A 144,179-nucleotide genomic window follows, 5' to 3' on the forward strand; every position below is an offset into this window, starting at 1 on the left:
AGCAAATGAGCCCATGTCCCCCAGCTGTGAGTTTGTGGATAAATGATGGTACACACACTCAAGGGAGTCCTATGGAGATACACAGAAGAATACTAAAAGGAAACAATTCAAATATTTTCAGTCATCAGATCATCAGAGGTAGTGTCAGAACAGTTATTCCTACACTGTTGTATGGTGTGGGATAAAGAAACTGGGTATGACCATTGGTCCTCGGGATCAGGGATTTTCAGCATAGGAGGAAAGTGATACAGATGTGAGATCAAAGGGGCTAAATAAAATGTTGCAAGCCTAAATTTGAATGGAAAGTTTCAGTATGAACTTTTCATAAATTTTATCTTACTGAAAGTATTTCCTATGACCACAAGTACTGAGCACATACTAATTTTGTTATTTGGGGGGTGCAGGTCTTTTGAGAAATAACTAATTCCTGGTCTGGGGTAGGAAATGCACAAAATGAACCTTCCACATCCTCTCATATCAGAGAACAAGAACTTTCAAATACCACAGGAGGCATGGCAGCCATGGCCAGGAGCCCACTTAATTGGTTCCACTGGCTGAAGATAGGACATTTGAACAATAGGAAATAATGAAAAGTAACTGCAAAAATAAGAGTACAGAAAATATACCAAATTCCATGAGGCCATAATAGTGGTTAAGAAAAATTATTGGTCACTATTAGAGATGCTAGTGAACCTCATAAAATGAAATAATGGATCCTGGTTATCAACACTGATGATAAATAAGACAAAAAAAGAGACACAAACTGAGGGTTGCTGGAGTGGCGGGGGTGAGAGGGATGGGGTGGCTGGGTGATAGATACTGGGGAGGTTATGTGCTATGGTGAGCACTGTGAATTGTGCAAGACTGTTGAATCACAGATCTGTACTTCTGAAACAAATAATGCAATATATGTTAAGAAAAAAAAAAGAAGAAGAAGATAGCAGGAGGGGAAGAATGAAGGGGAGTAAGTCGGAGGGGGAGACGAACCATGAGAGATGATGGACTCTGAAAAACAAACTGAGGGTTCTAGAGGGGAAGGGGGTGGGAGGATGCGTTAGCCTGGTGATGGGTATTAAAGAGGGCACATTCTGCGTGGAGCACCGGGTGTTATGCACAAACAATGAATCATGGAACACTACATCAAAAACTAATGATGTAATGTATGGTGATTAACATAACAATAAAAAATGTCTTGGTTCACTGGGGAAAAAAAAGAGACACAATCAGATATCACATTCCTCTTGATGAAAGTAACAATACTACTTAAGAAGCGTTCTCACCAACAAACACATGAACAAATCAAACCCAGGTCTGACAGTGCCTCTAGCTCCAGCTACAGGTGTACAACAAAGGGATGTAACCTGAAAATCCAGCAGGAAACTCTACAGGGAAAACCACTTTGTTTCTTCAAAAAGTGAATTGCAAAAAATTGACGGAATGGGGTTGGGGGGAAATAGGGAAACGGAGAGGGAGAAAGAGGGAAGGGGGAAGGGAAAAGAGAGAAGAGGGAGGGAGGAAGGGAAAAGAGGAAAGGGGAGAGGGAGTAGGGGAAGAGGGAAGGAGATGGAGAAAGAAAGAAGGGGGAGAGGAAAGGGGGAAGGGGGAGGGGGAGGGAGAAGGGAGGGGGAGGGGAGATTGAAAGGGACTAAAGAGATTTAACAAATTGCAGCGTGTGGACCTGACTCAGACCTACTAAATGTACTATATTTGACCACTGGGGGAATTTTTAACACATATTGGATGTTTGATGATATTGAAAGATTATTGTTAAATTTTAGTTGTGATGGATGTGGCTGTTTCTTAAAAATAATTTTATCTTTCAGACATGCATACTTAATATTACAAATGGGATGACATGATGTCTGGGTTTTGCTTCAAAATAAGCTAATGTTGGGGAGGAGAAAATGGGTACAAATACACAAGATTGGCCATGAGCTGATAATTTTGAAGTGGGAGTATATATTTAAAATATTCCATAATAAAAATTTAACCAAAAGGAGGCAAATACATTAAACACACATTTAGTAAATATTTCTGAGGCCAATGCTTTTTTAACTATTGAATCTCCTAAAAAATAAGATTTTAAAGGGCACTTGAAAAAGCAATCAATAAGTAGTAGCATTCTACAATATTTTTCTACAAATTATGAATATACACTTGCAGAAGGATTTTAAATAAACCCATCAATGTGATGCAGTGAGTTTTTGCAGCTTAGGACAAATTTTCTAGTGACACCACAGATTTTAAGGCTGCTGTATTTCCCTTTGACTTGAAGATGATGAGCTCTGGAAAAGTGTTAAGGACTTGACAATGGCACCATAATGGTAACAAAGGCACTCACACAGTTTCTATAAAATCATTTTACAGGGCAAAAATTAGTTAAATTTCATATCTGCTGACTTCTAGGGATATCTGTGACACATTTTTAAATGAGAAGAGGCATTGGGGCCCCTGGGTGGCTCAGTGGGTGAAGCATCTGCCTTTGGCTCAGATCAGGACCTCAGGATCCTGGGATCGAGCCCCCATGGGGCTTCACACTCATTGGGGAGTCTGCTTCTCCCTCTACCCCTTTCTCCACTTATGCTCTCTCTCTCTCTCAAATAAATAAATTAAAATTAAAAAAAACACAAATGACAAGAGGCATTGCAGAGTAACAAACATAGTCATGTGACTGTGATTTTGTAAAATCAACCATTGTAGTATCAGCTATGTCAGAAAAGTCCAAAGGAGGTGGACGTGTGCATGTGTATGGGGGGATTATTCTTTAACCACCTCTGAATTGTTTTGCATTTTATACTGAGCATACATTAATTTTGTATTATTTTTTAGCTTTTTAATATTTCAATGCACAGATCTTATGTGTTCTGTTTAATGAGTTTTGGTAACTGCATAACTTGCGCAGCTGCCATTTGCATTATCTCAGAGAGTTTCCTGGTGTTCCTTTCCAGCCAACTCCCGACCTAGTCAACTTCTGTCTGACTTGTACCACCAGAGACTGGTTTTGTTCATCTCAGACATCCAGCCCGTACTTCTTTGAGTCTGGCTTCTACTTAACATAAAGTTGCTTCATGTATTCCTTCCCTTTCATTGATAAGCCACATACTACTGTACAAATATATCACAAGTTGCTTCCTCTTTCTCCTATTGGTGGGCATTTGGGTTGTGTCCTGTTCTTGGCTATCACGAATAAGGCGGCTGTGAACACTGTATAAGTCTTTGTGTGGATATATGTTTTTCTTCTCTTGGGTAAAATATCTGGGAGTGAAATGGCTGGGTCACAGGGTTTGTGATTAATTTTCAATAAAATAAATTGAATAATAAAGCTAGAAAGCTACAGCAATTAGAAAACTTGGCTGCTGGCCCAGGAATAGGCAAACTTCAATTAATTACAGGGAATACAAAAATGGGGCTCTTTGAATTGCCAGCCTGAAATGGGCCCTCACAGCTACTCATGACACTTGCTTAGAACTATGTCACCTGGGACCTCTCTGCTTCAAACCACTGATTCAGGCATCCCTCTCCTCCCATTCTCTGTACACATGTCCTCTCAGTCTCTGGTTTAGCTGCTCCAGGATGACCGTTCACCGATCTTAATGGGACCTCTAGTTCACTGACATCTTTAACTTCCCGCACCCACCAGAATTTCCCTTGTCCAGCTGAGATTCTAAAGTTCACTACTGCCCTTTGCTTTTCACTGAAACCATCTGAGCAAATTTTCAGCCTTGGATGAATCTAAAGACCTGTTTCTTTTTCCTTAGTGCTTGCTCTTTGAGTAGGCTGGTCCTGCTGACAGAGTGTCTCAAAACAGTATAGATTGGTTCTACTCATGACCACTAATATCAAATGAACCTTCAGTACTGCCTGGGCTACTCACACTTGTCCAAACCAACCCCCTTTCCTCTATCCCACCTCAGCAGATAGTTTCACCTTGTTCTTTAGAGAGAGAAGCAAAGCTGTGAGGTGAGATCTACCATCTTATACCAACAAGAAACACAGTCAAATCCACCATTCATCCAATTACCCACCCATCCATTCGCCCATCCATCATCTATCCAGCTATATATCTGTTCCTCCCATCTCCCTCCATCCATTCATCTACCCTCCATCCATCCATCCATCCATCTATCCAATCCATCCATCCATCTTGCCTGCCTGCCTTGTTTCCCTCTGGTTATAGTGTCATTGAAGGCCACTCCCAAACCTGTTTTTAGATGTCTTCCCTTCCCACCTTTTCAGGAAACTCAGACACTAATAATTCTTCTCTTTCTTTTTACTCAACTTTTCCTGCTCAGCTGAATCCTTGCCCCTGGCCTTTTACACTCTTAAGTCCCTCTCATTAAAAACCTTTCCCTGACTTCCAGGTCTTTGTCAATCATGCCCTCTCTCATTATCTTTCCCTTCACAGTCAAACACTTAACAAGTGCTTGTGTCCATGTTTTCACTGCTTTCTAACTTCTCCTTCCTTCCATGCTGGCTCTGTCCTGTCACTCTACACAGTGCTCACTGAGGTCACCAATGACTTTTAAGTTGACAAACTTAATGCACATGCTTTCTTCCCCCCACCCACCCTGACCTCTCCATAACAGTCAATACCCTTGACCCCCTGTGTCAGCCATGTGCCTGGTTGCTCTCAGATCTGCTCCTTTTCTCTTCCTCCTCTGCTCCACATTGCAAGTGCCCAGCTCCCAAAAAACACATTTCTCAGGCTCCCTTGCCAAGTGAGTGGCTTCCAGTTCATTGAGGCACTGGGAAGCCCTCGTGGGAGATGGGAAGAGAGTGAGCCAAAGCCAGGGTATTTCCCCCTTCTCTCTGGTTCAGGCAGAATCTCTAGGAGTAGCTGCATCTCTTCCTTGATCCAACTCCCCTTGGGCAGCCCTGCCAGTCCCAGTTTCTGAGTGGTCTTCTTTTATGTTTTTTTTCTTCCGCTGAGTGACTCCAACTTCAGAGCCTGCTATGAACAGGACAAGGATTTGAGCAACCAAGCCCATGGATTGACATGGGCCAGCAGTATTGACTACAATGGAGGGGTCAAGATGGGGACAAAGTGTGTGCATTAGGTTTGGCAACACGAAAGGCATTGGTGACCTCATCTTCCCTTCATGTGTCCATCTGGCTTTAGGGCAGTGTCAGCTTCCTATCTGCTGCTAATCTCTGGCCTGCCTCACCATTTCATGTTTGCACTCTCAACTCTTCTAATGCTTTTGTAACCATATATTAAGTTCCCACTATTGAACTTTGGTGGGCTCTCTCTTAACTGGATAGTACCAGCTCATCTATTGGTCTCTCTAGGTCTACTCTCCACCCTTCCCTTGTTGTTTGCTGCCCAGGGGTCTGACTTGATAGAATGCATCCACTGGCTTCTTTGTCTTTGACTAAAATGGATTTAACCATTAGAGAGTCCTGGAAAGAGATGGAGAAGAAGGAGGAGAGTGAGATGGGTGCTTATTCCTTGGGCTCTGTTGGTGGCTGGCTGTGTCCTTGCCCAAGGTTACCGCTCTTAAACAGTCCTCTTTCCACAGCACCCTCCACTGGGTGCAGCAAATGCTCCCTGGCCCTCTTTCTTAACCCCTGAGGGCCTAGAGGTGGTAACACCTCCACTGTCACTGGCCCTGGGCACCACCTGTGCTCCCTGGGACCAGTGTCATGTTCTTCTCACTGGTCTCCTACCTTCTAGTCTCTCTAACTCATGTTTCTCAAACATGGACACTGCTGGCCCTACAGCCAGAGGCTGCTTCCTAAATGCCAGGCCCAGGACCTGCATAAGCTGCAGTTTCCAACAAGGCCCATTGTTCCTTTAAGCTTTTTGATGCTGAATAGCCTTTTTTTTTTTTAAATGAAATTAAGATGAAGGCCAATGGAAATTACTTTTAAAACATTAATTGTGGTAAAATAACATAAAATTCCCCATTTCAAGCATTTTTAAGTGTCCCATTCAGTGGCAATAAGTACATTGATGTTGTTGTGCAACAATCCATCTACTCTTCATCTTCCCAAACTAAAACTCCGTCCTCATTGAACACTAACTCCTCATTCCCCTTGCTCAGACCCTGCAACCACCACCCTATTTTCTGTGTCTAGGAATCTGTTGACTCTAGGGACCTCAGATAAGTGTAATCACACAGTATTTGTCCTTCTGTGTCTGGCTTAACCAGCTACACGGTAAGTCATGCTTTCTCTTTCTTCCTTAGAAACCACTTACACTCATACTCCCACCTCCACAACCCCTGCATTCATTCTTACTCTTCTCTCTGGCTGGAATCTTTCTCATTTTTTCCTAGTAAAATTCATCCTAGTCTGCCAGTCATATTGTCACATCATTTCCCCACCTTTGATTTCTGCTGTGTCTGCACATTCATGTCCTACACTAGGCTCTAAGCACCTGAGAAAGACTTCACCTGCCTCTCCTCCATTCTCATTCGTTCCTGTGCCATGAGCTCCTATCTTCAGGCTAGGAACTGACTTGGGCACTGGGATACAACCACAAAACAATCCCAAGGTTTGATTTAACACAGGGGTTAACAGGTTCTGCTGGACACTGGCAAGGTCCTCATAGGAGATGGCTGTGAACCTCCTGACCATCAGCTTAGCTCTTCAGAAACATTTTTGTTTGTATTCCAGGTCCTCAGATGGATCGTGGTTCAAGGCCTAAGTTGTATTAAAGCTAACTCATATTTTTGCCTCTATACATGCTATGGTCTGAATATTTGTGTCCCCCCCTATAAATTCATATGTTGAAATCCTAACGCCCAAAGATGATAGGATTAGAAGTAGGGCTTTGGGGGTGATCAGGTAATGAGGGTGGAGCCCTCACCAAGGGGATTAGTGCCCTTATGAAAGAGACTCCACAGAGCTCTCTGGCCCCTTCCACTATGTGAGGACACAACAAGAAGTTCCCCAAAGAGGGCCCTCACCTGAGCATGCTGGCATGATCTTGGACTTCCAGCCTCCAGAACTGTGAGAAATAAATTGTTGTTGTTTATAAGCCACCTGGTCTGGCATTGTGCTATAGCAGCTGGAACAAACTATGACAATATGTAAAATCACAGGTTGGCCATTTTAAGAGGGAATATCGAGGAAAACCCTTTTAAGTTCTCAGCTCCCACTGGGGAGACATTCTAAGGGATAGGACATCATATGACACCATGTGCTATTCACAAGGTGGGATGAAGTGTGGGATGGTCTCACTTTGCATTTGAACTGGAGGCCTTAGGAGTTCAGCAAAGTGGAGCACTAGCTCCAGATTTGAAAAGAAAGTTCAGGCCATGCACCCTGCCAGCTTTGATTTCCAATAGGCCACAGACCTTGGCAAATTAATGTTTCCTTTGCAACATACACAGGGCACTCAGTTACTGAGTTCCCAAAAGATAAGCTGAATCATCCTTACACAACAGAAAGAGAATCCATCTCCTTATCCATCTCATCACCTTTCTGTATAGCCCTGAGCCAGACCCACCTCCTAAACTGCCTCAGGATTGGAGCAGTAGCTCCATCCCCTTACCCACAGTGTAGGGCTTGCAAATCCCCTTACCCACAGCACAGGGCTTGCAAGTACTCACTATATTCCCAGTCACTGAGGGACTGGCAGAAAGCTCAGGGAGAGGGTCTCTCTGTTGGGCCCCTCCATCTACACTCACACACTGGTACCTTTTCTGATTGAGGTCCTGTGCAAGTCTCTGGCATACACAGATGAAGTAGACCCTGCCCTTGCCCTCAGGGGTCTTACAGTTGAAAGACAGGGAGACAGACAGACAAACATAAGGGAAATTATATTAGACTGTGAACTGGGCTATGAGTGTGGGAATTCCCAAGGGATGAGGGTTGGGGAAGGCTTCCCAAAAGAGATAATGCACAGACCAATCCCCAAAGCATAACTGGGGCTCAGAGAGATGAAGTGAAGGGGCATTCCTGGCACACTGAACAGAACTGGCAGAGGTGGGCTCAGTATGACTCATTCAGAGAGTATCATCGTTTTAGGGTATAGAAGAGCTGGCTCTGCCACTGTGAACTCAGGCCTTGCTTCTCTCTCTAGTCTATGATAGTATAGATTTAGGAGTCACATGCTGTCATTTCCACTGTGTGTTCTCTCTGTTAGAAGCAAGTCATTGAATCCAGTCCATGCTCCAGGGCTTAAGGAATTGCACTCCTCCTCTTGAATGCAGGAAGTGTCCACCCAGTCCACAGTCCACCCAGTGGCCACAGATTATTTACAGACCTCCCACATGCAAAACATATGCACTCTTCCAAACACCCCCCCACCAAAAGTCCCATGCTATTACAGAATCAGCTCAGAGCCTAGACTTTGCATCTAAATCAGGTCCTGATGTGGAAGAGGCTCCTTGGGCACATTTCCTTCCATGGAGCTCCTTGAGTACAATCACTATCTGAAGAACTGTGGATTCAAGGGACAAGCTGTCTGCACCCCTTCCCCCCTGCCCACACCCAACATATAATGGTGGGACAGGCACAGCATGACCACCACAGACATCCTTGTTCCAAGGGGATGGGGATGGGAGGCACACAGTCATCTCCAGTCTGTACAGTTCTGAACCCTAGCTGGGCAGAAGTTGGAAGTTCCTTGATTAGCACTTAAGCCAACTTTGGCCTGAATGTGATTCTCTGTGCTCTTGGTTCCACCCTTTGAACTCTTCATTCTGCTCTCCAAGTTGTCCTTTTGTTTCCATGAAATATAGCCTGTGTTTGCGTCTGTGTGCTTTCTCAGGCTGCTTCTTGCCAGTAGAATTTGAGAGGAGGGGGTTCTAGAAGTTTCTTTTCATTTAGTACTATCTCTGATCCTTTCAGTCCAAGTTGGCACTGTTTTGTCGATGTAATTCTTTTGAAAACTTTGTGTCTTCCGTGAATCTTATTGAGGTTTATTCCTTTAGCCAACTGGCAGACCCACACATGTCTTTGAGATAAACCCTGCTCTACCTTGGGCTTCTGCTGAATGGCAACTTCAAGTGTCGTGGAAGTCCTACTGTTTAAGCAAATACTCTGAAGTGCCACTTTTGATCCTTTTGAAGACTTAACAAAGGATGTTTAGCCACCCTCTTGGCTTTATCTTGAGACCATCTCTTCCTGGCATGGCCCCGCATTACATCTTTGCTGGGAAACCATTTGTTAATTTTAGCATCATTTGACATCTGGGAACTTTCAAAATCAGCATTCTTTTTTATTTAGTAGTCTCTCTTTTGGCTTATTTCTCTTCTCTCACATTTTAGTATAAGCAGCAATAAGAAGCCAGGAGGCACCTTCAACATTCTGCCTGGAAATCTTAGCCAGACCATCCGGTTCATCCGGCGCATTTTCTATTTTCTATGTGACCGTGTAAACTTTCTGTGTAAACTCCCCTCCCCTCCAGCTCCATGCACTGCTAAGGCTATAGGTTCTTCCCTGACTTCCTGACACTTTTAAGGGTGTCCAGTCTCCCAAGCCCATTTTTTCAGGATTTCCGGTCACCTATCCTTCTGCCTTCTCTATTCTAGCCTCAAAGCTCTGCTCATGCTATTTTCCCAGTCCAGGCCCCTGACAACAGTGAACACATTCTACAAGTTTCCTGTCCTCAAAGAGTTGTAGTAGCTGGAGAGTTAGATTAATAACCAAATGATGAACTAAAAAATGTCAGATATGCAGTAAGTGCTGTGCAGGAAATAAAACAGAGTGAAGTGATGGGGACTGGCTGAGAAACTTCTTTAGATTGTGTGACTTGGAAAAGCTTCTCTAAGGCTCTGCATCAGATATTGGATATATCAGCTACGATGTGAAGGCAGGGGCGTGCCTCTGTAGTATTTGAGAGAGGAACATTCTGGCAAGGGCCAGTGTAAAGGTCCTGAGGCCAGAACACACTCGAGTGTTCAGGCACTGTGTAGAGGTCCAGGTGGCTGAGCTCAGGTAGAGAGAACCTCAGAAGGAGTGAGGCTAAGAAGGCCATAGCAGAGTCCAACAGCAGGTGTGGCAAGAAGGGCATGCTTGGTGACTTGTCCAGGAGCCACTGGACATAGGCTCGCAGTCAGAAAACAGTGTGCAGATTTATCTTCCTCTGTATTCTCTTTTCTGGACTTTGGCCCAGAGTGGGACAGATAACCCTGCCTGAGACAGGGGAGGCATCAGGGGCACCGGACTAGGTGGAAGGGAGCAAAGAGAAGAGGAATTGTCTAGAGGGAGGCCTGGGGCTGCACCAGGCAGGAAGAGCGCCGGGCAGGCAGAAACCCCATTATTCACCTGGACGCAGTTACTGTCTTTGGCTCTGCCCTTGTCCATTGCACACGGTAGGAACTTGGCACGTTATTCTTGAATGAGTGAGTGAATGAGTGAAATTATCAGGGTTGGCGAGGTTCCTCCCACCAACTCAGCCTTGCAGATATCCCTAACCACCAGACACTTGAGCCTTTTAGAAGCCCTGTGAATTCTGAAGGGTCCATAGCAAGGCTTCTCGCCTGTAAATGCAAGCAAGTCCAGAGAGGGTGAGTGACACGCCCAGGCCACACTCACACAGCCAGTGAGAGCCCTCCCCACCCCTGCCCAGGGAGACATTCCGCCCGCCCCGCGCCCCCGCCCCTCTCGCCTCAGCCAGGGGCCCCTCCCTTCTGAGGCTCTGGCCTTGGCGGAGGCTCTGGGACTGGCAGGGGCGGGTCCCACCTCTCCGCCTCCCTGGGCCGGCCTGCGCCGGCCCCTGTCCCTCGACCGAGGCTCTCAGAGGTCCCTTCTGGCCTGCGACGCCTGTGCCTCTTCCCGCACTTGGTGAGTTCCCCCCACCGCCCGGCCCCAAGCCCCGACCCTCTGAGGGAAGGAGGCTGCCAGCTCGCGACTCCAGGGGTTCTGGGCTCGGGTCCCCCAGGAGGGCGCCTGGTGGACGCACGAGCTTTGCTGCGGGGACGCAGGGCCTGGGGTCCGGGTCCGGGATTCCCCCTGGGGCAGCCGAGCCTCCAGCCCAGCCAGGGGTCCTCAGGCTAAAGAACCAAGATGTGGGGTTTGGACTCGCCGAGGATCCAGCCGGGTCGGGTGGCCAGGGCGCTTTACCGAGCTCGCTCAGCCCTGTGAGGCGGGCGTTATCTGCCTGGCTTACAGAAGAGAAAACTGAGGATCAGAGAAAGAAAGGGACAAGTCGAAGGTGACAGGGCTGGTCCGTGGCGGAGGGGCCCTCGGTCTCCTGGGCTAAGTCCCTCACCCTATTCTCGGGAGTGGAAAATATCCCCCCCCATTGGCCAAATCTGGGGGCCGGGCACAAGGGCCTTTTGTGATTGGAGAGTTTCCACCACCTCCCCCTCCGCCGTCCCTAGTGCACAAGAGCATTGACCCCTGGGCCCCAGCTTGACCCCAACACGGTTCTCGGGGTCACTTGGGGTCGCGCTACTTAGAGCCCAGCCCCCCCCCCCCCCCCCCCCCGCACCTGTGCAGGTTCCTCATTTGTCACCTCCCTAGAAGAGGCAGGAATATTCCTTAGGTGCAGATGGAGACAGAATTTAACAAGTATGCTCAGACGCTGAGTTAAGGGTGGTGGACTTTGGCTTCAGGTGACTATTTTCTCCCTACTCCCTCGCTTCTCAGTGATCTTGGTCAAGTTTCTCAAACTCTGACTCTTAGTTTCTTTGGCTAAAATTGGGGTGGAGGGATAAATACTAAGTTGCTTCAGAATGACATGAGATTATGCACTTTGGACCTAGGAGACCTTCTGTGAATGTGGGCTGCTGTCCCTTCTACGAGTATTAACCTTCAGGACAATGTTGGGAGACAATCCTGTGACGTCTCGTTTGGAGACAAGGAAATTGAGCCTTAAGAGTTGAAAGCGATTCCTTAAGGTTGATTACAGGTCTGCAGGCTCAGGTGGTCTGGGGAGCCTGTACTATGGCCAGCCCCTGTGCACAGGATAATGGGAAAGACAGCAGATGAAACAGGACCCCCCAGGGACCCTGCTGTGGGAGGGGCACAGTAGCCTCCCTGCCAGGTGCCTAATGGAGCAGACTGATTGTGGAAGAGGAGTCAGTTTTGCTCTCCCCTGCCTCTCCCCCCCCCCCCCCCCCCCCCCCCCCCCCCCGCTGCACCCAAGGCAGCTGGTGGCTGTGCCCTGCAGCTTGGCTAAGCCTCTCCCCCCTACTAGAGCTGCATTCTTCTGCAGGCTCCCAGGACCACAGCTTGAGAACAGGTGGTGCAGAGCTGCTGCTCCTGCAGTGCCACCCAGCTTGGGCAGGGTCTGAGAGCCGGGTCCTGGTGAAGCGGGGGAGTGAGGTTTTTGTCTCACGGAGTCGAAGAATGAATCTCGAGGAGAAAGGAGAGTGAGTAAAGAGAGTTTTATTAAGCAAGGATACAGAAAAACTTCTCAGGAGTGAGAGGGGTCCTTACAAGGGTTGCCATGGAGGGCTTTTAGGGTTGGTTTTTTATTGAAGACTAACCAGGTAACTTAAATCCTTTTAGTATCTCTACTGATAGCACCATTCAATAAGGACTAGTGATTACACCTTTAACAACTTACTTCCTTTTTAGGGTCTGGTAATTCTTTGTTGGTCACAAATGACTGTTGTAACAAGACCCCACTTCTGACACCTAGGGGCAGGGTGGTCTTGTTTGTTCCCTTATCTCTGGTTTTCTTACAACTCTGCATTTTTGGGATTTCTGTGACCCTGATCCCATGGCCTCCGATCTATCTCTCCCTACCTAGCCCAGCCTGTCCCTTAATGAGACCCTTCAGATGTATATCTGTGGGTCATATACGTGGGGGATGATTGCCAACATGTATCTTGGGGTGGGTAGAGATAAAGGAAGTTTCCAAAGGAATTTTTATATGTTAAAGTAGACTTACAGGGTCCTGGAGGTCAGGCTAAGATTGCCTTTTGCCTTTAACAAAGTGTCACCGTCCAGGCAATGAAGTCACTAGGGGAATGCCACTCTGCCTGTTTCAAGGACTTGGCAATGAGCTCTAAGTAGCAAGGAAATATCACTTGCTCAGTAGCAAGGAGAGAGGTCTGAGCTGGGTGCTTGGGGTAGGAGGCCTGGGAAGCCCTGACAGTCCTCCTGCTGCCAGGGCAGCCCCAGAGTGTACCCACGCAATGCCGGGGGCAACGGTGCTGAGCATGCCAACTCAGGAAGGAGGAAGAGGCTTGTAGGCTGCCTGCCAGCCAGCCCAGCTGCTGGGCAACAGCTCTGTAGTCCGTTCGCTGACTCTGCCCCCTTGTGGCTCCTGATCTTTTCCGAGGCCAAAGGTCCAGATTGGCTGAGGCCCCTCCCAGAGCACCTGTCCCTGCCAAGGTCAGCTTCCTTGGACTGTGACAACAGCCCCCCTGGTGGCTACCCTGACTCCACCTCCCTGCTTCCAAAGGGATCTTTTTTGTACTGCTTTACTTTCCCACAAGTAATATATGCTCAGGATAGAAAAAGCCAGAACATTCTGGTAAAAATCCCCCAAACCCAAAACACTTTACTCAGTGACTTTTAACATTTCTGTGTGAATCCTCCCAGGTTTTTGCGCTGTAAGTACACACACATACACACACACAGCACTTTTAAAAATCATGGTGGTTTGTTACCTGTTGGGGTGTTGTGGCCTACATATTCCTGATGGTGAAGCAAAGTGTGTTACCCTAACTGGCTGCATGGCCCACCCAGTGTGAATGTATCATAATTTTACAGTACTCATACCTTTATTTGCTCACCCAAACATAATTTAGAAGTGAAAATGCTGAGTCAGAAGAAAAGAACCATTTCTAGGATTTTTATATTTATTGCCAAATTTTCCTTTGGAGAATTTGCACCAATTTGTTATCCCACTAGTGAGACAGGAGAGTCTTCATTTTCCCTTAACCTAGACAACATCAGATATTTATATCGTCTTAAGTGCCTTCCAATTTTATAGGAGAAAAACAGCCCCTTGTTTTATTATGCATTTATTTGATTAATTGTAATTTGAACACATTTTTATTCATCTATTGGCAGTGGGTTTTTATTCTTTTGGCAAATTGCTTCAGATACATGTAAAATCTCCCTGCATGAAAATTTATCACATGCTTCCTTTATGTTTTTCCTTTAGAGTCAAGTTTCTAAAGCCCATGATGTTTTCTTCCTATATTTGATTTTTAAAATATTTATCTTAACCCAATTGAACTGCATTTTGGAGTAAGAATGTGAACTGTAGACCTAGATTTGTTTGTTTGTTTAAATTAGTTTTTAGAACAATTTTAAGTTTACAGAACAAGTGAGCAGAATACAGAGTTCCCACATGCTCCCTCAGCCCCCATGCTCCTCCACTGTCCCAAATATATTAGTAACACCTTGCATTAGCACTAATGTGTGGCACACTTGTTTCTCCTGAGGAGTGGATATTGATATAATATTCTTAAAGTCCACAGTTCACATCACTCTTTGTGTTATATATTCAGTGGGTTTTGACAAATGTATAAGGACCTGCATCTGCCATGATAGTAGGTAACTGAAAAAAATCACCTGTTCATTCCTCTCCCCCCTCCTCCAAGCTCTTGTAAAACACTAATTTTTTTCCCCTCTGTCTCCCTAGTTTTGAGACTGTCATTATAGTTACAATAATACAGTATGTAGTCTTTTAGGATTGGCTTCTTTCACTTAGCAATAGGCATTAAAATTCCTCTGTATCTTTTCATGGCTTGATAGCTCACTTCTTCTTAGTATAGAATAAAATCCTATTGTCTGGGTAGACCACAGTTTATTTACCCACTCACCTACTGAAGGACATCTTGGTTGCTTCCAAGTTTAGGCAATTATGAATAAAGCTGCTATAAACATCTATGTGCAGGTTTTTGTGTGGCCCTAAATTGCCAACTCATTTAGATAAAGACTGTGGAGTGTGATTGCTGAACTGTATGGTAAGAGTGTGTTTAGTTTTCTCAAGAAACTGCCAAACTATTTTCCAAAGTGACTGTACCATTTCTCATTCACACCAGCAATGAATGAGAGTTCCTATTGCTCCACTTCTTCACCAGCATTTTGTGTCGTTAGTGTTTTGGATTTCAGTCATTCTAATAGATTTGCAGTGGTATCTCATTGTTGTTTTAATTTGCAATTCCTAGTGACATATGATGTTGAACATCTTTTCGTATATTCATTTCCCATTGGTACTGCTTCCTTGCTGAGGTGTTTGTTCAGATCTTTCCCCCAATTTTTAGTTGAATTGTTTTCTTATTGTTGAGTTTTAAGAATCCTTTGTATATTTTGGATACTACTCCTTTATCAGATGTGTGTTTTGCAGATTTTTCCCCCCTCTCTGTGGCTTGTCTTTTGCAGAGCAGTTTTTTAATTCTAATAAAGTTCAGTTTATCTCTTTTTTTCTTCCATGGTTTTGTTGTTCTATCTAAAAAGTCAGACCCAACGTCATCTGGATTTTCTCCTATGTTATCTTCCAGGAGTTTTATAGTTTTATCTAAATGTAAATTTTACATGTGATTGATGCATTGATTTGAGGGGTTTTTTTTAATGTGGATATCTATTCATTCAAGAATTATTTGTTGAAAAGTCTATCTTTTCTCAATTGAATTGCCTTTACTACTTTGCCAAATATCAGGTGACTTTTTGTGTGAGTCTATCTTCTATTTGTCTACTCTTTTACCAAAATTACACTGTCTTGATTACTGTAGCTCCATTACTGTAGCATCATCCCGAAGTTGGGTAGTGTCAGTATTTTGACTTTGCCCTCTCCTTCAATATTGTGTTGGATATTCCAGGTCTTTTGCCTTTAGTATAAACTTTAAAATCAGTTTGTTGTTATCCACAAAATAACTTGCTGGGACTTTCACTGAGATTGTGTTGAATCCAAAGGTCAACTTGGAAAGAACTGATATCTTGACAATATTGAGTTTTCCTAACCATGTATATGGAATATCTGCACTTATTTAGGTTTTATTTCACTTCCTTAATTTGTCTTGTGGTTTTCCTCACATAGCTCTTTTACATATTTTGTTATATTTACACATAAATAATTCCAATTTGGGGTGATAATGTAAATGATATTGTGTTTTTAATTTCAAATTCCAATTGTTTATTGCTGGCATATAAGAAGCAATTGACTTTTGCATATTAACTTTCTCTCCTGTAACCTTCCTGTAACCTGAACTTATTAGTTTCAGTAGTTTTTTGTTGATTCTTTGAGATTTTCTACATAGACAATCATGTCATCTGTGAACACAAACAGTTTGATTCCTCCTTTCCAATCTGTATAGCTTTTATCACCTTTTCTTATTTCTTTGCTAGAATTTCCAGTAGGATTTTGAACAGAAGTAATGAAAGGGAGCACCCTTGACTTGTTTCTCATCTTAGTGGGAAAGTTTCTAGTTTCTCACAATTAAGTGTGATGTTAGTTAAAGGGTTTGTTTGTTTGTAGATGTTCTTTATTAGGTTAACTTCCTCTCCATTCCTAGATTGCTGAGAATTTTTATCATGAATGAGTGTTGGATTTTGTCAAATACATTTTCTGCATCTATTTATGTGTTCGTATGATTTTCCTTCTTTGTCCTGTTGGAGTAATCTATTACATTAATTGATTTTTGGATATTGAACTTGAATCTTAAATGTTTGGTGGAATTTCCCAGTGAAGCTTGGTGTTTTCATTTTGGAAGGGTATTAATTATTGATTCAATGCTTTTAATAAATATAAGCCTGTTTCTATTTTTCCTTATATAAGTGCCACGGCCCGCGTGCAAGGTCGAACAGGGATGAGGGTAAGAGAATGAAACATAAAAGTATGGGAACAGGAGGGTTGCCCACGGGGATGCCGCGAGCAACAACTTTATTCTTTCTCACACACTTTATATAGGCTTAGGTTATATAACAATAAGACATAAACAAGTTCCACAGGTTCCTCCCTGCCCTTCTCCTGGCTCCGTTCCGTGTTTCTGATTCAAGGCCAGATTCCTCAAGCGCATAGTTTCTTCCCAGTTTTGTTTACGCGGTATGCCTTTAAAGGGCCAGGTGCGCTATCTTTCAGGGTCTATTAATAACACTGTGGTTTTCTTGGCCTATATACAACTCAGGCTAGCCAGTACAACATGTTTTTGTATGGGGGCAGTCAGGTGGCCATGGTTCAAAGGGATCAGGGAGCCTTTGCTCTACCCGATTAACCCCTTTGTTGCTCATGGCTCCCGACATATAAGTTTTGGTAAATTGTGTCTTTTTTATTAACATATAATGTATTATTTGTTTCAGGGGTACAGGTTTGTGATTCACAAAATTCACAGTGCTCACCATAGCACATACCCTCCCCAATGTCCATCACCCAGCCACTCCATCCCTTCCACCCCCCACCACTCCAGCAAACCTCAGTTTGTTTCCTGAGATTAAGAGTCTTGTATGGTTTGTCTTCCTCTCTGGTTTTGTCTTGTTTTATTTATTTCTCTCTTCCCCCTGGTCCTCTGCCTTGTTTCTCAAATTCCACATATCAGCGAGATCGTATGATACTCGTCTTTCTCGGATTGACTTATTTCCCTTGGCATAATACCCTTTAGTTCCATCCATGTCATTGCAAATGGCAAGATTTCATTCCTTTTTATGGCTGCATAATATTACATTGTATATATATACCACAGCTTCTTTATCCATTCATCTGTCTATGGACATCTCGGCTCTTTCCATAGTTTGGCTATTATGGACCTTGCTGCTATAAATATTGGTGTGCAGGTGTCCCTTCAGATCACTACGTTTGTATCTTTGGGGTAAATACCCAGTAGTGCAATTGCTGGGTTGTAGGGTAACTCTATTTTCAACTTTTTGAGGACCCTCCATACTGTTTTCCAGAGTGGCTGCACCAGCTTGCATTCCCACCAACAGTGTAGGAGGGTTCCCCTTTCTCTGCATCCCCACCAACATCTGTCGTTTCCTGACTTGTTAATTTTAGCCATTCTGACGGGTGTGAGGTGGTATCTCATTGAGGTTTTGATTTGAATTTCCCTGATGCCGAGCAATGTTCAACACTTTTTCATATGTCTGTTGGCCATTTGGATGTCTTCTTTGGAAAAATGTCTGTTCATGTCTTCTGTCCATTTCTTGATTGGATTATTTGTTCTTTGGGTGTTGACTTTGAGAAGTTCTTTATAGATTTTGGATACTAGCCCTTTATCTGATATGTCATTTGCAAATATTTTCTCCCATTCTGTCAGTTGTCTTTTGGTTTTATTAACTGTTTCCTTTGCTGTGCAAAAGCTTTTTATCTTGATGAAGTCCCAGTAGTTCATTTTTGCTTTCCTTTCCCTTGCCTCTGGAGATGTGTTTAGCAAGAAGTTGCTGCATTCGAGGTTGAAGAGGTTGCTGCCTGTGTTCTCTAGGATTTTGATGGATTCCTTGTCTCACACTGAGGTCTTTCATCCATTTTAAGTCTATTTTTGTGTGTGGTGTAAGGAAATGTTCCAGTTTCATTCTTCTGCATGTGACTGTCCAAATTTTCCAACACCATTTGTTGAAGAAACTCTTTTTTTCACTGCACATTCTTTCCTGCTTTATCAAAGATCCATTTCTGGGCTCTCTCTTCTGTTCCATTGATCTGTGTGTCTGTTTTTGTGCCAGTACCATAATTTCTTGATGATTACAGCTTTGTAATAAAGCTTAAAGTCTGGCATTGTGATTCCACCAGCTTTGGTTTTCTTTTTCAACATTCCTTTGGCTATTTGGGGTCTTTTCTGGTTCCATACAAATTTTAGGATTATTTGGTCCAGGTCTGTGAAAAAAAGTTGATGGTATTTTGGTAGGGATTGCATTGAATTTGTAGATTGCTCTAGGTAGAATAGACATTTTAACAATATTTATTCTTTCAATCAATGAGCATGGACTGTTTTTCATCTGTTTGTATCTTCCTCAATTTCTTTCCTAAGTGTTCTACAGTTTTCAGAGCTCTGTTACCTCATCGGTTAGGTTTATTCTTAGGCATCATATGGGTTTTGGTGCAATTGTAAATGGGATCAGTTCCTTAATTTCTCTTTCTTCTGTCTCATTGTTAGTGTAAAGAAATGCAACTGATTTCTGTGTATCGATTTTATACCCTACCACATTGCTGAATTGCTGTATGAGTTTTAGCAATTTTGGGGTGGAGTCTTTTGGGTTTTTTTTTTGTTATGCTAACCACCATACACTACATCATTAGTTTTTGATATACTGTTCCATGATTCACTGTTTGTGCATAACACCCGGTGCTCCACGCAGAATGTGCCCTCTTTAATACCCACCACCAGGTGAACCCATCCCCCCACCCCCTCCCCTCTAGAACCCTCAGTTTGTTTTTCAGAATCCATCATCTCTCATGGTTCGTCTCCCCCTCCGATTCCGCCCCCTTCACTCTTCCCCTCCTGCTATCTTCTTTTTTTTTTCTTAACATATATTGCATTATTTGTTTCAGAGGTACAGATCTGTGATTCAACAGTCTTGCATAATTCATATCACTCACCATAGCACATATCCTCCCTATGTCTATCACCCAGCCACCCCATCCTTCCCGCCCCACCCCACTCAAGCAACCCTCAGTTTCTTTCCTGTGATTCCTCATATCAGTGAGGTCATATGATACATGTCTTTCTCTGATTGACTTATTTCACTCAGCATAAAACCCTCCTGTTCCATCCACGTCGTTGCAAATTGCAAGATCTCATTCCTTTTGATGGCTGCAAAATATTCCATTGTATATACATACCACCTCTTCTTTATCCATTCATCTGTCAATGGACAGCTTGGCTTTTTCCAAAGTTTGGCTATCGTGGACATTGCTGCTATAAACCTCGGGGTGCATGTACCCCTTTGGATCACTACATTTGTATCTTTGGGGTAAATACCCAGTAGTGCAATTCCTGGATCATATGGTAGCTCAATTTTCAACTTTTTGAGGAACATCCATACTGTTTTCCAGAGTGGTTGCACCAGCTACCATTCCCACCAACAGTGTAGGAGGATTCCCTTTCTCCGCATCCCCGCCAACATCTGTCATTTCCTGACTTGTTCATTTTAGCCATTCTGACTGGTGTGAGGTGGGATCTCACTGAGGATTCGATTTGGATTTCCCTGATGCTGAGCGATGTTGAGCACTTTTCCATGTGTCTGTTGGCCATTTGGATGTCTTCTTTGGAAAAATGTCTGTTCATGTCTTCTGCCCATTTCTTGATTGGATCATTTGTACTTTGGATGTTGACTTTATAAGTTCTTTATAGATTTTGGATACTAGCAATTTATCTGATATGTCATTTGCAAATATCTTCTCCCATTCTGTTGGTTGTCTTTGGTTTTGTGGACTGTTTCTTTTGCTGTGCAAAAGCTTTTTATCTTGATGAAATCCCAATAGTTCATTTTTGCCCTTGGTTCCCTTGCCTTTGGCAATGTTTCTAGGAAGAAGTTGCTGTGGCTGAGGTCAAAGAGGTTGCTGCCTGTGTTCTTCTTTAGGATTTTGATGGACTCCTGTCTCACATTTAGGTCTTTTAACCATTTTGAGTCTATTTTTGTGTGTGGTGTAAGGAAATGGTTCAGTTTCATTCTTCTGCATGTGACTGTCCAATTTTCCCAAAGCCATTTGTTGAAGAGACTGTCTTTTTACCATTGGATATTCTTTCCTGCTTTGTCACAGATGAGTTGACCATAGAGTTGAGGGTCCATTTCTGGGCTCTCTGTTCTGTTCCGTTGATCTATGTGTCTGTTTTTGTGCCAGTACCATACTGTCTTGATGATGACAGCTTAGTAATAGAGCTGGAAGTCCAGAATTGTGATGCCGCCAGCTTTGTTTTTCTTTTTCAACATTCCTCTGGCTATTCGGGGTCTTTTCTGGTTTCATACAAATTTTAGGATTATTTGTTCCATTTCTTTGAAAAAAGTGGATGGTATTTTGATGGGGATTGCATTGAATGTTTAGATTGCTCTAGGTAGCATTGACATCTTCACAATATTTGTTCTTCCACTCCATGAGCATGGCACGTTTTTCCATTTCTTTGTGGCGTCCTCAATTTCTCTCATGAGTATTTTATAGTTTTCTGAGTACAGGTCCTTTAGCTCTTTGGTTAGATTTATTCCTAGGTATCTTATGGTTTTGGGTGCAATTGTAAATGGGATCAAATCCTTAGTTTCTCTTTCTTCTGTCTTGTTGTTGGTGTATAAGAATGCCACTGATTTCTGTGCATGGATTTTATATCCTGCCACTTTACTGAATTCCTGTATGAGTTCTAGCAGTTTTGGGGTGGAGTCTTTTGGGTTTTCCACATACAGTATCATATCATCTGCAAAGAGTGAGAGTTTGACTTCTTCTTTGCTGATTTGGATGCCTTTGATTTCTTTTTGGTGTCTGATTGCTGTGGCTAGGACTTCTAATACTATGTTGAATAGTAGTGGTGTTAGTGGACATCCCTGCTGTGTTCCTGACCTTAGGGGGAAAGTTCTCAGGTTTTCCCCTTTGAGAATGATATTCGCTGTGGGTTTTTGACAGATGGCTTTTATGATATTGAGGTATGTACCCTCTATCCCCATACTCTGAAGAGTTTTGATCAAGAAAGGATGCTGTACTTTGTCAAATGCTTTTTCTGCATCTATCGAGAGGATCATATGATTCTTGTTCTTTCTTTTGTTAATGTATTGTATCACGTTGATTGATTTGCACATGTTGAACCAAACTTGCAGCCCAGGGATAAATCCCACGTGGTCGTGGTGAATAATCCTTTTAATGTACTATTGGATCCTATTGGCTAGTATTTTGGTGAGAATTTTTGCATCCATGTTCATCAAGATATTCGTCTGTAATTCTTCTTTTTGATGGGGTCTTTGTCTGGTTTGGGGATCAAGATAATGGTGGCCTCATAAAATGAGTTTGGAAGTTTTCCTTCCATTTCTATTTCTTGGAAAAGTTTCAGAAGAATAGGTATTAATTCTTCTTTAAATGTTTGGTAGAATTCCCTTGGGAAGCCATCTGGCCCTGGGCTTTTGTTTGTTGGGAGATTTTTGATGACTGCTTCAATTTCCTTAGTGGTTATAAGTCTGTTCAGGTTTTCTATTTCTTCCTGGTTCAGTTTTGGTAGTTGATACACCTCTAGGAATGCATCCATTTCTTCCAAGTTATCTCATTTGCTGACATATAATTCTCATAATGTTTTCTTATAATTGTTTGTATTTCTTTGGTGTTGGTTGTGATCTCTCCTCTTTCATTCATGATTTTGTTGATTTGGGTCATTTCTCTTTTCTTTTTGATAAGTCTGGCCAAGGGTTTCTATTTCTTGTTAATTCTTTCAAGGAACCAGCTCCTAGTTTTGTTGACCTGTTCTACTGTTCTTATGGTTTCGATTTCTGCTCTGATCTTTATTATTTCTCTTCTCCTGCTAAGTTTGGGCTTTATTTTCTGTTTTATCTCTAGCTCCTTTAGTTGTAGCGTTAGGGTGTGTATTTGAGACCTTTCTTGTTTCTTGAGAAAGGCTTGTATTGCTATATACTTTCCTCTCAGGACTGCCTTTGTTGCATCCCAAAGATTCTGAACAGTTGTGTTTTCATTTTCATTGGTTTTCAAGGATTTTTTAAATTTTCTTTAATTTCCTGGTTGACCCATTCATTCTTTAGTAGGATGCTCTTTAGCCTCCATGTATTTGAGTTCTTTCCGACTTTCCTCTTCTGATTGAGTTTTAGTTTCAAAGCATTGTGGTCTGAAAATATGCAGGGAATAATCCCAATGTTTTGGTACCAGTTGAGACCTGATTTGTGACCTAGGATGTGATTTATTCTGGAGAATGTTCCATGGGCACTAGAGAAGAATGTGCATTCCAAGGTTTGGGATGGAATGTTCTGAATATGTCTGTGAAGTTCATTTGGTTCAGTGTGTCATTAAAGTCTTTATTTCCTTGTTGATTTTTTGCTAAATGATCTGTCCATTTCAGTGAGGGGATTGTTAAAGTCCCCCACTATTATTGTATTCTTGTCAGTGTGTTTCTTTGCTTTTGTTATTAATTGCCTTATATAATTGGTTGCTCCCATGTTAGGGGCATAGACATTTACAATTGTTAGATCTTCTTGTTGGATAGAGGTGATTTTTCCCATCTTGTCATTTTGTCCAGAGGAGAATATATGAATGAGAGAACAAAATGGTAACAGGGTAACAACGACCCCGTGAAAATATACACCAAACAAATCAGAAGAGATCTGAAACCGGGGGGTGGGGGGGGAAGAAAGGGAATGAAAAAAAAAAGAAAGAAAAAGGAAAAAGATTAAAAAAAGAAGAATATGATCAAATATGATCCAGCCGGTGCATAGATCAGTGCCACACACTAGATTTTGGGCATATTTTGGTCTGTTAGAAGAAAGTGCCTCCCAAAATTTTAAAGAAAGAAAAACTTATATATGTACAAAAATAAGGGTAAATACAAGGAAAGGATGGAATATGATTATAAACATGAAAATTGTAAAAGATTTTATAAAAGGAGTTAATAAGAAAGGAAGTGGGTTGAAAAAAGAAAGAAGAATTAAAAAAGAAAAAAAGATGGGGGAGAATGTGATCAGGCAGGAGACTAGAACAAAGCCATACACTAGAGATTTAGGGTATATTTCGGTCTGTTAGAAGAAACTGCATCCCAAAATTTTAAAGAGAAAACAACTTATATGTATACCAAAAATAAGGTTAACTGCTATGGAGGAATAGAATATGACTCTAAAAATGAAAAATAAAAAAGATTCTTAAAAAAAGGATTGATAAGATGATGATTGAAAAGGGGAAAAAGAAAAATTAAAAGAAAAACAGAAAAAGAAAAGTAAAAAAAATTAACTTTGAAAGACTAAAGAATCAGGAGAAAAAAGCCATGAATTCTGTGTGCTGTGTTCCCCTAGCACTGGAGTTCTGCCCTTCTCATTGATCAGTAAACTTGTTCTTGGCTGGCTGTTTTTGGTAATCTTCTGGGGGAGGGGCCTATTGCCTTGGTTCCCAAATATCTTTACTGAAGGCAGAATTGCCCTACCCTTGCCAGTCCGGGCTAAGTAATCTGCTCGGGTTTGCTCTCAGGCGCTTTTGTTCCCTGCAAGCTTTCCGTACAGGTTTGGGGACGAGAGTGAAGATGGCGGCCTTCCAATCACCACCCCAGAGGAGCCCAGAACTCAGAGCCCCACTCCTCAGTGAGGCCCCAGAGAAAAGCAGTCAGTCACACCTATCTCCTCGGGCTCTGGCCACAATCCGTGCTCACCCAGCCTGTGACTGAGCATTTCTATCTCTGGCACCCAATCCCGTGTAGAGACTCCAAACCCAGCAGATCCCTAGGGGGCACTCCCGCACCGCTCATCCCTGGGGGAGGAAGGGGAGTTTCCCCAGATCTGCCGCTTACTGGGTCCCTGCTGGAAGAGCAGGGGCCCCACTGTGCCAAGGATCATGGTTTATGGCAACCCTGAGCTGAGACCCCTATCCTCAGCTCTGTCTCTGCAGCTGGCTTCCCTGCTCCGATACCTGGGAGCTCTGCAGCACTCAGGCACCGCCGGTCTTTTTGTGGCCCCAAGTGTCCTGAGACCATACTGTCCCAGTGAGGGTCCCCCCCCCCCCCTGCTTAGCCACTGGAGCAAAATCCCTCAGCGGAGCCAACTTCTAAAAGTTCCAATTTTGTGCTCCACTGCTCTATCACTTGCCAGAAGCAGCTGACAGAGGCCCCCTCCCCCGCTGTCTATCCTCCCGATTATTGCCTCAGATTCACTTCTCCGCCTGTCCTATCTTCCAGAAAGTGGTGCTTTTCTGTTCAGAGAGTTCCTGCTGTTATTTTCTTTGATCTCCTGTTGAGTTCATAGGTGAGAGAAGAGAGAATTAGTGATATAGAAGACCAAATGATGGAAAATAAAGAAGCTGAGAAAAAGAGAGATAAAAAACTACTGGATCATGAGGGCAGAATTCAAGAGATAAGTGATACCATAAGATGAAACAATATTAGAATCATTGGGATCCCAGAAGAAGAAGAAAGACAGAGAGGGGCAGAAGGTATATTGGAGCAAATTATAGCAGAGAAATTCCCTAATTTGGGGAAGGCAACAGGCATCAAAATACAAGAGGCAGAGAAAAACCCCCTAAAAATCAATAATACTATATAGGTCAACACCCCCACATCTAATAGTAAAACTTACAAGTCTCTCAGACAAAGAGAAAATCCTGAAAGCAGCTCGGGAGAAGAGATCTGTAACCTACAATGGTAGAAATATTAGATTGGCAACAGACCTATCCACAGAGACCTGGCAGGCCAGAAAGGACTGGCATGATATCTTCAGAGCACTAAATGGAAAAATATGCAGCCACGAATACTATATCCAGCCAGGCTGTCATTGAAAATAGAAGGAGAGATAAAAAGCCTCCAGGAAAACAAAAACTAAAGGAATTTGCAAACACAAAACCAGCCCTCCAAGAAATCTTGAAAGGGGTCCTCTAAGCAAAGAGAGAGCCTAAGGTACCATAGATCAAAAAGGAACACAGACAATATACAGGAACAGTCACCTCACAGGGAATACAATGGCACTAAATTCATACATTTCAATAGTTACCCTGAATGTAAATGGACTAAATGCCCCAATCAAAAGACACAGGGTATCAGAGTGGATAAAAACAAGACCCATCGATCTGCCGTCTCCAAGAGACTCGTTTTACCCCATAGACACTTCTAGGCTTAATGTGAGGGGGTGGAAAATCATTTACCATGCTAATGGACATGAAAAGAAAGTTGGAGTGGCAAGCCTTATATCAGACAAATTAGATTTTAAACCAAAGACTATAATAAGAAATGAGGAAGGACACTATATCCTACTTAAAGGGTCTCTCCAACAAGAAGATCTAACAATTGTAAATATCTATGCTCCTAACGTGGGAGCAGCCAATTATATAAGGCAATTAATAACAAGGCAAAGAAACACATCAACAACAATACAGTAATACTAGGGGACTTTAACAAACCCCTCACTGAAATGGACAGATCATCTAAGGAAAATATCAACAAGGAAATAAAGATTTTAAATGACACACTAGACCAAATGTACATCACGGATATATTCAGAACATTCCATCCCAAAGCAACAGAATACGCATTCTCTAGTGCCCATGGAACATTCTCCAGAATAAATCACATCCTAGGTCACATATCAGGTCCCAATGAGTACTGAAAGATTGGGATCATTCCCTCCGTATTTTCAGACCACAATGCTTTGAAACTAGAACTCAATCACAAGAGGAAAGTCGAAAGTACTCAAATATATGGAGGCTAAAGAGCATCCTACTAAAGAATGAATAGGTCAATCAGGAAATTAAAGAATTTAAAAAATCCTTGGAAACCAATGAAACTGAAAACACAACTGTTCAAAATCTTTGGGATGCAGCAAAGGTGGTCCTAAGAGGAATGTGTATAGCAATACAAGCCTTTTTCAAGAAACAAGAAAGGTCTCAAATACACAACCTAACCCTACACCTAAAGGAGCTGGAGAAAGAACAGCAAGTAAAGCCTAAACGAGCAGGAGAAGAGAAATAGTAAAGATCAGAGCAGAAATCAATGAAATGGAAACCAAAACAACAGTAGACCAGATCAATGAAACCAGGAGATGGTTCTTTGAAAGAATTAATAAGATTGATAAATCCCTGGCGAGACTTATCAAAAAGAAAAGAGAAAGGACCCAAATAAAATCATTAATGAAAGAGGAGAGATCACAACCAACACCAAAGAAGTAGAAAGAATTATAAGAACAAATTATGAGCAACTCTATGCCAGCAAATTCGATAATCTGGAAGAAATGGATGCATTCGTAGAGATGCATCAACTACCAAAACTGAACCAGGAAGAAATAGAAAACCTGAACAGACCTATAACCACTAAGGAAATTGAAGCAGTCATCAAAAATCTCCCAACAAACAAAAGCCCAGGGCCAGATGGCTTCCCAGGGGAATTCTACCAAACATATAAAGAAGAATTAATACCTATTGTTCTGAAACTGTTCCAAAAAAGAGAAATGGAAAGAAAACTTCCAAACTCGTTTTTGAAGCCTCCATTACCTTGATCCCCAAACCAGACAAAGACCCCATCAAAAAAGAGAATTACAGACCAATATCCTTGATGAACATGGATGCAAAAATTCTCACCAAAATACTAGCCAATAGGATCCAACAGTAATTAAAAGGATTATTCACCACGACCAAGTGGGATTTATCCCTGGGCTGCCAGGTTGGTTCAACATCCACAAATCCATCAATGTGATACAATACATTAATAAAAGAAAGAAGAAGAACCATGTGATCCTCCAAATAGATGCAGAAAAAGCATTTGACAAAGTACAGCATCCTTTCTTGATCAAAACTCTTCAGAGTATGGGGATAGAGGGTACATACCTCAATACCATAGAAGCCATCTGTGAAAAACCCACAGCGAATATCATTCTCAAAGGGGAAAACCTGAGAACTTTACCCCTAAGGTCAGGAACACAGCAGGGATGTCCACTAACACCACGGCTATTCAACATAGTATTAGAAGTCCTAGCCACAGCAATCAGACAACAAAAAGGAATAAAAGGCATCCAAATCAGCAAAGAAGAAGTCAAACTCTCACTCTTTGCAGATGATATGATACTTTATGTGGAAAACCAAAAGACTCCACCCCAAAACTGCTAGAACTCATACAGGAATTCAGTAAAGTGGCAGGATATAAAATCCATGCACAGAAATCAGTGGCATTCCTATACACCAACAACAAGACAGAAGAAAGAGAAATTAAGGAGTCGATCCCATTTACGCTTGCACCAAAAAGCATAAGATACCTAGAAATAAATCTAAACAAAGAGGCAAAAAATCTGTACTCAAAAAACTGCAAATTACTCATGAAAGAAATTGAGGACCCCACAAAGAAATGGAAAAACGTGCTATGCTCATGGATTGGAAGAAGAAATATTGTGAAGATGTCAATGCTGCCTAGAGCAAACTACACATTTAATGATATCCCCATCAAAATGCCATCCACTTTTTAAAAAATTTTTATTGTTATGTTAATCACCATACATTACATCATTAGTTTTTGATGTAGTGTTCCATGATTCATTGTTTGTGCATAACACCCAGTGCTCCATGCAGAATGTGCCCTCTTTAATACCCATCACCAGGCTAACGCATCCCCCCACCCCCTCCCCTCTAGAACCCTCAGTTTGTTTTACAGAGTCCATCTTCTCTCATGGTTCATCTCCCCCTCCTACTTACTCCCCTTCATACTTCCCCTCCTGCTATCTTCTTCTTCTTTTTTTTTTCTTAACATATATTGCATTATTTGTTTCAAAAGTACAGATCTGTCATTCAACAGTCTTGCACAGTTCACAGAGCTCACCATAGCACATACCCTCCCCAATGTCTATCACCCAGCCACCCCATCCCTCCCACCCCCCACCACTCCAGGAACCCTCAGTTTGTTTCCTGAGATTAAGAATTCCTCATATCAGTGAGGTCATATGATACATGTCATTCTCTGATTGACTTATTTCACTCAGCATAACACCCTCCAGTTCCATCCACGTCGTTGCAAATGGCAAGATCTCATTCCTTTTGATGGCTGCATAATATTCCATTGTGTATATATACCACTTCTTCTTTATCCATTCATCTGTCATGGGACATCTTGGCTTTTTCCACAGTGGGATCGACTCCTTCATTTATCTCTCTTCTGTCTTGTTGTTGGTGTATAGGAATGGCCACTGATTTCTGTGCATTGATATTATATCCTGCTACTTTACTGAATTCCTGTCTGAGTTCTAGCAGTTTTGGGGTGGAGTCTTTTGGGTTTTTCACATACAGTATCATATCATCTGCAAAAAGTGAGAGTTTGACTTCCTCTTTGCCTTTTGGATGCCTTTGATTTCTTTTTGTTGTCTGATTGCTGTGGCTAGGACTTCTAATACTATGTTGAATAGCAGTGGTGAGAGTGGACATCGCTGCCATGTTCCTGACTTTAGGGGAAAAGCTCTCAGCTTTTCCCCATTGAGAATGATATTCGCTGTAGGTTTTTCATAGATGGCTTTTATGATATTGAGGTATGTACCGTCTATCCCTATACTCTGAAGAGTTTTGATCAAGAAAGGATGCTGTACTTTGTCAAATGCTTTTTCTGCATCTATTGACAGGATCATATGGTTCTTGTTCTTTGTGTTTTTAATATATTGTATCACGTTGATTGATTTGCGGACGTTGAACCAACCTTGCAGCCCAGGGATAAATCCCACTTGGTCATGGTAAATAATCCTTTTAATGTACTGTTGGATCCTATTGGGTAGTATTTTGGTGAGAATATTGGCAACCATGTTCATCAAGGATATTGGTCTGTAATTCTCCTTTTTGATGGGGTCTTTGGTTTTGGGATCAAGGTAATGCTGGCCTCATAAAATGAGTTTGGAAGTTTTCCTTCCATTTATATTTTTTGGAACAGTTTCAGGAGAATAGGTATTAATTCTTCTTTAAATGTTTGGTAGAATTCCCCTGGGAAGCCATCTGGCCCCGGGCTTTTGTTTCTTGGGAGATTTTTGATGACTGCTTCAATTTCCTTAGTGATTATAGGTCTCTTCAGGTTTTCTATTTCTTCCTGGTTCAGTTTTGGTAGTTGATGCATCTCTAGGAAAACACCCATTTCTTCAAGGTTATCTAATTTGCTGGCCTAGAGTTGCTCATAATATGTTCTTATAATTGTTTGTATTTCTTTGGTGTTGTTTGTGATCTCTCCTCTTTCATTCATGATTTTGTTGATTTGGGTCATTTCTCTTTTCTTTTTGGTAAGTCTGGCCAGGGGTTTATCAATGTTGTTAATTCTTTCAAAGAACCAGCTCCTAGTTTTGTTGATCTGTTCTACTGTTCTTTTCGTTTCTAGTTCATTGATTTCTGCTCTGATCTTTATTATTTCTCTTCTCCTGCTGGGTTTAGGCTTTACTTGCTGTTCTTTCTCCAGCTCCTTTAGGTGTAGGGTTAGGTTGCGTATTTGAGACCTTTCTTGTTTCTTGAGAAAGGCTTGTATTGTTATATACTTTCCTCTCAGGACTGCCTTTGCTGTATCCCAATAATTTTGAACAATTGTGTTTTCATCTTCATTGTTTTCCATTAATTTGTTTAATTCTTCTTTAATTTCCTGGTTGACCCATTCATTCTTTAGTAGGATGCTCTTTAGCCTCCATGTATTTGAGTTCTTTCCGACTTTCCTCTTGTGATGGAGTTCTTGTTTCAAAGCATTGTGGTCTGAAAATAAGCAAGGAATGATCCCAATCTTCTGGTACCAGTTGAGACCTGATCTGTGAGCTAGGATATGATCAATTCTGGAGAATGTTCCATGGGCACTAGAAAAGAATGTATATTCCATTGCTTTGGGATGGAATGTTCTGAATATGTCTGTGAAGTCCATTTGGTCCAGTGTCTCATTTAAATTCTTTATTTCCTTGTTGATCTTTTGCTTAGATCATCTGTCCATTTCAGTCAGAGGGTTGTTAAAGTCCCCCACTATTATTGTATTGTTGTCAATGTGTTTCTTTGCTTTTGTTATGAATTGCCTTATATAATTGGCTGCTCCCATGTTAGGGGCATAGATAATTACAATTGTTAGATCTTCTCGTTGGATAGACACTTTAAGTAGCATGTAGTGTCCTTCTTCATCTCTTATTACAGTCTTTGGTTTAAAATCTAATTTGTCTGATATAAGGATTGCCACCCCAGCTTTCTTTTGGTGTCCATTTGTATGGTAAATTTTTTTCCACCCCCTCACTTGCAATCTGGGGGTGTCTTTGGGTCTAAAATGAGTCTCTTCGAGACAGCATATGGATGGGTCTTGTTTTTTAATCCAATCTGATAACCTGTGTGTTTTGATTGGGGCATTTAGCCCATTTACAGTCAGGGTAACTCTTGAAAGGTATGAATTTAGTGCCATTGTATTGCCTGTAAGGTGACTGTTACTGTATATTGTCTGTGTTCCTTTCTGATCTCTATTGCTTTTAGGCTCTCTCTTTGCTTAGAGGACCCCTTTCAGTATTTCTTGGAGGGCTGGTTTTGTGTTTGCAAATTCCTTTAGTTTTTGTTTGTCCTCGAAGCTTTTGATCGCTCCTTCTATATTCAATGACAGCCTAGTTGGATATAGTATTCTTGGCTGCATATTTTTCTCGTTTACTGTTCTGAAGATATCTTGCCAGTCCTTCTGGCCTGCCAGGTCTCTGTGGATAGGTCTGTTGCCAATCTAATATTTCTACCATTGTAGGTTACATATCTCTTCTCCCGAGCTGCTTTCAGGATTTTCTCTTTGTCTCTGAGACTCGTAAGTTTTACTATTAGATGTCGGGGTGTTGACCTATTTTTATTGATTTTGAGAGGGGTTCTCTGTGCCTCCTGGATTTTGATGCCTCTTTTCTTCCTCACATTAGGGAAATTCTCTGCTATAATTTGCTCCAATATACCTTCTGCCCCCCTCTGTCTTTCTTCTTCTTCTGGGATCCCAATTATTCTAATGTTGTTTCATCTTATCGTATCGCTTATCTCTCGAATTCTGCCCTCGTCATCCTGTAGTTGTTTATCTCTCTTTTTCTCAGCCTCTTTATTTTCCATCATTTGGTCTTCTATATCACTGATTCTCTCTTCTGCCTCATTTATCCTAGCAGTTAATGCCCCCATTTTTTATTGCACCTCATTAATAGCCTTTTTGATTTCGACTTGGTTAGATTTTAGTTCTTTTATTTCTCCAGAAAGGTGTCTCTAATAACTTCCACGCTTTTTTCAAGCCCAGTTAGTATCTTTAAAGTCATGATTCTGAACTCTAGGTCTGACATCGTACTAATGTCTGTATTGAGTAGGTCCCTGGCTGCCGGTACTACCTCTTGTTCTTTTTGCTGAGGTGATTTTTTTCGTCTTGTCATTTTGTCCAGAGGAGAAGAGATGAATGAGAGAACACAATGCTAAAAGGTTAACAACGTCCCCAGCACATATACTGTATACAAATCAGAAAAGACCTGAAACCAGGCGAAAAGAAAATAAAAAGAAAGATAAGAAAAAAAGATAAAAGCAAAAACAGAACAATACAAAAAAAGCAGAATATGATCAAATATGATCAGCCTAGTGCATAGATCAGTGCCACACACTAGATTTTGGGCATATTTTGGTCTGTTAGAAAAACGTGCCTCCTAAAATTTTAAAGGAAGAAAGACATATATGTACAAAATAAGGGTTGATACAATGAAGGAATGGAAGATGATTGTAAAGATGAAAATTATAAAAGATTTTATAAAAGGAATTGATAAGAAGTTGTTTGAAAAAAGAAAGAAGAAGATTTAAAAAAAAAAAGAAAAAAGGGAGAGAATGTGATCAGGCAGGAGACTAGAACAAAGCCATACACTAGTGATTTAGGGTATATTTTGATCTGTTAGAAGAAATTGTATCTCAACATTTTAAAGAGTGAACAACTTATATATATATATATATGCCAAAAATAAGGGTAACTACTATGAAGGGATAAAATATGACTCTAAAAATGAAAAATAAAAAAAAAATTTTAAAAAGGGATTGATAAGATGTTGGTTGGAAAAGGGAAAAAGAAAAATTAAAAAAAAACAGTTAAAAAAAACTAACTTTGATGAATTAATGAATCATGGTAAAAAAACATCCATGAATTCTATGTGCAGTATTCCCCTAGCGCTGTAGTTCTCCCGTTCTCCTTGATCGGTAAACTTGGTCTTGGCTTGCTGGCTGTTCGTGCTGATCTTCTGGGGGAGGGGCCTGTTGCTGTGGTTTCCAAATGTCTTTGCTGGAGGCTGACTTGCCCCGCCGTTGTGGGTCTGGGTAAGCAAGCTGCTCCGGTTTGCTCTCAGGAGCTTTTATTCCCTGCAAGCTCTCGGTACAGCTTTGGAGGACCAGGGCGAAAATGGTGGCCTCCCAATCTCCACCTGGAGGAGCTGAGAACTCGGGGCCCACTCCTCAGTGCGCCCCCAGAGAAAAGCAGTCACTCCTGTCTCCCTGGTCTCCCGCCGCTCTCCGTGCTCACCCGGCCTCTGACCGAGCATTTCTATCTCTGGCTCCCGACCCTGTGTGGAGTCTCCAAACCCAGCAGATCCCTGTGGTGCGCTCCCGCGCCGCTCCTGCCAGGGGAAGAAGGGGAGTCTCCCTGGCTCTGCCACTTGTTGGGTCCCTGCTGGAGGAGCAGTGGCCCGACTGGGCCGTGGATCACAGTTTATGGCAGCCCCGAGCTGAGAGCCGGTGCCTCGGCTCCGTCTCTGCAGCCGGCTTCCCCGCTCCGATACCTGGGAGCTCTGCCGCACTCAGGCACCCCCAGTCTCTCTGTGACCCCAAGGGTCCTGAGACCACACTGTCCCGGGAGGATTCCACCCCCCACTTAGCCACTGCAGCGACATCCCTCCGCCGAGCCAACTTCTAAAAGGTCCGATTTTGTGCTCTGCGGCTCTATCACTTGCCAGAAGCGGCCGGCGGAGGCCCCCTCCCCCGCCGTCTATCCTCCTCAATATCGCCTCGGATTCACTTCTCTACACGTCCTACATTCCAGTAAGTGGTCGCTTCTGTGTTCAGAGAGTTGTTGCTACTCTCCTTTTTGATCTCCTGTTGAGTTCGTAGGTGTTCAGAATGGTTTGATCCCTATTCAGCTGAATTCCTGAGACCAGACGAAATCCAGGTCTCCTACTCCTCCGCCATCTTGCTCCACCCCTTCTTCTGCCCATTTCTTGATTGGATCATTTGTTCTTTGGGTGTTGAGTTTGATAAGTTCTTTATAGATTTTGGATACTAGCCCTTTATCTGATATGTCATTTGCAAATATCTTCTCCCATTCTGTCAGTTGTCTTTCAATTTTGTTGACTGTTTCTTTTGCTGTGCAAAAGCTTTTTATCTTGGTGAAATCCCAATAGTTCATTTTTGCCCTTGCTTCCCTTGCCTTTGGCGATGTTTCTAGGAAGAAGTTGCTGCGGCTGACGTCAAAGAGGTTGCTGCCTGTGATCTCCTTTAGAATTTTGATGGACTCCTGTCTCACATTGAGGTCTTTCAACCATTTGAGTCTATTTTTGTGTGTGGTGTAAGGAAATGGTCCAGTTTCAATCTTCTGCATGTGGCTGTCCAATTTTCCCAACACCATTTGTTGAAGAGACTGTCTTTTTTCCATTGGACATTCTTTCCTGCTTTGTCAAAGATTAGTTGACCATAGAGTTGAGGGACCATTTCTGGGCTCTTTATTCTGTTGCACTGATCGATGTGCCTGTTTTTGTGCCAGTACCATACTGTCTTGACGATGACAGCTTTGTAATAGAGCTGCAAGTCCAGAATTGTGATGCCACCAGCTTTGGTTTTCTTTTTCAACATTCCTCTGTCTCTTCGGGATCTTTTCTGGATCCATACAAATTTTAGGATTATTTGTTCCATTTCTTTGAAAAAAGTGGATGGTATTTTGTTGGGGATTGCATTGAATGTGTAGATTGCTCTAGGTAGCATTGACATCTTCACAATATTTGTTCTTCCAACAAATTTTTTAAGCTATAATGAACTCAAAGATAGACAAACTGACAATGGAACAGAATACAAGTCCATAGACATTTACCCTTATACGGTACTGGAAAAATATCTCTGGACTTCTATGTCATACAAAAATTCAATTCCAGAAGGATTGCATGCAATGAAAAATAAAAAAGCAAAACAATGAAGTTTTTTCCTAATATCTCTCTTTTTAAGATTAAGAATTTATTTTTTAGAGTAGTTTTAAGTTCACAGCAAAATTAAGGGACAGGTACAGAGATTTCTTATACACCCAGTGCCTCTTGCCTCACAAAACATCCTCTGTTATCAACTTCCTCCACCAGAGTGATACATTTGTTATGACTGATGAACCTACACCAATACAGTATCATCCAGAGTCCATAGTTTATATTACGGTTTACTCTTGGTGTTGTACCTTATATGGGTTTGGACAAAAGCATAATGATATGTATCCATCATTATGGTATCACACAGAGTGTTTTCATTGCCTAAAAATCCTGTGCTCCGCTTATTCATCCCTTTCCCTACTCCCACCCTTAGTAGCCTCTGATTTTTTTACTGTCTCCATAGTTTGCGTTTTCCAGAACGTCATATAATTGGAGTCATACATTATGTAGCCTTAGAAGATTGACTTTCACTTAGTAATATGTATTTAAGTTTCCTACATGTCTTTTTATGGCTGACAGCCATTTATTTTCAGTGCTATTGTCTGAATGTACCACAGTTTTATCAATCCATTCACCTACTGGAAGACACCTTGGTTGCTTCCAAGTTTTGGTAATTATGAATAAGGTGTTATAAACAGCCATGTGCAGGTTTTTGTGTGCATGTAAGTTTTCAACTCCTTTGAGTAAATACCAAAGAGTGTGATTGTTGGATCATATGGTAATTCTTTTGTAAGAAACTGCCAAAATGTCTTCCAAAGTGACCATGTCATTTTGCATTCCCATCAACAGTATATGAGAGTTCCTGTTGCTGTACATTCTCACCAGCACTTCATATTGTCAGTGTTCCAGATTTTAGTCATTCTAATAGGTGTGTAGTAGTGGTATCCCTTTGTTCTTTTAAGTTGCATTTCCTTGATTACCTATGATGTGGAGCATCTTTTCATATACTTATTTGTCATCTGTATATCTTGTTTGCTGACATGTCTGTTCAGGAATTCAGCCTACATTTTATTCAGGTTTTTTTGTTTTGTAATTGTTGAGTCTTCAGAGTTTTTTTGTATATTTTGGATAACAGTCCTTTATCAGTGTCTTTTACAAATATTTTCTCCCAGTCTGTGAGCTTACCTCCTCATTCTCCCTTGCAGAATGGAAGCTTTTAATCTTAATGAAGTCCAGCTTATCAATTTTTCTTTCATGAATTGTACTTTGATGTTGTATCTAAAAAGTCACTGCATACACAAGGTCATTCAATTTTCTCCTGTGTTATCTTCTAGAAGTTATAATCTTGCATTTTACATTTAAGTCTGTGATGTATTTTGAGAAAATTTCTGTAAAGGGTGTAATATCTGTGTCTAGATTCACATTTTTGCATGCAGATGTTCAGTTGTTCCAGCGCCATTTGTTGAAAAACTATTTTTGCTCCATTTTATTGACTTTGCTCCTTTGTCCAACAATAAAGACTTTAGGACACAGAGAGGACATCTTCGTGAACTGGCATAAGCAACAATTTCTTAAATAGATTACAAAACCCACTAACCATAAAGGGAAATTTTGATGAGTATACTATGTTAAGTTTAAGAACTTGTGTTCATTAAAAAACACCATAAGACAGTGAAAAATCAAGCCACAGAATTGAAGTTATGTTTCATAAATATATATGACAAAGGATTGATAGTCTAGATTATTAAAAAACAAAATAAAACAAAACAAGCAAACAAAAAAACCCTCTTGCAAATCAGTAAGGAAAAGGCCATCTAATAAAAAAAGACAAAAGGCTTAAAGAAGCAGTTCCCACAAACAGATGTTCAAGTGGTCAATAAACATAGAAAAGGGTGCTCAAACTCAGTAGTCATCAAGGAATTGCAAATTAAACCCCAATGACATGGCTATATTTTACGTTAGCAAAATAGCTGAAAGGAAAAAGACACAAGGCCTATGCCAAGTACATGGCTTGGAAATTGGTACAACCACTTTGGAAAATGGACAGAATCTGTTAAAGCTGAACATTTTCATGTCTCTGACCCCAAAATTCCATTCCTAGGAATGGAATTTGCCCAACGGAAATGCATATCTATATACAGTAAGAATCGTGTGCCCGAATCTTGATAGCATCCCTATCGTAATAGCCTCAAACTGGAAACCACCCAAATGCCCATCAACAGTAGAATGGATGAATAAATGTATTTATTTACATTCACACAGTGAAATACCATGCAGCAATGAGAATGAACACAGTACAACTACATGCAACAGTGTGGATAATGTTGAGTGGAAAAAAATCCACAGAACATTACACTGCATGATTCTATTTATATAAATACAAATATACATATATGGGGACTGCTGGAGTATTTCTTTCTCTGAGTGCCAGTTACTGGGGTGTGCTTAGTTTGTGAAATTCACTGAACTACATACCTATAATTTTGTACTTTTCTGTATGTATGAAGCATGTTAATACGTCAATAAAATTTTCCAAAAGACATGTATATTTTTACAAATGGATGATTTAAAGAAATATATCAAGTGAACAATTGGTGTTACATATATGAGCATGGTAATTGAGTGACCAAACTTTGGAGACATTTGCATGATGTAACTACTCATTATTTCACATATCTTCCTTCTACTTGGCCAGCCCAGTGGCACACCATTTCATTCCCCCTGGCCCCACCTTCAGTCCTCAGGGCCCATCCACCCAGGCCTTCTTTTCTGTGAGGTCGAGATAAACAGGTCCTTAGGCCCAGGCTCCCTTGCTGCTTTCTGGCTCAGGGAAATAAGCCTGATATGCAGGCTGAAAGCCGTTTGAGGGACATAGCATCTGAGAAAACTGAGGCTTGATGTAACCAGGTCACAGAACTGGTTAGTTACAGAAATACGCTCAAATACATCTCAGAGGTCTTGACTCTCAGTGTTCCATGTCAATTTGGAGGGTTTCAGGGAGGAATCCCTAATTCTATAATCTCTATTATAATCACCCACTGTGGCATCTAAAATCCCTCCCTTGCAAAACCTTCTTCTCTGACCCTTTTACAGTAGCAGTTCTATGCAGAGATCTGATGCTCAGGGAGCCCCAGAGGTGACCCCAAGTGGTTGAGATGGGCAGGGCAGGCAAGGTGCTGTGCAGTTGTCCACTTGGACTAAGGCCAGCTCCCTGAGGCCAGTGAGTCCTGTCTAACACTATGGTCTTATTCCATCCCCAGATCCTTCTGACCCATCCCTTCTGCCATGAAGATCGCAGTGATTGGGCAGAGCTTGTTCGGCCAGGAAGTTTACTGCCACCTCAGGAAGGAGGGTCATGAGGTCGTGGGCGTGTTCACTGTCCCAGACAAGGATGGGAAGGCAGATCCCCTGGGTGAGTGGATGGCCCAGGAACAGGGAAAGGGGGTGCCCAGGCAGGCAGGTAGCAGTGGGCAATGGGTGGAGCAGAAGTCTTGTGGTGGTCATGGGCATCCCGGGAAGCAGGCTTACATGGTCCACCTTGAATCCTGCTCAGGTGCCAACCAGCTGCTCGGCTTTTCTAGAACAAAACAGAGACCCCTTCCCCAACTGATCATAGGATGGAATTTGTGTCCTGGAGAAGGGCCAGGGAGAAGCCCAGTCTGTCCCCAGGACCCTGCTGTCTGACCATTCCAGGCTCCTCTGACCCCAGCACCATGCTCTGAAAGGGCTGCTAGATGGGAGACACTGCAGGTCAGTGTTCCCAAATGTGAATGTGCAGGGTGTCCCCAATAGTGGGAGTGCCTGTTATGCAAAGTGCTGAGTCCTTCCCTAGGAGTTTCTGTTCAAAAGGATGGGGTTGAGTCTAAGAATTTGCATTTCTAACAAGTTCCCAGGTGATGCTGATACATCTGGCTCTAGGAAGAGTACAGTTTAAGAATCACTGGCCTCTAGGCTGGGAGCCTCAGCAGCACTTCAGGATGCAAGGGCCCTCAGCTCAAGTGAACAGACCCTCCAGGATCACTCAAGTCCTTCTCAGGCCAGATGGATGCAAAATATAAAGCAGGGCTTAAAATGGAAGGCCAGATTGAGAAAGAGCCTTGTGGGGCTGGCCAAGCACAGGGGCATGGTTCATAGGAATAATGAATCGCCCTAGACTGAGAAGCATAGCTGACCCCTGGACCCAGCTCCAGCACCACAGCAATGCTAACCAGGCTTCAGTCTTACACTTGACCCCAGTGTGACCCATGATATAGCCTGACCTCACCACAGCCTGAGCCCTGCCCTCAGCCACTAAGTGACCACTGATACTAATCTCTGAGCCTAGACCCAGACAGAGCTTAGCTGGGACTTGACCCTGACCTTGGATGTCTTGTGGAAGTGTTCCTTTGATCACAACATGGACAGCTTTTTCAAACACAGTGTCCAGTCTGCTTGCTTTGATCCCACCCTCCCTTAATACCCCTGAATGCAGGGCAGAGGCAGAGGGGGCTAGAGAGCAGGTCAGGTCCAGTCAGAGGCCAGTCCTCATGCTGGCTGTTCCAACAGAGAACGCAGTACAGGGATGTGTTTGTTAGGTGCTGCAGAGGGCAGGCAAAAGAGAACTCCAACCTGCTGGCGTAGTGACTGCCAATGGCAGCTACCGCCTCTCAGGCTGGGGCAACAGAGGGAAGCTCTAACTCTTACGACTTGGCAGCTTGAGACTCTAATTCAGACCTGTGAGGACTGAGCATGCTGCTCATAGGTGCTGGTAACTAGGTGGGGTGGGGTGCCTGCAAACTGAGACCCAGACCTCAGAGGGCAGACATAGTGGGAGGAAGGTGTACATTGGGGCTAATTCTGCAGATATTGGGAAAACAGCAAACTAAGTCAGCTGCTACTCTGGGAAGACAATGCTGCTTCTAGGGTGAGGAAGTGAGGCAGGGGGTGGAGAACTCTCAGGACAGGAACCTGACCGAAAGGAGCGAGCCCTGCCCCCTTGCCTTCTTTCCCCTTCTCTTCAGCCTTTTAGTCTCCCTCCAGCACCCCTTATCAGCAATGCTTGGCAGGCAGCTGATGAAACGAATGTAGTTTGCAGGGTCCCAGCTGCCATCCCAGAGAGCAGTAGAAGGATGGAGGACATTAACTTGGGGACAGCATGACGAGGCTGTGGGAGGGGTTGAGGAGAAGAGCTCAGTCTTTGGGGGCCAGACAGGAGTCTGGGCAAGGGAGACCTTAGATGTCTTGGAGGTCAGCAGCAGTCCGTCCATGCGGAGCAGTCCCTGCAAACTTGCCCTTGGCCAGTGCTATCCCCTTGGTGCTGTCCCTTCTGTGCTGACCAGTGGAGCCCCGCTGTGCAGTGGGGAAGGACAGGCGGGACAGACTGGGAGAGAAGATGCAGGAGTCACTTTGCTGGGAAGGCAGCGGTAGCTGTGGGTGGGTGCATGCAGGGAGGGGCCGGTTTCTCACCTGCTGTCCCACAGGCCTGGAAGCTGAGAAGGATGGAGTGCCAGTGTTCAAGTTCCCCCGCTGGCGGGTAAAAGGACAGGCTCTGCCTGACGTGGTGGCGAAATACCAGGCTTTGGGTGCCGAGCTCAACGTCCTGCCCTTCTGCAGCCAGTTCATCCCCATGGAGGTCATCAGTGCCCCCCGCCATGGCTCCATCATCTACCACCCAAGTCTGCTCCCCCGGCACCGAGGGGCCTCGGCCATCAACTGGTGAGACAGGGCAAAAACACCCCCATCTGTCCAGAAGTCATCCTCCCCTAGCCCAGAGCTTTGCTCTGGGGCCACAGAGCAGGCATCATGCAGGGACCTGTCCTGTGCTGCCAGATGGCATCCACACAGCTGACTGGTGATCAAGAGTGCCGGAGAGAACCGGGGACAGGCATCATCAAGTGCTCTGTGTTCCCCCAGTAAACTGTGAAGGGAGCACTTCAGTGTTCCCATCCTGCAGCAGGGACACCAGGACAGAGTGGGTTATGGTGCTCACCCAAGGGTACCAACCCAGGCTGCATGGCCAGAGGCCTGCTTTAACCCACACCCATTGCCAGTACATGGTAGCATCCCACTTGGAAAGGGATAGAGAAGAAGTAAAGGGGCACCTGAACAAGATAGTTTGACATGATAAGCACTCAGGAGACAATACACGGGATGATGTGACTGATGGGTGGTGCAGTTTAGTTGGGTGATCAGCAAGGGGAGACATCTGAGCTGGGAAAAGAGTGGGTTTGTAGTCAGACTGGGATTCAGGCTTCCTGACCTCTGGTTACATCTCTTAACTTCTCTGGGCCTCAGTTTCCTTATCTGCAAAAGGGGCATATAATGCCTGTGACACCTGTTGGGGTATTATGTCACATCAGGCATATAGGGCTTTTACCACAACACTTAGCCTGTGGTTGGTGTCAGTAAATACCTTCTCTTTCCAGGTCTCACCAGAGCAGGTATCGGTCCTCTCAGGGGCAGGGCATGAAGGGGGTTGTTGGAGGGTGACCAGGGGCCACAGGAGCTGTCCCCAGTTTGCCCTTCTCCCTCGTCCTTCCTCCTGGACTCAGGCTTTCATATTTGTGCTCCCCAGGACCCTCATTCATGGAGACAAGAAAGGGGGGTTTACCATCTTCTGGGCAGATGATGGTCTGGACACTGGGGACCTTCTGCTCCAGAAGGAGTGTGAGATCCTCCCGGACGACACCGTGAGCACTCTGTACAACCGCTTCCTCTTCCCTGAAGGCATCAAAGGAATGGTAAGGGCTGGGAGCCGGCCATGCCACATGTGGGCGTCCACATGTGCTGGTACCCTTGCTAGGCCTGGCCTGCGCCCCCTACGCAGGCTGCTCCCCCAGTTCCAGGATTCTGGAGGGAGAGACCTCTCATGTCAGGGTCTCAAAGAGGCAGGATTAGGACATACAATGTATGGTGTTAGGCGAGACTCTTGCTTACAACTGACAGAACCCAATTCAAAAAGCTTTATCCAAAAAGGGAATATTTTTGGTCCATTTACTATAGAAGACAAAAGGCAAGGGTGGTATCAAGCATGGCTGAGTCCAGAGACATAAGCCATGTCATAGGATTCTGTATCTCTGTCTTCCTACTGATTCTAGTTTTTTGTTTGATTAGCTTCACCTGCAGGTGGACTGCCCTCAAATGGGAGGAAAGGGAGTCACTGGTGGCTCAAGGCTTATACCTCTTGATTCCAAAGGCAGAAAAACTCCTTTTCTCACAGAATTCATGAATGAAAAATCAGAGAGGCCCGACTGTAGTCATGCAGGCTGAGTTGTCTGCAGAGAGAGGTTTCTGTCATCAGAGCAAGACAGACAAAAAGGCCTGAAGTTAGACACAGTTGTGGTTGGCACAGCAGGCAGGCCCTGTGGGGCCTCGCCCCCCAGGGACTGCTGTGTCTATGGGGCTACTGGTGGTGGAGCCAGAAGAGGCCAGCCAGGGTTGGCCAAAGGCAGACACACTGGAGCTTCCCATTGATACCAGTAGGAGGCAGGAGTCAGACAGGAGGCCATATCGAATGGGAGAACAGACGCTGTTTGGAGGTAGCAATAAGCATTGCAATGACTGAGAGTGTTCACCACTGCCCATATGTCAGCCATCCCCTTCCCCTCTGCTCCTGCTTCTTGCCAGCCACCTTTTATTTTTCACATTGTGTCAAACAAGATGCCTCTTGTATTCTCTCCCAAGGAATCCCCCTACTCAAAAAAGTAGTGAACAGAGTAGATTTGCTAGAGATTTGATATGAGAGACAGAGAAGGGGGGTTATCAGGCACATCCCACAGGAAACAACTAAAAACATCCTTTAGGGCTACACTGTCCAATATGGCAGCTGCTAGTCATACGCAGCTATTAAATTAATTAAATTGGATTTTAATTAAAAATTGAGTTCCTCAGTCCCACTAGCTACCTTTCACATCCCCAGGACAGGAACTATGCATGGCCGATGTATTGGAGAGTTCTGACACAGAACATGTCCACCACCACGGAACAGTCTGTGGGGCAGTCCTGCTTTAGACATTTCTGACGCTCATCACTTCTTGGTTTGGGTGGCTCTGGGGCTCTCCCCCCAGGACCCCTTCAGGATGGGCCCAGCCTCCATGACTCTCCTCTTCACTTCCCTGATTCCTTCTTCCACAACCTTCCCCTTTCTTTAACAAAGAAACTGCTTCCTGCTTAATCTCAGACTTCCAAACACATCATGGGGCTCAGGATCCATTGTCCTTAAAAGATAGGAAAAGCTTTAGACAAAAACATGGGAATTCGTGTTTGTTATACCTCTACAGGGCTCTGTAGTTTATATAGTCTTCTAAGATCTCAGAAAGTACAAGATCTTCTATATAATTCTCTAAAACTGTGTGTGGTAGAGAGGGCAGGATTTTGTACTCATTGTTCAGACTGGAGTTAGATTCAGGCTAACTGTACCCATTCCTATGATGGATATTCCTTGGGTGCCCATTGTGTACCAGGTGTGGGGCCAGGCAAGTCTGGTTGGTGTGGGGCTGTGTCCAGGCTCATGGTGAACCCAGGGACTGGGAGTAAGGGGAGGGTAGTAATGCTGGGGATGCCAACTCACCTGGTCTCCCCAGGTGCAGGCTGTGAGGCTGATTGCGGAGGGCAAAGCCCCCAGACTCCCTCAGCCTGAGGAAGGAGCCACCTATGAGGGCATTCAGAAGAAAGAAACAGCCAAGGTGAGTGCAGGGCCCTGCCCACCCTGAAGCTTGCCTGTGCATGGGCTGGAGTGCAGAGGGTGTCCCAGGGAAGCTGGGGTTCAAGCTGAATGGCCAAGTTGTAATTGCTTAAGGCCTGAAGAGAGAGCAGCCCACGCAGGAGACGCATGAGCAAAACTCATGTGGCACCTGGACAGGCAGGGAGCAGGGTATGTTCTGAGTTCTTCTCTGTTCCCTTAGGGAAGAATGGGCAGGCAGTGTCCCCAGGGAAAAGAGCTGGGGTAGGGCAGTGTGTAAAAAAATCAGCCATAGGGCTGGAAGTCTCTAAGATGGGGTATGAGAGGTTATTCAGTTTCTTGGAGCTATTGTAGCCTTGGGGGTTGGGCGGGACCTATGGGCTGTACCTCTGCTCAGGGCTTATGAGGTGCATAGGGATCTATGTGAGTCCTGCGGGTGAGGAGAAGCTGTCGGGGTGCCTATGGGATGGACCTGCACTCTGTATTGGGGAGGTTGTGTAAGGCTTTGGCCATCTTAACAGAGTGTTGTCTTCCCCTATCATCCTAAGGTTTGTTTCCACCCAGTCAAGTGTCATCAGGGCACAGGTGGGGTGGGAGGTGGCTGGAAGGTGGGGGGTTGAGGGGAGGTGGGGGAATGGCAGGGGATGACCAAGGAGTAGGGAAGATACTGGCTGAGCACACATGTCTTGCCCCACAGATCAACTGGGAACAGCCAGCAGAGACCATTCATAACTGGATCCGAGGGAATGACAAGGTTCCAGGCGCCTGGACAGAGGCCTGTGGGCAGGTATGTTTGTGCATGGCTGGGATTGGGCTAGATGCCCTGGTGTGCCCTGCTGGCTGTAAAACTATCAAAATATGTTTGAACTGGTTGGCAAATAGACACTGCCCTGACCCCCAACCCCACCCAAGTGCCCTCAGTCACCTCAACCCCTCCCCCAGGACCATGAGACCTGTTCACCATCTGGTGGCTGAAGGATAAAGGTCCAGGACAGCTCAAGTCCTCCAGGTCCTTGCAGCAACTCTGAGTTCAAGCTGTATTGCTTGTAAAATATAGCCCACCCCTGGGCTCACAGAGATCCCAAATCCAGCTCTGACTTTGACTTGGCCCTAGTGGAGAGGAGCAGTATGCTCAGGCCAGGGTTTGGGCAGTGGCATTCTTCAGATGCTGAAGATGGTGAACCCTGGGGCTCACAGGCTCTTGAGAGGCACTGGGAGTTGTTGGCAGGACTGTGAGTGGGGACCTTCATCTGCTCCCCACAGAGGGCAGTTCTGTCCTCCACAAAGCTTCAGACTGTCCAAACCCCTGACTGCTGTCCAGCTGCCCAAACTCTGTCCAGGAGTCTCTCTCCTGCCTTCATCACCACAAGAGTCTTTGCAAAGTGACCAGTGCTTGGTGGCATCCCCAGGGCACTCTGTGATGCCTTGAGCATATTTTCTCCTGGTGTCTGTCTGCCTGAGATCTGAGGCCAAGGGCCAATTAATAGGGCCTAAGGGGCATCCAGGGCTTGAGGGCTCCATGTGGTCTCTAATGCTCCTCCAGGTCTTGTTTGTGCCCCTAGAAGCAGAGTCCTTGGGGTTGCAGTTCTTGTGTTATGGCTGCCCTGGCCCTGCCTGGCCCCCCTTCATCCCCTTAGCTCTGCTCAGACTTGCCTGGGCTGCGAGCAGTGGGAGCCTTTTTCATCCACCATCTTCTGGTTTTCCTGTCCTCAACAGAAGCTGACTTTCTTCAACTCAACGCTGAACACTGCAGGCTTGGTGCCTGAGGGAGAAGATTTACCCATCCCGGGAGCCCATCGGCCGGGGGTAGTCACCAAAGTGGGACTCATCCTTTTTGGGAATGATGACAGAATGGTAATGGTGATGCTGTCAGTCACATGTCTATACTGTAGGCTCCAGGGGCTCAGGCTTGGAAGTTAGACCCCCAGGCTGCTCTGGGGAAAACAGGGGAAAATGAGACTGCAGGCTCCAGGAGCCTGGAAAACCCTATGCTTGTACTTTCCTGTTCTGGGCAGGCTGGCCCTTCCTTGCTCTTCCTGACCAGGCTCCTCAGCCAGAGCTGGGTGCCCTGTGGGGGTACTGGAATCAGGAAGAGGCCCTGTCCCAGGGGCCCTGAAGTTGGAGCCTCATTTTAGTCCAGCAGAGTGTCCAGGTGCCACTGAGTGTGGTCACTGAATCTCTGTGCCTTAGTTTCCTTCTTTCTGAACAGGGACATCACAGTGAAGAGCCCTGGAAGCCATGCTGGGCACACTACATGCCCTGATTCATGTTAGCAGACTCTGCAACTCTGAGTAACAGCTAATATTGATGGAATGCCTTCTGTGTGCTTGGGCACTATTTTAAAACAATTTATTAAATTTGATTTTCCCAACAACTGTATGAGATATGTATTATACTCATTTTACAGAAGAGAAAACTGAAGCAAAGAGGTTTAAATAACCCTCCTAACATCACCAAGTTAGTTTGTGGCAGAGCTGGGATTCAAGCCCTAAAATTCTGGCTCTGAGGCCCACCTCTTGGCCACTAATACTCTGTTCAGTGGTTGGACAAGTCTGGACCTTAAGATACTGGGAGCAGAGAAGGAGTACAGGCAGGGGTCTCCAAGCACTTTGGGGATTTCAACTAACCCTGTGGATGTTGAATCATTGGCTGCATCGGTGTGTATAGGCCAGATGGAGAGTGGAGCAGCTTTGCTGGGGCTTGGTGTGAGCTCACTCTGGGTGCCCACCCTGCTGTGCCCTGCCATTGGAGGGCTTGAGGCTGCCATCAGTGTCCACAATTTACAGTGATCGGGTGTTTTAGGTATTCACGCTTGATACATTCAGTTGAAATATGCTATCTATCTTGGGTCAAGTTCCCTAGAAGCAGCATCTGAGATAGGAGTTCTTGTGCATCTGATTTATCGAGGGAGTACTTTTGGAAAATCCCATACAACCTAGGGCTAGGTTGGGGCAGAGGACAATGCTAAGCAAAGATATAAGGGTTCTGGAGTCTTCCAGCCTTTATCTCATACAGTGTGAATTGCATCTGCTGATTATGCCCCTGCATGCTCACATCACTATGTCCTCAGTTTCTGCTGCCCCTGGGGAAGGGGATTGGCAATGAGGCATAAGCCCCTGGGCCTCTCTGTCTGTAGCTGTGTCTATCCGGCAAGAGCCATGGAGTAGGAAGATGCAGATGTAGGCTGCTAATGGCTCACCCATGCAGCAGCTGGAGGATGGGGACATCATCCAAGAGGAGCTCTGGATAGGGGGGCACCAACTGTACCTTCCATGATGTCCACAGGACAGCAAAGCAAAGGAAGCAGCCTTGGCAGAGGCCCTTGGTTGAAGCATCTTTCAGAAACTTCTAGCTGAGTCTGGCTGGGCTTTAGCTCACAGAAACTCCCTAATATTTCCAAAAGGCAAAAGGGTGGAGATCAGGCAGGGAACCTGGCTCCAGTTATAGCAGAGTGGATATAGAGTGTGCCATTCTTATAAGCCACTCTTGTCAAGCACAGATGTCCTCGTCTGCTCCTCTTCCCACCTCTAGGCCCCATGGGACATCAGATGACCTTCACCAGATGTTTCCATGGGGTTTCTGGGAGCTGGACTATTGGGGGATTAGTTGTTTACTTGATTGACTTTCAAAGTTGTGATTAATTATTTTTGTCTAATAAGTAGGCATTTTTATAGAAATAATAAAGTCATTACACTTAAAAAGAAGTGAGAGCTTGGTGGGGGGTGGGTGACTGGGAGATGTGAGCTCTACCATTCCCTCCGTGTCCCTAGGATAGCCAGCATGCCCACTCTGAACATCTCTCTTCGTCATTAATCTTGTGCCTTTCTTGTGGTGAGGGTTGGAAATGAAGTGGGGTGCCCAGCACAGTGCTCTGTGTAAAATTGCTCTTTTCCCTGAGAGGAGGGCAACCTCAGGTGCTGTGAAAACTTCTTTTTGCAGCTGCTGGTGAAGAACATCCAGCTGGAGGATGGCAAGATGATCCCAGCCTCCCACTTCTTCAAGGGATTGGACAGCAATGCCCTTGAGCTGACCGAGGAAGAGCTGGTCATGGCAGAGGCTGTGAGGGTAAGAGACCCCTCAGGGATTCTGTCTGATTGTGCAGGTTGTGCACTGCCCATGTGTTTTTTGACTCATGCTCCCTGGAGTTGGGTGTGTACACCCTCTATGGATTTATGTGCTTACCCCAGGCACAGTGATGGTTCTGTCCTGTCTTGGGGCTTTCTGATGTCCCCTTACTCTCTTCTTCTGTCACTGAAGCACTGGGATTTGGCTGGCTGGGTCTGACTTTCCTAAGGACTCCTTGTCAATGGTGGACAAATGAAGCAAGAATCCCCTGGATAGATGACAAAGGCAGATGCCAAATCCATGACGCTTTGATGAGAATGTGTGCACTGTAACCTTCCAGAAAAGCTCCCTGAGAAGGAGTATCTTGCACTGTGACCAGCATGGGCATCATAGTCAGGCAGACCTGGACTCCAGTCCAGCTGCCCTGCATGATGCCAGAGAGCACTTCCTTCTCTGAGACCCAGTCCCTTCCACCACAAGTCAAATCAGTGGTCACCTCCCAGAGTTGTTCCTCGTCCTTCCTGCTCCCCCCACTCATCTCTCTCTCCTTGGGAGGCATGGTATTGATGGCATTTAGCCTATTGAATGGGAGGCGTTAGATGAATTTTCACTCATTCAGTAATGTACTTAGTGACTTATTTAAGAAATACATATGAGCTCCTATCAAATACCAGGTGCTAAGTCAGACACTAGGAATATGACAATAAGCAATGTCCCTGTTGTCATGAAGTGTCCCTTTCCATGGGGAAGAGAGCCAATGAACAGCCAAACATGAACAAGATAATTTCAGACAAAGAGAAGTGCCATGAGCGAAATAACAGGGTAATGGAAACAAGGTCCTTGGAGGCTGGAGGACGACTTCAGAAGGAATAATCAAGGCAGGCTCCCCTGGGCAGGAGGAGGGGAGGTTTGCCCTAAGAGGTGAATGGAGAGAGTTCTGGGGGAAGGATAGACGTATTGAGTGAAGGTGGGCCAGTTTGCAGCCACAGTGGTGACCATGGGTGTTGATGACAAGTGCAGGGGACAAGACTCAGCAAGGGAGGGACATGAGGAGCTGGTCCTGCTCCAGAGGGCACTGAGCACTTCCTTAGTAGAAAGCTGAACATTCTGAATGTCTATAAAAAAAAAGGAGAAAAAAAAGCCTGTTCATTCAAAAATATTCTTGGAGCCACTGCTCTGGCCCCAGCCCTGTGCCCACTGGGGGTTACTGGACCAGCTGCTGGACAAATTGGCCTTCTGGAGTTTCCAGTTGAGTGGCATTCGGGGTGGGCTAAAGTTGTATGTTAAACCTGAGTCAAAAGCTGCTACAACTGTGTCCTTCATCTGTGCACTGGGAAGAATAAACCCCACGCCCGTGGGTGTTGTGAGTGGTAGAGGAGAGAACACATATGGAGAGGGTCCATTCAGCAGCACCTGTGAGGACCTCAATAAATGTTGGCAGGGAGCCTGGTCATCAAAAGACGCACATATTTGCAGAGTGTGTACCCGTGTCATGTTCTAAACACTTCAGGAATGGTAGTGTGTTTAATTACTGTAATAACTCCATGAAGCAGGTGTTATTATTACCTTCATCTCCCAGCCGAGGACCTGAGGCCCGAGGTGGGATCACAGCAGATGAGCACAGGCCTGGGCTTAGAGCCCAGCTGGTAGGGCTAGAGTCCTGGCCTCCACTGCTGTGCTGCTTGCCACATGGCCTCTGTCATCCTTAGCATTGTTATCATGACACCTATTGGTCACAGTTGGGCTGGCCCTTTCAGAATGCCTGGTCTGGAGGCGACTCCAGGGGAGGGGAGATAGCCAGGGAGGACAGGGCAGTGTGGGGCAGTTGTGGCCCTGGTGTTGATGGAGAGAGCCCAGCCTGGTGGCCCCAGCAGGGGTCAGCTGTGTTCTCCATTCAGCAGACCTCACCAAGTGCATGCCGTGGGCTGGAGTGGGCCGTGGGCAACAAGCCCAGCCAAACACCCTCCTGAGCCAGGGCTGTGCAGAGCACTGCAGGTGGCACAAATGCCACATTTGCTGAGCTCCTCTGTACACCAAATGCTCTTCCTGCCTCAGGCAAGACATCCCCCATAGCCATTATCAACCTCTTGCACAGATGAAGAAATAGGCACTGAGGGGCTGTCTACATCTCCATGGCGTGTCAGGAGCCAAGCTGGGGTCTGAATGAGGCAGTGCGGCTTTGGGGTGCACTGCCTCTGAGAGGTTCCATACGTATCTTATAAGGGCCAGTGCATCTCGTAGGCATCATAGGGTGGTACACCCATATATGGTGTACATGTACACCTGGGTGTACATGTACACCCAGGCCACTTGAGTCTGAAGAGGGTAGCCCTTGCCAACAGAGCAGTCAGTGAAGATTTCAGGGAAGAAGTGACACGGCAGTTGGCCCCAGAGGATGCCCAGGATTTAAACATGAGCTGTGGTTCAGAGAAGGGCATCACTGGTGGGCAAAGACCCAGGCAGAGGCCCAAGAGCAGGCAGTAGTCCAGTGGGGATAGGGAGTGGCTCAGCATGGCTGCTGACAGTCACACTGAGGATGGGAAGGGAAAATCACAACACCCTTCCAAGAATGAAAGAGCCAAGGAGAGGTTGGGTTAAGGGGTGCCAGAGGGCTGGTCCTAACTGGGCCTTCCCACCTCCATCTGGGCCAGTGACCAGCCAGACCTGAAGTTCAGACAGAGTGTGAGGCATCCTCTTCTGTCCTGAGAAGCCCAGCTGGGAACCCAGCCAGAGAACAGCAATCCCATCCTGACCCACTGGATGGTCTTAGAATTCTGGATGGTGTTGGCCACTGGCACTGCCCTTTCCATGCTCATCCATGGGGCTGGCTGGTGGGCACTGCTGCCCTCTGCAGGCCCCAGGACAGAGGGGCATAGAACCAGCTATCTGTGAGAAGACCCAGGCCTCCTGAGCCCCATCAATGTGCCTCATTTTTACCTTGAGAACCACCCCCACACTTTGCTTTCCCTTCCACAATGCAACATACCCAAATACCAGTGTCACTCTGGGGACCTCCCTTGGATGACAGCACCCAGGTAAGGCTGGGTATGAGGTGGGTTTGGGAGTAGCTGGTTCATAGCCATGCCCTGAGCTCTCTATGTCCGGTCTTCCTGCTGCCCCTGAACTGGTATGGGGATCCCAAAGAAGTTGGGGTCAAGGTGAGATGGGCAGTAGGACAATAGCTGAGCTCTTTGGGCTTCTACTTCCCCAAGGAGGCAATTGCTCCATTACCATGAGGCTCCTGAGAGCAGCAGCACCTTGGAGTGGGCAGAAAGCCCAGACTGGCAATAGGTGGTCCGAACACATATCAGGGGCTGCTCTCACCCAGAAGGTGCCTGCTCCCAGCTCCCCTGTGAACCCTTTCTTATTGCATCTGTTTTTTAGAGTGCCTGGAAACGGATTCTCCCCAGTGTCCTAGAGGTGGAAGACTCCACCGATTTCTTCAAGTCAGGGGCTGCATCAGTGGACGTTGTGAGGTAAGGCCAGGAGTGGAGGGGTCCGGTCCCAGGTGTCTGTGGCTGTGTCACAAACCACACTAAAACTGAGTGGCAGGAAACAACCTCCATTTGTTATGTCTGTGGATCATTCAGATCCGGGATCCAGAAAGGACCCATGTGTATAGGCCTTGGGGGATCACCTTGAATGGTGATGGGTCGGTGGACTGGCAGGATCTGGAAGAGCAGGGAAGGGGTATCGTCCTCCAAGGTGGCTTCTCACTGCTGTGTCTGGCCATTGGGCCTGGAGGGTTGGCATCTGCTGAGGTGGCACTGCCAACTAGGAACCTATGTGTTGCAGCCCTAGACTGGCTGCTCTGGGATTTGGTGGCATTGTAGGTGGTGGTTTATAGCTCTGAGCATGCTGGTGCCAGCAAACAAGGCAGATGCAGACCAAGCCTGGAAGGTCACATGGCATCACTGCCACTGACCTGATTGTCCTCCATGGTGACAAGCCTGTCCAGATTCAATGGCAAGAGCTGGGGCACTGAGACCCAGCCCTCAGTGGGAGGAGGATCAAACAATGTGCAGCTCCAACTTAAAACTGCCATAAGCTCCAACATCCCCAATGAAAGCCAAGGTGTATAGGGAAAGGGAATGGGCTGGTAGGGATCACCATAGACTAGGTTACCCATTCTTCAACTTCATATGAATTGTCCTGCTTTCCATTTAACAGTGGTAAGTTCTAATTTGTATAAAGGGAAAGATGTGGGATGTAGTAGAACATCTTTGTTTGCAAGCAACTGTAACTTAGTTCAGTCTGGTTTAAACAAAAAAGAACAAAAAAGTCAAAAGGATCATGATAGCTTTCTTTAGGCATGGCTGATTACTCCAAAGACTCAGATTATGTCATTAACATTGTCACTGTCTGTTGCTTCATTCTGGGGCAGGATTTCTCTTCATAGTGACAAGATGGCTGCCCAGCAGCTCTGTTCTAATTTCTTGTGTTATCAGCATTTCCAGTCAAAAGGTGGTTGGTCTCTGGCAGTTTCCACATGAGTCCTAGGCTTGAATTTGACTGGTTCTGATGGAGTCATGTGCCCCAGTAAGAATCAATTGCTGGCCAGTAGGAGGCATGCTCTGACCTGCCAGAGCTGGGTCACATGCCCACCTCTGGAGCCAAGGGTTGAGGGGACTACATTCAATCCACATCTCTAAAAGAGAGGAGAAAGTTGTTCCCTTGGAAAGTGTCAATGCTGTTCCCAGAAGCAGGGGAAGTGGGTGTTGTGAAGGCAGAAGCAAAGATGTGTACCACACATGGGGAGAGGTTTCTTGTGCTTCAGGAAGATGCAAAGGAAATTCTGTGGAGCTCACTTAAGTAGAGAAAAATTCCTGTGTGAAATGAAGGAAGTGTGTGCTATTGATACAGTGTGCAGAAGAGTGTCAGAAACACTCAACTGAGCTCTGCATTTGGGTTCCTTCAGTAGAGCTGTAGAGTGGGGAGTGCCAATCAGAGGAGTGCACTGATGAGAGAAAGGGATCCAGAGTGAACAAGGATATGTGAAATCTAGTCCCCTGTGAATGCAAAGGAAGACTTACTTGTTTCCAAGAACTTTGGGGGGAAAAAAACAAGGAGGAGGCTAACATTTGTGCTCTGGGGTGAGCCAAGAATGAAGTTGCTGTCTGACCAAATTGAAAAGTCCACCTGAGGCTGAATTGAGTAATGACAAGTCATCCTGATGACAGGCCTCTCTCCTTTATTTTAATGATATTATAATAAAAAGCTTCATGCAAATAGTAGTTTGAAGAAGAGATCCATGCTGTGTACCTGGAGGAGATCCTGGGGAGGATCTGAAAAGGGGTTGATTTAGAAGAGCAAATATGATCATAAGAATTGGGGATATGTATTCTATCAGTTAGTTTTTGCTGTGTAACAAAGCACCTCAAAATATAGTGGCTTAAAACACCACCATTTTTTAAGCTCATGGCTCTGTGAGTCAACAGTTTGGGCTGGGCTCGGTTGATCTGGGCCAGACTGATGTCAGCTGGGCTCACTTAAGTGTTTGTGGTCAGCTCCCAGGTCCGCTGCGGGCTGGTTGGTCTAGGATGCCCCGTTAGAGGGCCAGTGCAGGCTTGTTAATGCGATGGTGAGAGGGTCTTAGGAGGCAGAGGGTCTAAGAAAGCACATCATATCTGCTGCATTTATTGGCCAAAGCAAGTCATGGAGTTGGTCCAGCTTCAAGGAGTAAGGAAATGGACACCACCTTCTAATGGCAGGTGCTCTAAAGGCTGGGACTACAGAAGGGGTGGAGCATTGTAGCCAGTTTTGCAACCTACCACACATATAAAAGTGCTGAAATGGGCCTGTGTGCTTGGAAACCTTGGACACTACAGGTCTCTTATATCTCATTCTGATTTATGTGTGTGGTCAGTATGAAGAATAAAATAAATGTTTGCTTTTTTTTTTTTAATACTGCTCAGAAGAATTTCAGACACCTGAGCAAATGATGTCCTGAGGACAAGCCAGAGCTGCCTAGAGCTTCTGAGCTGAGGTCAATTGGAGGATGCAGATAAAACTGATTCTTTTTTTGTTTTGTGAATACTTAAAAGCATATATCCTTTTGTTTCTATTATGGTAAAAAACATATGAGATCCACCTTCTTAACAAATTTTTAAGTGTACATTCCAGTACTGTTAACTATAAGCACAATGGTGTACAACAGATATCCAGAACTTTTTAATCTTTCATGACTGAAATTTTATACCCATTGAACAGCAACTCCCCGCCCAGCTCCTGGCAACCATCTTTCTACTCTCTGCTTCTGTGAGTTTGATTACTTGATATACATTATATGAGTGGAATCATTTAGTATTTGTTCTTCTTTGACTGGCTTATTTCACAGCATAATCAGGTTTAAGCGTGTTGTAGTATGTGACAGGACTTCCTTCTTTTTTAAGGCTGAATAATATCCTGTTGTATATTTACACCGCATGTTCTTTATTCATCCATTGGTGGACATTTAGGTTGTTTCTGCCTTTGGTTCTTGTGAATAATGAATATGGGAGTGCAGCTATCTCCTGGAGATCCTGATTTCAATTCTTTTGGGTAAATACCCAAAAGTGGGATTGCTGGGTCTTATGGTAGTTCTAATATTTTAAATTATTTATTTATTTAAGTAATCTCTACACCCAATGTGGGGTTCGAACTCACAACCCTGAGATCAAGAGTCATATGCTTCTCTGATTGATCCAGCCAGGTGCCCTTGGTAGTTCTATTTTTAATGTTTTCAGCAATATCAACACTGCTGTCCATAGTGGCAGCATCATTTTACATTCCTACCATTGGTGCACAAGGGTTCCAGTTTCTCTTTTAGCACTTAAGAAAAGACCATCCTCATAGTTGTGAGGTGATATCTCATTGTGGTTTTGACACTCATGTCCCTAATGATTGGTGATATTGAGGATCTTTTCATATACCTGTTGGTCATTTGTATGTATCTTTGGAAAAATGTCTATTTAAGTCTTTTGCCCATTTTTAAATTGGATTATTTGGGGGGTTTTGCTGTTGAATTGTAGGAGTTCCTTATATATTTTGGACATTAACCCCTCAGATATATTGTTTGCAAATATTTTCTCCCTTCCTATAGGTTGCCTTATCACTCTATTGATTGTTTCCTTTGCTGTGCAGAAGATTTTTATTTAATGTAGTTCTACTTGTCTGTTTTTGCTTTTGTTGCCATGATTTTGATATAATATCCAAGAAATCATCACTAAAACCAATTTTATGAAAAATTTCCCTATATTTTCTTCTAGGAGTTTTGTAACTTCAGGTCTTTGATTAAGTCTTTAATCCATTTTGAGTAGATTTTTAAATATGGCATAAAATAAAGGTCCAATTTCATTCTTTTGCAGGTAGATATTCAGTTTCCCAAACACCATTAAAGAAATTTTCCCATTGTATATTAGCAGCACCTTTGCTAAAGATTAGTTACCCATCTATGCAAGAGTTTATCTCTGGACTTTCTATTCTGTTCCATGGGTCTATATGTCTATCTTTATATCAGTACCACACTGCTTTGATTACTGTAGCTTTGTAATGTATTTTGAAATTGGAAAGTAGGATTGTTTTGGCTATTCAGAGTCCTTTGTGGTGCCATATGAATTTTAGAATTGTTTTTTTCTATTTCTATAAAAAATAGGATTTTTTTTAGATTCTTTTTTTATTTAAAAAAATTTTTTAAATTTTATTATGTTATGTTAGTCACCATACAATACATCATTAGTTTTTGATGTGGTGATCCATGATCCATTGTTTTCATATAACACCCAGTAGCTCCATGCAGTATGTGCCCTCCTTAATACCCATCACCGGGCTAACCAATCCCCCACCCCAAACCCTGTTTGTTTCTTAGAGTCCATGATCTCTCATGGTTCATCTCTCCCTCCGATTCCCCCCCTTTCATTTTTCCCTTCCTTCTCCTAATGTCCTCCATGCTATTCCTTATGTTCCACAAATAAGTGAAACCATATGATAATTGACTTTCTCTGTTTGACTTATTTCACTTAGCATAATCTTCTCCAGTCCCATCCATGTTGATGTAAAAGTTGGGTATTCATCCTTTCTGATGGCTGAGTAATATTCCATTGTATATATGCAGAAGATATGAAAAGACCCACTTCCCTGAAGAAGACATACAAATGGCTAACAAACACATGAAAAAAATGTTCATCATCATTAGCCATCAGGGAAATTCAAATCAAAACCACATTGAGATACCACCTTACACCAGTTAGAAGGATTGGGATTTTGATAAATATTTCATTGAATCTGTAACTAACTTTGGATGGTATGATTATTTTAACAATATTCAAATTCATGACCTTGGGATGTCTTTCCATTTATTTGTGTCTTCCTCAATTTCTTTCAGCTGTATTTTATAGTTTTCAGTATATAGGTATTTCATCTCCTTGATTTTTTCCTAAGTATTTTATTCTTTTTGATGTTATATAAATAGGATTATTTTCTTAATTTCCTTTTTATTTTATTTTTATTTTTTTAAAGATTTTATTTATTTATTTGACAGAGAGATAGAGAGCACAAGTAGGCAGAGGGAGAAGCAGGCTCTCCCCTGAGCAGGGAGCCGGATGTGGGGCTCGATCCCAGGACTCCAGGATCATGACCTGAGCCAAAGGCAGCCGCTTAACTTACTGAGCCACCCAGGCCCCGCTTAATTTCCTTTTTAGATATAGAAAAGCAACTGATTCTTATATATTGATTTTGTTTCCTGAAACTTTACCAAATTAGTTTACTAGTTCTAACAGTATTTTTGTGGAATTTGTAGGGCTTTCTACCTAGAAGATCATGCGTTCTACACATAGAGATCATTTTACTTCTTCTTTTCTATTCTGATGACTCTTGTTCTTTTTTTCTTTTTCTTTCTTCCTCCCACCTAATTGACCTGGCTAGGATTTCCATTACTATGTTGAATGAAAGTGGCTAGAATGAGCATCCTTGCCTTTTTTCCAAGGGAAAACTTTCAGTCTTTCACCATTATGATGTTAGCTATGGGCTTTTCACATCTGGGCTTTATAATGTTAAAGTATAAAGTAATTTTCTTCTATTCCTAAGTTTGTTGAGTGTTTTTATTATGAAAAGGTGTTGAATATTGTCAAATGCTTTTCCTGCACCTATTGAGATAATCGTGTGATTTTTATCTTTCATGCTATTAATGTGGTGTATCACATTTATTGATTTGCATGTGTCAAACCATCCTTGCATCCCAGGGATGAATCCTACTTGGTCATGGTGTATGATCCTTAATGTGCTGTTAAGTTTGGTTTCCCAGTTTTTAAAAAAATTTCAGTTTTTTGGAAGAGTTTGAGAGGTATTGGCATTAGTTTTTCCTTAAGTGTTTGGTAGAATTCACCAGGGAAACCATCTGGTCCTGGGCTTTTCTTTATTGGGAAGTTTTTGATTACTGATTCACTCCTTACTCATTATTGGTCTGTTCAGGTTTTCTATTTCTTTTTTTTTAAAGATTTTATTTATTTATGAGAGAGAGAGAATGAGTGGGAGGAGGAGCAGAGGGAGAAGCAGACTCCCTGCAGAGCAGGGAGCCCAACTTGGGACTCAATCCCAGGACCCTGGGATCATGACCTGAGCTGAAGGCAGACACTTAACCAGCTGAGTCACTCAGATGCCCCAGACTTTTCTATTTCTTCATGATTCAGCCTTGTATATTATGTTTCTAGGAATTTATCCATTTCTTCCAGGTTATACAATTTGTTGATATGTAATTATTCATAGTAGTCTCTTATAATCCTTTGTTTGTGTGGTATCATTTATTTTTATTTTTTTTAAAGATTTTATTTATTTATTCATGAGAGACAGAGAGAGAGAGAGAAGCAGAGGGAGAAGCAGGCTTCCAAGGAGCAGGGAGCCCGATGCGGGACTCGATCCCAGGACCCTGGGATCATGACCTGAGCCGAAGGCAGACGCTTAACCATCTGAGCCACCCAGGCGCCCTGTGTGGTATCATTTATAATGTCTTCTCTTTCATTTCTGATTTTATTTGATTCTGCTCTCTTTTTTCCTTAAGTTAGCCCAGCTAAAGATTTGTCAATTTTGTCTATTTTTTCAAAAAACCAGCTCTTAGTTTTGTTGATCATTTCTATTGTCTTGTTGTTATTGTTGTTGTTTTGGTCTCTATTTTATTTATTTCTGCTCTGATCTTTGTTATTTTCTTTCTTCTGCTAACTTTGAGTTTCATCTATTCTTGTTTTTCTAGTTCCTTGAGGTGTAAAGTTTGGTTGTTTCTTTGAGTTCTTTTCCCCTTAATGTTGGCATTTATCACCATAAACTTTCCTCTAAGAACTGTTTTTGCTGTGTCCCATAAGATTTGGTGTGTGTGTTTCCATTTTTGTTTGTTTCAAGACATTTTTTCTCTTTTGATTTATTCTTGGTTATTCAGAGGTCTGTAGTTTAATATCCATATTTTTGTGAATTTTCCAGTCTTCCTTCAGTTATTTCTAGTTTCATACCACTGTGGTCAGAAAAGATACTTGGTATGATTTCAGTCTTTTTAAATTTGTCAACACTTGCTTAGTGACCGAACATGTGATCTGTCCTGGAGAATGTTTCGTATGCTTTTGGGTGAGCTATTCTGCATATGTATGTTAGGTCCATTTGGTCTGTAGTGTTGTTTAAGTCTAATGTTTGCTTAATGGTTTTCTGTCTGGATGCTTCCTGCTTTATTGAAAGTAGGGTATTGAAATCTCCTACAATTTTTGAGATTCTATTTCTTCCTTCAGTTCTATTAATGTTTGCTTCATACATTTGGGTGGTCTGATGTTGAGTTCATATATATTTATAATCATATCTTCTTCGTGAATTGGCCCTTTTATCATTATATAATGTCCCTGTTTTTCTCTTGTGACAGTTTCTGACTTAAAATCTATTTTGTCTAATGTAAGTATAGTCACCTCTGCTCTCCTTTGGTGACCATTTCATAGAATATCTTTTCCATTTTTTCACTTTCAGCCTATGTGTATCCTTAAACATAAAGTGAGTCTCTTCTAGACAGCACATAGTTGTGTTTTGTTTTCCTTTTTATTTTTTTTAATCCGTTCAGCCACTCTATCTTTTGATTGGAGAATTTAATCCATTTTCACTTAAAGTAATTGTTCATAGGAAAGGAGTACTGTTGCCATTTAAAAATTGATTTCTGTCTTATAGCTCTTTTTTCTCTTTTTTTCCTCTCTTGCTATGTTTTATTGACTTTTTTTTTTGTAGTAACATGCTCTGATTTCTTTCTCATTTTCTTTTGTGTCTCTTCCATAAGTATTTTCTTTGGAGTTACCATGGGTTTATATAAAACAATCTACTTTAAGCTGATAACAAATGAAGTTTAATTTTATACAAAAACTCCACAATTTTACCTCTTCTTCTCACACTTTATGTTATTGATGTTATAACTTACATCTTTTTATATTATAGGTCCATTAATATATTTTACAGTTATAGTTTTTTAAAATTATTTTGTCTTTTAATTTCTATACCAGAATTAAAAGTTGTTTGTGTACTGTTACAGTATTACAGTGTTCTATATTTGTCTATATATTTACCTTTACCAGTGAGCTTTATATCTTTATATGCTTTCATGTTGCTCTTTAGCATCTTTTAATTTCAATTTGAAGGACTCCTTTTAGCATTTCTTATAAGAAAGGTGTCTTGGTGATGAACTTCCTCAGCTTTTGTTTTTTTAGGAAAGTAACTCTTCATTTTTAAAGGACAATTTTTATAGCTTCAGTATTCTTAGTTGGCAGCGTTTTTTTCTTTCAGTACTTTTAATATATCATGCCACTCCTTTCTCTTTTGCAGTGTTTTTGCTAGAAATCTACTGATACTCTTATGGAGAATCCATTGTATGAGACGAGTTGCTTATTTATTTCTGCTTTCTAAATTTTCTCTTTGTATTTGACTTTTGACAATTTGATTATAATATCTTGGTGTGGACTTTATTTAGTTCATCCTGTTTGGGAATTATTTGGATTTAAATCTGGTTGTCTGATTCCTTCCCTAGATTTGGGACATTTCTGGCCATTATTCCTTTAAATAAGCTTTCTACTCCTTTCTCTCCTTCTTCTGAAACTCTCATACTGTATGTGTTGGTCCATTGATGGTCTCCCATAAATCCCTTAGTCTTTCTTCTCCCTTTTTAATAATTTTTCTTTTTGCTCCATAGACTTGATCACTTCAAATTACCTGTCTACAGGTTCACTGATTTTTCTTCTGCTTGATTAAGTCTGTTGTTGAACCAACCCCTCTGGTGAATCATTCACTTGATTTATTGCATTCTTCAGCCCCCAAATTTATGCTTTGTTCTTTTTCATATTTTCTATCTCCTTGTTGAAATTCTCATTTTATTCATACATCTTCCTGAGTTTGTTGATCATCTTTGTGATGGTTATTCTGAATGCATTGTCAGGTAATTCATCTCAAACAGAGATATCTCTGTTTCTTCAGGGTCAATTTCTGGACTTTTATTTTGTTTCTTTGATGGGGCAATTTCTTCGTGTTTCTTGTAACTTTGGGTTCATATTTGTGCATTTGAAAAAAATAACCACCCCTCCAAGTCTTTATAGACTGACTTTGTACAGGAAAAGACCTTTGATAATAAGGCTGGCAAAAGATTCTGGAAGCTTCTCAAACCTTTTCTGTGGATATGCCTTCTTTGGACTTGTACATGTAGATTCCTAATTAGAGAAATCTGATGGTTTTTTGTTTTTGTTTTTTTTTTTTAGGAGCTCATAATCTTTTGCTCCCTATGGTGTCCATCTGTCATATCACAAGTACTCTGAAGGAGCATGATGCCTGGCTCTGTTGTTGTTCTCAGCAGCCTCAGTCATCTAGAGTACTTTGGGTCCCATCAGTACCCAAGTCGGGATAGACAGAGACCAGTCCATTGAGTAACCCCACAAAAGTTGGAATATTGAATGCATATTCCATGTTCCACTCTTCTCTTCCCTCTTGAGGGAGAGGGAGAGGCTGCTGAACTATATTTGCTTTTGGCTCCCGTACTATGGATCTTCTGGAGCAGTGGCACATCACCCAAATGCTTTGTTCTCAGTGACTCTCAGGCATCTGGAATATTCCAGTTCCCATCAGTACTCTGAGACTAGTGTGACAAAAGCCAGTCCCTTGGGCAACCCTCCTGAAAGATCAGAACATTGGACATGCAGTCCATTCTTGCCTTTCCCTCCCCTGCAAGAAGCTGAGGGCTTGTAATTTCTTCCCAGTCACATAGTGCTGTGCCAGGGAGCAGAGACCATGGCAAGAGGGTGCCACAAATTTTCCTACTGGCTTCAATGCAGCCAGTTTTACACTTGTCGGAGGGGGTGCAGGAGACTTTTAGCTGTTTCTAGATTTCTCATAAAGGGGATTGGTCCATGTATTGTTGAGTTGGTGTTTCTTTGGGAGGAAGAAGGGTCTGAAGCTTTCTATTCTGCCATCTTATTGATGTTACTCCAAAAACATTAAGAAAGTTGATTCTTCACCTTCTATTCTGCCTCCATCTTTTCCACCCACACTAGTGTCCCCTTGATGGGGACAGAGACCCAGCTCATGAGCCAGACAAAGCTCATTCTCCTGAACTGGCCAAGTTTGGCTTGTGATTCTGGGCTGGAATACTGGGAAATATCCCAATTCAAAATAATAAGAAAAAACAGGAGGAGGGAAAGGGAAGAGAAAGAAGAGATGGAGGAAAAGAAAAAGAATGAAAAGGAGAAATTAATGTAAACTATTCAATTTGCAGACCAAGGAGCTTATGGAACTCTCTGGCCTGCTTCCGAAATACATTGTTAAGAACAGAAGCAAGAAACTTAAGATCATCCCCATTTCTTCTTTGAGCATGGTCTCCAGGCAGGCAGCTTAGGGGATGTCAGAAACCCTGGGCAGATGGCACAATCTAGCTGGACAACTGAAGAAAGTTTAATGAGGGGTCTATACACGAGGGGAGGGGAAGGGAGGACCAACAAAGAATGTCAAGGTACCTTGGGACTCACAAGAGCTGGGAACCTGGGTCTGAAGAGGAAAGAAGAGGAACTGGAACCTGGGGGCTTGGAGCTTTTAGAGAGGACTGCATGATAGGAGCTGTGAACATTGGAATGGAAACACAGCCTTACCAACCTATAAATCAGGAGTGAGGGAGCAAGAGGATAAATACCCCAACCTCTTTCTTCTTATCCTCCAATCTCCTACCAGTATCTCTTGTTGGCCAAATAAAACCAGAAGTCCAAAGGAAAGTGACTTTATAGCATATGCAACTTTAATGTAGTCCACAAAATCCAGCCTCCCAGGACACAAGATAAAGGAGAATGAAAAAGGGGGTTATGGGGAGGTAAAGTGAAAACATACAGCTCACTGAGAGAGCTGGACTGCAATAAGCCTATAAAAAAATACACCTTGGATGTCTTGTGCCCAAGATGGATTAATAAAAGATCCACTACTGGATGATTAATACTACCAAAAACATGTAGAGTAATGACTAGATGCCAACTTCTGTGCAAGGCTTGCTTGTGTCCTCTTGGCTCTGTCCTTGACACTCAGCTATTCAACGCTGCTACATGTGTGTGCTATATAGCAAACTAATCCCTTTTGGGAATACAGTAAAGCTGGGAGGGATGGGAATACACTGGATGGAAAAATCAGGGAGTAAAGACCCTCTGTGAAGCTGGAACTTTGGCCTCTTGAAATCAGATGAAATGTATCCAAAACCAATGTAAGGTCCTCTTTGGAGCTCAGAAAAAACCAAATCCCTGCTAGAAGTGGAGGATGGAGGATGTGGCTCAGAATTTATGTGAATGAGGAGCACAAAATGTGAGGTCATGTATTCACTTGTGTCATTAACAAATATTTATTGAGCACTTACTATTAGTAAGTCACTGCTGGAGTTAGGATTATAGCAGGGGACAAAATAGATATAATTCCTAGACTATAAGTGCTTTGGGGAAGACAAAGTAAATAGACAATTAAAATTACACTTGTCTCCCATCCAAGTACTAACTAGGTCCGACTCTACTTAGCTTCCAAGATCAGATGAAATCAGGTGTGTTCAGGGTGGTATGCACTGCCTGGGTTCTATTCCAGTAACAGATCTTGCATAAGTGCCAAATATCCTGGGGAAGCCATACCTCACTACACTGGTCTTCCCAAGGCCGACCCAGGTCACTGGTGGACAAGCTTCTTTTTTGGGAAGTCCACTCTCCCATTCATGGCTACAGTGTTGGAGTCCCCAGAATGCTTGGAATCTCCCCAAGCCTCCAATGGCACGGTCACCTGTGATTTGGCTCTGGAAGCCACGAGGAAGCAGCCTGGTGGCCAGCCTGGCAAAGCCAATACCGGGCCCCAATCCTGGGTGGCCACCCCCAGCCACCAGACTTCAGGAGGTGCTAAACTCATTAAAACTCCTTCCCTCCCCTCCCTGTAGACTAGGCAGGATGCAGCAAGAAGCAGTTGGATTCTTTTATATCAAAACAGCAAAACACCCAAAAGGAAGTTCAGAGAACCCCACTCTTACTATCCACATGCAAGCCTTCCTGACACCCTGTAACCATGTGCCTTGCACCAAGTGGAAAATATACTCCAAGCAGCCAGTATGTATGTATGCATGTATGTATAAATAAATAAATAATAAATAAATAAATAAATAAAATTACATTTGTTATTATATGAATTGCCACATTTACTCACCACACAAAGTAGTAGAGAACTATTTTTTAATAAACTTTTTATTTTATAATAGATTAAGATTTCTAAAAACCTTGTGAAGATAGTACAGAGCATTCCCATATACTCCACATTCAGTCATCTTATTATTAACATCCTACATTAGTATGGTACATTTGCCACAATCAGTAATCCAATATTGCTACATTATTGTTAATTAAAATTGATCTACTTTATTCAGATTTTCTTATTTTTCTGTGTAGTGTCCCTTTTCTGTCCCAGTACCTTTGGGATACCACATTACACTTAGTCATTAGGTCTCTTCTAAACTATGATAGTTTCTCAGACTTGCTTTGATTTTGTTGATGTTAACATTTTTTAGGAGTACTTGTCAGGTATTTTGTAGTCTGTCTATTGGTTGGGATTTATTTGATGTTTTCCTTCATAATTAGAATGGGGTTATGGGTTTGGGGAAGTACAGAGATAAAGTCTCATCACATCATATCAAAGGAGCATGCTGTCAACATGACATATCACTGTTGATGTTGACCTTGATCACCTGAGTGAGGTCATATTTGTCAGGTTTCTCCAGTGTGAAGTGTCTCTTCCCTTCCTCCCTCCCTCCATTCCCATACTGTATTCTTTGGAAGGAAGTCATTCTGTGCAGCCCACACTCCTGTGTTACGCTTTACCTCCTGAGAACAGAGTGTCTACCTACAATGATTTGAAATTCTTCTGCATGGACAGTTGTCTTTTTTCCTCCTATTTATTCATTCAATCATTTATTTTTATCATATAGAGTCATGGATATTTATCTTATACTTTGGATTAAATCCAATAGTAATTTATTGGTTTTGTTGCTCAGATTGTTTAAGCTTTGTCTACTGGAAAAAAAAAAAACACAGCTCTTTCAGTGAGACTTTGTACACCTTTGATGTGCCACCATCCTTTTATAAGCTCTTCCTTACTTTGTGGCACTACAAGATGTTCTTGTGCAGTCCCTGCCACAGCCCTAAAATCAGGGATTTCTCCTAGGATCCTTGCTTCCTTTTATTGGAAAATGGTATTAGAAACCAAGATGTGGGTGCTAGGTGTGCTCATTTCTACTTGCGTTTCATTGCTTCTTAGCCCAGCTGACAGAGCAGAAAATATATCTATAGTCTGTCTATTTATCTATCTATCTATCTGTCTACCATCTATCATCTATCTATCTATCATCTATCTATCCATCCATGATCTATCATCTACCTATACTCATGTGTGTATATATATATACACACACACACACACACACATATATATATATATCTCCCCCCCATCTATAGTATATCTGTGTCTATAAGCATGAGTGTGTCAGGGGTCTCCAAGACAAAGCAAGAAATGTAAACAAATTTCCTCAATTTTTGTTTTTCTGAGGAAGTATTTATTTTTCTTTCACTTTTGAATAATAATTTTGCTGGATACAGAATTCTGTGTTGACTTCTTTCATTACTTTAGATAGTTCACTCTCTTCTTACTTGCATGGTTTCTGAAGAGAAGTCCAATGTAATTATCATCCTTGTTCTATAAGACATTTTTCCCTCTGATTTCTTACAAGATTTTCTCTTTATCTTTGATTTCCTGTGGTTTGAATATGATATGTTTATGCAGGGTTTTTAAAAAATACTACTTAGTGTTCTTTGAGCCTCCTGTATCTGTGGTTTAGTGTCTGTCTTTAATTTTGGAAAATTCACAGCCATTATTACTTCAAATATTTCTTCTATTTCTTTCTCTCTTTTCCTTCCATTATTACAATTATATTTATGTTATTCCTTTATTAATTTTCCCACAGTTCTTGAATATTCTGTTCCTTTTCATTCCTTTTTCTTTTTACATTTCAGTTTTGGAAGTTCCTATTGACCTATCTTCAAACTTACTGACTCTTTTCTTCCTTGTATTCAGTCTACTGATCAACCTCTTAAGGCATTCCTCATTTGTTACTGGGCTTTTTATTTCTAGCATTTCCTTTTAATTCTTTCTTACAGTTTCTATCTCTCTGCTTATATTACTACTCCTTTCTTGCATGTTGTCCACTTTTCCCATCAGAGCCCTTATCATATTGGTTTTAAATTCCCCAGTATGATAATTCCAAAATATCTGCCATATCTGAGTCTGGGTCTGATGTTTGCTTGGTCCCTTTCTGACTGCTGTTTTTAGCTTTCAGTATGTCTTATAATTTTTTGTTGAAAGCTGGACATAATGTATTGCATAATGGGAACTAGAGTAGATAGGCTTTTAATGTGAGGTTTTATGTTTATCTGGTTAGGGGTTAGGCTGTATTATAGCTGTAGGTGTCAAAGAATAAAACTTCTAGAGTCTTTGCTTTTGTGTCCTCTGTTGTCTTTGGATTTTCCTAGAGACTAACTAAAAAGAATCTGAGGTCTCCAATTCTTTTAACTGTAATCACCTATTATTGTACAGGAGCCCTATTGATTTAGTGTTAAGGAATGGGAGGAGGGGAAGCATTCAATAGTTCTATGATTAGGACTCAGTCTTTTAGTGAGCCTGTACCCTGGGCTATGACCTTCACAAGTGTCTTTCAGTCCCTTCTCCACTTTGGTGTTGTGGGCAAGGTAGAGGGGGCCAGAGTTGGTTATTTCCCCTCCCTCAGGTTGGCTAACCTCTAATTAAATAGTTTCTCTTGAGGACAGACCTTGTTTTTTTATTTTTTTTAAAAGATTTTATTTATTTATTTGAGAGAGAGTGAGAGAGAGCACGAGAGGGAAGAGGGTCAGAGGGAGAAGCAGACTCCTTGCTGAGCAGGGAGTCCGATGTGGGACTCGATCCCGGGACTCCAGGATCATGACCTGAGCCGAAGGCAGTCGCTTAACCAACTGAGCCACCCAGGTGCCCGAGGACAGACCTTCTTAAGAACAGAATGTTGTGAAGGTATTTCAAAAGGGCTACTTTCCCCTCTTCCTGCTAGTGTGTACTAAGGGATTTTCCTCCAGTCTTTCCCCTGAGAACCTGATGGGACTCCTAGAGGTAAAACTCACAAAAGCCTGGGGTCTCCTCAGTAAGACCAGACCCCCAGGAGTTTTTAATTCTCAACTAGTTCTCAATTTAGTTTTATTTAGTTCTCAATTATTTTAATTCTCTATTAGTTCACATTGTGCCTCCAGCAGTTCTTCAGTTCAGTTTAAAGTGTTCCTGTGAGCAACTTCTACTTGTGTGTTTCTGCTCAAGTAAGCTGTGATTCTCTGTATCTGTCTCCCCAGTTTTGGGGGCAGCACTTTGCCTTGTGACCTCAATTTTCATGTAGATCTAAGAAGAGTTTTGATTTTCACCTTGTTCAGCTTTTTTCTTCTTGTGAGAATGGGAGTGATGACCTCCAAACTCTTTACATGCTGGACCAAAATCTGGAAAGCTACCAATTAACTGCCTCTAGATCATGCAAACAATGTGGCTTATGCTGAGCACTTACTTTGCTTTGGGGAGTCCTCTAGGTAAGTGCAAGGCAGAGGGTGTCCACCTGACTAGCCCTAAGGGAAAACCTTAGGTGCTGAGTCTCTGGTAGACACAATGTAAAGACTTGTGTTGTCACAATTCATTGCTGGAAGAAATAAACATGTCCTGTGTGACTCCACTGGGAGAGAACCCTTGGCAGCTTTTATCTGGCTTCCTCCTGTCTCTGAACATATGCCTTCTTTTACTAGTTTTCCCTTGTCTCTTTTCCCTGTAATAAATAAATAAAGCCAGGAGTATGACTACATGAGTGCTGTGAGTTCTCTTGGTGGATCAGTGGACCTGGGTATGTACAAACAAACAAATAAAAATATTGGGATTTTAATAGAGGTATCATTGAAACCATAGATCACTTTGGGTAGTATTTCATCTGAATGATATTAAATCTTCCAATTCATGTAAATGGATTTTTTTTTCATTTTATTCAGGCCTTTTAAAATTTCTTTCAGCAATACTTTACAGTTCTCAGTGTACAACTCTGTTGCCTCCTTGGTTACTTTATTGCCATTTTATTCCTCTTGATGCTATTGTAAATGGAATTGTTTTCTTACTTTCTGTTTTGTAGTATTCATTGCTAGTGTGTAGAAATGCAATGGATTTTCCTGTGTTGTTTTGTACCCTGCAACATTGTTGGATTTGCTTATTAGCTCCAATAATATGTCAGGTTTTAAAAAATTATAATATGTCAGGGTTTTCTTTTTTTGGTGTGAAATCTTTGAGTGTGTGTGTGTTCCAATAAAACTTTATTTACAAAATAGGCTGTCATTAACTGATCTCTGCCTTAAACCAAAAGTCTGGGGATAATATGCTGTGACCATGCAAGGAGACACTCAGCATATAACCCAACTGTGCTTCTTAAATGAGCAAATAAGTCTTTTCTTCCTCCTTCACTCCTTTTTCTTGATTAATAACTTAAAGGCAATTTTATTATTTTTCCTTTATTTAATAAAAATGTAAATATTTAAGGTGTGTAATAGTGTGCTTTGATATACATAGTGAAATGATTATTACAGTCAAGCTAATTAACATACTCATCTCACATAGTTACTTTTATTTTTTGACAGTGAGAGCATCTGAGACCTACTCTTTTAGGAAATTTCTACTATATAATGCAGTATTATTAACTAAAGTCAGCTTGATGTACATTAGATCTCTAGAACTTATTCATCCTATATAACTGAAACCTTGCCCCTTTGACCATAAGGGAAACCACCATTGCAATTGAGAATTCCACTTGGTGACAGTGAATTTGACTTACTATTATTTTTGAGAGAATTTTTGCATTTATATTGATCAGGAATATTGGCTTAAAGTTTTCTTTTCTTGAAGTGACTTTTTCTGGCTTTGGTATCAGGGTATTTCTGTCCTCATAGAATTAATGGGAAGTGTTTCTTCTTCATTTTTTGGGGGGGGATGATTTTGAGAAGGATTGGTGTCAACTCTTCTTTAAATGTTTGGTAGAATTCACCAGTGAAACCATTCAGCCTTGAGCTTTTCTTTGTTGGAAGGTTTTGTGATTTTTGATTCAATCTCTTTACTAGTTATGGGTCTATTCAGATTTTTTGTTTCCTCATGAGTTTATGTAGATTGCATGTTTTCTAGCAATTTGTTCATTTCATCTAGGTAATCAAATTTGTTGGTGTATAAATTGTCAAAGTATTCTATTAGGATCCTTTTTATTTATGTAAAATTGGTATAATCACTTTCATTTCTGATTCTAGTAATTTGAGTTTTTTTCTGTTTTTCTTTTTCTTGGTCAGTCAGTTTTGTCAATTTTATTGATTTTTTTTCAAGGAATCAACTTTGGTTTCATTGATTTCCTGATTGTTCTTTTATTCTCTATTTTATTTATTTCTGCTCTATCTTTATTATTTCCTACCTTCTGCTGGCTTTGGGTTTAGGTTGCTCTTTTTAAAAATTCCTTAAGGTATACAGTTAGGGTATTGACTTGAGATCTTCTTTTTAATGTATGCACTTGCAGTTATAAATTTCCTTCTTGGCACTTTTGTTGCAATCCATAAGTTTTGTTATGTTATGTTTTTGTTTTTCTTTGACTAAAGGTATGTCCCTTGTGATTTCTTTTTTTGCCCATTGGTTGTTTAAGAGTGTGCCATTTAACTTCCATATTTTTGTGAATTTTCCAATTTTTCTTCCACTGTTGATTTCTAGTTGCATTCCATTGTGATCAGAAAAAGATGTTTTATAAAATTTCAATCTTTAAAAAATTTATTAAGACTTATTGTGTAGCCTAACAAATGGCTTATTGTGGAGAATATTCCATGTGCACTTGAGAAGAATGTGAATTCTGCTATTCTTAGGTGTTCTGTATATGTCTGTTCTGTACACATACAGTTGGATTATAGTGTTGTTTAATTACTCTGTTTCTTTATCTTCTCCCTGGTTGTTTTAACCATTATTGAAAGTTGGGCATTTTAGTCTCCAGCTATTATTATAGAATTTTTGCTATATATTTTTGGGAGCCTGTCTTGTTGGTGCCTGTATGTTTATAATTGTTATATCCTCTTGCTGTGTTGAACCTTTTATTAGTAGTCTTTGTTTTTCATAACCTTGTTTGATTTAAAATCTTATTTTTTTTTCTGACAGTATAGCAACCCAGCTCTCTTTTGGTTACCCTTTGCATAGGATACCTTTTCCATCCGTTTGCTTTGAATTTTTTTATGTGTACTTATATCTAAAGTGAATCTCTTGTAGCATGTGGATGAATGATATTTTTTATCCAATCTTCCAATCTATGTTTTTACAAGAGAGTTTAATCCATTACCATTTAACCAGATTATTGTTAAAGAAAAGGATTTACCACTGCTATTTATCAATTTGTTTTCAGTATGTCTTTTATGCTTTTTGTTCCTCAGTTTCTCTATTATTGCCCCTTTGTTGGGGGGGAGGGTAGTGTACTACTTTGTTTCCTGCCCATTTTTTGTTATTTCTTAATTAACTTAGAGATTACAGTTAACATATTTAACTAGTTTTTTTAAAGATTTTATTTATTCATTTGAGAGAGAGAGAGCAGAGTGAGAGAGAGCACAAGTTGAGGGGAGGGGCAGAGGGAGAGGGAGAAGCAGACTCCCCTCTGAGCAGGGACCCTGTTGTGGGGCTCCATCCCAGGACCCTGGGATCATGATCTGAGCCTAAGACAGACACTTAACCCACTGAGCCACCCAGGTGCCCCAACATATTTAACTTGTAACAATGTAATTTGAATAATACCAACTTAGTTTCAATAGTATATACTCTAATCCTATACATTGCTGTTCCTCCCCCAGCTATTATTGTCACAGATTGCATCTTTATACATTGTATAGCCGTTAATATTGGTTTAAAATTATTGTTTTCTGCATTTGGTTATTATATAGGAAAAAGAGAGAAGTTGCAAACCCTACCAAAAGTACCATAACACTGGTTTTCATTTTTACCCATGTGGTTGCCTTTACCAGTGTTCTTTATTTTTTTTTTCTTACAGCTTTGAGTTACTCTTTAGTGTTCTTCCTTTTTTTCTAAGATTTTATTTATTTATTTGACAGAAAGAGAGAGAGAGAGAACAGCAGAGGGAGAGGGAGAAGCAGACTCTCCACTGAGCTGGGAGCCCAATGAGGGACACAATCTCAGGACCCCGGGATCATGACCTGAGGGGAAGGCAGATGCTTAACCAACTGAGCCAACCATTTCAACCTGTAAAATTCTCTTTAGTGTCTCTTGTATGGCAAGTGTACTAGGAACTAACTCCCTCAGCTTTTGTGTATCCTGAAATGTCTTAATTCCTCCTTCATTCTTGAGAGATAGTTTTGACAGATATAGAATTCATAGTTAACATTCATTCAAGACTTTAAATATGCCATCTCACTGCTTTCTGGCCTTCATGGCATTTGAAAAGAAATCAGCTTTTAATTTTACGGAGGATCCTTTGTATGTGATGAGTTAGTTCTCTCTTACTGCTTTCCAAATTCCTTCTTTGTCTTTGGGTTTCAACAAGTTGACTGTAATGTGTGTTGGTGTAAATTTCTTTGAGTTTATCCTCCTTGGAATGCATTGAGCTTCTTGGATGTGCTTATTCATGTTTCCTCAAATTTGGGAGCTTTGGGGGCATTATTTCTTCAAATATTTTTTCTGCCCCTTTCTATCTCTCTTCCTCTTTGGAATTCCTAAAATAAGAATGTTGATAAGTTTGATGGTGTCCCTCAGACTCTGTTCATTTTCATTCATTCTTTTTTCCCTCTCTTCTTCATACTGGATAATTTCAAGTTCATCAGTCCTTTCTTCTGCTTGCTCAAATCTGATGTTGAACCTCTCCAGGGTGTTTTTTATTTTAGTTATTGTACTTGTCAGCTTGAGAATTTCTTTGGCTTACTTTTTATGTCTTTATTGAGATTCTCATTTTTTTTATACATCATTTTCCTGATTTCCTTTAGTTCTTTGTCCATGGTTTCCTTTAAATTATTGTACATATTTAATACAGTTGACTTAACATCTTTGATGACTAATTCTAATATCTGGTCTTCCTAGAGAGTGATTCTTCCAAATTCTTTTATTTTTCCTGTAAATCAACTGTATTTGCCTGTTTCTTTGTATGTTTTACATTTTTTGTTCAAAACTTTTGCATGTTGTATTGTGGTAATTCTGAAAATGTAATTGTCTCACTCCTCAGTGATTGCTAAATCTTGCTTGGGGGGGGTTGGAGCCAAGCATTTGTGACTTTTCCAAACTTTTTCTTCTTTTTTTGCAAAGTATGTATTCTTTGTTGTATGTAGAAATTAAAGTTTCTGTCCTGTTAACTCTGTGGTCAGCCAGTGGCCAGACAAGGATTTTCTTAAATATCTGAGTCCCCAAAGAGGGGGAAAATACCATCTCTTTAAATCCCCTGGAAGCTGCCTCAACCTGTGGGGGTTAAAAACTGTGCCTGCCAGCCTTTGTGCTGGCCCCTCAGTGATCAAAAAGAGCATCAACACTCGGAGCACACAGTATAGATATACAGAAGACAAGGTCCTTATTGCCCACCCTGGCTCCAGAAAGCTGCACCAGGAACAAGGCCAGCTTCCCCACTTCCTCCTAACACAAAGATAGGGAGTAATACATCATGAAAAATTGAAATTATTGATGTTTACAGCCTCTTCATCATGTTCTTTTCTGGATGTGCAAGTGTTTGACTAGACCCTAGGGTTCCAGAACATTTGATTTGAACAATTCTGCCAGGTCAATAGTTGTTTAGGTGGAGGAATGGATCTTTGGAACTTCAACTCTACCATTTTCTATCTATATGTAGGTTTTTATTTATCCTGAGTAAATACCTAAGAGTGAAATGGGAAGTATATGTTTAATTTTTAAGAAGCGGCCAACTGTTGTCCAAAATGATTTCCAAAGTACCATTTTAAACAATCATATGTATGAGAGTTCAGTTGTTCGACATCTTTACTAATAATTGGTATGGTCACACTTTAGTTTAATTTTTTTTACATTTTGTATTTAAATTCAGTTTAGTTAACATATATTGTATTATTAGTTTCAGGGGTAGAATTTAGTGATTCATCAGTTGCATTTAACACCCAACGCTCATTACATCAAGTGCCCTCCTTAATGCCCATCATCAGTTATGCCATTGCCTCACCTACCTCCCCTCCAGCAATGAGGAAACTTTGTTTCCTAGAGTTAAGAGTCTTTTATGGTTTGCCTCCCTCTCTGTTTTTACCTTCTTTTTTTCTGTCCTTCCCATATGTTCATCTGTTTTGTTTCTTAAATTCCACATGTGATTTAAGAAACAAAACAGAGGATCGTAAAGGAAGGAAGGGGAGGAGGGTCGGGGAATGAGGTAACTGGGTGATGGACATTAGGAGGATACATGGTATAATGAGCACTGGGTATTGTATAAGACTGATGAATCACTGAACTCTACCTCTGAAACTAATAATACACTGTATGTTAATTAATTGAATTGAAATAAAAAATTCCACATATGAGTGAAATCATATGGTACTTGTCTTCCTCTGACTGACTTATTTCACTTAGCATAATACCCTCTAGTTCCATCCACAGCATTGCAAATGGCCAGATTTAATTATTTTTGATGGCTAATATTCCTGTGTGTGTACACACATATATACTATATCTTCATTATCCATTCATCTATCAATGGACATCTGGGCTCTTTCCATATTTTGGCAATTGTGGACATTGCTGCTATAAACATTAGGGTGCATATGCTGCTTCAAATCACTGTGTTTGTATCCTTTGGATAAATACCTAGTAGTGCAATTGCTGGGTCATAGGGTAGTTCTGTTTTAAACTTTCTGAGGATCCTCCAAACTGTTTTCCAGAGTGGCTGCACCAGTTTGCATTTCCACCAACAGTTTGCATTTCACTTTTTCTGCATCTTTGACAACATCTGTTGTTTCCTGACTTAATTTTAGCCATTCTGACCTGTGTGAGGTGGCATCTCATTGTGGTTTTGGATTGTATTTCCCTGATGCTGAATGATGTTTAGCATTTTTTCATGTGTCTGTTAGCCATTTGTATGTCTTCTTTGGAGAAATATCTGTTCGTGTCTTCTGCCCATTTCTTGACTGGATTTTTTGGTTTTTTTGATAATGAGTTGTTAAGTTTTTTATAAATATTGGATACTAGCCCTTTTGTTAAAATAAATATTTTATTTACTCATGAAAGAGCGAGCATGAGAGAGCACAAGCAGGGGGAGGGGTAGAGGGAGAGGAAGAAGCAGACTCCCTGCTGAGCAGGGAGCCTGACATGGGACTCCATCCCAGGACCCTGGGGTCATGACCTGAGCTGAAGGCAGATGCTTAAATGACTGAGCCACCCAGGTGCCCTGGATACTAGCCCTTTATTTGATATGTCATTTGCAAATATCTTCTCCCATTCAGTAGGTTGCCTTTTAGTTTTGTTGACTGTTTCCTTTGCTGTGCAAAAGCTTTTTATCCTGATGAAGTCCCAATGGTTCATTTTGCTTTTGATTCCCTTGCATTTGGAGATGTGTCTAGCAAGAAGTTGCTGCAGCTGAGGTCAAAGAAGTTTCTGCCTGTGTTCTTCTCCAGGATTTTTTTTTAAAGATTTTACTTATTTATTTATTTGAGAGAATGAGAGAGAGAGAGAGAGAGCATGAGTGGAAAGTGGAGAGGAGAGGGAGAAGCAGGCTCCCCAAGAGCAGGGAGCCCAATGCGGGGCTCAATCCCAGGACCCTGGGATCATGACCCAAGCTGAAGGCAGACCCTCAACTGACTGAGCCACCCAGGTGCCCCTCCTCTAGGATTGTGATGGATTCCTGTCTCACGTTTAGATCTTTCATCCATTTTGAGTTTATTTTTGTTTATGGTGTAAGAAAGTTGTCTACCTTCATTCTTGTACATGTGGCTGTCCAATTTTCCCAACACCATTTGTTGAAGAGACTATCTTTTTTCCATTGGACATTCTTTCCTGATTTGTCAAAGATTAGCTGACCATACAGTTGAGGGTCCCTTTCTGGGTTCTCTATTCTGTTCCATTGATTTATGTGTCTGTTTTTGTGCCAGTACCATAATGTCTTGATGATTACAGCTTTGTAATAGAGTTTGAAGTCTGGCATTGTGATGCCACCAGCTTTGGTTTTCTTTTTCAACATTCCCCTGGCAATTCAGGGTCTTTTCTTGTTCCATACAAATTTTAGGATTATTTGGTCCAGGTCTGTGAAAAATATTGATGGCATTTTGGTAGGGATTGGATTGAATGTGTAGATTGCTCTGAGTAGCATAGACATTTTAACGATGTTTATTCTTCCAATCCATGAGCATGGAATGTTTTTCCATCTGTTTGTGTCTTCCTCAATTTCTTTCATAAGTGTTATATAGTTTCTAGAGAATAGATCCTTTACCTCTTCAGTTAGGTTTATTCTTGGGTATCTTTTGGTTTTGGGTGCAACTGTAAATGGGATCCAATCCTTAATTTCTCTTTCTTCTGGCTCATTGTTAGTGTAAAGAAATGCAACTGATTTCTGTGTATTGATTTTATATCCTGCCACGTTGCTGAATTTCTGTATGAGTTTTAGCAATTTTGGGGTGGAGTCTTTTGGGTTTTCCATATAAAGTATCATATCATCTGTGAAGAGTGAGAGTTTGACTTCTTCTCTGCCAATTTGAATGCCTTTTATTTCTTTTTGTTGTCTGACTGATGACTTCTAGTACTATGTTGAACAGCAGTGGTGAGAGTGGACATCCCTGTCGTGTTCCTGACCTTAGTAGAAAAGCTCTCAGGTTTTCCCCATTGAGGATGATATTCTCTGTGGGCTTTTCATAGATGGCTTTTATGATATTGAGGTATGTTCCCTCTATCTCTACACTGTGGAGAGTTTTAATCAAGAAAGTATGCTGCATTATATGTCAAATGCATTTTCTGCATCTATTGAGAGGATCATATAGTTCTTGTCCTTTCTTTTATTAATTTGATGTATCACATTAATTTGTAAATGTTGAACCAACTTTGCAGCCCAGGAATAAATCCCACTTGGTCATGGTGAATAATCCTCTTGATGTACAGTTGGATCCTATTGGCTAGTATCTTGGTGAGAATTTTTGCATCCATGTTCATCAGTGATATTAGTTTATAATTCTCCTTTTTGATGAGGTCTTTGTCTGGTTTTGGGATCAAGGTAATGCTGGCCTCATAGAACAAGTTTGGAAGTGTTCCTTCTATTTCTGTTTTTAAAACAGTTTCAGAAGAATAGGTATTAAGTCTTCTTTAAATGTTTGGTAGAATTCCCCTGGGAAGCCATCTGGCCCTGGACTTTTGTTTTTTGGGAGATTTTTGATTACTGATTCAATTTCTATGCTGCTTATGGAGCTGTTCAAGTTTTCTATTTCTTCCTGTTTCAGTTTTAGTAGTTTATATGTTTCTCGGAATTTATCCATTTCTTCCAGATTGCCTAATTTGTTGGCCTATAATTGCTCATAATATTATTTATAATTGTTTGTATTACTTTGGTGTTGCTTGTGATCTCTCCTCTTTCATTCATGATTTTGCTTATTTGGGTCATTTCTCTTTTCTTTTTGATAAGTCTGGCCAGGGATTTATCAATCTTGTTAATTCTTTCAAAGAACCAGCTCCTAGTTTCATTGACCTGTTCTATGTTCTTTTAGTTTTAGTTCATTGATTTCTACTCTGATCTTTATGATTTCTCTTCTCCTGCTGGGTTTAGGCTTTAGTTGCTGTTCTTTCTCCAGCTTCTTTAGGTGTAGGGTTAGGCTGTGTATTTGAGACCTTTCTTGTTTCTTGAGAAAGGCTTGTATTGCTATATACTTTCCTCTTAGGACTGCCTATGCTGCATCCCAAAGATTTTGAACAGTTGTGTTTTCATTTTCACTTGTTTCCATGAGTTTTTTTTTAAATTCTTCTTTAATTTCCTGGTTGACCCATTCATTCTTTAGTAGGATGCTCTTTAGCCTCCGTGGATTTGAGTTCTTTCCAACGTTCCTCTTGTGATTGAGTTCTAGTTTCAAAGCATTGTGGTCTGAAAATATGCAGGGAATGATCCCAATTTTTTGGTACCAGTTGAGACCTGATTTGTGCCCTAGGATGTGATTTATTCTGGAGAATGTTCCATGAGTACTAGAGAAGAATGTGTATTCTTTTGCTTTGGGATGGAACGTTCTGAGTATATCTGTGAAGCCCATTTGGTCCAGTGTGTCATTTAAGGTCTTTATTTCCTTGTTGATCTTTTGCTTAGATGATCTGTCCATTTCAGTGATAAGGGTGTTAAAGTCCCCCACTATCATTCAATTGTTGTCAATGTGTTTCTTTGCTTTTGTTATTAATTGGGTTATATAATTGGCTGCTCCCATGTTAGGGGCATAGATATTTACAATTGTTAGATCTTCTTGTTGGATAGACCCTTTAAGTAGTATATAGTGTCCTTCCTCATCTCTTATTACAGTCTTTGGTTTAAAATCTAATTTGTCTGGTATAAGGATTGCCACCCCAGCTTTCTTTTGGTGTCCATTAGCATGGTAAAGGTTTTCCACTCCCTCACTTTCAATCTGGGGGTGTCTTTGGGTCTAAAATGAGTCTCTTGCAGACAACATATCAATGAGTCTTGTTTTTTTATCCAATCTGATAGCCTGTGTCTTTTGATTGGGGCATTTAGCCCATTTACATTCAGGGTAGCTATTGAAAGGTATGAATTTAGTGCCATTGTATTGCCTGTAAGGTGACTGTTACTGTATATTGTCTGTGTTCCTTTCTGGTCTATGTTGCTTCTAGGCTCTCTCTTTGCTTAGAGGACCCCTTTCAATATTTCTTGTAGGGATGGTTTGGTGTTTGCAAATTCTTTCAGCTTTTGTTTGTCCTGGAAGCTTTTTATCTGTCCTTCTATTTTCAATGACAGCCTAGCTGGATACAGTATTCTTGGCTGCATATTTTTCTCATTTAGTGCTCTGAATATATCATGCCAGTCTTTTCTGGCCTGCCAGGTCTCTGTGGATAGGTCTGCTGCCAATCTAATGATTCTACCATTGTAGGTTACAGACCTCTTTTCCCAAGCTGCTTTCAGGATTTTCTCTTTGTCTCTGAGGGGACTTATAAGTTTTACTATTAGATGTCAGGGTGTTGACTATTTTTATTGATTTTGAGGGGCGTTCTCCCTGCCGCCTGGATTTGGATGCCTCTTTTCTTCCTCACATTAGGGAAGTTCTCTGCTATAATTTGCTCCAATATACTTCCTGCCCTTCTCTCTCTTTCTTCTTCTGGGATCCCAATTATTCTAATGTTGTTTCATCTTATGGTATCACTTATCTCTTGAATTCTGCCCTCATGATCCAGTAGTTGTTTATCTCTCTTTTTCTCAGCTTCTTTATTTTCTATCATTTGGTTTTTTATATCACTAATTCTCTCTTCTGCCTCATTTATCCTAGCGGTTAGAGCCTCCATTTTTTATTGCACCTCATTAATAGCCTTTTTGATTTCGACTTGGTTAGATTTTAGTTCCTTTATTTCTCCAGAAAGCGTTTCTCTAATAACTTCCATGTTTTTTTCAAACCCAGCTAGTATCTTCAAAATCATCATTCTGAACTCTACTTCTCACATCTTACTAATGTCTGTATTGATTAGGTCCCTCGCAGTCCATACTGCCTCTTGTTCTTTTTGTTGAGGTGATTTTTTTCCATCTTGTCATTTTGTCCAGATGAGAATAGATGAATGAGAGAACAAAATGCTAACAGGGTGACAACGTCCCCAGAAAATATACACTAAACAAATCAGAAAAGACCTGAAACCGGGGGAAAAGAAAGGGAGAGAAAGAAAAAAGAAAAAGAAAAAGGTAAAAACAAACAAAAAGAAAACAAAACCAAAAAAAACAGAATATAATCAAATATGATTAAGCTGGTGCATAGATCAGTGCCACACACTAGATTTTGGGTGTATTTTGGTCTATTAAAAGAAAGTGCTTCCCAAAATTTTAAAGAAAAAAACATATATGTAAATAAGATGAAGGGATGGAATATGAGTATAAAGATGAAAATTATAAAAGATTTTTTAAAAGGAATTGATAAGATGAGAAGTTGTTTGAAAAAGAAAGAAGAGGATTTAAAAAAAGTGGGGAGAGGAAGAAAATGTGATCAGGCAGGAAACTAGAACAAAGCCATACACTAGAGATTTAGGGTCTATTTTGATTTATTAGAGGAAACTGTATCTCAAAATTTTAAAGAGAGAACAACTTATATATATACCAAAAATAAGGGTAACTACTATGAAAGAATAGAATATGACTCTAAAAATGAAAAAAAAATATTTTTTAAAAAAGGGATTGATAAGATGTTGTTTGTAAAAGGGAAAAAGAAAAATTAAAAAAAGTTAGAAAAATTAACTTTGAAAGACTAAAGAATCATGGTAAAAAAAGCCATGAATTCTATGTGCAGTATTCCCCTAGCTCTGGAGTTCTGCCATTCTCATTGATCGGTAAACTTGGTCTTGGCTGGCTGTTCTTGCTGATCTTCTGGGGGAGGGGCCTGTTGCCATGGTTCCCAAATGTCTTTGCTGGAGGCGGAATTGCCACACCCTTTCCGGGTTCAGGCTAAGTAATCTGCTTGGGTTTGCTCTCAGGAGCTTTTGTTCTCTGCAAGCTTTCCATACAGCTTTGGAGGACGAGAGTGAAAATGGCGGCCTCCCAATCTCCGCCCCGGAGGAGCTGAGAACTTGGGGCCACGCTCCTCAGTGTGCCCCCAGAGAAAAGCAGTCAGTCAGTCCCATCTCCCTCGTCTCTGGCGGCACTCTTTGCTCACCTGGCCTGTGACTGAGCGTTCCTATCTCTGGCACCCAACTCGGTGTGGAGTCTCCAAACCCAGCAGATCCCTTGCGGTGCACTCCCACCCCGCTCCTCCCCGGGGAGGAAGGGGAGTCTCCCCAGATCTGCCGCTTGTTGGGTCCCTGCTGGAGGAGCAGTGGCCTGACTGTGCTGCGGATCACGGTTTATGGCAACCCCGAGCTGAGAACCCACTCCTCGGCTCTGTCTCTGCAGCCAGCTTCCCCGCTCTGACACCAGGGAGCTCTGTTGCACTCAGGCACCCCCCCCCCCCGTCTTCCTGTGACCCCGAGGGTCCTGAGACCACACTGTCTCGCGAGGGTTCCACCCCTCACTTAGCCACTGGAGCAACGTCCCTCAGTGGAGCCAACTTCTAAAAGTTCTGATTTTGTCCTCTGCTGCTCTATCACTTGCCAGTAGCCCCTGACAGAGGCCCCCTCCCCTGCCATCTATCTTACCGAATATCACCTCGGATTCACTTCTTCACACATCCTACCTTCCAGAAAGTGGTCGCTTTTCTGTTCAGAGAGTTGCTGCTATTCTTTTCTTTGATCTCCTGTGGAGTTTGTAGGTGTTCAGAATGGTTTGATCCCTATCTAGCTGAATTCCCAGGCACCAGAAAAAATTAGGTCTCCTACTCCTCCACCATCTTGCTCCTCCCCCCATACATCATTAGTTTTTGATGTAGTGATCCACGATTCATTGAATCGTGTTTCTGTGAATTTTTAAAAGTTTCTTCTTTAATTTCCTGGTTGACCCATTCATTCTTCAGTAAGATGTTCTTTAACCTCCATGTATTTGTGGTCCTTCCAATTTTTTTCTTGTGGTTGACTTCACATTGTAGCATGGTATAATCTCAATATTTTTTAGCAGTTGAGGCCTGATTTGTGACCTAGTATGTGATCTCTTCTGGAGAACATTCCATGTGCACTCGAGAAGAATGTGTATTCTGCTGCTTTGGGATGAAATGCTCTAACTATATCTAAAGTTCATCTGGTCCATTGTGTTAATCAAAGTCCTTGTTTCTTTGTTGTATGTCTGCTTAGAGGATCTGTCCATTGCTGTGAGGGGGCTATTAAAGTTCCCTACTATTATTTTACTATTATCAATGAGTTTCTTAACTTTGTTATTAATTGGTTTATATATTTGGCTGCTCCCACATTAGGGGCATAAATATTTACAATTGTTAGATCTTCTTGTTGGATAGACCCTTTAATTATGATATAGTGTCTTTCTTCATCTCTTATTACAGTCTTTGGTTTAAAATCAACCAAGTTGTTTGATATAATAAACAGTTATAGTTTGTGTGATACAAGGATTGCTACTCCAGCTTTCTTTTAATTTCCATTAGAATGATCAATGGTTCTCCACCCCCTTACTTTCAATCTGGTGGTTTCTTTGGGTCTAAAATGAGTCTCTTGTAAGCAGCATATTGATGGGTCTTATTTTTTTATCCATTCTGATACCCTATGTCCTTTCATTGGAGTCTTGAGTCCATTTACATTCTGAGTAATTGTTGAAAGATATTAATTTAATGCCATTGTATTACGTGTAGAGCCACTGTTCCATAGACTGTCTCTGTTCCTTTCTGGTCTTATTTACTTTTGGGCTCTGTCTTCATTCAGATGATCCCCTTTAATACTTCTTGCAGGGCTGGCTTTGTGTTCACAGTTTCCTTTAGGTTTTGTTTGTCTTGGAAACTCATTATCTTTCCTTCTATTCTGAATGACAGCCTTGCTGGATAAAGTATTCTTGGCTGATTTGCAACAATGTGGATGGAACTAGAGGGTATTATGCCAAGCGAAATAAGTCAATCAGAGAAAGACAGGTATCATATGATCTCACTGATATGAGGAATTCTTAATTTCAGGAAACAAACTGAGGGTTGCTGGAGTGGTGGGGGTTGGGAGGGATGGGGTGGCTGGGTGATAGACATTGGGGAGGGTATGTGCTATGGTAAGCATTGTGAATTGTGTAAAACTATTGAATCACAGACCTGTACCTCTGAAACAAATCATACATTATATGTTAAAAAAAAGAGAGAGAGAAGATAGTAGGAAGGGAAAAATGAAGGGGGGAAATTGGAGGGGGAGACGAACCATGAGAGACTATGGACTCTAAGAAACAAACTGAGGGTTCTAGAGGGGAGGGGGGTGGGGAGATGGGTTAGCCTGGTGATGGTATTAAAGAGGGCATGTACTGAATGGAGCACTGGGTGTTATATGCAAATACTGAATCATGGAACACTACATCAAAAACTAATGATGTAATGTATGGTAATTAACATAACATAATAAAATTTTTTTAAAAAGTATTCTTGGCTGCATATTTTTCCCATCTAGCACACTGAATACATCATGCCAATCCTTTCTGGCCTGCCAGGTCTCTGTGGACAGGTCTGCTACCAGCCTATGTATCTACCATTCATTGTAGGTTAATTACCTCTTGTACCAAGCTGCTTTCAAGATTTTCTATTTATCTCTGTAATTTGCAAGCTTCACTATTATATGTTGGGGTGTTGACCTATTTTTATTGATTTTGAGGGGGTTTCTCTGTGTCTCCTGGACTTGAATGCCTGTTTCCTTCCCTAGTTTAGGGAAGTTCTCAGGTACAATTTGCTCAAATTAGCCTTCTGCCCCTTTCTCCCCCTCCTCCTCTTCTGGGACCCCTATTTAGATATTATTTTGCTTTATGGAATCGCTGAGTTCTCTAAGTCTCCCTTCATGATCTAATAGTTTTCTTTCTCTCTTCAAGTTCCTTATTTTCCATCATTTACCTTCTATATCACTGATTCTCTGATTCATTCATCCTCATTTTTATAGCCTCCATTTGGGATTGCATCTCAGTAATAGCATTTTTAATTTTGGCCTAAGTTTTAATTCTTTTATCTCTACAGTATGGGATTCTCTAGTGTCTTGTTTGCTTTTTTCAAGCCCAGCTAGTATCTTTATTATTGTTGTTTTAAATTGTAATTCAGACATCTTACTTATATTCGTATTGATTAAATCTCTGTCAATAAGTACTACCTCCTTTGGGGTGACTTTCTCTGTGTTGTCATTTGGTCTAGAAAAGAAAATAAGAAAGAAAGGGAAACAACAATGACAAAAGAAAAAACAAAAGAAACAAAGCAAAAACAAAAACAGAACTAAACAAAAACAAACAAAAAACAAAACAACAAATTGGATCCTAGGTGTGTTTTGGTGTGCTTGTTAAAAGAAACTAGATCCCAAAATAAGAAAGAAGCTGAAAGTTCACACCCCCCACTCCTCAGTGAGCCCTCACAGAAAAGCAGTCAATCACTTCTCTCCCCAGTTTCAGTCCAAACTCTGTGTTCACCAGACCTGTGACTGAGCGTTTTTATCTCAGGCACATGACTGAATTTCAAAACTGCAAGTTTTACAGACTCCTGCAGCACAGACCATGCTGTTCTTCCCAGGGGATGGAAGGGGGTCTCACCATGTTTCTGCCTTTGCTGGACCCCTGCCAGGAAGGTGGTCACATGACCATGCAGTAGTTCATAGTTAATGGCAACACAGAGCACTGTTTTCAGCCGGCTTCTCCACTCTTGTGACTGGGAACTCTGTCACACACAGACACCCGTGTTCTTTTTGTGACCCTGGGGATCCTGAGACCATCCTTTTCCACCTGAGATTCTGCTCTGCTTCACCACCTGAGCACCTTTAAACCAGGGACATACCCCACTGTAGCAGAATCCTAGCTCTGATTTTGCTCTCTGCTACTTATAACACTTTGCAGTAGCCTCCTTAAGCAAGCTCCTTCCCCTCCACTGTATTCTCGGATATATCACCCCAGCTCAAGTCTTCCCACCTCCTACCTTCCAAAAAGTGGTCACTTTTCTACTTGTATAGTTGCAGCATTTCTTTTCTCAGATCTATGATTGCTTTCACAGATGTTCAGAATGATTTGATGACTAGCTATATTGAAGAGACAAGACAAACCTAGGGTCCCCTTACTCTTCTGCCATCTCTCCTCCCCCTGAGGTCGGACTTTAATTTTAGATATTCTGGTATGTGTATAGACATATTTAATTGTTGTTTTAATTTTCATTTCCTTAATGATTAGTGATGTTGAACATATTTTTATATGTTTTTTGCCATCTGTATTTCTTCTTTGGGGAAACATCTGTTCAATCTTTTGCCCATTTTTACTTGGATTGTTTTTTTTTTTTCTTAGTATTGAAATTTGAGGGTTCTTTATATATTCTGAATACAAGTACTTTATCAGATATGTTATTTGGAAATATTTCCCCTAATGTGTGGTTTGTCTTTTCATTCTTTTAACAATGTCTTTCAAAGAGTATTATTAATCTCATATTGATTATTATCACCAGCATGTAGATTGTGTCATTTACTCATCAGAAAATGGTGAAGGAGCTATTACTATTCCAGTTTTGCAGCAAAGAAACTAAGGTGCAGGGGAGTTTTTCACTTGCCCAAGGTCACAAATTAGTAAGTGGTGGAACCAGAACTCGAAACTGGGACCTTCTGAATCCATGGACTGGGTTCTGAACCCCAGTTCTAAACTAATACTCACACTTTGGGTGTTGAGATGAAGGTCCATTCTAGGAAACTGTTTGGCACCATAACCTCTGCAACTACAATAATGCAGTTTTGCCAAGCCTCTTCCCATGCTCCCACTTTTCCATCTTCTTTTCTCCAGACTGGTTGAGGAAGTGAAGGAGCTGTGTGATGATCTGGAATTAGAAAATGAAGATGTTTACATGGCAACCACTTTTGGGGACTTCATCCAACTATTAGTGAGAAAACTACGAGGGGATGACAAACGCCACGAGTGCATCATTGACTATGTGAGTCCTGGGCCCTCCACATGGGCTTGGCCCTACAGACACCCACATCTGTGGATCCACAATGACACATGGGGGAAATCTGGACATCAGGAAGCCAGGGCACCTAAGAGCCCACCTTCAGTGTCCCAAGCTCTCCCTGGTAACCCTGGATACCCTGAGGGTGCCAGTGCAGTTAGGCAAACACAACAGAGGAAATTGTTACGTACAGAACAAATTCTGACCCCCAAGACATGAAACTAGGATATATTTTTTTATTTAAAATTTTTTTTTTAGAGAGAGAGAGAGAGAGATTGAGCATCAGCGTGGTGGGGAGGGGCAGAAGGAGAGGGAGAGAATCTTAAGCAAGATCCACACCCAGCGTGGAGCCAGACACAGGGCTCATGACCTGAGATCATGACCTGAGCCAAAATCAAGAGTTAGATGCTTAACAGACTGAGACATCCAGGGGTCCTGAGACTATGGTATTAAGAAGAGACTGGGATGCCTGGTGGTTCAGTTGTTTAAGTGTCTGCCTTTGGCTCAGGTCATGATCCCAGGGTCCTGGGATTGAGTCCCGAGTTGGGCTCCTTGCTCAGTGGGGAGTCTGCTTCTCCCTCTGCCTGCTTCTTCCCCTGCTTGTGCTTTTTCTCTCTCTCTATTTCTTTGTCTCTCTGACAAATAAATAAATAAATAATCTAAAAAAAGAGAGAGACTTTTACAGTGTACTTCTCACCCTCCTCCTTTGGTGGTTTTTCCCAGTAGTGGCCTCATCTCTGCTGTGGCTCCAGCCCCTGCCAGATCACCCTGCCAAGACTCTAGTTCCTCTGGGGGACTCTAGACCCTAGTTCTGGTCCCACCAGTTTCCTGTCCTTCTAGTCTAGTAATGTCTGGGACTGCCTGCTGTTGTCAATCTCTGGGTTGACTCATGGCCTCTCAGCTCTTTCATCACCTGTGAAACCAATTTCCTGCACTAAATTGCTTTTGTTGAAATGCCAAAAGAGGGAGAGAAAGAAAGGGAGAGAGGGAGGTAAAGGGGAGAAAGAGAAAAGGGAGAGAGAGAATGGGGAATTGGGAATATTTTCCTATTAGCAAAACAAGTGATCCTATACATTCAATTTGTATATATGGAAGTGTAATGATATAATTGCAAATTATATATATATATATATTTAAGATTTTATTTATTTATTTGAGAGAAAGAGTGAGAGAGAATGAGCAGGGAGAGCAGTAGATGGAGAGGAAGAAGCAGACTCTCTACTGAGCAAGGAGCCTGATATGGGGCTCAGTCCCAGGATGCTGGGATCATGACCTGAGCTGAAGGCAGATGCTTAACCGACTGAGCCACCCAGGGACCCCACAAATTTATTAAAAAAAAAACTCTGAAAAGTCATCCTGAGTTGTCTTGGTAGGCTACCAGCTCCCATAGGACTCAGCATTGGGATAATTGGTTTGGAACAAAAGATGAAGTGGCCAGGTGGCCAGATGAACACCACGTTGACCTTGGGATTGTGGACAAATGATTGATGAACAAATTTCAGGAGAGAATGACATCCAAAAGGATGCCATTCAATGTGAAATTTCAGGTCTATAGGGAAGTGAGCAATGGAGTTGGCATCATGTCTGGTGACTCACAAGTGTCTGTCTACCAGCTGGCACTTCCTACGTGTGGAGGCCAGGCAACCAGCTTGAGGTCACACAATGGGTAAATAGCAGGACTGGGGTTGTAGCCCAAGCAGTCTGGCCTCAGATTCTGTGCCATCTCTTCTTATCACCCAGCTGCCACCACTGTGCACATAATAGCTCATTGGGCCAAGGAAGGCAGCAGGACCAGATTTGGCAAAAGAGACCTGAGAAGGCTGAGGGGCCTTGAGCCCTGGCCCCTTTGGCAGTGTGTGCATGTGTGTTTGTGTGTGTGTGGTGTGTGCACAAGTGGTTACCATCTGTCTGTGAGTGTTTCCTGTGTCTCTCTGTGGGTTTGTATCTGTCACTGATGCACCGTGTGAAGAATCCACACTGCAACTAACACCTGCAAAAACTCCCTTCCCAGGTGGAAAAGACAATGAACAAGTTGACCCTCCGAATGCCCCACCAGCTCTTCATTGGGGGCATGTTTGTGGATGCCGAGGGTGCCAAGACCTATGAGACCATCAACCCAACAGATGGAAGTGTGAGTGCAGGCCTAGAACCCCCTCCTACCCTCTCTCCCCCCTACTTACCCCATAGCCTGTTCTCCCATCTACTCCACCACCTGGCATCTGGGGATTCTGGCCCAGGAGGGCCTCTGCTTGGATGCAAAAGGGTTGCAATCATTTTCCAGTCCTCCCTACAGGAATGGCCCAGAGGGGGGAAATGGCAGGGAGTCAGGAGGACTTTAAAAGTCTGGAGCCTGCTTCAGAAAATGGGAACAGAGATAAACGACCCCCTACACCCCGCTCCAAAGAGGAAATGAAGCCATTCCCTCCTCCTCCACACTTCAACAATAACCCTAGCATGGCCCCTATCTTCTTGAATATGTGTGCATCCCACTGTTGGGAAATTCTTCTTGAATCCCATGTTTGTCAGACTGTCTTGACAGTGACCCTCTTATGTCATGACCCAGTACACATATATTGTATTCTCTTATGCACACACCTACCTGAAACAACACTTACTCTTACAGGTGCATACTGATAGTTTTCCATTCTGCCCCACCCTATAGCATCCCTCGGGGCCTGCAGAAAACAGATAGCTCACTCAAAATGAGTCTTTTGAGGGGAGTTTAAAGAAAGTGATGGACAAAGGGGTGGACAGGGAGTGGGGACACACACAAGGGGGTGCAGTGCCCTCAGGCAGAAAATCGGGAGCTGTTACCACCTAGAGGCCTATTTCGAGAATCCCAGAAGGGAGGTTGTATGGACAGGGCTGCCTGGGTGCTAGGGCCTTGGGCAGGGAGGGTGCACCCTACCTGTGGTGACCAGCAAGGTGCTGGCCTCGCCTGTCCCACTTCTGTCTCCTCCTGGCTTTCCCTTTGGTCAAGCCGAGGTGGCAGGCAGTGTGGGAGCCTGCCCTTTAGTGTATGTGGGCACTGTCAGGATGCAGAGCAAGGATGGGGGACAGGAATGGTTCTGCCACTGTCAATGTCTAGACTATTTCGCTTAAAAATAAACCTTCCACCTGGGACTCACTGAATTAATGAGCTTCTGTTCTTGGCTTGAAAACACTAAGCTGATCCTCAGCCTTGTAGCTGCAGCCTGAGTCTGTTGCCCTGTTTGGGCTCAGTGGCAAGTGAAAAGAAGGATCCTGGTATGTGGAAACACAAATAGGTCTCTCTGAAAGCCTTTGCCTTTCCTAATTGTGCACACCCTTCCAGGGCCCTCCCATTGGCCAACCATCCCCTCTGAGCCCTTCCAGGTGGCCAGGAGAGTGGGGTGGTGTGGGGCTTCTGTGTACATGGAGTCCAGGGAGGGCCTCACAGCTCTGATCCACCACAGGTCATCTGCCAGGTGTCCCTGGCCCAGGTCAGCGATGTTGACAAGGCAGTGGCTGCAGCTAAGGACGCCTTTGAGAATGGATTGTGGGGGAGGATCAGTGCACGGGACCGGGGCCGGCTCCTGTACAGGTGAGAGGCCCACAACCACCTGTCAGCCACCTGACCTTTGGCTTGGGTTGGGGCTGCATGCCTGGGTCCTGCCAGGAGGAGGTGAGGTCCTGGACACATTTGTGTGACCAAGGCCTGAGGCTCAGAAAAGGTTTCTCAGAAGTGGCTTGAGAGACAGGGGGGATTTCACCAGACACAAGTAACCTTGAAGGGAAAGGTGTCCTCGGTGGAAGGGACAGTGTTATAGAAGATGAGAGGGTACAAAAGTGAAGGTGCTAATCAGATCGGAGCAGCAAACTGGCAGAGCTAACACATGGTCCTGGGCAGACTCAGACAGGTACAGCATTTACCTGGAGTGGCCTGGACTGGAGGTGGGATCAGGGCTACTTTATGCAGAAACCAGCAAAGGAAGGATGGAGCCTGTTCTGTCTGCTGGTCCTTGCTCAGCTTGACCCTGACTACTAGAATCTCACACTTCCCTTTTTTTTTTTTTAAACCAAGGCAGAAGGGACTCTCTCCCCTTAGTTCTATCAGAAATCTGAAGGAAGGACTTGGGGTTGCTCCAGCTTATGAGAATGGGGTGGGAGTGAGGCCTGAAGGAGAGATACTGCTCCCTTAGAACCAAGTGGTCCCAATAGGGGAGGAGCAGCCACCCCCAAGGAAGTGGGGTGATATTTCCAGAAGGGGAGCTGCTGGGCAGATGAACTAAGCAGTGATGAAAAGACTGGTAAACAAGCTGATTTTAGGAACCTGGCTTTTGTTTTCTGGGTCCTGGGGAAGCTGTCAGGCATACAGCCTAGTCATGATGTGGTCCAAATGTGTTTGTCATCTGGTGGGAGAGAGGTCCCATCTTGGCCTTGCAGTCAGAATGCCATTTTTTTCTATTCCAGAGGCCAGACACACCAGGATAGCCCCCAGCACAGCGAACCAGAGAGGGGGTCCTGTATGGTTTTGAAATGGAATAGAGATGGTGGGGTTTGGGGCAGACCAGGGTGCACCCAGCCTGCCGTAACTCAAGTTAGTTTCAAGACCCCTTGAAGAGCCCATCAATTTTAGGAAGCCATTGGCTTCCTAGAGCCCCCAGATTAGGCAAAACTGAAACGTGAAAGCCCAGGCTTATGGTGCTGAGCCTTCTGGCCCTGAAGCAGGGACTCTAGTGGTAAATGGTGCTGGCCCAGAAGAGGTTTTTTTCCTTGACGTGCTCTGCTGCCATCTAGTGGCACATGCCATAATAATACCACTAGCAACACAACAGGGAGGGGTTTGTCCCTGCGCAGCTCTAAGTAGAGACCTGGACTGTTTGGACACACATCTCAAGGCCAGGCCTGAGAGCTCCTAATAACCTGGTCCCTGCCTCATGCAATCTCCCAGTCCCCATGGTGGAGGTGTGCCCATTGCTGGCCCAGGAGGGAGCAGCCCCTTGTTAAATGAGGAAAACAGGACCACCATGGATAGATATTATGGAATGCATTGTAGGCATAAGTTGGGAAGAAAGATCCAGAAAGGAATGTTAGAGAAAGTCACTAGACAGCTCCCAAGAACCACTGAGGGACAAGATAGAGCTTCTCAGGAACCTGGAGAGCCAGTGTTCCCAGCTGCCAGAGCAGGACCACCAAGAGCTGGTGGGAGAGTCTGTGGGAAGCTGTAACCTTGTGTTCAGACACTTCCTTACATTCACAGCCAAGAATGTGGTGGCCCATGCTGCTGTTAGGGAGCCAGGGGGAGCAAGGCTGAGCCTGCCTGGCACCCCACACTTGCCCTTCCTCACGTCTATCCTGCAGACCTGTGGGGGTGATGGAGGTTGCTTCCTCTGCTTTCCCACTGGCACTTTCTGGGGGCAGGACTCTGGGAGGCAGAGCTGCAGCTTAACAAAGTTGACAGTAGAACAATCCCACTCGGTTTTCCTGGAAGAGCTTCCCAAATGGTGTGCTTGGGTGATAGTTACTTTAGGGATTTATGACATGGCCACATCACATGCACGTGACATTGTCTGGCAGATTTGGAGGGATTTGGGGCTGATCAAGGAAAAAGATATGACCATGAAAAGTAGTAACACGCAACGGCCTTCATGGCATGGTTGCCCCCACAGTGGGAGACCCTCCAGAGATTGTAGTCAGGGGGTCTCAGAATGGGAGGGGTGCAAGGGAACTCTCGGGGTCAGGGGGTCAAGGAGGGGGCTCCCATGTCCCGGCACTGTTGCTCAGTAGCAGAACAGGAGTCTCTGGGTCAGAGGGCTGGGAAAGGGGGCAGTTACAACTGCATGGTCCATCTAACCAATGGTAATGTGTCAATAACCAATGTGTAAAGGGAGGTTCCTGGAGAATGCAAAGCAACAAGACTCTAAATGGCTAAAAGTCTGCTTGTTTGGACTATTTTAAAAATAATTGGATACATTAACGTGTATCCAGCAAGATTTTGAGCTGACAGGTCTCACCCTGCAATGAAGATGTGAACAACATAGGGGGCAATACACAGAAGCCAACTCTGGCTTATTTATAATATAGATATATGCCTTTGGCACATCTGTTTTTCTAGTTGATGAAACCCTAGGCCTTGAAATGCCACAACATAGTGTTTCCCTTATTTGGTCTAGAATAGTTCTCAAAAAGTGATTTACACCTTTGTTGTTCTTAACTAGAGAATTACCTGGGTATATCACCATTTCTGAGGTAACAGTGTGGCTCTGCCCCTAAGTTGTTTGTGTCTGTTTGGTCCACTTTCACCCACCAGCCTTGTGGTGCATGCTGACTGTGTGCCTGGCAGGTGTAGGAGGTCCAGGAAGGAGCAGGAGAACAAATACCATCCCAGCCCTCAGAGAGAGGCACATAGTACTAGAATACTTGTCTAAGCGGGTATCTATAATAGTCGGGCAGGTTTGAAGAAAGATGGAGGGTGCTAGGAGGACACTGCAGGGAGATATGATTGGTGTGGGCTGAGGGTTGGCTTCCCAGAGAGTGTGAGTGTGTAGCTGGGGGTTTAAGACATGCCATGGCTGTGTGCAGAGAGGAGCAGCTCAGCAGGCTTTGGCCCCAGACTCGTCTCTGGGCTAGAGCCCCCCATGTACAAGATTGAGAGCTGCTCTAGATCTGTGGTCTCCACCTTCCCCTGCCCACCCTGCCCCCTGGGTACCCTGCTCCCTGAGCTCCCTTACATCAGGGAGGGGGCAGAGTCCTAATTCCCAGGCTGCCCATAGCAGCATACCCACCAGAAGCACCGGAGGGCAGCTGGCTGTCAGAGTGCTCACACTTAAGGAGGGCTGTGTAGATGAACCTTCCCTTGAATCTCTCCCATCATCCCCCCCCAACTCCCCACAGATGCCATCTGTGGGGGCGCACTCCACTGGATCGGCTGGTGCTTGAAGCCAGACGTGCTTTCCCCTGGTCAAGGCTGTCCAAGACGGAGAGGGTGGCCTTTTGGAATGGTGACCTCCTTATAACAGAGGCAGAGGGACTGTTTTTGCAGGATTATTTGTAAGCATTATTATAAAGTAGTTAATCCATCCATATTTGAGGAAGGAAGAAAGGAAAAGAGAGGAGAGGAGAGAGGGACAGAAGGGCACCATTTCTCACACTCACCCAACAAAGGAAACCTTACTGTCCCATCTCACAGATGGGGAAACTGAGGTCAGCACATCGGAGTGTGGCAGAGCTGGGAGTGCAGGGCCGGGCCCCTGACTCATTGAAGAAGGGCCTTGAAAGAGCAGGCAAGGCTGTTCCAGGCCTGAACCCATCTGCCTCCTGTCCCCACCCACCCCCTGGCCAGGTTGGCAGACCTCATGGAGCAGCATCAGGAAGAACTGGCCACCATCGAGGCTCTAGATGCAGGTGCTGTCTACACATTGGCCCTGAAGACCCATGTGGGCATGTCCATCCAGACCTTCCGCTACTTCGCTGGCTGGTGTGACAAAATTCAGGTGAGGCTGAGGCTCCTGCCCACCAAGTGAGTTCACATAAGCAGGCTGAGCCCAGCAGGAAACTCTGAGGGCAGTGCGTTAGGCTGCATGCTGCATAACAAATGAGCACAGCTTACTGGCTTAAAACAACCCTATTTATCAGCTCACATTTCTGCAGATGGGAAGTCCAGGCAGGCTGGGCTGGGTTCCATGCCAGGGTTTCACAAGGACAGTGTCAAGGTGTACCCAGGCTGGACTTTAGCTGGAGGCTCTGGGGAGACCCTGCCTGCAGGCCCCTTCAGGTATTGGTAGAGATGCAGGACTGAAGCCCGGGTCTTTGCTGGCTGCTGGCCAGGGCTGCTCTCAGCTACTGCAGGCCTTGCTCTGGCCCTTGCCCCAGTGCTCCATCCCCTTGCCATTCTCAGGCTTAACATCCTTCTGCCATGAACTGAAGAAAACTTTGCCTTTGGGGGGGCTCCTGAGGTGGTTCTGGGGACACCTTCATCATCTCCCCTTCCTAAGGTCAACTGTGCCATTCTACATCTTTGCAGAAGGAGTAGCTCACCATCTCCCAGATCCCAGGGATCAGAGTGTGACCATGGGAGCCATTTTCAGAGATTTGCCCACCGTAGGCAGTGATGGGACACCCACCAGCGAGGGTTTTGTGGGGTCTCTGCCAGATCTGGGCTTCACGCTGTCTGTCCTTTCCATGGGGCTGAGGGGTGCAGGTGTGATGGAAGGTGCACCTTCTGCTCCTCCTGCTGCTGCATCTCTGCTGGCTGGAGCTGCCCCCCGCCCAGGGCCTCCTGGGCTAGCATGGCCTCCAGAGGCAACGTGGCCCCCCACTCCCCACTTCCCTGCCTCAGTGTCAAAGCCAGAGTTCTTACCTGTACCAGGACCAACTTCCCATCTGAGGGCTGTGCCAGGCTCAGTGCAGCAGGCACCTTGCGCCTGTTGGCTGCCCACTCCACCTCTATCTGGAGTCTTCAGATGCCCCTGTCATACATAATCTGGAAGGTTTGGGTCTCTTACCTGTCTGATTCATGGGGGCTTCAGGACACAGACAAGACTCTGTTCAATTCTGAGCTCCAGGCATAGTCTGGCTGCCCAGGGGGAATGGGTGAGAAAACAATGGAGCCCCTCCCAAGTGACCCCCCCCACTCCGTGCTTCTTCCAGGGCTCCACCATCCCTATCAACCATGCCAGACCGAACCGCAACCTGACCTTGACCAGGAAGGAGCCTATCGGGTGAGTCATAGCACAGGGCGAACGTTCGCCACACAATGGGTGCTTTTCAATGTGGTTTGTTCTGTGGGTGCTCATCCCCTTTCTACATATCTATCCAATGTCTATCTGTTCACCAATTACTACATGCCAGACAGTTCAGGTGCTGGAGATACAGCAATGATCAGAACTGATGAGAATGCCTATCCTCAGGGGACTACATTCTAGCAAGTAAAACAGCTTTTGCTTCCAAAGTACCTGCTCTGTGCCAGGCACTGTTTTAATGACTTTACAAGTATGATTTTACTTAATCCCCTCAATAACCCTGCAGCAGTCAGGCTCGTAGAGGGTGCACCTGAAAATTTTTATCTGAAAAGAGTATAATGATGAATGTGTGCATAAAAACAGAACTACACAGCACCAAGGAACAGGAAAAAAATAATAAATAGGCAAAGGATAGGAACCAGTGCTCAACAGGAGAAAGACAAGTGTCCACTCCACACAGAACAGACTAGGGATTGGGGAAATGATTTACACCCAGCAGTGAGGGGCCTCACCTCACCATCAGATGGCCTGATGGCCTAGGGAGAGAGGAGCCCCCTCACACTGCCTGGGGGCGGTGGAGGGGGTCCCCCCCTTGTGAGAGGCAGCTTGGCAGTGATTGTTCAGTCCCCAAATGCACCCCTGCCACAAGGCACAGCTATGGTGGCTCACTGACACAGGTGTACCAGGAGACCAGCCCGAGGGTGCTCACAGCAGCTGTGCTGGGGCCCCGGCGCTAGAACCCAGCACAGCCCCTGCTGCGCTCATGCAGCATCCTTACCAGGGTATGGAGTGCAGCTATGCGAAGGCGTGGGGCAGAGCTAGGGGGACCCCAGGGAACAGCTCCAAGAGAAACTTGCATGAGGAGAGCACACTGAGGAATGTCCTCTAAAATCATCTAAAATGGGTCAGAGGCCCAGTGTGGTCAGCACCCAGCAGGCATTCCCACCTGCTCTGTGCCCCTTACAGTGTGGGGACACCGTGACCCACCAGCAGGGACCTCGCATCCCCATGGATGGTGGTCAGAGGCACTCCGTTTCCTGGAGAACACAGGAGTGTTTCAGAAGGAGAATGGGTTCCAGTGTCATTTGGATCAACAGAAATGAGCACGGATGAATGAACACGCCAGGTCCTGAAGGACGGGCCTGCTGGTAAGGGAGGCTCCTGTCGGGAGAGTGGGCTGTGGACACAGTAAACCCTCTCCTGTAGGCCACAGAGAGGGGCAAGGCTGGGGAGAGATGTCACGGACTCTAGGACAGCGGTGCCCACCCAGCCTTTCCCCCAGAGGACACAAGATGGAGGGAATGCTCCAAGATAGCCCCCCAAAACAAAGAACTACCCAGCCAAGGCGTCAGAGTGTGAAGCGAGAGTCCTGCAGGGCTGGAGTGCTGGGAGCCCTTTCCTCTGGCGCAGGCTATGAGAGGGGCTGGGCAAGGGGACCAGGGCCCAGACGAACACTGGCTGCCAGTCACATGAGTCTGTAAGATCACTGATCATCCAGACGCCTCTCGGGAAGTCCGTCCTGTCAGACTGAGGAGGACCCTGGTGCTGAGCCTCCCAGTGAGTTGGAGGAACGGGGAGGTTTTCCCTATATCGGCAGGTGTATGAGTCTGCTAGGGCCGTCGTAACAAAGTACTGAAACCAGGAGGCTCAAACAGCACACATTTACTGTCTCGGCATTCTGGGGCTGGAAGTTCCAGATTCAGGTGTCAGAAGGTTGGTTTCTTCTGAGGGTGTGAGGGAGAATCTGCTCCAGGCCTCTCCCCTAGCTTCTGGGGGTTTACCGGCAATCATTGGTGTTTCTCAATCTCTGCCCTCATGTTCACATGGTGTCCTCCTTCTGTGTGTCTATCTCTTCACATGGCCCTGTTTTTATAAAGGCATCAGTCATTTTGGGTTAGGCACCCACCCTATTCCAGTAAGGCCTCATCTTAACTAATTATATCTGGAATGACCCTAATTCCAAATAAGGATGTTCTGGAGTTAGGATTTCAACATGTGAATTTTGGGGAGTACAGATCAGCCATGACAGTGGGACTTCCCTGATGTCTGTTTTTTCTTGGAGCCCTTACAACCCTGATGACCTCATCCCCTTCCCTGGAAACACTCGCTGTGCTCCCTCAGCCATCTCACCCTGCTGGGTGTACTGGGAGTGGGAGCGGCTTTCCTAACCCCTCAGTTCACCCCATTGCTCCCAGAACGATGTGCCAGCCACCCCCAGTTTGTCCTGCCCTCAGCCTTTGTCCACACTCTTCCCCCTGCCTGGGTTTAGCTAAGAAGTCATCTTTTTCAGAAACGTTCCCATGGTGATGATGATCATGAAAATGATAATGATGAAGAAAACAAGTCACGTAGCCCGTGCGGAGTTCTTGTGTGGATGGGCTCATTAATTGTCTGACACTGACGAAGATAGTGCCCTGCATTTTACAGGAGTCAGGGGAAAGCAGGGTCACATGCCTACTAGGACCACATGTGTCATCATTAGGCCCCTCAGGACTGTGGGGTTTCTCCCCTTGAGGGAGACACTGCTCAGCACAGGCTTTCTCTGGGGCCGAGGGGCACACTGACACTGGGTACCATCTCTTAATGCAAAGGAGGCAAGCCTATAGGGCCTCCCAGGCTGACTGTTTCCTCCTCTCCATGGGACTGACCCCTGGCCTCATGCCTAGGAAGACCCTCACCTGCTTCCTCCTGGCCCACCGTGTGATCCCAACCCTCTCCCATACATTCTCAGACTGCCCGTGTGATCCTTGGCCTTCTCCCAAGCCCTGCCTGCTGTCACCTCCCCCACTGCCTGGTGTCATGCCCTACTCAACTGTCCCTAGGCATGTCTCACAGCTCCCATCAGAAACTTCCCGGCCATCATGCCCTGCTGGGAAGAGGGGCTACTGCCAGATTGAACATACTGCCCCATCAGGGACTTTTGGAAAGGCAGGCATGAGGTATCTCTCAGGGGACCTTTGGCTCCATATCAGGAAGCCCAGAGTGGAGTGGGGTGGAGTGGAGTAGAGTAAACAGAGTGGAACAGAGTGGAGTGTTGTGGTGTGGAGTGGGGTGGAGCGGAGTGGAGTGGAGTGGAGTGAGCAGAGTGGAATAGAGTGGAGTGTTGTGGAGTGGAGAGGAGTGGAGTGGAGTGGGGTGGAGTGGAGTGGGGTGGAGTGGAGTGGAGTAAGCAGAATGGAACAGAGTGAAGTGTTGTGGAGTGGAGTGGGGTGGAGTGGAGTGAGCAGAGTAGAACAGAGTAGAGTGTTGTGGAGTGGAGTGGAGTGGAACCGGAGTGGGTGTCAGGTTTGGGAACGAGGACACCGTTGCCAGGTGCACTCTGGCCCCGAGGCTGTTTGGAGAGACGGAGTCCCCTTTATTTTGTATGGCAGGGTCTGTGGCATTGTCATCCCTTGGAACTACCCCTTGATGATGCTCTCCTGGAAGACGGCTGCCTGCCTGGCTGCTGGGAACACAGTGGTGATCAAGCCTGCCCAGGTGGGTGTGGGTGTGTTCCGGGCAGGGCCTGTGAGCTGTAGAAGGTATCAGTAAGCACCCTATAAAGGAGACAGGTGGCCCGTTGGCCCCTTTACCCACCCAGGACTGGTTTCTCCTCAAGGAGGAGGGGTACTGCTGATGAGGGCTGGCCTTCTGTGGGCCCTGTTCACAATGGTAGGGGCGGCATGCAGCAGGGGGGTCTGTTCTTTCAGCAGTAGGGTGGCTGAGTCACGTTAGCTGACCTTGTACTTGCAGCTGCTTGGTGAGCAGTCAGAGATTTCTCCACAGATGCCAGCACTCTGGGCTTGGGGGAGCAGAAACCCTGTTTGGTAACCCTTGTCCAGGCCTCATGCTCTGAGACTGAAACCCAGTCCCTCATAGAGAAGCTACAGAGGTAGGATGTCAGGGTCACTCAGACAGGCTGGAGGGGCCTGAGCAGGGTCCCCCGGGGATGAGGACAGCCCCTGCATGAGCCTCAGCTTCTTGCTCTGTATAGTGGCAGTAGCAGCCCCTCCCCTGCCTGCCCCCAGGGGTGTTAGGAACTGAAGGCAAGATACTCCATCACTTGGCTCTGGACAGTGTGCCCAGGAGGTCTCTTGCTCCCCTGGCCGCTTTGGGGCAATTTGGCTCCCAAAGTATTAAAATATAAAAACCAACCACAACAATAGTTGACATTTACAGTATTCATCCTGAGTCAGGCACTCCTAAAGCATTTTAATACATAACAAATTACACTAAAAATTTGCATATATTTGCTTATTGAGCATCTCAACAACCCTCAGATGACCCATAACCTCCCCCATTAGCATGGGGGTGCTGCGCACAGATCCAGGCGATTGTCTCTGGAAGAGCACCTGACAGGCCTGTGCCCTTCCAGGGCCAGCACCCCACAGATGTGGCAGCTCTGAGGCCTGGTGGTGGGTGGGGCACAATCCAACCTTTACAAGGAAAATTACCTGGGCCTGAAGAGGAATGGCTGCTGGCAGGTCAAGGGGAGAGGAACGGCCTCCAGCAGTGAGGCGGTAACCAGATCTTGCACAGACCACTGCGTGGCACGAGGGGCTTCCAGGCAGTCCTGGGACTCACACTCCCTGAGTGAAGGAGGTATGAACATTCAGGAAGGGGCCAGGCCTGGCCACATGGCGGGAGCCTGCCAGGAGAAGGCACTAGAAGGTACATGAGGTAGCAGGCCTTCCTCCCAGCTTTCCACTGGAGCTGTGGGGGAAGCTGGCTGGGTTGGCAATACCCGCTATGATGGGGCTTCCTCTGGAGGGGCTTCCTGCCATGACTTCCTCCCTGCTTGCTACCTAGGCTGCTGGGAGAGGAGGAAGAACCCCACTTCCCAATCCCTCCTGACCCAGTCTTCTTTCCTGCCTCCTCAGGTGACCCCACTCACAGCCTTGAAGTTTGCAGAGTTGACCTTGAAGGCTGGCATTCCCAAGGGTGTGGTCAATATCCTCCCGGGATCTGGTAAGGGATGGGGACATGGGCATCTGGGGGCGCCAGGGCTCCAGGCAGCTAGAGATGCACTTGGTCAGAACAGGGCTTGCTACATGATATACTCTAGTGGGACAGAGCAACTGGGGACAGAGTGATCCAGTGGGGGTGGCCAGCCTGGTAGAGAGATGGGAGAGACATACACCTGGAAGTGTTCTTGCTTTCAGATGCTTCCCCAAATGTTTTCCATTTTTTTGTATGTAGATATGTGCTCTGGAATAAATTACATAACTTGGGAATTATCTGTCCTTGGAAGTTGGAGATTTATCTAGGCTTAGAGCATCTGGGGAGGTATTACATGATTGCTTTTTTCGTTTCTTCTGTGGTTAGTAGTCTAGTTTATTGGAAAAGTTGTCTCTTCTTGCACACATTTAAAATATATTGACATAGAGTTGTATTAATAATTTCTTATAAGTAATTCTTTTTTGATTCTCCCTTTGATTGTTAGAATATCCCCCTTATACTTTTCACTTTTTCTTTCTCTTTTTAAATTGATCAAATTTGTGAGAAGTGCTTGTTTGTCCCCATACTCCCCTCAAAAACAGAAACAAAAACAGCTCTTAAATTTCTTTACCCATTCCATTGTTATTCTGGTTTTTTTCTCTGCTTTCATCACTATTTCCTTCTGTGCTCTCCTGTATGGTTTTTTTTTTTTTTTTTTGTAACTTTGAGAGTTGAAAGTTTAATTCATTTATTTTTGTTTTTTGTCATTTAAATAAGGAAAGCTTTCAAAGAGAGCTTTGGTGACACCTCATACCTTTTGATTGACATTTTCATTATTATAAATGCCCCTTTTTATTTTTCATAATAGTTTTTGTCTTATAGTCTTCTTCATCTGATATTACCATAGATTTCATGTGGTCTTTGTTTGCATGATATACATTTTTTCATCCTTTTACTCGCAACCTACTTATATCTGATGTCTCCTTGGACGGCAGGTACTTGGATCTTGTTTTGATCCAGTGTGACAGTCTCTGCCTTTCTGACTGGATTGTTTAATCCATTCACATTTACTGTTATTATTGATAGAGTTGGATTTATGTCTGCAATTTTACTTTTTGCTTTCTGTGTCTCCTGTCTTTTGTTTCTATTTCTCTTTTATGGTTTTCTTTACATTGAGTGAATATTTTCTAGTGTAACATTTTAATTCTTTTAATGATTTTTTTCTCTATATAGTTTTTAGTTATTTTCCCAGTGGTTACTCTAGGATTTACCAGATGCTTCTTAACTCATCAGAAAATACTTCAGATTTATGCTAACTTAATTCCAGTGAAATATACAAATGCTGTTTCTACCTGGCTCTGTTATCCCTACTCCCTTTCACATATTTATCACATATTTCTGTGTACTCTTCACTATGTTACAAACCCAATAGTACATTGCTATAACTTTATATAATTTTATGTCTGTGGAAGACGTTAAAAAGAAAGGAGATCAAATATGTAATTACAGGGTTTGCTATACTAACCTTATTTACATTTCTGGTTCTCTTCATTTGTTTCTGTTGTTGAATTACTGTTATCACTTTCTTACTCCATTTCCTTCCTACCTCCTTTCTGCTATTATTGTCAAATATATTTCATTTGTATTTGTTATAAATCCAACAATACAGTTATATACATATTATTTTATATAATTGCTTTTTAAATCAGTTAAGAAAGGAAAGGAAATATTCATTTAAGCTTTCTTTTGTAATTATATAATTACCTTTACTGGTGCTCTCGGGTGGATTCAAATTATTGCCTATGTCATTTGCTTTCAGCTTGAAGAACTTCCTTCAGTATATTTCTCTTAAGGTGGGTCTGCTAGCAACAAATTATCTAAGTTTTTGTTTATCTGGAAATGTCTTTATTTTTTGAAAGATAACTTTGCTGAATATAAGATTCTTGGTTGACAGTTTTGTTCTTTCAGCATTTCAAATGTATTATCTCACTCCCTTCTGCCTCTATTGTTCCTGAGAGGTCAACTATTAATCTTATTGGGGTCCCTTTATATACAATGAGTCATTTTTCTCTTACTGCTCCCAAAATTTTCTTTTGTATTTGTTTTTCACCATTTTTACTAAGATGCCTTTGGGAGTGGATCTCCTTATGGTTATTTTACATGGAATTTATTGAATTTCATGGATTTTTAGACTAATGTTTTTCATCAAATTTGGGAAGTTTTCAGCCATTATTTACTCTAACATTTTTCTCTGCTCCTTTCTTTTTCTCCTCTCCTTCTGGTACTCCCATTACACATATGTTAGTATGTTTAATGGTAACCTACTCTCCTCTGAGGCCCTTTTCATTGAATTTTTTTCTCTATCTGTTTTTTAGATTGCATAATCTCTAACTATCCTCAAGTTCATGGATTCTTTCTTCTGCCAGTTCAAACCTACTCTTGAGCCACTCTACTGAATTTCTTATTTCAGTTACTGTACTTTTTAGTTCCAGAATTCCTACCTGTTTTTTTTTAATTTATTGCTTATTGTCTACTTGATGAGACATTGCCGTCATAGCTTCCTTTATGCATGGTTTCCTTTAGTTCGTTGAACATATTCATAATGGCTGCTTAGAAGTCTTTGTTAAGTATAACATCTGGACCCTCTCAGCTTATATTGCCTGATTCTTTTTTTTTTCTTGTGATGGGTTACACTTTTCTATTTCTTTGCATGCATCATAGCTTTCTTTGTTAAAAGTTAGATAAGTTAGGTAATATATTGTACCAACTCTGGATACTGATCTTCGTCTTCCCTTTCCAAGCTTGTTTTCATTATTTGCTTGTTTCTGTCTTTATTGACTTGGCTAGGCTATAAGTGAAGTCTGTTTTCCCTGTGGTGTATAGCCAGTGATGTCACTTCTCAGGGAGCACAGCCTTGAGCACAAGATGACAGCAGTTTTAGTGGGGCTCTCTTTGACTCTCCTTTTCCCTGGTTTCCCTGTTAAGCTCTCTGCCTCCTTTGGTATCACACTCAATAGTTCAGTTCCACTAACTACAGTCTGCTTGCTCTATTGTTTTCAACAATGCCCTGGGTCATAAATTGCTCTACAATCTGATCCAATTAAATTTGGGCCCCTTTGCAGGGGTAATTTTTGAGGACATCCTTTGAGGTTTGTTCTTACCCAGAGAGCTCTTCCCTGGTTCTCTCTGGTAAACTAACTGACCTGCAGTTTACCTCATTGCTGTCATAGAGCTGTCAGCCTTCCCTTAATTGCTCACCCCCAAAATCTCCATCATTTTTCAGAATGCCCTTAGAATTGAACTTTCCCACAGTTTCAAACAAAGTCAGTATCTCTGTTCTTATAGAAAGCTTCTCCCCCTGCCCAAAATCACAGAACCACTGCATCAGGTGTTGGGCCCTGTGAGGAAGCTGGGGCTAGGCGGATGAGGTCCCAGTAGTCTCAACCTGCCACACCCAGGTTAGAGCCTTCACTTTCTGAATGGGGACTGGGTGGAAGCCATACTCACCAGGAATTTAGCCTCTAAAACTCAGAGTTGGAGGAGATGAAAAAGATATCATATCCCTGGACTGGGAGCTTGAGGAGAGGAACAATACCTTCCTGACCACCCCCACCTGGGGTGGAGTTTCCATTAATTGGTGGGAGAGGGGAGATGTGAAGGGAGAGAATTGTTCATGGCTCAAGTACCACAGACTCTCATTGTTCTGCCTGAGAGTTACTAGATTTACTTGAATAAATGTTTCTTTGCTTGCTATATGGAAATTTAGGGAAATTTCCATAGACTTTAAATGTTTTCTTTTAATGATTTTCACCAATTATACTTATTTCCCTAGGAATTGTCAACAAGGCTCCTCATGTTAGCCTTCAGAAGTGACTCCAACCTCATACTTTTTGAGTTTATTGTGTTCATATTTTTATTATTTTTTTAAGCTGACATTCTTATTTTATTTTTAATTTTTTTTATTAAGTTCAGTGATTCATTAGTTGCATAACACCCAGTGCTCATCACATCACATGCCCTCCTTAATACCCATCACCAGGCTAACCCATCCCCCTACCCTCCTCCCCTCTAGAACCCTCAGTTTGTTTCCCAGAGTCCAGAGTCTCTCATGGTTCGTCTCCCTCTCCGATTTCTTCCCATTCAGTTTTCCTCCCTCCCCCTATGGTCCTCCATGCTATTCCTTATGTTCCACATATGAGTTTTCACCATATGATAATTGTCTTTCTCTGCTTAACTTCTGTCACTTAGCATAATCCCCTCCAGTTCCAACCATGTCAATGCAAATGGTGGGTATTCATCCTTTCTGATGGCTGAGTAATATTCCATTGTATATATGAGCCACATTTTCTTTATCCATTCATCTGTTGAAGGACATCTTGGCTCTTTCCACAGGTTGGCTTTTGGGACATTGCTGCTGTGAACATTGTGGTACATATGCCCCTTCTTTTCACTACTTCTGTATCTTTGGGGTAAAAACCCAGTAGTGCAATTGCTGGGTCATAGGGTACCTCTAATTTTAATGTCTTGAGGAACCTCCATACTGTTTTCCAGAGTGGCCGTACCAGCTTGCATTCCCACCAACAGTGTAAGAGGATTCCCCTTTCTCCACATCCTCATCAACATTTGTTGTTTCCTGCCTTCTTAATTTTAGCCATTCTAACTGGTGTAAGGTGGTATCTCATTGTGGTTTTGATTTGTATTTCCCTGATGGCTAGTGATGTTGAACATTTTTCATGTGTCTGTTAGCCATTGTATGTCTTCTTTGGAGAAGTGTCTGTCTGTTCATGTCTTCTGCCCATTTCCTGACTGGATTGTTTGTGTTCTGCCTTTTCATTTCCAGAGCCACTTTCAGAGAGGGATGTCCCTCCCTAGAGCAGATTTCTAAGGGTTCCAATTTTGTGCTCCGGTGTTATATCACTTTCCAGGTGCCAGCTTATGGAGGCTCCCTCCCCCTTCTGTTTATCTCCCTATATCTCCCCACAGATTCATGACTCTGCACTTCTTACCTTGCAAAAAGCAGTGCTTTTCTGCTTGTAGAGATCCAGATATATATTCTTACATCTCAGACTGCTTTCATGGGGGTTCAGAATGGTTTGGTAGATATCCAGCTAAATTCAGGGGACTGGTTGAAACAGGGTCCCCTACTCCTCTGCCATCTTGCCTCCTCTATTTTTATTACTCTTAAATAACATGCAACTGTAGTTTTGATATCTTCTCTGGCCCAGCAAGTAAGAAGACTAAAAAACTCACCAAGTTTTTTTCTAAAATTCTGTTCTTCTATTTCTAGTTTTATTATGTCATGATTAGAGAATATGGCCTGTGTATTTGTTTGCTAGAGCTGCCATAATAAAGTACCACAAACTAGATAGCAAATAAAGTCACATTCTGAGGTACTAGGGGTTAGGATATCAACACATGAATGGGGGGAAGACACAATTTAACCCATAATAGCTTGTAAACATTCTTCTTTCTAAAATGGAGAACTTCCTGGGGCACCTAGGTGGCTCAGTCGTTAAGCATCTACCTTCGGCTCAGGTCATGATCCCGGGTTTCTGGGATTGAGCCCCGCATCAGGCTCCCTGCTCTGTGGGAAGCCTGCTTCTCCCTCTTCCACTCCACCTGCTTGTGTTCCCTCTCTTACTGTGTCTCTCTGTAAAATAAATAAAATCTTTAAAAGAAAGAAATAAATAAAAATAAAATGGAGAACTTCTGGAGCACCTGGCCAGGTCAGTCAGTGGAGCATGCAACCCTTGATCTCAGGATTGTGAGTTCTAGCCCCACATTGGGTGTAGAGAGTACTTAAAAACAAAATCTTTAAAATGGAGAGTTTCTTTTTAATTTGATATGTGATACCTTCTTATAAATATTATTATTATTAAATACACTTTATTTTTCAGACCAGTTTAAGGTTCACAGAAAAATTGAGTGGAAAGTGTAGAGAATTCCCATATACTTTATATCCCCATATACTCACACCTCCTTCGTTATCAACATCCTATGCCAGAGTGGTAGGTTTGTTACAATTGACAAACTTACACTGACACATCAGTATCACTCAAAGTCCATGATTTTCATTAGGATTCACTCTTGATGTTGTACATTCTATGACTAATGTATAATGACATGCCTCCACCAATGTGGTATCATATAGAATAGTGTCACTGCCCTAAAACTTCCCTGTGCTCCACCCACTCATCCCTCCCTCCCTCCAGTCCCTGGCAGCCACCAATCTTTTACTGTCTCCATAGTTTTGCCTTTTCCAGAATGTCATATAGTTGGGCTCATACAGTATATAGTCTTTTCAGATTGGCTTCTTTCACTTAGTAATAGGCATTTAAATTTCTTCCACATCTTTTCATGGCTTGATAGCTCATTTCTTTTTAATGCTGAATAATACTCCATTGTCTGGATGTACCACAGGTTACTTATCTGTTCACATAGTGAAGGACATCTCAGTTGCTTCCATGTTTTGGCAGCTATGAATAAAGCTGCTAATAACATTATGTGCAGTGTTTTATGTAGACAATTTTCAACTCATTTGGTAAATACCAAGGAGTGTGATGGATGGATCTTACAGTAAGGTTGTGTTTGCTTTTGTAAGAAATGGCCAAACTGTCTTCCAAAGCAGTTGTACCATTTTGCATTCCCACCAACCATGAACGAGAATTCCTGTTGCTCCATATCCTCTCTAGCATTTGATGTTGTCAGCATTTTGGACTTTGGCCATTTTAATAAGTGTGTTGTGGTTGTTTTAATTTGCAATCTCTAATGATATCTGTTGAGCATCTTTACATATATTCATTTGCCATCCGTATATCTTCTTTGATGAAGTGTGTGTACAGATATTTTGCCCATTTTTTAATTGGGTTGTTTATTTTCTTATTGTTGAGTTCTTTGTATATTTTGGATAATAATCCTTTATCAGATATATCTTTTGCAAATATTTCTTCCCCAAACAGTTATTTTCTTTTTAACAAGAATGGTGGAATGGAATTAGTATCAAAATCACTTACAGAGCTGTGGCGTCTGGGTGGCTCAGTCGGTTGAGTGTCTGACTCTTGGTTTCGGCTCAGGTCATGATCTCATGTGTTGTGGGATGGAGCCCTGTGTCAGGTTCTGCACTCAGTGGGGAGTCTGCTTGAAGATTCTCTCCCTCTGCCCCTTCTCACACTCACACTTTCTCTCTCTCTCTCTCTCTAAAATGAATAAGTAAATCTTTTAAAAATCACTTCTAGAGCTTTAACTATATTTAGAGCTTTAACAATATATAGAACTTTAACTATATATAGAGGATGCAAGTATCCCACTCCAAACCTACTACACCAGAATCTTCACAGGTGCACCTGGGCACGTGCAGTTTTATGAGCTCGGAGGCAGGGGAGCAGTGGAAATGGAGGGACTGGATGGGTGGAGGAGCCCAGGACTGGGCAATTGACAAGGCGGGGAAGGGAAGTGTCAGGACTGACTCCCAGGTTCTTGGCTTCAACAACTGGTTGCAAGGAGAGGTTGTTTACTGAAATGGAGAACCTGGAAGAGAAGCACATCAGGGGAAAGATTAAGAGCTTGGTTTCAAATGTGTTGAATTTGAGAGGCTGTTAGACATCCAAGTGGAGATGCCGAACAGAGGAATCACAAATGGATCCAGATCCCAGACAGATCTAGAGGATGATGTGTCTGGAGATGGCATTTGAAGAGGTGTGCCAGTGTGAGATCAGCTGAGGAGAAAGTGTATGTTGAAGAAAGGAGAAGATAGCCTCATTTTAACTTAATCACCTCTTTAAAGACCCTGTCTTCAAATACAGTCAGATCTGAGGTACTGAGGGTTAGGACTTCAACATAATGAATTTTAAGGGGACACAATTCTACCTGTGGCAGGCAATGAAGCCCAGGAAGCCCTGGGCACTGAGGGCACTAAGCACTTGGGGTGCACAGTCCAGAGCTCTGGCCTCAAGATGGACGTGTGGGGGGGTGGAGCTTGTATCTCCCCTTCAGCACCTGGCAGCCTCCCTGACCCCCTTGCCCACTCTTACCTACAGGCTCTCTAGTTGGCCAGAGACTCTCAGACCATCCCGATGTGCGGAAAATAGGGTTCACAGGTTCCACAGAGGTGGGAAAACACATCATGAAGAGGTAGGTGGTTGAGGCTACCTCTGGTCACAGTGTTGGGTTGTGGACAGTGCTGTGTGTGAGGTTGATGCAGATTCTGACTCTGTGTCTGGGTTTCTGACAAGCCCTTGGTGGGGCTGGTGCAGCTGCTCTGCGGAGCATACTCAGACCGGGGGCTGCTGAAGACAATGTGATTTGGGGCCATGAGCACAAGTGGGACAGAGCTGCTCTGAATTGAGATGTGCTTCAAGTGTAAAAGGTCCACCGGATTTTGAAAACTTAGTACACAAAGTGGCTTGTTAATAACTTCTTATATTGGGGCACTGGGTGGCTCAGTCATTGAGCGTCTGCCTTTGGCTCAGGTCATGATCCCAGGGTTCTGGGATCGAGCCCCACATCGGGCTCCCTGCTCTGCGGGAAGCCTGCTTCTCCTCTCCCACTCCCCCTGCTTGTGTTGCCTCTGCCTCTGTCGCTGTGTCTCTCTGTCATATAAATAAATAAAATCTTAAAAAAAATGTTGATTGCAAGTTGAAATAATATTTTTTTATTAATTGGGTTAAATAAAATATATTAGAATTAATTTCATTGGTTTCTTTTTAGTTTTCTCTTAAAACTAAAAGAAATTTTATTTAGTTTTTTAGTGGCTGCTAAAGAATTGCCATTACATATGTGGCTGGTATTTGAGGCATTTGTTCTAGTCTATTGGACAGCCCTGTTCTAGAACATCCTCTCATCTCTTATTCCTTGGACTTGCCTCAAGCAGCTGGGGTTGTGTTTCTGGCTCTGTCACTAATTCATGATATGACTGGGGCCAAGCCTGACACTTCCAGGCCTCAGTTTCCCCAAAGGTAGTTTGCATGCTCCGTGGTGCTGGTCTATGTAGCTGATGAGCTTGGAGAGGGCTGGACCACAGCACAGTACCTTGTAGCCCTGGCTTCCCCAAGACAACCATGGGATGCCTGAGCCCCACCCCACTGAAGCTGGATTCTGGAGGTGGGTTTCAGGCATCTATAGTTGAGTGAAAAGTACAAATAGAGAGGAGCTGGGGCTTCTGTTGGGCATATTAACACCTTTCTCTGAGGTCATGTGACCACCCTCATCTGTCTCTGTTGTAAAACTCAGGCATGAGAACTCCCGGGGCAGTCCAGCTATGATATGACAATGCCATGGGGAGAAAGGTTTCTCTTGTTTTAAAACACCTCATTGTAGACCCCAATGCAGAGCAGTGTTTTTTCTCCCTGGGACTCTTCTGCAGCCTCTAACCCTGCTCTCCATGGGCCCCTCTGTGCACCACAAGATGGATTCTCACCCCTTGGCCCCACGACCCCTCTGTGAGCTGGGGTGTAGTCTGGACCCTGCCCCCTTACTTGAGTGGCACCCTGCTTGATCTCAGCAGCTTTACATGAGATCCTCTTCTGGGTCAGGAGCTACAGCCAATGTGGCTCGGGGAGCGTGTCTTTAGGATCAGTAGAGGCTGATGTCACAGCCTGTGAGCAGGCCAGGTGGAGCTGTTCTGATGCATTTTGAATGTAGGAGAATAAGCCTCAGCACTGAAGAGAGGGAGGCTGGTGGTGGTGCAGGACTGACGGACAGAGGGAGTTGGAAGGGTGGCTGCAAGTAGTCACAGCCGCTTATTTACCTGTCCTTATTCAAAAGCTAGCTAGTCTCTCCTGTGCTGGATAGGCGAGAGTCATATGTGAGCACATGTGTGTTAAGGCCAGAGGGAGGGCTCAGTAAATATCAGCTCTGAGGAGTCCAGGGCAGGAGGACTTGGGTAGGCATCCTGTGGCTCTGGGACTGCCATCTTCTGGGGGCTTTCCAAAACCCCTGTGGCTGGTGCCTGAGATGGAAGCCCTCTTCCTGGGTCAGTCCTGAGTGAGGAGACCCTCCACTGCCCCCCTGTGCGATGCCTGTGTTTCACTGACCCAGTTCTTTAGTGTCCCTTGAGAGGACAGTATCAGTAAGCCCACTTTGTGCCCACCGATGCAGCGTGCACAGGATCCCCAGCTTCTCTCTGCACCTGTCACTAAAAATCTGAGGTGCCAGAGTCCCTGTGGCAATGCAGCTGCCCCAACTGGAGAATGGTTCTGTGTTTGGTTTATTCATTGGATATTTACCAAACACAGCTGCATGACCAGACAAATGCCTGCCTGCCCCACTGGGGCTTATGTTTTGATGGGCAGGGTTGGACACAAATACAATGTGCAGCAAAGCACAGCAGGTGCAGAGCACAGGAGCATGCAATTTATAGGGAGCAGTCGGGGCAAGTACCCCAACAAGGGGTTGGAGCAGAGGCCAGAAGGAAGTGAGGAACAGGCTTTAAGGATATCTGAAGGAAGAGTGATCCAGAGAGGGCTGTGAGAGCAAAGGCCTATGGTGGGTGTGGGCCTGGGTATGGAAGAGGAGGAAGGCCGCAGTGTGGCAAGGGGAGGGAGGTGGGGCAAGCTGATGAGCATGGGAGTGGGGAGAAGCTCCTTCTGACCCCCTGCTTGCTCTTTGAGTAAAGCATGCTTTGGAGCTTCCCACCTGGAGCCCCTGTGTCTCAATCTCCCAGGGACCCAGCCCTAACCAACCTCTGTCCCTTTCAGCTGCGCCCTGAGTAACGTGAAGAAAGTGTCCCTGGAGCTGGGAGGGAAGTCGCCCCTCATCATCTTTGCTGACTGTGACCTCAGCAAGGCTGTGCAGATGGTGAGGGCCTGCCTTGGGGGGTGGAGGTGGGGCACTCATCTCTGATTCTACAGTCAAACTCACACATTTGGCCTAGACTGGCAGGAAGGGGCCTGGGGCACAGATGACATATGCCTTCTAGAAAACAGACTTCCCAAGAAGTTTCATTATTGTCAAGATTACTGAGATCAACTTCACAGAATGGGAAATGTAAGCCACGGTTCCATCTGTTCTGAAATCAGCATGACTTTTCCTTTTTGCTATGTCCACTTGCCCAGCTCCACCACTGACCCACTGGGCAGCCTCAGGCAAGTTACTCAACGTTTCTGGGCCTTGTGTTCTCACCTATACCATAAGGAGAATACTGCTATGGTTGTTACAGGGATTCAACAAGCTATTAAGTCTGAAGCGCTTAGATGTGGCAGGTGCTGTGTGTCAGTGGTTCTTAAGCTCGTATTATCATTGTCATTGTTATGCTTCGGTCCCCCTCTCCACACCTGTGGGAGCAAGCCAGTTCAACCAGGTGTCCAAGTATGCCCCATTCCGTCTAAGTCTCACTGTGCCTTGGAGGATGATGTGATGCCCAACATGGACACGAAGGGGAATGCAGCCTCAGATAGGGAAACTGAGGGAGGCAAATCCAACAGCCCAAGAGTCTTGGCCCCAGTGACAAGGGCATTGCTGCAGGGCCAGAGGCCCAGGCCATGTCATTGGGCAATGCAATTCCAGCTGCCAGGTCTCCCTCCTCCCTTGGCCCCCCACATAGGGCTTCCAGGTCCAACATGCAGGCTCCCTTGAGCCTCTGAGGACATTTATTCTGGAATCCTGCCAGGAGTTCTCTGAGGCCTGGGCTGGCACCCAGTCCCTCCCAAGACAGGGGGCTGCCTGCCTGCCTTTGCCTGCCATCTGCTGCCTGCCCCAAGCTAACAGACTCTCCAGGCTCAGCCCCAAGAGAGTGGACTCTGACCCCTCCTGCATCACCCCAGGGAGCACGCTGGCATACAGGGTCTCCAGGTTCACTCTACTCCATTCCACTCCACTCCCTCTTGTCCTCCACTCTCTGTAATGTGGACACAGGTGTCCCCCCAGGGGATGGGACTCAGCTCTCCTCTTGAGGTGACTGAAGAATGAGTAGAGGCTGTATGTCCATTGCTGGCTGGGCCTGGCCCACCATCCCACTGGAGGTCAGGACACACACATTCCTCCCCTTCCCTATAAGAAGGGGGTACATGGGCCTGGTGAGGGGTGGGGGGGCTGGCACCCTGGGAGTGGTTGTAAGCCAGCATCCTTATCCATTCTCCAAAGGGGATGAGCTCCGTCTTCTTCAACAAAGGGGAAAACTGCATTGCAGCGGGACGGCTTTTTGTAGAGGACTCGATCCACGACCAGTTTGTACAGAAGGTGGTAAGTTCTGCTGCGGAGTCTTCACTGAGACAGCCACCTGCGCTGTAGGAGGTAGGGGGCAGGGAGGCAAGGCTGGGTCAGGTGGAGTTGGGCACTGTCCATCTGAGTCAGGAAACCCTCACACAAAGCTGTATCCTTTTTCACGTGTTTTCATTATTTCAGCAAGAAATAGTAACCCTGCAGCTCAAACTGACATAACCAGAAAGGGCCTGTCCTAGGTCAGCTCCCCAGCAGTGAAGCCTAAGCCAGGAGTTCAGGTGCATGTAGCTCACTATTGGCGAGCTGTCAGGTGAAGCCTGGGAGGTGAGAGGGACCAGGAGAGGACAGGGAAAAGACATGGTCTCAAGTTGTGACATCCAGCCTTAGCCTGACCCACAGGTAGGAGCTCTGGAGCACGAATGATACCTCGTAGGTGGACCCCTGGGGTCCAAGGGCCAGGCTTTTATCCCCTGTCAACAGTTGTTGGCTGTGAGTGTTCATGGGCTAGAGGAGGTCTCCCTGGGACCTGGGACCGTCAGCAGCCACCTCTCTCGGCTGCTGCAGGGTGGGTACTCACATGTAAAGAGGATGAGGTGTGGTACTCACAGCATCTCCTACATTCTTACAACATAGAACCAGAAAGGAAGTCACTCTGTCCCCACTGATTCTGTTGGAAAAGGCTGTAGGGAAGGATGCTGGTTGGTGTGACTGGGTCCCAGGTCTATCGCTGGTCCATTCAGTGATTGCAGGGCCTACGGAGCTCTGGTTGGCTCAGCTTCAGCCAAGAGCCCCTTCCCCATATCCTGGAGAGCAGAGTCTGATCCCAGCGGATATGAGAGGGGATGCTGGAACACAGCCCCTATGTGCAGGTTTTAAAAACTATATTTAGGAAGCCAGGAAAAAAAAGAAAGTAGGACTGGTATAAGGCGAGGCAGCTGTTAGGAAGGAGTTCTGGAGAGGGTTTTGGATAATGGGTAAAAATATGAAAGGCAGTGAGGAAACAGGGTTTCTAGAAGGGAGTGTAACAGCTTTTGCCACATAACAAGCTACTCCCAAAACTTAGTGGCTTGGGATAACAGCAGTTCATGCAGTCACAGCCCTGCAGGTTGGCACTGTGGGCACCAGCCCAAGTCCATCAGAGATTGCTTGTGCATCTGCGGTCAGTGGGGGCACTTGGTGGCTGTGTTGGGATGGCTTGTCTTTGTACCTGGGGTCCTTCATCCTGCAGCATGTGCTCGGACACATGCAGGGCCAATGGCAAGACTCCTAAGAGTGAGAATAGGAGTGTAGAGGCCTCTTGGGGAGTGTAGAGGCCTCGTGGGACCCCTAAAGTTTGCTTCTGCCACATTCTGCCAAGTCACAAGCCAGCTCAAATTGAAGGAGTGGGAAACCAACCCTATCCTGATGAGAAATGAATACAATACATAACCCACTGTAGTTTGGGAGCTGGGCAGCCTGGGTGAGCGAGTCCATCACTGCTATAAGCCCAGTACAGGACTGGCTGAACCTGGGGCATGGATGGGGAGTCACGATGGAGGGCCCATGAAGGAGCAGCTCACTGAGTGGATGTAGTTGCAGGAAACATAGCTGGGCAAGCCCAGTCCCCTCCAGGAGTCTGCAAAGGAGTTGTCAAACCCCCACAGGGTGAGGGCAGGGGTCAGAATCCCAGGAGAACTGTCAGGATAATTTCAACTCCCAAATACAGGTAGCGAGAGGCACATCCAGGACACTCAGCATTATTGCTCTTGGCATCCTAAGGATGGAGTTGGGGGTGGGGGGTGGTTGGTGGCCAAGTGGGAGCAGAGAAGGGGAGCAAAGCAGGGGATCAGGACTCCCTTCAGCACAGAAGAGCTAAGGGGTCCTTGGTGAGAGGGCAGGGGGTGGTCCTTGGGGGCTTGAGTGTCTTCTGATTAGGCCTGGCTAGGGGGTGTAGAGCCTGAATGGAGGGGTGAAGTAGCCCTGGCCTCGGTGGAGGAGGAGAAGGCCAGTCAGGCCTGACCTTGATGCAGCCACAGTGAGGGTAGAAATGACCTTGTTTGGTCTTAAGAAACCGAGGAAAAAACCTGGAGATAGGTGACAATAACAGGAAAGGTGAACTCCAGCCAGGAGCCCAGAAGGTCTAATGTCTACCTCCCACTGGTTATGCCATCTGAGTTATTTTCCATAGCACAGCATCCCACATTCAGGGGCTTTTCTGACTCTGCATCCAACCCCAGAATCCATCAGATACCATGTAGCACATCTTTTGTGGAGACCCAAACCCAAGGTAAAGCCTAGACCTACTTTTAGGTTGGCTGAGGCAACAGGGAAGGCTTCCCAGAGGAGGGGGACTTGAAGCTAGGCTCTGAAGCAGGAAGAAGTAGGAGCAGGAGTGGGTGGACTCAAAGCCCAGGCCCCTCCACTCCACTTAGAGTCTATTCCTCTTGTCACCAGGGCATTGCAGCAAGACATGTGTTTCCCTGCCCTACCCCCATTCCATATTCTGGAGGTCCCAGACAAATGTTCTCTCAGCTTCTCAGCCTATGAAGCTGGGTGCGGGACCACTGTAGGGACACACTCTTTGCTGGCCCATGTCTGGCCCTCACCCTGTCCCTGGATACCTCCGTTTTCTCAGCCTTCCTGATGCTAGGCTTGGTTCTCCTTGCACATTGGATACCTTTGGGGTTTCAGCCTGGGAGGCAGATTTGGAACCAGAATAGAGACCATCCTGAGGACATGTGGACTTTCTTCACAGCCCAGTAGCTGGTCACCGAACATGCAAACACGTTAGGCGGGTCAGGCTGGGAGTATCATCAGAAACCACAGTACCTGAGCAGAACCTGACTGGGAGGACTCTCCACAGGTAGAAGAGGTGAGGAAGATGAAGATCGGCAACCCTCTAGACCGGGACACCAACCACGGGCCACAGAACCACCAAGCCCACCTGCGGAAGCTGGTGGAGTACTGCCAGCGTGGCGTGGAGGAAGGGGCCACGCTGGTCTGTGGTGGGAGTCAAGTCCCTCGACCAGGTCAGTCAGAGCACTCCTGGCTCACCTCAGAGCACTCATGGCCCACTGGGGTGACCTGGAGGGCAGGCAGCATGGCCTCTGGTCTCCTGCCCCACTCTAACTGGAGGTATGTGAAGGCCACGGTTAGGCTCCCAGACCTCAGGACTCATCTGGTACATTGGCTGCGGTGGCCTTGGCTATTTGGACCCCGGCCAGACCAGGTGTGGTACTGGCAAGGTGAAGACACCAGAGCTGAAATCCAGTCAGTGCTGGTTTAATGCGTATCATAGTGGACTTTGATTTGCCATGAACATCTCCGCATCCTTGAAGTTCTTTCCTCCCGTGGATTCCGTGGCACTGGCTTTCATGTCTTTCTGTCTTTGGCATTACTTCTCAACGGTTACTTTTCGCTGAACCTCCCTCTCCACCCGTGCCTTAAATGGAGGTATATCCCCAAGTCTCTCCTGAGCTTGGAGCAATTCTCATGGCAGACCCTTTCCCTGAAGGATCTCACCCCCCGCAGTGGCTCACACCCCCCAAGTATCTGTCTCCTGGCTCCTCCTCATCCAGAAATCCTGACCACCTAGACACCTCCACCCGCATGTCCCCAGGCCCTTCAGACTGAATGGGTACCAAATCCATCACATCATCTGACTGTCCTGACCCAGACATACACTTGCCTCTCTAGAATCTTCCATTTGGTCAGGTCACTGGAGCCAGAGGAGCAGGGGCTGTGGCATGGACTGTTTGAGATGCTTCCTTGTCAGACTGCCCACCACATGGGGACAGGCACCATGTCTGTCTTCTACACTATTAGGTCCTTCATGCCAGCACTGAGACTCACACCAAACCTGAGTTAATTTGATGGAAGGAAGGAAGGAAACAATGAATTCTAGACTCCTCTCTTTTCTTGACCCCCTACTTTAAATTAATTGCCTCATTCTCTTAAATTAAAAATCTGTCTTCCTTCCCTGCATCCCTGTTGCCATACTGCTGACTCTGCAGCTCGTTTTGCCTGCGCCATCATATCTGCTTCCTGAGGAACGTTTTGTACCATGCTAACCCTTTACCTATGGTAGCTGCCAGAATTCTGATTATGTCTCCCCCAATGTTGAAGCAACTTATACAGTGACCCATCCTCCTGCAGCAGCAAGCTCAAACTCTTCACTTCATACCCAGGGTCTTCTATGGTCCTAAGCTAACTGGCTTGCCCATGACCCATGCTCCAGCCACATTTTACTCTCTCTGAGTACATCTCATGTTTTCCTGCTCCCTGGGCTTCTGCTGCTCCTCTGATTAACAAACACCTCCCCATTTCCTCAACTGGCAAATTCATCAACGAGCTCAAATAACATCCAGGCCCAGACCATAGGTGTTCCTGTGTCACAGATGTTCCCTGGCACCTCATACAGTGACAGTTTTATAGCCACTGATGGCCACTGACAGCTACCCACTTCCTTGCCCTCAGTAGACTAGGGGCTCCATAAGGCCAGAGTTCAGGGTCTGATGGGAGGGAGTGAAGTAAAGGCATGGTTTGCAGAACAGTTAGGGGGATGCAGCCCCCAGAAACCAGGACACTGGGGAGCCACTATCACCACCCCCTGGCCTGAGGGCCCAGAGGAGGGAGCAGAATTCCTGGAACCCGGTGAGGAGCAGAGCTGTAAGCTACAAACCCGACTGGACATCAGAGGATGAGGGAGCCTCATCGAGAGGGGAAGAGTATAGAAAGAATAGAAAAGGGACAGAGCCCGGCCAGTGCAGAGCCTCCAGCACCTGGTAGGCAGCAGCTCGTTTGCAGACTGAGAAAATACAGGCCATACCACATGAATCAACATGCGTTCATATCTAACGTAGCTTTTTAAAAACTGTAGTTAATGTTAAAATATAATTTATAAATGTGTGAAAAGTATGGAATACTTTATTAAGTTGTTTTTAAAGTTAATTTCTTTCCTAAAAACTGGAAAGAGAAAATTTCAAGTCTCTCAATTTTCCCTTAGTCAGGCTAAATTACATCTCAGTCCATTAAGGTCTCCGGGTCCCCGGGCTCTGTGTCTAGAGGAGAAATAGAGGAAGCATTTCTGCTGTCAGAGGTGGTTCCATCTACAACCAGGGCCTGTAGGGGCAGCAGTCTGGATGGGAGGAGGTGGTGGGCTTGTGTTGACAGGATAGCAGGGGGCTGTATCCTGCCTGAAAGTAGTCACCCTTGCACCTGGGGCATGTACCTGCACTGAGGGGCCAGGAATCAGGGAGACAGTCCTGAGAGGTCCTGTCCATCAAAACCCATGTCCAAGGATCTCCCACCCCCAGCTCAACCTACTCCCCAGGGACTGATCGAGAGCCATCTGAGGGGCTGCACTAGGTAAAGAATCTCCACTGTATCACAGACCAACACTGAGCGGCTCATCTTCCTCAGCGGTATTTAGTTGAAAGGGTTGTTGTGAGGATGCTGTGAACTCATACGCCTGGGGCAGGAAAGCCACCCACCGTCTGTAGCATCTACCACACAGGTGTCACAAACTGCAGGATGTGTGCATGGTGGCTGGTGGGGCCCAGGCCTGGCTGGGGAGAGGACCGCCCACCTGCACACCATGGACCTCTGTCTCCCCTGTAGGTTTCTTCTTCGAGCCAACTGTTTTCACGGACGTGGAGGACCACATGTTCATAGCCAAGGAGGAGTCCTTTGGGCCCATCATGATCATCTCTCGGTTTGCTGATGGGTAGGGAGTCCTGCTTATATCTCTTGAGAGCCTGATCCTCTTGCTTGCCTTACTGGGGTCTTTGCTTGAGCTTTGTGGAGGGGAGTGCAGAAGGGGAATGCAGATGGGGTGGGGGCTGTGGATACAGCCTAGCTTCCTGCCAAGGCCTTTTCAACCACTGAAGTTAGGAGAGCCCTAGGGGACCTGCAAGGCTGTGTCCCACTGAGAGTGTCTTCCTTGTCTCTCTGATGCCTCTCACAGCATTCTGGGTTCTGTTCTTATCCACTGCTGCATAATAAACCACCCCAAACCCTGGTGGCTTAGAATAGCAAGTTACTTAATTCACTTGTGAGTCTTCAATTTGATCAGGGTTCCATGGGGCTGGCCGCCTCTCCTGTGGACCATGTCGGGGCAGCTGCTCCTCGGCACCCAGCTCAAAGAAGGCAGGTGGAAGATGCAAGCCTCCTCAAGAACCATCAGTTGGCCTCAGAAAGCCCAGAAGCCCACTTCCACCTGTCTTATTGGTCCAGCAAGTCACTGGGGCCAGACCTGTCTTAAAGGGAGAGGAAATGGGCTGGCCATAATTGTTCTACCATGGGTTCTTTTCCTGACTATTATTTTTCAGAGTAGCACCTTTGAGCAGATTACAGAATGGCATCTCATCCTAGATACCCTATATTTCCAACTATCAAAAAATTACCAAAATTTTCTTTACATGCTGATTGTATTAGAATGAGATACTTTTCTCCCATCTACCAAGCATTGTGCTCAGTTTCAAGCCTGTGATGTCTGTGGTTGCCCCCAGTGTAGCTGCCCAAGGAATGCCTTTCCATGTGTGGTGGGTCCCCAGCCTGCCCCCTTCCCTGGGCTCCCATCCCCCTGTCTACACAGTGAGGGGCTCACCCATGATGACCAGAAGAGTCTGACTGCTCTGCCTCCTCTCTGTCATTCTTTCCTCTTTGCTTGGCTGCCCTATCTCCTCCACACTTGCTGTAGGCCCGGCACGTTTGCTCAGAGGGTCCTATGTGGTGGGGAGCTTGCAGTGGGCCAGGCACCCCCCTTGGAGGAAGGGGTGCCAGTCTTTCTGTGTCCCATGCCCAGGGTGGCCCCATGGTGCTCCTCACAGAGTTCTTCCTGGGTTTTCCCTGCAGCGACGTGGACACTGTGCTGTCTCGGGCCAATGCCACGGAGTTTGGCCTGGCTTCGGGCATCTTCACCAGGGACATCAACAAGGCCCTGTACGTCAGCGACAAGCTGGAGGCCGGCACCGTGTTTGTCAACACATACAACAAGACTGATGTGGCCGCTCCCTTTGGAGGGTTCAAGCAGTCTGGCTTTGGCAAAGACCTCGGTAACCTAATCCTGAACATCTGTTAAGGCCCCTTGGTGCCAGGCCCTGTCCTGGGGACCGGTGGTATAGCATTGACAAGATGGCTCCCGGTGCTCACTTCTCACTGGGAGTGGACAGGGGATAATTAAGGCAGTAAACAAGATCCAGCTGGGAAGTGAAGAGTGGAGGAAGTGGGTAAGACAGAGTGATCTGTCCAGGAAGATCAGGAGGGTCATTTTAGAGGGGACCAGGGTGGGCCTCTCCAAGGAGGTGGCGCCTGCACTGAGGTTCGAGTGGCTGGAGGAGGCAATATAAAGACATGTGTTCCCAATTGAGAGGACAGCAGGTCCTGAGAGAACCAGCTTTGGTCTTGGAGCTGCAGCGAGGGGCCTGAGGGCAGGGATGGGGAAGTCCGGAGAGGAGGAGGCTGGGGAGGCAGGCGGGGGACCAGAGAGCAGGGCCCTGGGGGCTGCAGTCAGAGCTTCATCCACAGAAAGAGGGGAAACTGTGGAGGCCGAGTATGGAGGGCAGTGGGGCAGTGTGAGTCCCCAGTGTAGAGACAATGTCACTCAGGTGGGTAACCAAGCTCAAGCCCTGCCTGGCCTGCCAGGAGAAGTGGAGGTCTGATCTGGCACTGGGCTATTGCATGATTTAGGATGAGTGCTGCTCTCCCCATCCTGCCACCATGGAATCCAGCAGTTGAGAACTGGCTCCAGTTGGGGATCCCAGCTCTGATGCCCAGCCATGGTGGTGGCAGGGAGGGCAGGGTCTGGGAGAGCAGCTGTTTCCGAGAGCCTCCATCCCTGAACCCAGCTCAGGATGCTCAAGGAGGTTTGAGCTGAGGCTTGATCATAGAGAGGTTGCTATTTCATTTTCTCCCCCCACTCCATCCTTCATACCCTGCAGAAAACCCCAAAGATGCTTGTGAAAGAAGCCCCAACAACACCCCCCAAAGCCCGACACTACACTGAGCACCCAGAGGTGGGACTTGCACTCATACACACATGCATGTACACAATGTTGGACAGTCCTGCTCCCTTTTCCCTGTCTGCCACCCCTTCTTGGTTCCTCCACTGGAATCTACAAGGGCCACTGTTATTCAGGAGGCTGTGGGTGCCGGGTCCCCAGGATCTGGTCTGTCACTTATGACCCTGGCCCTGAGCTGCTCCAGCTCATCCTCTCTGCTGCCCCCTCTTCCTGTGTCCTGTGCACATAAACCAGTCACCCCCAGTAACCCATCAGGGTTTGGCCCAGAGCCCTCAGCAGGCCCCAGCTGGTGAAGCGTGGCTCCTGGGGTCAACCTTAGCGGGTGGGGGAGATGTCAGGCTGGTTGTGGGGCCGAACACACCAGCTGTAGAACACAGCCAAACTCTGGGTGCCTCTGACTCCCTTTCCCAGGAGCAGCATTACCTGGAATTAGCTGGGGGGCAGCAGTGGGGACAGGCAATGGACTGGCACCTCTGGGTGAGTAGGAGGGCACCAGAGAGCCTCTTGGCTGCCCTCGGGGCGATGGGGCTGCCGTTCCTCTAGAGGAGGTAGTCAGAGCAGGGAAGTTTCTGGAACAGTGGAACAGTTGCCCCCAATTAGTCTGTATTCCGATGCCTGTGGTGGAATCCTTATCACCCCCAACCCTACAACTAATGCAGGACCTGCCAAGACCTTGGTTTCTCTTCTGTAACTGGGGCTGAGCCTGGGCGGACCCCACACGGTTGCTACAGGGATCTGTGAGATAAAAGGGCTGCAGCGCTTGCAACAGTGTGGGACCCGCCCTAGGAGCTGCTGTGAGGGTGACCTTTCTCCATGGTCTTGCAGGAGAGGCAGCCCTGAACGAGTACCTGCGGGTCAAGACGGTTACTTTCGAGTACTGATGAAAGGTCTCCTGCGAGAAAACTCCCCTCTCCACAATGTGTCCTTGCCCTCCACAACCAGGCCTGAACCAGCCTGCCTTCTCAGGGGGAGGCCAAGGCTGCTTCCCCAGAGTTCCTGCCCTCTCATCTCCTCCTGAGCAAGCAACATCTCCACTGGAAGCACTGGTGGAAGCCCCCTGCCTGCACCTCTGTCCCCGCTGGGACATCCCCAACCCTGTCTGATCACAGTGGCCTTTGGCTAGGTGAGAAGGTGGCCCCAGGGTGAATAAAAGTTCTGGCCAGTGGCAACCCTGTGTCTCTCCGTTCCATCTGTGGGTGTTCCTGGGTGGCCCTGCAGGTCCAGGCACTCGTGTGTATTGCCCAAGGAGGGTGCCCTGGGGAGAGGTGCAGCAGTGAAATGTGGGTGTGCATCAGTTAGGATGAAGCTAGGTGTGAGAGACATCTGTGGGGTGACTCTTGGGAAATGCAGAGCAGAGGAATCAGGATGGGTTAGGGTTAGGGTTGGAACCAGCATCCCATCCCTCCACTTTGCTCTCTCTTTCTCCTCTCACCCTGCAGGACGCTGGGGCCTTCCCTTCTTCACCCCCACCCACTATGTCCCAAACATTACACCTCCACTTACCTGCTGTTGCCTCACTTTGCCCCACATGGCACTCTCTGGTTGGCATTTCAACGCCCCAGCCCACCTGCTCTGCCTTTCTGGGCTCCACGGCATCTGAAGATCTTCTCTTCCCCCTGCAGTTTCCCTGGCTGTGCTAGGAGTGGCCTGGCCCAGGCTTTGCTCATTTGTTTGCTCATCTGCAAACAGCCCTTCCCAGCAGAAGAGCAGGCAACATGTGGAGCACAGGCACATGTGATCCCAAATAGAGCCAAGAAACACTTTTCTTCCCTCTTCAGACACACACACAGAGCTTGGTTTCAGCCAGGGTGCCTCTCTACAGTTCCACTTGAGACCTCTGATTTAGATGTGCAGGGCTGGGCTCCTACCTTTCTAGCCTCCCCTCTATTCAAGAATTCTCCTGAAACTATAAGGTAGTATATAAGAAAAGCCACCCTGCTTTCCCCTCCTATTTCTTTCCTGTTGTGACTCCTTTACTTTTACACAGAACACTTCACTTCTGACACTTCTGGTCATCACATGTGGGGTCTGTTTTCCACATTGAGCAATTCTCTGTGACACCAGTTGGGTGTCCTATAATTTAACTCAATTCTGACACTATCCACCCAGAGATATAGTGTCAGATCCCACAGGTTAAGAGCTCAGTCCCACAAAACTGTTCCCACCCACTTTAGATGCCAGTCACAAGTAGCAGATCTCCAGGTTGTCCCACAACTTCTATCTGATTTGGCTACAAATTGGAGGTTCCCATGACTCCCACCTGGAGTTACATTAATTTTCTAGAGGGGCTGAGAGAACTCAGAGAAACACTTATGTTTCCCAGTATAATAAGGATATGATAAAGGATACAGATGAGCAGCCAGATGAAGAGATGCATAAGGTGAGGTCTGGGAGGGTCCTGAGCACAGGAGTCTCTGTACCAATGGAGTTGGGGTGGGTGTGGATGTGGATGTCTTTGCCAACCTGGAAGATCTCCAAACCCCATACTACTGGGATTTTTATGGACTCTACCTCGCATAGTCATGATCAGTCATTAACTCCATTTCTAGCCTCTCTCCTGTATCTGGAGATTGGTTGGAGGCAGGGACTGAAAATGCCAAGCTTCTAATCATGGCTTCATCTTTTTGGTGACCAGTTGCCATCTAGGACCGCCCCCCCCAATCACCTCGACAGAATAAAAGATGCTCCTAGTGCTCTTCTCATTTAGGAATACAAGGGTTTTGGGAACCCTCTGTCAAATATGGGGTCAGAGACAATATTAGTGTTCTTACTTAGGAAATTACAAGGGTTTCAGGAGCTTTGTGCCAGGAACCAAGGGCAGAGACCAATATGCATTTTCTATTATCTCACAGTATCAAGGATGAAACTATTAGTTTACTCATTTCCTTTATCCCCTTCTTTCTTGAGTTATAGAACCCCAAATTTTACATGGGCACATGGCTGACCTGAAGAAAGACAGAATTCCCAACCTCCTTTGCAGTTAGGTGATGGTCATGAAACTAAACCTAGCAGACAAAATGTGAATGGAAGTAATACCTGCCACTCCAAGAAACATGCCCTTTAAAGGGGGTGTCATGCTGTTGCTCTCCCTCTTCTCCTCCCCCTGGGCTGGCTGGAAGCAGACCTAGGAGACAGGGTGGTGAGCATTTTCCAACCATGCAGATATGGCAACATCTGTGGAGGGGGATAAGTGGCACACAGTGGCAGACACCTAAATACCCAACATCATGGGGGTGCGTATAGTGACTGGTACAGGGAGGTGACTGGTACATGGAGGAAATAAACTTGTCTTTTTGTGATTTTTTTTCCCTCGGAGTTTACCTACAGTGGTAGAAGGGATGCTTTATTATTTTTTTAAATATTTTTATTAACGTATAATGTATTATTTGTTTCAGGGGTACAGGTCTGTGATTCATCAGTCTTACACAATCCACAGTGCTCACCATAGCACTTACCCTCCTGAATGTCCATCACCGAGCCACCATCCCTCCCACCCCCCACCACTCCAACAAACCTCAGTTTGTTTCCTGAGATCAAGAGTCTCTTATGGTTTGTGTCCCTCTCTGGTTTCGTCTTGTTTCATTTTTCACTCCCTTCCCTTTGATCGTCTGTCTTGTTTCTCAAATTCCTCATATCATATGATATGTGGCTTTCTCTGATTGACTTATTTCGCTTAGCCTACTACTGTCTAGTTCCAGCCACGTCATTGAAAATGGCAAGATTTCATTTTTTTGATGGCTGCATAATATTCCATTGTGTATATATACCCCATCTTCTTTATCCATTCATCTGTTGATGGACATCTTGACTCTTTCCACAGTTTGGCTATTGTGGACATTGCTGTTATAAACATTGGGGTGCATGTGCCCCTTTGGATCACTACATTTGTATCTTTGGGGTAAATGCCCAGTAGTGCAATTGCTGGGTCATGGGGTAGCTCTATTTTCAACTTCTTGAGGAACTTCCATACTGTTTTCCAGAGTGGCTGCACCAGCTTGCAATCCCACCAACAATGTAGGAGGGTTCTCCTTTATCTGCATCCTCGCCAACATCTGTCATTTCTTTTTTTTCCTTTAAATTTTTTTATTGTTATGTTAATCACCATACATTACATCATTAGTTTTTGATGTAGTGTTCCATGATTCATTATTTGTGCATAACACCCAGTGCTCCACGCAGAATGTGCCCTCTTTAATACGTACCACGAGGCTAACCCATCCCCCACCTCCCCTCCCCTCTAGAACCTGTTTGTTTTTCAGAGTCCATCGTCTATCATGGTTCATCTCCCCCTCCGATATCCCGTCCTTCATTCTTCCCCTCCTGCTATCTTCTTCTTATTTTCTTAAAATATATTGCATTATTTGATTCAGAGGTACAGATCTGTGATTCAACAGTCTTGCATAATTCACAGTGCTCACCATAGCACATACCCTCCCCAATGTCTATCACCCAGCCACCCCATCCCTCCCACCCCACCCCACACTCCAGCAACCCTCAGGTTGTTTACTGAGATTAAGAATTCCTCATATCAGTTAGGTCATATGATACATGTCTTTCTCTGATTGACTTATTTCACTCAGCATAACACCCTCCAGTTCCATCCACGTGGTTGCAAATGGCAAGATCTCATTCCTTTTGATGCCTGCATAATTGTGTATATATACCACTTCTTCTTTATCCATTCATCTGTCAGTGGACATCTTGGCTCTTTCCACAGTTGGGCTATTGTGGACATTGCTGCTATAAACATCAGAGTGCACGAACCCCTTCGGATCCCCACATTTGTATCTTTGGAGTAAATACCCAGTAGTACAATTGCTAGATCATATGGTAGCTCTATTTTCAACTTTTTGAGGAACCTCCATACTGTTTTCCAGCTTGCATTCCCACCAACAGTGTAGGAGGGTTCCCCTTTCTCCACATCCCCGCCAACATCTGTCGTTTCCTGACTTGTTAATTTTAGCCATTCTGACGGGTGTGAGGTGGTATCTCATCGAGGTTTTGATTTGGATTTCCCTGATGCCGAGCGATATTGAACACTTTTTCATGTGTCTATTGGCCATTTGGATGTCTTCTTTGGAAAAATGTCTGTTCATATCTTCTGCCCATTTCTTGATTGGATTATTTGTTCTTTGGATGTTGAGTTTAATAAGTTCTTTATAGATTTTGGATACTAGCCCTTTATATGATATATCATTTGCAAATATCTTCTCCCATTCTGTCAGTTGTCTTTTCGTTTTGTTGAACATTTCTTTTGCTGTGCAAAAGCTTTTTATCTTGATGAAATCCCAATAGTTCATTTTTGCCCTTGCTTCCCTTGCCTTTGGCAATGTTTCTAGGAAAAAGTTTCTGCAGCTGAGGTCAGAGAGGTTGCTGCCTGTGTTCTCCTTGAGGATTTTGATGGACTCCTGTCTCACGTTTAGGTCTTTCAACCATTTGGAGTCTATTTTTGTGTGTGATGTAAGGAAATGGTCCAGTTTCATTCTTCTTCATGTGGTTGTCCAATTTTCCCAACACCATTTGTTGAAGAGACTGTCTTTTTGCCATTGGACATTCTTTCCTGCTTTGTCAAAGATGAGTTGACCATAGAGTTGAGGGTCCATTTCTGGGCCCTCTATTCTGTTCCACTGATCGATGTGTCTGTTTTTGTGCCAGTACCATACTGTCTTGATGATGACAGCTTTGTAATAGAGCTGGAAGTCCGGAATTGTGATGCCACCAGCTTTGCTTTTCTTTTTCAACATTCCTCTGGCTATTTGGGGTCTTTTCTGGATCCATACAAATTTTAGGATTATTTGTTCTATTTCTTTGAAAAAGTGAATGGCATTTTGATGGGGATTGCATTGAATGTGTAGATTGCTCTAGGTAGCATTGATATCTTCACAATATTTGTTCTTCCAATCCATGAGCTTGGAACGTTTTTCCATTTCTTTGTATCTTCCTCAATTTCTTTCATGAGTATTTTATAGTTTTCTGAGTACAGATCCTTTGCCTCTTTGGTTAGATTTATTCCTAGGTGTCTTATGCTTTTTGGTGCAATTGTAAATGGGATCGACTCCTTGATTTGTCTCTCGTCTGTCTTGTTGGTATGTAGGAATGCCACTGATTTCTGTGCACTGATTTTATATCCTGCTACTTTAGTGAATTCCTGTATGAGTTCTAGCAGTTTTGGGGTGGAGTCTTTTGGGTTTTCCACATACAGTATCATATCATCTGCAAAGAGTGAGAGTTTGACTTCCTCTTTGCCGATTTGGATGCCTTTGATTTCTTTTTGTTGTCTGATTGCTGTGGCTAGGACTTCTAATTCTATGTGGAATAGCAGTGGTGATAGTGGACATCCCTGCCACATTCCTGACCTTAGGGGAAAAGCTGTCGGCTTTTCCCCATTGAGGATGATATTCGATGTAGGTTTTTCATAGATGGCTTTTATGATATTGAGGTATGTACCCTCTAACCCTATACTCTGAAGAGTTTTGATCAAGAAAGGATGCTGTGCTTTGTCAAATGCTTTTTCTGTATATTTTGAGAGGATCATATGATTCTTGTTCTTTCTTTTGTTAATGTATTGTATCACGTTGATTGATTTGCGGATGTTGAACCAACCTTGCAGCCCAGGGATAAATCCCACGTGGTTTTGGTGAATAATCCTTTTAATGCACTGTTGGATCCTATTGGCTAGTATTTTGGTGAGAATTTTTGCATCCGTGTTCATCAGGATATTGGTCTATAATTCTCCTTTTTGGTGGGGTCTTTATCTGGTTTTAGGATCAAGGTAATGTTGACCTCATAAAATGAGTTTGGAAGTTTTCCTTCCATTTCTATTCTTTGAAACAGTTTCAGAAGAATGGGTATTAAATCTTTAAATGTTTGGTAGAATTCCCCTCCCCTGGGAAGCCATCTGGCCCTGGGCTATTGTTTGTTGGGAGATCATTGATTGCTGCTTTAATTTCCTTAGTGGTTATGGGTCTGTTAAGATTTTCTCTTTCTTCCTGGTTCAGTTTTGGTAGTTGATACATCTCTAGGAATGAATCCATTTCTCCCAGATTATCGAATTTGCTGGCATAGAGTTGCTCATAATATGTTCTTATAATTGCTTGTATTTCTTTGGTGTTGGTTGCGATCTCTCCTCTTTCATTCATGATTTTATTTATTTGGGTCATTTGTCTTTTCTTTTCGATAAGTCTGGCCAGGGATTTCTCAATCTTATTAATTCTTTCAAAGAACCAGCTCCTGGTTTTGTTGATCTGTTCTACTTTTCTTTTGGTTTCTATTTCATTGATTTCTGCTCTGATCTTTACTATTTCTCTTCTCCTGCTGGGTTTAGGCTTTATTTGCTGTTCTTTCTCCAACTCCTTTAGGTGTAGGGTTAGGTTGTGTATTTGAGACCTTTCTTGTTTCTTGAGAAAGGCTTGTATTGCTGTATACTTTCCTCTTAGGACTGCCTTTGCTGCATCCCAAAGATTTTGAACAGTTGTGTTTTCATTTTCATTGATTTCCATGAATTTTTTTAATTCTTCTTTAATTTCCTGTTTGACCCATTCATTCTTTAGTAGGATGCTCTTTAGCCCCCATGTATTTGAGTTCTTTCCGACTTTCCTCTTGTGATTGAGTTCTAGTTTCAAAACATTGTGGTCCAAAAATACACAGGGAATGATCCCAATCTTTTGGTACCAGTTGAGACCTGATTTGTGACCTGGGGTGTGATCTATTCTGGAGAATGTTCCATGGGCATTAGGGAAGAATGTGTATTCTGTTGCTTTGGGATAGAGTGTTCTGTATATATCTGTGAAGTCCATTTGGTCCAGTGTGTTATTTAAAGTCTTTATTTCCTTGTTGATCTTTTGCTTAAATGATCTGTCCATTTCAGTGAGGGGGGTGTTAAAGTCCCCTACTATTATTGTATTATTGTCAATGTGTTTCTTTGATTTTGTTACTAATTGGCTTATGTAGTTGGCTGCTCCCATGTTAGGGGCATAGATATTTACTATTGTTAGATTTTCTTTTTGGATAGACCCTTTAAGTATGATTTAGGGTCCTTCCTCATCCCTTATTAGAGTCTTTGGTTTAAAATCAAGTTTGTCTGATGTAAGGATTGCCACCCCAGCTTTCCATTAGATGTCCATTAGCATGGTAAATTGTTTTCCACCCCCTCACTTTAAACCTAGAGGTGTCTTTGGGTCTAGAATGAGTCTCTTCCAGGCAGTATATTGATGGGTCTTGTTTTTTGTTTTTGTTTCTTTGTTTTGTTGTTGTCGTTGTTGTTTTTATCCAATCTGATAGCCTGTGTCTTTTGATTGGGGCATTTAGCCCATTTACATTCAGGGTAGCTATTGAAATATATGAATTTAGTGCCATTGTATTGCCTGTAAGTTGACTGTTACTGTATATTGTCTCTGTTCCTTTCGGTTTATGTTACTTTTAGGCTCTTTCTTTGCTTAGAGGACCCCTTTCAATATTTCTTGTAGGGCTGGTTTGGTGTTCGCAAATTCTTTCAGCATTTGTTTGTCCTGCAAGCTTTTTATCTCTCCTTCTATTTTCAATGACAGCCTAGCTGGATACAGTATTCTTGGCTGCATATTTTTCTCGTTTAGTGCTCTGAATATATCATTCCAGTCCTCTCTTGCCTGCCAGGTCTCTATGGATAGTTCTGTTGCCAATCTAATGTTTCTACCATTGTAGGTTACAGATCTCTTGTTCCGAGCTGCTTTCAGGATTTTCTCTTCGTCTCTGAGACTTGTGAGTTTTACTATTAGATGTTGGGGTGTTGAACTATTTTTATTGATTTTGAGGGGGGATTCTCTGTGCCTCCTGGATTTTGATGCCTGTTTCCTTCCTCACATTAGGGAAGTTCTCTGCTATAATTTGCTCCAATATACTTTCTGCCCGTTCTCTCTTTCTTCTTCTTCTGGAATCCCAATTATTCTAATGTTGTTTCGCTTTATGGTATCACTTATCTCTCAAATTCTCCCCTCGTGATCTAGTAGTTGTTTATCTCTCTTTTTCTCAGCTTCTTTATTTTCCATCATTTGGTCTTCTATATCATTAATTCTCTCTTCAGCCTCATTTATCCTAGCAGTTAGAACCTCCATTTTTTATTGCACCTCATTAATAGCCTTTTTGATTTCGACTTGTTTAAATTTTAGCTATTTTTCTCCAGAAAGGGATTCTCTAGTATCATCTATGCTTTTTTCAAGCCCAGCTACTATCCTTATAATCGTCATTCTGAACTCTAGTTCCGACATCTTATTAATGTCTCTACTGATTAGGTCCCTGGCAGTCAGTACTGCCTCTTGTTCTTTTTTTTTTTTTTTGAAGTGAGTTGTTCCGTCTTGCCATTTTGTCCAGAGGAGAATAGATGAGTGAGAGAACAAAATGCTAAAAAAAAATGCTAACAGGTAACAACAACCCCAGAAAAATATACATTAAACAAATAAGAAGAGACCCAAAACTGTGGGGAAAAGCAAGGGGGGGGGAAAGAATATGATCAAGTTGGTGAAAATAACAGAGCCACACACTAGATTTTGGGTTTATTTTGGTCTGTAGAAGATATTGCCTCCCAAAATTTTAAAGAAAGAAAAAGTTATGTATATATATATGCAAAAATATGGGTAAATACAATGAAGGAATGGAATATGGAATGGAAAATGGGATGAAAAAAACATATATATGCAAAAATATGGGTAAATACAATGAAGGAATGGAATATGGAATGGAAAATGAGATGGAAAATGGAATGAAAAAAACATATATATATGCAAAAATATGGGTAAATACAATGAAGGAATGAATATGACTGTAAAAATGAATATTAAAAAAGGAAATGATAAGAAGTTGGTTGAAAAAAGAATGAAAAAAAATTTTTTAAAAAGAGAATGTGATCAAGCAAGAGACTAGGACAATGTCATACACTAGATTTAGGGTATATTTTGGTCTGTTAGAAGAAACTGTATCCCAAAATTTTAAAGAACAAAAAAACTTTCATATATATATATATTATATATATATATAATATATATATATATATATTAAGGTTAAATACAATGAAGAGATAGAATATGACTGTAAAAATTAAAAATTAAAAAAGATTTTAAAAAATGAATTGAAAAGATGTTGGTTGAAAAAGGAAAGAAGAAAAATTCAACTAAAAAAATAGAAAAAGAAAAAAAATTTTTAATTAACCTTGAAAGACTAAAGAATCAGGGGGAAAACAGCCATAAATTCTATGTGCAGTATTCCCCTAGGGCTGGAGTTCTGCCGTTCTCATTGATCTGTAAACTTGGTCCTGGCTGGTTGTTCTTGCTGATCCTCTGGGGGAGGGGCCTGTTGCAGTGGTTCTCAAATGTCTTTGCTGGAGGTGGAATTGCCCCCCTTTGCCGGGTCCAGGCTAAGTAATCTGCTCGGGTTTGCTCTCAGGAGCTTTTGTTCCCTGCAAGCTTTCCATACAGCTTTAGAGGACAAGAGTGAAAATGGTGGGCTCCCAATCTCTGCCCCAGAGGAGCTGAGAACTTGGGGCCCCACTCCTCATTGAGCCCCCAGAGAAAAGCAGCCAATCACTCCCGTCTCCCTGGTCTCTGGCCGCACTCCATGCTCACCCAGCCTGTGACCAAGCGTTTCCATCTCTGACACACGTGGAGTCTCCAAACCCAGCAGATCCCTGCAGTGCACTCCCGCACCACTCCCCCCAGGGGAGGAAGGGGAGTTTCCCCAGATCTGCCGCTTGTTGGGTCCCCACTGGAAGAGCAGTGGCCCAACTGCCACAGATCATGGTTTATGGCAACCCTGAGCTGCCAGCCCACTCCTCAGCACTGTCTCTGCAGCTGGCTTCCCTGCTCTGATACCTGGGAGCTCTGCCGCACTCAGGCACCCCCAATCTTCACCCTGTGGGTCCTGAGACCACACGTCCCAGCAAGGGTTCCACCCCCCAATTAGCCACTGGAGCGATGTCCCTCAGCGGAGCCAACTTCTAAAAGTTCCGCTTTTGTGCTCTGCTGCTCTATCACTTGCCAGTAGCAGTCAGCGGAGGCCCCCTCCCCCACTGTCTATCTTCCCGTATATTGCCTCGGATTCACCCCTCCGTTTGTCCTACCTTCCAGAAAGTGGTCATTTTTCTGATCAGAGAGTTGCTGCTATTCTTTTCTTTGATGTCCTGTTGAGTTTATAGGTGTTCTGAATGGTTTGATAACTATCTAGCTGAATTCCTAGGACCAGATGATATTTAGGTCTCCTATTCCTCCACCATCTTGCTCCAGGATTGTTTTTTCGTGATTTTTACTGCATTTCTCTTTCTCCATGTTAACAGAAGAGTTAGAGGCATTTTAGAAATATAATAAACAAAATAAAAAAATGCATGAGTGAATTGGGGCAAAGAGGAACGCAGCAGAAGGATAAAATCAGGTGTGGGTTCGTATCAAAACTGCATGCTGTGAAATTTTATGCCATTTTAAAGTTGGACCACAATTTAGCTCAGAGCTTTCTAGCCGACAAGAGTGTGAGGGAACCGGACCTGTGATCTAACTCACAGAGTCCATATGAGAGAAGAAACCAGCTAGTTTTTTTGGAGTACAGATAGAAACCCATTTTATGAGTCCTCCTAAAAAAACAAAAAACAAAAAACAAACATTTTATCATGTGATGACCACTGCCCTATACTATTTTATAGTAGGGTATTAAGCTGCAGATTGCTGTATCTTATGACCTCCCCCAAGGTAGGCTGAGCACATGTCGACCCACTGGTAGCCCAGGCGACCAACATGGTGGCATGGTTGGAACACTACATACTCCTCCAACTAAAGTGGGGTGTGGTGGGGAGGTGGATGAACTCTGAAGCTCAGTTATAGCTGTCTGTTGATCTGACTTGATCTAAACATGATGAGTAAGAGGAAATAGAATTCACCAGAAGCCATTTCAGGCAGACCCTTGTACTTCTTCAGAAGAAATGTTCTGATGAGGTAAAAAGGGGCTGGGGGGGGGTTGTTCAGGATCAGAAGATGACCACAGACTTGCTCTATAAGATACAGGGAAGAGGTCTTTGAAATATGTATAGGGAGGAGGTGGGTGGACCTGGCAAATGCTAGAGGAGGAGGGTAGGGAAGGTGAACCCTGGTGGCTAAGGCAAATGGTCTTTGGGGGATATGTGAGAGTATGTGGTGGAAACTCCTTTCCCTTCTCCCTCCAAGCTCAACAATTCATCACTATTCCCTGTGCTTTCCTGTGAACTGCTCTTCTTGAGCAAACCCTAAAGAGACGGTTTGTGTACCCAGGGAGACAGGCAGAAGAGAGTGTAAGAGCAAAGAACATTCCAGAGAACAACTGGTTATGTGAGTACACACTTAGGTACAAGGTTGGGTTGTACATCCATCAGTAATCCTTCAAAAACACTGCTTCTCCCAAGGGAATGTGTAAGATGCCTTGGGCAGAGAGTCCCTGGAGGGCACTCTAACCACAACCCAGTGGGGTCCTCTGGGCTGGGCCAAGGAGTGAAGTGCCCTTATAAACTGCATTTCAAATGGGTAAAGGAGTTTAACAATATATTGTTAAAGACATGAGGGTACACATTACTCTACAAAGAGCATCAAATTGAAATCCTTCCATACAGTAAGCAATCTTGCCCAGAATATATGCATAAGACCAATTCACTTAGGAACACAGTCTTGGTACATAGTAACATTTGATAAGTACCTAGGAATGAATGACTTGATAAATGTATCTCATCTTGGCCTTTGATGAGTTACTAAACTTACTCTGTGCTTCAATCCCCTCATCCATAAAATGTCACAGTGTTTTGAAAATTGCCTAACACTCAGTGAGGACAAGATAAATATTAGCTTCCCCATATGACTCATGGAGTGGATTAGATCAATTTCAAGATCTAGTTTATATTAAAGTTCATTGAACAAATTGTTGAGTGCTTACTATAAAAAATGAGGGCAGAATCAGAAAGAATGAAATCTTGCCATTTGCAATGACATGGATGGAATCGGAGGGTATTATGCTGAGCGAAATAAGTCAATCAGAGAAAGACATGTTTCATATGATCTCACTGATATGAGGAATTCTTAATCTCAGGAAACAAACTGAGGGTTGCTAGAGTGATGGGGAGTGGGAGGGATGGGGTGGCTGGGTGATAGACACTGGGGAGGGTATGTGATATGGTGAGTGCTGTGAATTGTCTAAGACTGTTGAATCACAGACCTGTACCTCTGAAACAAATCATACATTATATGTTAAAAAAAAAAAGAAGAAGATAGTAGGAAGGGAAAAATGAAGGGGAGGAATTGGAGGGGGAGATGAACCATGAGTGACTATGGACTCTGAGAAACAAACTGAGGTTTCTAGAGGGGAGTGGGATGGGGGATGGGTTAGCCTGGTGATGGGTATTAAAGAGGGCACATACTGAATGGAGCACTGGGTGTTATATGCAAACAATGAATCATGGAACACTACCTCAAAAACTAATGATGTAATGTATGGTGATTAACATAACATAAAAAAAAAGGATGCAAAAAAAATGAGGGCAGAATGCACAGCTTGTTTACTTCATGATTCCCAGTACAGGCTTCATATATAATACAGTGCTCAATATATATTTATTGACGAAATGAATAAAGCTGTATGCTGATCATTCTAAATTCTAAATGCAATGGGTTATCTTCTAAGGAAAAAAATACATTACTATAATTCTTTCAAGAAGTAGTAAAGAACTTGACCAGATTTGTTTACTTTTAGAAAAACATAGAAGAGCCACCAAGGAGTTACTTCTGTGTCATTCAGGATTGGCTAGCTTAACAACTCAATGAGCTTGTTTCTCACTTATGTTATGTGTCCATCACAGATTGCCAGGGGCTCCTTGTTCCAAGATAATAGCATCTGCATGGAAAAGGGAACAACAGCCTGGAGAGTCTGTGTCAGCACTTAAGTGCTCTTCACTGGAAATGACATGTCACTTCTGCTCCTAACCATCTAGTCCAGACTAGCCACAGAGACTCACCCAACCAAGGGAGCAGGAAGTTCAGTCTCAATGTGCCCAGAAGTGGGGGAACTGAGGACCAGGGCCAGCATTAATCACTAACCCCAACAAAGGCTCTCAGCTCAGATCAGGAAAGTTTTTTTCTTTAACTGCTAAGAAATAATTTCATACTTAAGTGCATAGAAAAAGATGAACATTTTCTAATTCTATCTACAGAACTATCATGTTGCTAGTATCCAAACTTGAGAAAGACATGGAACCAAATGAATGGAACAAACACACAAATGGCAAGATAGTTAAAATCTGCAATAATATGCTCACAAATTGAATTTGTCTATATAGAGAGAATAATTCGTTATGACCAAATTGTCTGCATCCTAGGAATACAAAGATGGTTTAAAGGAAAATAAAATCACCTCCATTAACAATGAAATGTCATTTTCATGTACCTGTATTCAAAAATTCAGTTTGTCACTTAATAACTCTGTGACTTTGGATAAGTGTATAACCTTTCTGACCCTTAGTTTTTCATATCTGTGGAGTGGAATCTTCACAATCCTTACTTCCCAGGGTAATTGAGAGAGTCAGAAGACAATGAATCTGAAGAGTTCAGCACGTGTTTGTGTGCGATGTCAGTGCTCTATGCCAGCTGATTCTATTGCCATTATTATTATCATCACACTGAATCAATAGCTGATTCAGACACTTATCCATTTCTTTATTCCACAAATATATATTGAGCACCTACTATGTACCAGACACTTTCCAAGAGGAAGTTTCTGCCTTCATAATTTCTAGTAGGCAAAAAAACAGGAAACCAACAAGTAAATAAGTCTAGTATATATCATGTAGTGATAAGCATTTGGAGAATTGGGAATGCTGTTTTTGGGCAAGAATGGAATCGGAGAGGTATTATTTTTATGGGGTGCTCAGGAAAGATCCTTCTGATAAGGTGGGATTTCAACAGAGATATGAAGGGAATGGGAATGAGGTAGGACACTGTTCAATGTGTGACACTGTTTCTATCAAGAAATGAAGATTATTTCTACATCTCTTGAATTTGCTTGGCCTTGTGAATTTCTTTGACCAATAAGATGTGACAGATATGATGTTGTGCCAGGTCCAAGCCTTGCCCTCAAGAGGACATGAAGTTTTCACTCCCTCTGTGCTTGGAACCACCCCCACCCTGTGAACTAGCTTTTGAGCCAGCCTGGTGAAGGTTAAGAGACATGTGGCTCAGCATTGCTGGTCCCCAGAGGCACAGCCACCTAGATGGTCAGCAGCTGACTGCAGGCATATGCATAAGTCCCAGAGGAGACCAACAGATGAGCCACTCGACTGGGCTCAAACTGAATTATTGGCCTACAGGATCATGAGATAAATAAATGAGTGTTGTTTCCAGCCATGCAGGATGGTTTTTGTCCCTAAGTGTCATTTAGTGAGATGGAAAGGACATAGAAGCAAGTTGGGAAGGAAGGTTGAGTGGGCTGGTTTTGGATGTGTGAAATTTGAAGTGCTTATTAAGCATCCACATAGAGATGCCAAGGAGGCAGATTACACAGATGGAATTAAGGGGGGAGGTCGCCATTGAAGGTTCTTAAATAGGACATGACCTTGGATTAGCTCAGCTAGGGCTGTGTATAGATGGGGGGGTGCAGACTAAGGACATACCCTGGGGCATTGCAGTGTTTTGAGATTGGGGAGATAGGGAGGAACCAGCAAAGGTGAATGAGAAGGATGGCCAGTGAGGTAGGAAGAGAACCAAGTGAGTGATGTCCTGGACTCCAAGCTCGGAAAGGGCATTTAAGGAGGAGGGAGCCATTAATCAATGGTGTCAAATGCTGTATAGGATGAGAACTGAAGACTGACTCCTGGATTTGTCAACAAGGAGGTTATTGGTAACCTTGAGGTGCACCGTTTTGGAGGAGGACTCAGGGCAAAAGCCCAGGGAGAATGAGAGGAAATTCTGGGCAAGCAGGTACATACAGCCCTTTCAGAGTGTTTATAAGAAAGGGCTGACTCTGGAAAACAACTCTGGAAGCTCCTCAAGAAGTTAAAAATAGACCTACCCTATGACCCAGCAATTGCACTACTAGGTATTTATCCAAAGGATAGAAACGTAGTCATATGAGGGGCACCTGCACCCCAATGTTCATAGCAGCCATGTCCACATTAGCCAAACTGTGGAAGAAGTGGAGATGTCCTTCAACAGATGAATGGATAAAGAAGACGTAGTTCATATATACAATGGGATATTACTCAGCCATCAGAAATGATAATTACCATTTACATTGACGTGGATGGAACTGGAGGGTATTATGCTAAGTGAAATAAGTCAATCAGAGAAAGACAATTATCATATGGTTTCACTCATATGTGGAATATAAAAGGATCATAGGGGAAGGGAGGGAAACCTGAATGGGAAGAAATCAGAGAGGGAGAAAAATCATGAGAGACTCTGGACTCTGGGAAACAAACTGAAGGTTGTGGAAAGTGAGGGGGGTAGGGGGATGGGGTAACTGGGTGATGGGCATTAAGGAGAGCACATGATGTGATGAGCACTGGGTGTTATATGCAACCTCTGAATCACTGAACACTACATCTGAAACTAATGATGTACTATATGGTGGGTAATTGAGTTTAAATAAAAGAAAAAGAAAAAAGGAAAGGGCTGGGAAAAGTGGAGAGCAACACGCGGTGCATCTATGGGAACATTCCACTGTAGAGAGAAAGATGTTACTTGCAGGGGAGAGAGGGGGTGATCATCACAGCGATGCCTGACTAAGTTAAAGAGTATGAAGCTCAGTGCATAAGAGAAAGCCATCCCCTGCTCATTGTTAAGGCTGAATCAGTAGATATATTCTCATTCAAATGAGGAACATCATTGCTTGATATCACCACTGTTTCTTAATTGCATAAAATGTTTTGGGCAATGCACTATAGCAAAGAATAAGTACAAATATTGCAAAGGCAAGGAGCCTTTTATTCGAATCAATAATCCCATTTCTGAAAATGTATCATAAGGAATTAATTAAGAGTGACTAAGGGGAGGCATCATCACTCTTTGCCCAAATCCAGTTCTTCTTGCCTTTCAGACACATGAAAAACTGCACTTCCTGGCCCTCTTTTGAGGGGATGGAGCCATGTGACTAATTCTGTCCAATGAGGTGTGAAGGGATGTAAATGTGTCACTTCTGGGCCACATCAATTAGCATCTGGACTGAGACCCTTTCTCCAGTCTGAGGTGGTGACTAGCAACATATGAGAGGGTGCTGTTCTGCCTGCTCAGAGTCCCAAGTGACTTCAGTGGATCTGTGGCAGGAGCAAGAAAGTGGCCTTTGTTGTCATAAACTGCAGGGTTGTTTGTTGACACAGTTTATTCTGACTGCTGCAGTGATAGATGGGTGTTCCTCTGGCCATAATTCTTAATAAAACTCTATTATATCTATTTTAGAGCAACCAAAATATCAAAAGGTAGGGGAAGAGTTAAATCAATGATTCTCAACCCTGCTTGTTCCAATATCTTTATTTTCTATAACAAATATTTTATATCACCCTTTTTATATCCCCAAAGGTTGATAGATCATATTTCCTTTTTTTAGGGGCTTAAACAACAGAAATTTATTTTCTCACAATTCTGGGGGCTAGACTCTGAGATCAAGGTGTTGGCAGTCGTTTTCTTCTGAGGTCTCTTTCCTTCACTTGTAGATGTATGTCTTCTCCTTGTGTCTGATAGATCATATTTCCAATCTATACCTGTAACCTCAGTAAAATTACTATATTGCCCTCACTTTAATTCACCTGAGAAATAAAGAAAAGGAATTTTAAGTAAATTACAAGTTCTTCACTGTATAGGTGTTGGGAGAGCTGGGGTTCCACCCACTCTGGAACACTAACCTGAATTCAGATTTTTCTCACAGGAATTGCAGACCAGGATCTGACCTGGGGGGCCCCTTGTGCCTTTGGCCTTGGCCATTCACAGAAGGGTCCAAGCATAGGCTTTTTTTTTTAAGACTTTATTTATTTGACAGAGAGAGACACAGTGAGAGAGGGAACACAAGCAGGGGGAGTGGGAGAGGGAGAAGCAAGCTTCCTGTGGAGAAGGGAGTCTGATGCGGGGCTTGATCCCAGGACCCTGGGATCATGACCTGAGCCAAAGGCAGACACTTAACGACCGAGCCACCCAGGCGCCCCGAAGCATAGATTTTTAAAAATGTTGTGCTAAGATACACATAACATAAAATTTATCATCTCAACCGATCCCTTTATAAAGATTTATTTATGAGAGAAAGAGAGAGAGAACAGAGGGAAGGGGCAGAGGGAGAGGAAAGAGTGTTTTAAGCAGATTCTGCATTGAGCATGGAGCCCAATGTGGCGCTCAATCTCATGACACTGAGATCAGGACCTGAGCCAAAACCGAGAGTGAAATGGTTTACTGACTGTGCCACCCAGGCACCCCAGCATCTCAACCAATTTGAAGCATCCAGTTCAGTGGCATTAAGTACACTTATATTGTTGTACAACGTTCACCACTATCCAACTCCAGAACTTACTCATCTTCCCAAACTGACTCTCCAAAACATAGACTTTTTATTTTTTAAAGATGTTTATTTATTTGCGATAGAGAGTGAAAGAGAGAGATCATAAGCAGGGGGAAGGGCAGAGGGAGAGGGAGAAGCAGGCTCCCCACTGAGCAGGGAGCCCCAAGCAGGGCTTGATTCCAGGACCCCGAGATCATGACCTGAACTGAAGGCAGACGCTTGACCGGCTGAGCCACCCAGACACCCCTACATAGACTTTTTAATGATCATGGCAAATGAGAGGGCTCAGAGAGCTGAGATATCACTTACAGCCAGAAGAAAATGCACATTATAAAGCTTACATCCATGCCTTTTCACTACATACTATACAATTTAGAATTTTTAATAAATCCTACAGTGACTTAATCCTAGCTCAATTATGTTACATTTTTAAACAGTAATGTGTTCCATGATAATATTTAAAATGCACCACAGGGCAAGATGGCGGCAAAATAGGGGACCTCATCTCATCTGGTCCCTCTAATTTAGCTGGATATCTATCAAACCATTCTGAATACACACAAATTCAACCTGAGATGTAAGAAGATTGATCTGGATCTCTACAAACAGAAAAATGACTACTTTACGCAAGGTAGGAGGTGTAGAACCTTGAATCTTCAGGGGAAATATCAGAAGATAAATGGAGGGGATGAGGAAACCTCCATAAGCCAGCCACTGGAAAGTGATATAACACTGGAGCAAAAAATTGGGACCTTTGGAAATCTGCTCTAGTGAGAGACACCCCTTTCTGAAAAGGGCACAGGGGATGAATAGGGCAGAATTATAGGTGGATTATTGTGGGCTCAGGATTCCAGGAGACTCAGAAAAAATGGGGGAGCCTGAACTGATAGAGTGCCCAAGCAGTGGAATGGGGAGACTGGTTATGGTCAGCGAGCCCAGAAGGGACTCTCAGTCCTGGTCACCATAAACCACAAGCAGAGCTGGTTGGGAGACCACTCTCTGCCTGAACAGCCTGAAAAGGACTAGAAAGTGTGGGCTGTTCAACATCCCAGGGGAGATATAAAACAGTTTGCGCCATGACATGGCAATAGCTCTCAGGGCAGTGTGGCCAACAAAAGGACACTGAGGTGGCACCCAGAGTGACCTGGGAGCTGCGGAAGAGGGTTTATGTGTGAGCCCATCATCGCTAGCAATTGCAAAGTCACAAAGCTCAGAGAGGCTTGTGGGTCCCTGGAACTCCCCCAGGAGAGTTGCAGCGGGCACAAATAGCGCGAGTCTGTGAAGTTTTGACACACACTAGTGGAGATGGTTTGACCTGGAGGGTTTATTGAAGAAAGGGGACCTTGAACTGGCAGCTCTGGGCCGGAGATTCCCACACAGTCATGTTTGCTCTGACTCTCTAAAGAGAAGTGAAAAGCTGCCAGGGAACAAAAGCCACACAGCCCACCAGCTCACATTAAGCCTATTCCCCTGAAAAGGGGTGGAGCAACTCCACCCAGGCAAAGACCCATGAGAAGCCCAGCAGCAGGGCCCTCCCCAGAAGACAGACTGGAAGAACAGGTGAATGATAAGCTTATTTCCCACAGGATTGTAAAACTCCAGCACCAGGGGAAAATAATATAGGGAACTCCAGGTGTTCCCTCACAACTTGTTTATACTTCAGGCTAAAATTTTACATTTCTTTTCTCTTTCTTTCTTCTTTCTTTCTTTCTTTCTTTCTTTCTTTCTTTCCTTCTTTTCTTTCTTTCTTTCTTCTTCTTTCTCTTTCTTCTTTCTTCCTCTTTCTCTTTCTTTCTTTCTTTTTTTACCCTGTTCCCATTTCAAATAGATTCTTATTCCCCAATTTATGTTTTTAAGTTGCTTTTTAATTTTTTTTCACATCTACGTTTTATAGATATATGCCCCATACTAGCATGTTTTTCAATCTATTCAATTTTATCTTGATATATATATTCTGATTTCTTTGCAGTTTTGGGATATAGTGTCTTCTAACACAGCGACCAAAAATCAATCAGGAACATGCAGATCACCCTGCTCTGTCTACCCTGAGAGATTATAATCTCTATTCCTGCCTCTTTTGTTCTTTCTTTCTTTTTTATTGTTTTGAATCATCTTGATTTTGGTTGCATGTCTGTGATAGCTTTCAACCACTTCGGATTTTTTCTAGGGTGTATTTCACTTGCGTCAAGGTTGATATTTTGGAATCTGTTCATTGGCTCAACAATCACTCGACAGAATGTCTAGGAAGAGGAACTCTCAACAAAGAAAAGAACTTGAGACAATGTCCTCTGCCACAGAACTAATGGATATGGATATAAGCAAGATGTCAGAGATAGAATTCAGGATAGCAATCGTGAAGTCAATAGCTAGGCTTGAAAAAAGCATTAGTGACAATATAGAATCTCTAAGGGCAGAAATGAGATCTAATCGGGCTGAATTTAAAAATTCAATGAATGAGATGGAGTTTAAACTGGATACCCTAACGGCCAGAGTAAATGAGACAGAAGAGTGAATTAGAGATCTAGAAAATAAGCTGATGGAAAGGAAGGAAGCTGAGGAAGATAGGGATAGGTAGCTAGTAGCCTATGAATATAGACTTAGAGAGATCAATGCCTCCATGAAATGTTCCACTGTCAGAATTCTTGGGATCCCTGAGGGGGTGGAGAGAAAGAGGACTAGAAGGTATATTTGAGCAAATCATAGCTGAGCTCTTCCCTAATCTGGGGAAGGAAACAAGCATTTGTGTCCAAGAGGCAGAGAGGACCCCTCCCAAATAAAATCAATAAAAATAGATCAACACCCCGACATATAGTAGTGAAGTTTGCAAATCTTAGAGCCAAGGAAGCTATCCTGAGAGCAGCCAGGGGGAAGATTTTTCTTACATATGGAGGGAGGAACATCAGAATAACATCAGACCTATACAGAGACCTGGCAAGCCAGAAAAGCTGGCAAGACATATTCAGGGCACTAAGTGAAAAGAACATGAAGTCAAGAATACTTCACCCAGCATGACTGTCATTTAGAATGGGTAGAGAGATAAAGAGCTTCCTGAAAGAAATATTAAGAGGAATTCTATAAACAAAGATCCCAAAAGTAATATAGACCAGAAATTTACAGAGACAATCTATAGAAATGGGGACATTACAGGCAATACAATGGCACTATTTTCATACCTTTCAATAGTTACTCTCAATGTGAATGGGCTGAATACTCCCATCAAAAGAAACAGGGTTGCAGATTGGATAAAAAAGCAGGACCCATCCATATGCTGTCTACAGAGACTCATTTTGAACCTAAAGTCACCTCCAGATTGAAAGTGAGGGGATGGAAAACCATCTACCACTCCAGTGGACTGCAAAAGAAAGCTGGAGTAGCAATTCTCATATTAGATTTTAAACCAAGGACCATAATAAGAGATGTAGAGGGACACTATATCATACTTAAAGGTTCTATCCAACAAGAAGATCTAACAATTGTAATATCTACGTCCCAACATGGGAGCAGCCAAGTGTATAACCAATTAATAACCAAAATAAAGAAACATATTGATAATAATACATTAATAGTAGGAGACTTCCTAACTCACAGCATGAGACAGATCATCTAAGCAAAAGATCAACAAAGAAACAAGAGCTTTGAAGGACACATTGGACCAGATGCATTTTGTAGATATATACAGAACATTCCATGCTAAAACAACAGAATACTCATTCTTCTCAAGTGCACATGGAACTTTCTCCAGAATAGATCACATCCTGGGTCACAAATCAGTTCTCAACTGATACTAAAAGATTGAGATTATTCCCTGCATATTTTCAGGCCACAGTGCCTTGAAACTGGAACTCAGCCACAAGAAGAAATTTAAAAGGAACTGACACTCTTGGAGGTTAAAGAGCACGCTGCTCAAGAATTAATAGTTCAACCAGGAAATTAAGGAAGAACTTAAACAATTCATGCAAACCAATGAAAATGGAAATATTGGTCCAAAACCTATGGGATACTGCAAAGGCAGTCCTTAGAGAGAAGTACAGAGCCATCCAAACCTCTCTCAAAAATAAGGAAAATTCCAAATGCACAAGCTAACCTTACACCTAAAGGAACTGGGGAAAGAACAGCAAATAAATCCTAAGCCAAGCAGGAGAAGAGAAATAATAAAGATAAGAACAGAAATCAATGAAATAGAAACTAGAAGAAAAGTAGAACAGATCAATGAAACTAGAAGTTGGTTCTTTGAAAGAATTAAGATCAATAAACCTCTGACCAGACTTATCCAAAAGAAAAGAGAAAGGACCCAAATTAATGAAATCATGAATGAAAGGGGAGAAATTATGACTGATACCAAGGAAATAGAGACAATTATTAGAATTTATTACCAGCAGCTATATGCCAACAAACTAAGCAATCTGGAAGAAATGGATGCAATCCTGGAAACTTATAAACTACCAAGACTAAAATAGGAAGAAATAGACCATCTGAACAGACCTGTAAAACCAGCAAGAAAATTGAAACAGTAATCAAAAACCTCCCAAAAAACAAGAGTCCAGGGCCAGATGGCTTCCCTGGGGAATTCTACCAAACAATCAAAGAAGAAATTATAACTGTTCTATTGAAGCTGTTCCAAAAAACTGAAATGGAAGGAAAACTTCCAAACTTATCCTATGAGACCAGCATTATCCTGATCCCAAAACCAGACAAGGACCTTATCAAAAATAAGAAGTACAGACGAATATCCCTGATGAACATGGATGCCAAAATATTCAACAAGATCCTAGCCAATAGGATCCAATAGTATATTAAAAGGATTATTCACCAGAACCAGGTGGGATTTATTCCTGGGCTGCAAGGGTGGTTCAACATTTGCAAATCAATCAACGTGATAGATCACATTAACAAAAGAAGAGACAAGAACCATATGATCTTCTCAATTGATGCAGCGAAAGATTTGACAAAATACAGCATCCTTCCCTGATTAAAACTCTTCAAAGTGTAGGGATAAAGGGAAGATAGTTCAATATTGTAAAAGTCATCTATGAAAAGCCCACAGTGAATATCATTCTCAATGGGGAAAAACTGAGAACTTTTCTCTTAAGGTCAGGAACACGACAAGGATGCCCACTGTCACCATTACTGTTCAATATAATACTAGAAGTCCTAGCATCAGCAATCAGACAACAAAAGGGAATAAAAGGCATTCAAATTGGCAAAGAAGTCAAACTCTCACTCTTCAAAGATGACATGATACTTCATGTGGAAAACCGAAAGACTCCACCACCAAGTTATTAGAACTCATACAGAAAATGAGCAACATGGCAAGATATAAAATCAATGCACAGAAATCAGTTGCATTTCCATACACTAAGAATGTAACTGAAGAAAGAGAAATTAAGGAATTGATTCCATTCACAATAGCATCAAAAACCATAAGATACCTAGGAATAAACCTCACCAAAGAGGTAAAGGATCTATTCTCTAGAAACTACAGAACACTTATGAAAGAAATTGAGGAAGACACAAAGAGATGGAAAAAAATATCACGCTCATGGTTTGGAAGAATAAACATTGTTAAAATGTCTATGCTTCCTAGAGCAATCTACACTTTCAATGCGATCTATATGAAAATACCATTGGTATTTTTCAAAGAGCTGGAACAAACAATCCTAAAATGTGTATGGAACCAGAAAAGACCCTGAATCACCAGGGGAATGTTGAAAAAGAAAACCAAAGCTGGGGGCATCACAATGCCAGACCTCAAGCTGTATTACAAAATGTAACCATCAAGACAGCATGTTATTGACACAAAAACAGACACATAGATCAATGGAACAGAATAGAGACCCCAGAAATGGACCCTCAACTCTATGGTCAACTAATCTTCAACATATCAGAAAAAAATATCCAGTGGATAAAAGACAGTCTCTTCAGTAAATGGTGCTGGGAAAATTGGACAGCCACATGCAGAAGAATGAAACAGGACCATTCTCTTACACCATACACAAAAATAGACTGAAAATGGATGAAAGACCTCAATGTGTGAAAGGAATCCATCAAAATCCTAGAGAACTTGGCAGTAACCTCTTCAACATTGGCCACAGAGACTTCTTTCAAGACACATCTCTAAAGCAAGGGAAACAAGAGCAAAAATGAACTTTTGGGACTTCATCAGGATAAAAATCTTCTGCACAGCAAAGGAAACAGTCATCAAAACCAAGAGGCAGATATTTGAAATGAATGGGAGAAGATATTTGCAAATGACATTACAGATAAAGCGCTGGTATCCAAGATAAAGTGCTGGTATCCAACATCTCTAAAGAACTTCTCAAACTCAACACCCAAAACACAAATAATCCAGTCAAGAAATGGGCAGAAGGCATGGACAGACACTTCCCCATAGAAAACATACAAATGGCTAACAGACACATGAAAAAATGTTCAACATCGCTAGCCATCAGGGAAATACAAATCAAAACCACAATGAGGAGGGGGAGGAGCAAGATGGCGGAGGAGTAGGAGACCTAAATTTTGTCTGGTCCCAGGAATTCAGCTAGATAGGGATTAAACCATTCTGAACACCTAGGAACTCAACAAGAGATCGAAGAAAAGAATAGCAGCAACTCTCTGAACAGACCACTTTCTGGGGTAGGACATGCGGAGAAGTGAATCTGAGGCGATATTCAGGAAGATAGATGGCAGGGGAGGGGGCCTCCGTCAGCCACTACCAACAAGTGACAGAGCAGCAGAGCACAAAATTGGAACTTTTAGAAGTCGGCTCTGCTGAGGGATGTCGCTCCAGTGGCTAAGCGGGGGGTGGAACCCTCACTGGGACAGTGTGCTCTCAGGACCCTCGGGGTCACAGGAAGACCAGGGGTGCCTGAGTGTGGCAGAACACCCAGGTATTGGAGCGAGGAAGCTGGCTGCAGAGACGGAGCTGAGGCACGGGGTCTCAGCTCGGAGTTGCCATAAACTGTGATCCACGGCACAGTTGGGCCGCTGCTTCTCCAGCAGGGACCCAACAAGCAGCAGATCCAGGGAGACTCCCCTTCCTCCCCTGGGAGGTGAGGCATGGGAGCGCACCACAGGGATCTGCTGGGTTTGGAGACTCCACACGGGGTTGGGTGCCAGAGATAGAAACACTTGGCCACAGGCTGGGTGAGCACGGAGTGCGGCCAGAGACCGGGGAGATGAGAGTGACTGACTTCTTTTCTCTGGGGGCTCACTGAGGAGTGGAGCCCTGAGTTCTTGGCTCCAGGGCAGAGATTGGGAAGCTGCCATTTTCACTTTCATCCTCCAAAGCTGTACGGAAAGCTTGCAGGGAACAAAAGCTCCCGAGAGCAAACACGAGCAGATTACTTAGCCGGGACCCAGAAAGGGCGGGGCAAATCTGCCTCCGGCAAAGACATTTGGGAACCTCGGCAACAGCCCCCCTACCCCAGAAAATCAGAAAAAACAGCCAGCCAAGACCAAGTTTACCGATCAATGAGAATGGCAGAACTCCAGTGCTAGGGGAATGCAGCACATAGAACTCATGGCTTTTTCCCCATGATGCTTTCGTCTTTCAAAGTTAATTTTTCTTTAACTTTCTTTTTCTTTTTTTTTTAATTTTTCTTTTTCCCTTTTCAACCAACATCTTGTCAATCCATCTTTTAAAAAATCTTTTTTTTTTCATTTTTAGAGTCATATTCTATTGATTCATAGTAGTTAACCTTATTTTTGGTACATATATATAAGTTGTTTTCTCATTAAAATTTTGGGATACACTTTCTTCTAACAGACTAAAATATACCCTAAATCTCTAGTGTATGGCTTTGTTCTAGTTCCCTGCCTGATCACATTCTCTCCCTTTTTCTTTTTCTTTTTCTTTTTTTTTAAATTTGATTTCATATGTTTTTTTTTTTTAGATTTTATTTATTTATTCATGAGAGACAGAGAGAGAGAGAGAGAGGCAGAGGGAGAAGTAGGCTCCCAAGGAGCAGGGAGCCTGATGTGGGACTCAATCCCAAGACCCTGGGATCATGACCTGAGCCGAAGGCAGACGCTTAACCATCTGAGCCACCCAGGTGCCCCTCTCTCCCTTTTTCTACAAAAAAGTCTCTTCATTCTTTTTTCAGCCAACTTCTTATCTTATCAATGACTTTTATAAAATCTTTTATAATTTTCATCTTTACACTCATATTCCATCCCTTCATTGTATTTACCCTTATTTTTGTACATATATGTTTTTTTCTTTAAAATTTTGGGAGGCACTTTCTTCTAAGAGACCAAAATACGCCCAAAATCTAGTGTGTGGCACTGATCTATGCACCTGCCTGATCATATTTGATCATATTCTGTTTTTTGTTTGTTTGTTTTTATCTTT

The 144,179-nt window shown here is 43.8% G+C and overlaps 1 protein-coding gene across 2 annotated transcripts; it reads left to right on the forward strand.

Annotated features, from left to right (window-relative positions):
- Positions 1 to 10,590: 10,590 nt before the first annotated feature.
- Positions 10,591 to 118,488, forward strand: ALDH1L1 (aldehyde dehydrogenase 1 family member L1). Of its 2 annotated transcripts, XM_025860284.2 has the most exons (23): positions 10,591 to 10,737; positions 37,788 to 37,939; positions 39,987 to 40,221; positions 41,081 to 41,246; positions 43,089 to 43,190; positions 43,884 to 43,973; positions 44,903 to 45,040; positions 47,126 to 47,251; positions 50,636 to 50,727; positions 83,382 to 83,529; positions 85,556 to 85,675; positions 86,979 to 87,106; positions 90,848 to 90,998; positions 92,155 to 92,225; positions 95,618 to 95,723; positions 97,106 to 97,193; positions 105,200 to 105,293; positions 107,858 to 107,957; positions 109,242 to 109,340; positions 112,162 to 112,327; positions 114,918 to 115,023; positions 116,154 to 116,353; positions 118,145 to 118,488. In XM_025860284.2, exons 2-23 carry the CDS (start codon positions 37,813 to 37,815, stop codon positions 118,198 to 118,200), a joined length of 2,709 nt encoding a protein of 902 aa, XP_025716069.1. In that variant the 5' UTR covers positions 10,591 to 10,737; positions 37,788 to 37,812; the 3' UTR covers positions 118,201 to 118,488. The 2 variants fall into 2 exon arrangements, with proteins under 2 accessions (XP_025716069.1, XP_073745974.1); XM_073889873.1 differs by lacking the exons at positions 86,979 to 87,106; positions 90,848 to 90,998.
- Positions 118,489 to 144,179: the final 25,691 nt, after the last annotated feature.

Source organism: Callorhinus ursinus, unplaced genomic scaffold (assembly GCF_003265705.2).
Source record: "Callorhinus ursinus isolate GAN/ISIS: 27379988/994484 unplaced genomic scaffold, GSC_fseal_2.0 scaffold119, whole genome shotgun sequence".
Lineage (NCBI taxonomy): Eukaryota > Metazoa > Chordata > Mammalia > Carnivora > Otariidae > Callorhinus > Callorhinus ursinus.

What these genes read in the sequence shown, in the direction of transcription:
- ALDH1L1 (XM_025860284.2), top strand. Translation starts at nt 37,813, where the DNA reads ATGAAGATCGCAGTGATTGGGCAGAGCTTGTTCGGCCAGGAAGTTTAC. An exon ending in TCAACCCAACAGATGGAAGT is followed by an intron (nt 85,676 to 86,978) that starts GTGAGTGCAGGC and finishes GATCCACCACAG; the next exon opens with GTCATCTGCCAGGTGTCCCT. An exon ending in CGGGGCCGGCTCCTGTACAG is followed by an intron (nt 87,107 to 90,847) that starts GTGAGAGGCCCA and finishes CCCCCTGGCCAG; the next exon opens with GTTGGCAGACCTCATGGAGC.